This window comes from Brachyistius frenatus, unplaced genomic scaffold (genome assembly GCF_029030835.1).
Source record: "Brachyistius frenatus isolate BFR_SWC_R1_liver_20210118 unplaced genomic scaffold, ASM2903083v1 Contig_67, whole genome shotgun sequence".
Taxonomy (NCBI): Eukaryota; Metazoa; Chordata; class Actinopteri; family Embiotocidae; genus Brachyistius; species Brachyistius frenatus.
In genome coordinates, this window is record NW_027210666.1 from 778,898 (window position 1) to 921,811 (window position 142,914).

Consider the following 142,914-nt stretch of genomic DNA (forward strand, 5'->3'; position numbering starts at 1 on the left):
TGAATATCTCTTACCCATAATATATAGGGAAGGTGCTTTCTTTAGTTTAAATACATAACTACATTACTTTAATGCAAAGAAAAATAACATTTCCTTAAGTCACATAAATCAGGCAGACAAACGTTTAGTTCACCTTTCATAACAGATAAGATAGTACACATGTAAACAATTTGAGACTAATGCACACAAGACATCAAAATGCTAAAAGAGCAATGAGTCATATTTGTCAGATGTATATACAAAGAACACTTTATTTCAAATGTGATTAATGTCATCATTGAAATCTAAGAGTCTATCTCAAATGTGGCTTTTTATGTCGTTGTAGTATGTCCTTATACAGTAGAGTGTATCTACACAAAGACATAAAGACTGAAAATATAACTAGATACAACTCAACGCCGATGACACAGGAGCAAAATCTTGAACACCTTTAACATAAGCTGGAATGAATATGAGGAACTGAGCACATTTACAACCCCTAAAATCTTTATCCAGTCATAAAACATTCAACACAACATTAACTATGTCAGATTACAGACACAGAGACATGCTCTGTATGACAAACATGAGTGATACATAGTGAGCATTCGGACTGGAGTGCCTGAGATGACTTTTTGTGCCGTACAAATAAACTTGCCTTGCCTTTTTGGCTGACATCACTTTAATTACAGTTTCCTTTAGGAGAGGGAGTTCAGGCACAGGCAGGGCAAAGTAGGGGAGTTTACTGGTAACAGTGTGTCAGTGTAGCATCTGGAGATTTCAACATCTGGACACATGGCTCTTCAACCTACAAGGTATGTGTTAACATCATATTCTTTATTTATTTATTGTAAATTATTTCAGGTAATATGTGATATATCAGTTCTTTTTTTAAGACTTAAGAATTTACAGTAATGCTGTGCATTATAATAACTTTGTCAGTGGTCGTTCAAAGAAACTTGTTAAACATGCCTCAACATGTGTGAGGAAAGCTGTGGTTAAATTGAATGATATGTTATGAGATACTGTACTGCCAAATTAAATTGAGATGGAAAACAGAAATTGTCCCCACAAGTAGAGACATGACTTTTACGCATCAGTGGGAAGTAGCACCTTATTTTTCTCCCTCTTGATCTTCATTCGTTAATTTATTTTTTATTTTCCAATATAAAAATGTGATTAAACAAATACAATTTAAATCAATTGCAGGGTTTCATATCAGAGTTCAGTTCTGACAGAGGTATAAGAACATTTTCATAAAAGTCAAACATTTGGTTGTTCTGAAACGTGTTGCAACAGGAGTATCTGTTTTTAATTTGCTTCCTGCCACATTGCCAGTACTCTCTGCTGTACAGCCTCAGAAACAAACTCTTTTTAAGATTTAAAGTCTGCTCTTAAACTGCTGCTCAGTTGACTCTTAACCCATCCAAACGTGTTGCTATAAATGTTGTGTGTCATTGTAAAATAGAGTTGCCTTTATTGGTACAGATTGCCAGATGAGAAAGATAAGATTCCCAGAGGGAATTCTACAGAAGGGAGCTGAGCCTGTGGGCATTTCTGCTGTACTGGATGACTCAGACACAGGTGTAGGATTTACGGGTGAAGTGGTTAATAACTCCAATCAGTTAGGTGATGGCCTTTTAAATGCACCACTTTGTTTTTTGATTGAGGTTGTGGTTTGCACCTTGAAAACATCAGCGGTTTGTGGAGGCATAGTTACTGTCCTAACTGTTTAGTCATATTTTTATGGTAGCTTATGCAATTTTAGTTCACAACAAAGGTCTCTGCTTCTAATTGTCTCCTCAGGCAGAAAAGTCTTCAGCACATCAGCTAGTTGACATTGTGTGTACAGCTAAAAATCTGCTGGCATCATGAGGCAGCTAAATTTCCTCAGTGCCAAATGATGAAGGTTTTAATTAAACTTGTTATACTGTACTTTCCCCTTGTTGAAAAGTTGCTTGTTTAAAGGAATAGTCTGACATTTTGGGAAAGGCGCTTATTTGTGTTTTAGCTGAGAGCCAGATGATAAAATTAATATCATTTTCTGTAAAGTAAATATGTAAATAAGGCAACCAGTCTTTGGATCATTTTAGCATAAGGTCTTCAAAAAAGTAGAAACAGTTAGCTGAAGGCCTGCCTGCTACAGCCACATTAACCACATGCATGTATTGATTTTAACTCTGAAGAAAAAAAGCAAATAAGTATATTTTACATAATGTTAAACTATTATGTTTTACCGTTGACATTTGACAGGCTTTTATTTGTTCCACATCTCTTCCCAGCCTCCCAGACTTCAGCACCACAAAATTATATGGAGACCAAAACAACACCAATGGCACTGATTGTCCGGACACAGACGCCTGGGAGTGGCTCAACACCAGCCAGCCAGTGTATATCCTGATCATCACTGTGCTGGGAATCGTGTTTAACGTGTTCGTTCTGATGGTCTTCTGCCTCCACAAGAAGGCCTGCACCGTGGCTGAGATCTATTTGAGCAACCTGGCCGCTGCCGACCTTCTCCTGGTGTCCTGTTTGCCCTTCTGGGCTGTCAACGTTTTCAACGATTTCAATTGGCCTTTTGGTCAGTTCTTGTGCAAAGTCGTCAATGTGGGCATTAAGATGAACGTCTACTGCAGCATCTACTGCCTTGTTCTGGTTAGCATAGACCGCTATGTAGCGCTGGTGTATACGATGTCACATGGAAGAATGCGCAGGCCGAAGTATGCCAAACTAGGCTGTCTGCTGACATGGGGAGTCGGTTTGCTCCTGAGTGCCCCTGCGCTCATTTTCAGGGAAGTGAAACATTTCCCTGAGTATGGTATTAATGCATGCTTTCTGAACTACCCCAGCCACGCAGTAGAGCTGTTCTGTGATGGGATGTTGATCATTTTCAGCTTCATCTTTCCCATTTCAATCATCTCATTCTGCACTCTCAAGATTATTCAGGCTTTGAGAATCCAGGCAATAGAGAGGTTCAACGCTGAGAAAACGGAGCGGAAGGCCACCACTCTGGTGCTGGCGGTCCTCCTGGCCTTCCTCATCTGCTGGGTGCCGTTCCACATGGTCACCACACTGGATGTGCTCCTACGAGCCAACATCCTGGGAGGGTGTCACCTCACGACCGTCTTAGATATCTGCAACCAGATCTTCACCTACTTGGCTTTCTTCAACAGCGTTCTCAACCCCATCCTGTACGTCATCGTAGGAAAGAACTTCCGGAAAAAAGCTCAGGAAATCTTCAAGCAGTGGAGCATTCGGACAAGAGCGGCCTCGGAGTCCACACGTTCAAACCTGTCCTCCACACTGAAGACTTTGGTATGAAACACCTCTGTCGCCCTCAAAAGTAGACCAACAGAAAGGATACTGTGGTGGACAGTCATTAAATAATCTTTACTGGTCGTAAATGATTTAAATGATATGCTAAGTTCAGAATGACAACTAAAGTAGAAGTAGTTTTGTAAAAAATGGGACCAAATCAACCTTCCTCTAGACTTTGTTTCACAAACTCTAGCTTTAATTATACTTCTTATACTATAAATCTAATTATATGTGTAGGGATACACAAGGCTTGAATGTTACCTCCTGGAAAAGTTGCAGTGTTACTCTTTACATCACCTGGTATGCCCAGGCCATCACACGTCTTAAGTATTCACGGGACCTGATCCTGCTCAGCTTCCAAGGTCAGATGAGATCAGTTCAGGGTGGTATGGCTGCAAGTGTATGAAAATGTTTTGTCTCAGGCCCGTAAAACAATTATTTCTTCTATTTAGCATAAACTGGAAAAACTGTTACAAACAATGGCAAACATGTTGAATGTACAGGTAGTGAAATGTAAATCTGCCTAGTTGCTGTAAAATAATGTAAATACAATATTCCTATCCTGTCTTATATTGCTGATAACTCTTAAGGTGTAAATAGTACCAATATTTGTTTTGCTTAGAACATAACCATCAAATAAAAATACAAATAAAAATATATATGTGTGATTTCATGAGTGTTTGAATCTTTACGATGTATTTAAATGTTAAGTTGAGCTCAAAAACTGGAACGTCCCAACATCTGCTTGCTCAGTGTTTTCTGGTGTTTTTGAGTCACTGTCTGCGGGGTTAAAAAAGGATTCTGTCAAAGAGTTTCCAGTGGTGACACACAAGCATGCTCCTTTTTTGTTGGCCGTATAGACATCAGTTGTGTCATTGTAAATTTCTCCCCACACCACCATTTAACAGCCCACATGTTGACTTCAGTGCGGGCTGTGGAATGAGGGTATGTCTTGCCAAACAGGAAATGGGGCTCTACAACAACTGCCAAGGCTGAAAATTGTTGTGGAGCAAAAACATGCAGGCAGACAAAGTTACCTCAAACACAAAGTACAATGTCTGCCAAAAAAAATACGCAGTCGGACCTCCTTTCATGCATTTTTTTTTCTTTTTTTTTTCTAGCATTTCAGAATTATGCAACAAATGGTTGTTATTCTCTTCTTTCAATTCTGGAATACACAGTACACTCTTCTCGTGTTTGTGCTCGGAGGTCATGAATTGGACCTTGTTTACCTTTTTGGTCCAAACAGTACTTACAAAAAAGTTTTTATATTTCTGACAGCGTCCCCGGCTGTGCGCAAGTTACAAGAAACGTCTCTGGGAATGTGCGCTGACATTAGCAAGATCGACCAAACTGAATTAAAGAAATAACCCTATAAAAACGAAATGTTGAAAGCTCTCAAGAAACAAACAGCTTAAAATAGCAAATGACGTGTGGGTTTGGTGTTTTGCTTTCCTGTTTACCCTCGATTAACTCTGTCTCTACTAGTGATGTTACGAGATGTGCCGACGCTTCGAAGCGTGTGTCGAGTAATGGAGGGGGCGTGTCCTCGAAGCGTGTGTCGAGGCTTGTTTCATTTAGGGGAGGAGCCAAAAATGATGACGTCCGAAGCCTCGCTGCCGGCTGTACCACGTGACTGCTTTGGGAAGTGGTTCAGGTGTTGCCGGGAGGTTTGACAGCAATATAAACCCCTCAGGCTCCATTCAAAATGTGGAGAGTTGAGGTCAGTTGAGAGTTTAGATAGTTTGGAGAAGTTAGAGAGAGAGATAGTTTGGAGAGTTTAGAGAGAGAGATAGTTTGGAGATTTAGGAGAGAGAGAGATAGTTTGGAGATTTAGGAGAGTGAGGAGAGAAGGAGGTGATAAGATGGAGCCAGCTGGGAAGAGGAGGATTTCCCCTGTGGGAACACTTTGATTTAATAACTCCTAATAAGGTAAGCTAAATCTAACTCTATTTCAGACACATTAGGTTTGCTTATCAAGAACCGTATTTTTCACAGTTTCTTATTTAATTCAAAGGTGAGGTGTTTATTGTGCTCCAAGGAGTTGGGGTACAATAACAACACCTCATCCATGCTGAGGCGTTACCATGCCTTGCATGAGAATAAGGAGGAAACTGGAGCTTCACCCAGCCAAGGTAAGTCATTACAATATTACAAATGCACCATCACAATTTTTCCCTGTTCACTTTTGTTTATTGTGCAAATAAAGACAGGTAACAGACACTGTATTTATTCTCTTTTAACCAGCCACCAGAAAACGAGCTGGATGAAGCCCTCGTCTCCATGATAGTGAAGGACACACAGCCCTTCAGTATTGTGGATGATGTTGGATTCAGGGCATTTGTGTCCAAACTGGATCCTAATTATGTCCTCCCTACAGGGCAGGTATGTATGGGTGCATGCATGAAACAAATGAGTACTTTATTGTGTCTCACAGTTCAGCACTATATATTTTTTCCTTGAGGCTCTGAAGGCCATGGTAGAGGCCAAGTATGAGTCAGCTAAGGAGAAGGCTAAAGTGGAAAAGGTGGCTGCTGTTAGCCTTACTTCTGACATGTGGACATCCATCAATATGGATGCCTACCTGGCTGTAACATGCCATTTTGTGGGTGAGAAAACCACACTCAGTTCAGTGCTGTTAGGAGTGCAGGCATTCCCCCAATCACACACTGCTGAAAATATAGCTCGTGTGAAAGCCTCCCTGATGGAGGAATGGGGAATCGCCAATAAGGTGACATGTATGGTCTCTGATGGTGCTCCCAATATGGTTGCCTGTGACAGAGCTGAAGCTTCGGCACCATATTTGCATTGCACACACACTGAATCTGATAGTGAAGAAGGCACTTGACCAGCAGCCTGTGCTCTCTGGCATCCGGGCCAAAGCACGGAAGCTGGTTGGCTTCTTTAGAAGCAGCACCACTGCTAAGGTATGCGCTTTCCCTTTATTCCAATTTCTAATAACGCTAATAGTTTGTCTGTGTTCCTACTGCAGTGATTTAATGGCCTACTCATCTGTATCTTCAAAGGAGAAGCTTACACAAGCAACTTCATCTGGGGATGGCAAACATGAAGCTCATGCAAGAAGTGGAGACCAGATGGAGCAGCACATATTTCATGCTGCAACGTTTGGTGGAGCAAAGGGAGCCAGTAGGAGCAGCGTTAGCTGGGTTACAACATGACATCCCCTTCCTAACATCAGAAGAGTTCAACATTGTTGGAGGGTGCCTTTCTTTGCTGTCTCCCTTCTATGATGCCACTGTAGAGCTGTCGGCAGAGGAAAATGTGTCTGCCTCCAAAGTTGTCCCCCTCGTGAAGATGCTGGATCACACCCTTCAGGAGGAAATAACAAAGCCGGCACCTGCAGCAGCATTGGAAATGGGAGACCATCTCATCAGGCAACTCCGGGAGAAGCTGTACACTTTGCAGTCGATGAGCATCGTGTCTCTTGCTACACTCCTGGACCCCCGATTTAAAGTAATAGGATTTTTCAGCTAAACAAAAGCCACCGAAGCAATCAAACGACTGACCTCCGAGTGTGCCACCATTATACGGTCAAAACAAAGCAGAGAGGAAATCCCCCAGGCTTCCACCTCTCATGATGTCACAGGAGGTAATCTATTATTTTACATTTTGAGATCAATTATTCCTATGAGAACACTTAGTAACATGATCTGTGGTTTTCTCTTAGGTAGCAAACTGTGGCATCGTTTAGACACCAGCGTCATGGAGGCACGGAAGACTCAAAATGTGACAGCAGATGCCCTGTGGAGGTCCAGCGCTACCTTTCAGAGCCAAATATAAGCAGGCTGGAAAACCCTCTGGAGTACTGGGAGAGGCAAAAGTTACTGTATCCAAATTTATATAGACTTGCTCTTGCGTTTTTGTGCACGCCAGCATCTTCTGTACCCTGTGAAAGGGTGTTTTCAAAGGCCGGAGAGGTTGTGTCAAAAAAAAGGAATCGTTTAAAACCAAAAACTGTTGAGAAACTGTTATTTCTGAATAAAAATGAATAAAATGTCCCCTGTCCTGTACATCATTGTCCAAGTTACATAAGCATATTCAGTCCCCTCTTCCTAGTTCCACAAACACTTCCACTGTCCTCTGCCTGCTTAAGCTCATGCCATTTTCCTAAAGTGACAGAAAAACATGATTACACAACCTGCCATATCATATGATACAACCATTTTGGGAAAATTTACACACACAGAATACATTCAAAAAATATTTTATTATGCACATATGTGATAATGTATGTACAGAAATTATTTGGTCATACATTTTTGTAATTCATAGTCATTCCCAACAGCCATAACAGACACAGAAATTCAATGCATCACATGATGTGGTTCAGATACAGCTGCCTGTCATTATACACTTGGCCAGTAGGTGGTTTCGTGTGCGCATGAAGCTTCGAGAAATGAACCCTTTCTAGAACCAATTGGCTGAAGTGGTTCAATGCCTCATGAGGCTTCATCTCACCATCACTAGTCTCTACACACCAGAAGTCCCCCGGTGTCTGTTTCTGCCTTATGTTCTTACCAGTATCTCCCCTCAGCCCACACTTTCTCCGTTTCTCTCCTTGTCCATGCAGTCACCGTGTCACTCTTTGTACCCACCAGAGGTCGCCAGTGTCTTTTAATATCTCCCTCTCGCTCTCTCGCCATGCGCACTGACCAGCCTGCCATTCCCACTTCAGCTGTTCCCAGTTTTCTAATCAGCCCGAGTTGCTGCGGTCAAATTGAACTTGTGACGTTGTGGTTGCGACATATGCTTGGCACTCAAGTGGCTTCCGGACGGAGCAAACAACCAGGGGAATCATGTAATCCAGAAAATTCAAAGGCACAGAGGGAAAAGATGACGATGTTCAGAAGAATAAACATCACATATAGGCTATTTATTATCTGAGCTCTGAACTCTGACAATAAACTAACATCCAAAGAAAAAATGCACTTCCTTCCGTAAATGTCAGCAAACAAGTCACAGCTCTTGAACTGGAGGCTTATGGAAAACTTCAACAATCGAGTCCCCTTCAGTTTCACCTAGTTGCCAAGTGAAAGTCCTTATGTCAATTCTTAAACTGAGTTGCTCAGAGCAGTGTTTTGAATTTCCTAAACTAATGGTCTTTGCCTTACATGATGTTAGCGTATATTGTATGGAGACAATTATTTATTGTCTCACTCATTAACCTTTTAACATTTAAGGATAACGTTGGGGCTTGTTTGTTTTCATTCCTATCAAAACCAAACCAGGTCTGGCACAGCATCTCCTCCTCTTTACACATTTTGCTTCCAGTACTAAATGAACCAGGTGTGAACGGTTTAATAGAGATATTTGTATTATTGTTAGCCATAAGCGGGGTGACTCTTTCCTCCTATTTCCTGTCTAACTTGTTTCATAAACACTTTACATACAAGCGGTTCAAATCTTCTCAAGACATCTTTTGCAAGAAAGCAGACAGACGTGTTTTCTCACACTGCACTCTGCAGTTTTGTTTGGGCTAAATTACAGCAACTCTTGATTTCAATCTTGAACCCGATTATATAATTTATTATGACCTGTAATTTTCTTCCAGAGTTATTCCACTTCTGTTGCTAAAGAAAGGCAAAGCTTAAGGCAAATAATACTTCCTTTAAAATCTGTCATTATTAATGTTAAATCAATCATTTCTTATCTTTCTGTGGTCATGCAACACTTCTCATCTACAGTCTAAGAGTTTCCACCACCCATTTTGTGCACTGCACTTTCATCTTGTTTCACACATGTTGATTCTTTCATAAACAAGTTGAGGCTGAGGGTGTGGAGGAATGGAACTCTGTATACAAAACTTTTAATTTAAGGAACCTTTTAATGAAGCAAACAGTAAGAACTTCTCACGTTAAAAATCTTACACAGTCTTTACAAAATACTCAGCTCATTCAGCCATTCAATTGCAGAAAAGGATGTAAAGGTACTACATGAAAACATTACACATGGAATAGTTTTCTTGTTTAACAATGTAAGTTCGTCAACTTGCTTATGTTTGGCTGTCTGCATCTCCAGAACTAAAGCTACCAAAGGTCTCATCATATTTACAACATTTGTATCATTAAATGTCTGTTTGCAACATGTTTTATTTGAATATATATGTTCAGTTATGACTATGCATTTCTATCAGTTTAAATGTCTAAATTCAAAGACGTGTTTTTTTTATACCCACTGATGAGTTGTTTTGTTTCCTAGCCCATGGATCAAATGAAGCTCGTAACTGTGGCAACATTGTGGTCTGAAAACAGCAGCAGGTCCTTGCCATTCGGTCCATCAGAGTCTCCTGTCTCCACAGTATGGGAGATCATCAGTCCCCTGTACATCTTCACCTTGTCCCTGCTAGGCCTTCTCTTTAACAGCTTTGTCCTGGGGGTATTTGCAGCCCACAAGGATCGACTGACTGTAGCGGAGATCTACCTGAGCAACTTGGCACTGGCTGACTTTTTTCTTCTGTGTGGCCTCCCTTTCTGGGCAATGTACATCCTCAACCACTTTAACTGGCCATACGGAGATGCCTTATGCAAAATTGTCAATTCCATCCTCATTATCAATTTCTACACCAGCGTCTACACCTTAGTCATGATTAGCATTGACCGCTACTTAGTGCTTATGAAGCCCATGAAGGCCAGGTGGCTGAGACGGACACTTTATGCTAAGGTGATGTGCTTCCTCCTGTGGATATTAGAGCTGCTGTTGAGCATACCAACCATTGTTCACAGAAAGGTGAAGTTCATGGAGGACTTTGAGACAGTGTCGTGTATACTGTACTGGATTGTTCATGGGAGCTCTTGGAAGATGGCCCATCAGATTCTGTTGAACGTGGTGGGCTGTATCCTTCCTGTTCTGATCATTGTTTATAGCAGTGTAAATATAATTAAGGCTTTAGCTCAGAGGAGGGAGAGTGTAGGTTTTCATGAAGCTAGGGTTAGGGTTAGGGTTAGGGCTGTCACACTGCTATTTTTACTGCTTTGGGGTCCCTTCCAGGTATTCACCTTCCTCGACACGCTCTGTGATGTCCGAGTGTTGGATGAGACTCTGTGGTCTGATACTCTCGCTATAGGAGGACAGCTTTCATCGTATCTGGCCTTTCTCAACAGTGCCCTGAACCCTCTGCTGTACGTCTGCTCCGGCCAGTACTTCAGATGGAAAGTTACCGCCATCTACAGAAGAGCCAGACAACAACGCAGAGGATTAGACATGACCACATGCCAACGCTCTTTCGTTTCCACTTGCATCAACAGAACAGAGCTAATTAAGAATGTGGTCATTTTTAATGCAAAGGATCAAATGTGACTCTCGCTGATGACATCCTGGCCTCCACTTCCTTTTCTGCTTATGGATAAAGTGATGCAATACACAGGATACCACTCTCAAACTGTTATTTCATGAGACTTAACACAATAATATTGCTGCTATATAGTTACACAGCACCGAGAGGATGCTTAATATTGTGCTTTGAGGAAATAATGTACTCCAATAGAGATAATGGACCGAAGCTTCGGAAGAAATAGATGCATGTCTATGTTTACAGTCTCTAATGCACTTGTGTCTTGCATTGTTGAAAGAAAGCATGTATCTAAATCTGCGCCTTTGACCTGTTATATGGCCAAATTGTTACTGACTTGTTATGTTTTAATGTTAAACACACAAAACAAAACGTAACACATCTGAGTTGGTCTTTTGTGTATTTTCTTACTTGTTCTTTCTCACATTTACAGGTTGGTGTGAGAGAATGGCCACCCATGTACTTTGCGCACATTTAAATTCATAACTCCCCTTTTTGGGGGGGGTTAACAAAATATTTATTCGACAATGACATACTGTACGTACGGTAGTTGTGGCATTGTCTCTATGGCAGTATCAACACTCATTATTTAAGCTGTTTGCGCAGTCATGTCAATTAAACCCACAAATCCTCAATGTAACAGCTCAGCATCACTTCAAAGTGTGCGAGTACCTGAAGGGACACAGTGAAAGTGTCACGTTTTGCCGAGGCATTAAAATAAAATGCATGTATGACCAGGGTTGAAGAAGATCACGTGACAGAGGTCATGTGACAAAGAACAAAGTCCAAGTGGGAAGGAGGATGGAGGTGGTTGGAATGAATACAGGATGACCACTGTTTGAGTCCATGAGAAAGCAAAAGTCAACTTGTTTCTTTTTTAAAGAAACGCAAGTCCCTAACATAACGTATTTAACTAATGTAACATAATGTCGCTTAAGTAAATTTTGTTGTTTCAAATCAAACCATAATCTAACCACATGATGGGTGTATTACATGCTGTGGCATGATTTCAATTTGGAATATAAACACATACTGCATAATATGTTATAAACTCATTATAAATTCAAAAATCTAGCATTCATAGCACCTGCCTAATATTTTATGAAGACAAGTGTCAGCTTTCAACCTCCAAGTTTTAACCTGGGATTTCTGACCAACTCATGCAACTAAGGCAATTAGCATGTTAATTAGCTGCAGCTGCTAAAACCTGAGGTTAGATTTTTATATTCAAATATATTCATTTGATGTTTAGCAGTGGTTAATATTTCTATGTGTAGGCTAACTTGTTATCTGTCAGCCATTTGGTCATTTCCAGGGCCTATTATTTCAATCGAATAAGATGTACAGTCTCAGTTCATTAAAACAAGGCTTTGTTTTGACCTGGTTTAATCTTGTTTATGCCAAAGCGTTGTTGTGATGATCCCATTTCCCTAGCTTGCTACGCCTTTGGCTCCCTGTAAGATTCTTGGAAAAGAGCCAGTGATTTATCTGTGTTATCTTTCACTTAAGAGTATGCAGAGATGTTGCTATGAATTCTGAAAGTAATTTTTGCACAAAGTAATTTCAACTGAATTGTGTCAGACGCCGCAATAGCCCACCTGACCATTCTTATTTTACATGACACTGATGCTCCCCAGATTGTAATGCTGTCCCCTTGTGACACCATCTGACTGAGAGGAAACAGTGTGGGCAGAGTTGCAAGTGGCTGCAGCTGTCTTGCCTCCACCTAACATTAGACTTTCCCAAATTAAAAATGCTTAACATTACAACCATCACAGTGTAAAACTGAACAATGGCTGTTTTTCAGTATAGCATCAAAATTAACCCGAGGTTTACACCCATTAGGATGCAACAACTGGAAACAATTCCCAATGGAATGTGGCCAGACCCATATTTTGACAGGGAATTTGGTTCTGGTAATACCCGGCAATAACAGAAATTCATCAAGTCAGAATTCACAAAAGCCTATAATCGATTAAAGAAAGTGACTCATGGTTGCCAAACAGACATTAGCGTGATTGAACATACTAAGTGATGGGAGTCTGATGGTTGGGAGCTAACAGGACTGAGAGACATGGTGAGGGCAGGCTTTGTATCATATTACAGTGAACCATGCCATCCAACTGTGCACTTCAAATCAGGTGTAGGCTACTACATCACTTGTTGCATAAACTCTGAACATGCATGACCATTAGGCACATCTAATATTAACCTATTACCTAACATTAGTCTTCAGTAAACTGGATTTAATAATTTGGACACATGATGCATCAAAAGATTTACATATTCAGACCATGTGTCTTGAATTTGGAGACCAAGGCTGTAGACTGTTAATTTGTATTACTGCTGCTGTCAGCGTTTTTGCCAAAAAAAAAACAACAACAACAACTACAATATCCCAGGTTCAAAAAACAAAATTTTTAGCATCTGTTCACTTAAAGTGTTGGTGAAATGACTGCTGATGACAGTGACATGAAACGCAACAAAGGAAAGTTCACAATACATTTTAAGTATTCCTGGATATCAAGTGAATTTGATAAGATGTTTATTCATAGACAACTTTGTTTAGAAGCTCTGTCATTGAGGGGTCTCAAAATCATTACAAAATCAAAAAACAAAACATTAATTATAGACACAAGCTCTGAACAGAGCGAACACAAAGACACAGCGCTACTTGAAGAGGGAAGAAAATAAAGGAAGGACAGAATAAATGGAGGGAGGGCCTTAGTGCCAGTCATGTGATATTTTCAAAGTAGTCATTAAAGTATCAGTTTACTTTCTTATAAGCAAGTCAGACAGACGAAAGGACATACAGGAGGAGAGTGTAGCTGGGACTTTGAACTTTGTCTTTTTTCATCAGGAGGAATAGCTCTTACCTACAAGGTATGTGTGGAGGTATTTCATATCTCCTGTGTATACATGTTAGGAATGATAACACTGTACGTAATATTACAGCAGCCTATGAGCAGTCTCAACACAACTTATTAGCATATGTTTCCACTTTGTTGTTGAGACTACACACACAATGTTATTCACAGATGAACTCTGTGTGACCATCCACACTCTGTTTGAACAAAGTGTGGCCTGCTCTTATCCAGATAGGGATCTATGTCCTGTATACCTATACTCTGACCATCTCCATATGTGGACTTATTTCCAGCATGTCTGTGCTCTGCACTTCTTCCTGGAGGGACATATAACTAACATCCATGTTCGGACCTATGTGTAGCTGGCAGACGTGCATGCACACCCACCCCCACTTCTTTGTAACGGAAGGGTATAAAGGCTTTATATTTTTCTCAGAAAGTCGAAAAAACTTTGCAGTCCAGCATGCATTTTAGAAAATCAACCACGGCACATGCGTGAGTTTTATTTGTGTTTTTTGCAGTTCTATGTTTTAACTTTAAACTCTGTCGTTTAGAATTTTAGCCAGGGCAATCAACTTAACAGTGTTCACCATTACTCAAGTTTACTCATGTTTTGTGCTTTATATCATTGCCTGCAAATGACAATATGTAGGTATGCATTTTAAAAGTCTTATGTAAAAAGTAAGAACAGGAGGAAAAAGTATCCCAAACAGAAAAGGCTGCGTCTTCAGATGGCATAACATATAATCAGGTTTTGATGCCCATGTTCCAGCATGTCAGCATCGAGGCTGCAGATTTTTTTTAAGATAATTTCTGTCTCAACATGTTTTTTTGCTATATGTTGCTTAACTTCAGCCCTAAAGTTTAAACTTATGAACATTATGATCAAACTCTTGCTGATAAACAAACAAACAGATGAAGAGATAAAAAAAAAAATGTCTTGATGCATTTAAAATTGACGTGGTTTTTTTTATACTAAAGTGGCTGCCAATGAAGGTTAGGATTTATTACAACTATAGTGCACTACAAATCAGAGATTGTTTACGTGCTAATTAGTAATACACAACTAAAAGTTGCATTTAACAAATTAAGCTGTAACATGTTTACAAGTGGGGAAAAAAGGCTGTTGTGTTATTATGGATTAACAGTGACCAGTCTTTCCTGCATTACAATGTTGGCACTAAATGTAAGAAAGCTTTCAGGTCATATACAAATCGAAATCAAAATGTATTTGTGTTTTGGTAATATATGATATGGTCATATTAATCAAATGAAATAAAATGCATGTGAATACTTTTTTGGTGTACAGATGTAATGGAATATAGTTATTATAGATACAATAACTGAATTAAGTGGAGGCGAAATTTTGATCTAACTTTTTGTCCTCAACCAACCTCTCTGGGAACCAACTGAAAGAACAGCTATAGTATTTTGCAATTTGTTACTGAGCGTTACTTGGCATTAAATATTTCACAATGAACAGTATGAAGTCAGTATCAGCCTTACTTGGCATTTCACAATTTTTAGTGTTACTCTGAATTCAGTATTTCTCACGATTCCATTTTTTCTCGATGACGTGTTAAATACATTTTTCAGTTTGCTTCAGTCTGTTTTAGATGAATGTTTTGAATATTTTGTTTTCTCCTATTTCTCTGCAGCATCCCCGCCAACTTTAGTCAAATGGATATGTACGGAAACCAAACCACAACACGTAATAGTACATGTTTTATTTATTCTGACTCTTGGAGTTTTACCGTGGTACCAGTGTATATCCTGGTCATCAGTGTGCTGGGAATTATCTTTAACGTGTTCGTGCTGATGGTATTTTACATCCACAAGAATACCTGGTCCGTGGCTGAGATCTACTTGAGCAACTTGGCTGCTGCTGACCTCATTCTGGTGTCCTGTTTACCCTTCTGGGCTCAGAATGTGGCAAAGCAATTCAACTGGCCCTTTGGCACGAGCCTGTGCAAACTGGTCAACCTTTGCATCGCCATGAATGTCTACTGCAGTATCTACTTCCTTGTTCTGGTTAGCATTGATCGTTATTTGGCACTGGTGTACCCGCTGAGATTTGAAAGACTGCGTAGCACAACTTATGCCAAAGTGGGATGTTTCCTGGTGTGGGGTTTTGGCTTGCTCATGAATATCCCCGTACTCATCTTCAGGGAACCGTTGAAATATAAGTACAATAGTACCAAATGTATTCTCAATTATTCAAATATTACTGAATATAATGCGGTTGAGGGGATTAACATTGTGTTCAGCTTCATTATCCCCATTTGCATTATTTCCTTCTGCACACAAAAAATTATTCGAGCTCTTGGTAACAGGTTAACAGAGGGCTTCAATACAAGGAAAAAGGAGCAGAAGGCCACCATTCTGGTGCTGGTGGTCCTCATTGCATTCCTGATCTGCTGGATACCATACCACCTGTTGAAGATACTGGATGTCCTCAGAAATAATAACATTTTGACAGGGTGTCCCTTTAAGACATCCCTGTACAAAAGCCAAATGATCTTCACCTACTTTGCCTTCTTCAACAGTGTTCTCAACCCCCTTCTCTACGTCATTGTAGGGAAAAACTTCCAGAACAAAGTTAAGGAACTCTTCCAGCAGCAGAACAAAAAGAGAACAGCGACTGTAAGCCAAGCCTACGCAAGAACAAACATGACAAGAGTGGCTCAAAACTAAACATACCTTATGCTGGTCTGCAGGATTGTTTTGACTTTCTATAATGTAATGGGCTAAAATATCATTATGTCAAAATGATGACATCAAGACAATGGCATGTTTATTTGATTAGAAGCATGATATTTCAGCTCAGTATCTCACCGAAGGATGTAATATACTCGTCAGTCCACTAAAAGATAACGTATCAGTGTCGGGTTTTGCCTCACCCAACCATAAAACACGATTCTTCGAGGGTCGAAGAATGAGATTATGACAAAGAACAGAGTGTTATAGTCCAGTTTGGAAGGAGGTCGAGGATGGCTGGATGGAACAAACACAGGACTTTCACCTTTACGACTGGCACAGCAAATGTGCCTTGATTAACATATATTAAGTAAGTTATGTGACATATGTAAAAATGACTTATAGTTGTATTTCAATCTAAACCATGATTTAACCTTTTGCTTTTAGTTTTTTTTTTAGTTTTTTTTGTGGTGCGGGTTTTGTTATTGAAAAAAGTGTATACATAAAATTATATATATGAAAAAAAAAAAACATATCTAATCTTAACCAAGTAGCTTCGTTGCATAGATCTAACCAAATTATGGTGTCTTTTAGCAGACTGGTGGGTGTGTTACCTGATTTTGCCATGATATCTGATCAGTTATTTCATTAGAAATGCTTTGGATTTAACACAGTAATAACACTGCTGCACTATTGAACAGCATTACCACCTATTTCATTTGCAGAAGTAATGGACATAAACATGATAATGTGATAATGGAAGTACAAAAGAGATGGAGGCAGACTTTGTGTCTGTTCAACAGATTACACTCTTACCACAACATTTTAATGGTGGGATGTTCTGTGCCTGTATGTGTGCATGACTGCGGATATCTATTTAAATCTTTTTTTCAGTATTATCATAAAACTTTACTGTTACAAACTTGTGATATTTTAGTGGAATGCTGTCTTAGTTTAAATCCATGCAATATGTCTTACTTTTGTGTGTGACATTGTAACTCGTGCTTTTCATTTGTCTCTGAAAAGATGTATTCAACCTGCCAACACAGTAGAACACAATATGAATATTTGCATGCGTGTACAGCTTGTTGCTTGGTAATGTGCATTTGCTATTCAAAGTCACAGTATCCTCAATAAAGTGACTTGCATAGTCATGCCACTGTCTATCTACATTGTGAATATACTTTATTGCTACTGAAATATATGTGTATATAAACATAATGTCATACTTTGGGTGGCATAAATGCAAATGCCCTATCTCAATCTTTTGCTGACATACAAATAAAGTTATCCCTCTGAACTTTCCAGACTCCTATAATGTCATTGTGCTGCATTTCTTTTTTCAGCTGTCCATCATTAGTTTGATATTGTTAGAGCACTCTTTTCAATGCTGTCAGGTCCAATCTGGCCTGAAGCGAGATCACTATATAACTTTGATGAGGTTATAAGAAGTCCTATATAGTAACTGTATTTGTTGAAATATGTTTGCAACAGTGTACTTCATACTATGTTGTTAGAAACCACAAGAAAACAACTGCTGAAACACAATTTACATCCTCAAATCATGCACTATAAAACTTGATTTTACCCTAAACAGGAAATATATTAGAGCAGACATGGCATGTTAAACAGATCAGACTGAGCTGATGGATTTCAGTTCCAGTGTCTCCAACAAGCTTATATTTGGCAAGCTGCAATCGTTAAATTTTAAACAAAACATGATTAATAACGGAGCACCAGGCCTCGCCGGCTCCCCAGTGGACAAACATTGTTGTGTCAACAGATTCTTTGTTGAAATGCAAATAACGACCACGTCCCTTCTTGGGCAGTTTCTCCCATTCTTCTTTGCAGGACCTCTCAAGCTCCATCAGGTTGGATGGGGAGCGTCGGTGCAAAGCCATTTTCAGATCTCTCCAGAGATGTTCAATCGGATTCAAGTCTGGGCTCTGCCTGGGCCTTTCAAAGACATTCACAGAGTTGTCCCGAAGCCATTCCTTTGTTATCTTGGCTGTGTGCTTCGGGTCGTTGTCCTGTTGGAAGATGAACCTAAAAAATTATTTCACGTTGTCATTATGGGGTATTGTGTGTAGAATTTTGAGGGAAAAAAATGAATTTAATCCATTTTGGAATAAGGCTGTAATATAACAAAATGTGGAAAAAGTGAAGCGCTGTGAATACTTTCCGGATGCACTGTATGCAAATACATGCTGTTCCTGGAAAGCCTTATATACAGTAGTATAACTAGTATTTGGTGTTTTGCTTTGGCAATAACTCCTTAACATAAGTAAAAATACCAAATTCAAAATGGAAAAATACTCTAATACTACTTATGCAAGTCCTACATTTAAATCCTTTGTAAATTGTTCCTCTTTGGGACTTGGACAGTTATTTAAATTGAAAGAAGTTTTGACAAAAAATGTATCTCTGTATCTATCTGTCGTTACAGATGTCTATGAAGTCCAGTGGCCGTTAGATACAAAGACCCTTTTTTTTTTTTTTTTTTTTTCTATGGAAATAAAGTGGCATTCACAAACAAACTGCCTCAGTTATTTGCATTGCAGAGGTTGTCTCAGGTCACCATATCAGACTCACTGTCACATTCAGGTTTGGTTGTCATCGTGTTACAATGGACTCAGCAGGTGCATCCTGCACAAACACAACTATCTCCTCAGTGAAGCAGCAGATGTATCCAGCTGTGTATTCTTTGTTTTTTATCGTGGGATTTCCAGCCAACTGCCTGTCTTTGTATGTAGCCTGGATGCTGATTAAGAACGGGAACAACATGGCAGTCTACCTCTTCAACCTGTCCATTTCCGACCTGCTTTACACAATCTCTCTGCCTGTGTGGATTGAAGAAGCCCTGCAGAAGTATATAGGTAGTGGTCTCTGCAACTTAGTGGCTGTGATCATGAACAACAGCTTTTATGTTGGCTCGGGTCTCCTTTGCTGCATCTCCGTTGATCGTTATCTAGCAGTGGTCTACCCTCTCCACTTTCACTGGATCAGAGAGGTGAGGACAGCAGCACTTGTGAGCATCGCTGTTTGGATTTTGGAGATTATCATCCACTTTATCTTACTTGACCACATGGAGGCACTGCAAGCTTCAAGATACTTATGTAAGGAGCAAATACCCATGACACAAGAAGATGCCAACGTTGCCCTTACTCGGGTCGTCCTGGGTTTCTTGGTCCCTGTCCTCATCATGACTTTTTGTTTCCAGCAGATTATGCAATCGCTCAGACAAAGCACCTCCATCATGAAAGAAGAGCGCTGGAAAGTGGGGCTGCTGTTGTTCCTCCTCCTTCTAACCTACCTAGTGTCCTTTGTGCCCTACCAGACTGTCATGCTGCTCAGGGCCACGCTAGAACCCGGGGACTGCATCTGGGCCACAAGGCTCACTGATCCATACCTGGTCACAGTTGCCACCACGACCCTAAACAGCACACTGGATCCTATCATATACTGTTTAATCAGTGAGAGCGCTAAGAAAGAGATTAGGAAAGCTATGGCAAAAGGGAGGGGACTTTTTATGAGGATAAACTGCTCAGAAAGATTGACAAGAGTTCAGACAGTTTCCTAATAACTGGATGATTTGTTAAACTTGTTCTTAACTTCATTACAAATCAAAGATTTTTTTTTTTTAAATTTTGACTGTTTAATTTAAGGCTAAAAACTGGTTATTTTTTGTGTCATATATGTTGATATTTTTTTTTGGATGGATTTAAATTCCTGTACTGTGTTATGACTGGATGTGGTGAAAATAGTTTATTTTAGATTGATTATTTAGGTATAGTAGTTTTCTGGGGCATTATTGTCTTAAAGGATGGCTGTTTAATTTCAAATTATAACAATATTTACATGCTTATATCTATATGGGTGTTTTTAGTGGAAGGAAATCCTTCTTTGAGCCTCATGGACAGTTTGCTGAGAAATGCCTAATTCTTTTCAGTTACACAGAAGGAGGACTGTGAAATTTTCCCTTCCTTTACTTTCATTTAAATCACTAACACAGGACCACTTTGTGTCCTGTGTTGACTGGAGGAATAATTACAACAATCATTAGTGCTTTCAGTGTACATATAGACTTGTGAGTTTTTAAGACAGACTTACATTTTTTGGTGAACCTATCCTTTAAGAGCACGTAGGCTCAGCCTTACAGTAACTACGCTATAGAAACAATATGTACTCTTTTATCAAATAAAATAAAATGAAATGTAATGTAAATAATAATTATCATCGCTTTTACCAGAGTCCATGTCTTTATTGACACAATAAACATAATGACGCACAGTGTCATACTTAGTACCCAAATTAAATCTGGCTTGTGGTCCTCTTGGCCTGTCACCCAGTAAATGGCATGTGGTCGTCAGGGACAACAAGGAGGCGCCTGCTGACTCTTCCATTCCTTAAAGCAGACTGATAAAGCAGAAGAGAAGACAACTGAATGAGTCAACTTTGCACCTGTTCTACTGTTTGAATTTTTATAATGATTCATTTTATGTACCGACTGGTTTAGAGACGAAACTGAGAAACAGAGTAAGTAGAACTTTGAGTTCTTAACTTGAAACAAGTTTCAATACTTTTTTACAATGTATGTTTATGGCTTAAAGGACAATACAAAATGTTTTTTCCGGATTTAGCCTGATTACCAATGTACAGCTAAAGCCTATAGACTTGAAATTTGGGTCATAATAGATAATTCCATCGAAGTAACTGCCTGATTAACGATGGTCTTTGTTGTATTGTAGTCATGTGATAATGTGTTTGCCAACAGGATGTGTTGTTGTTGTGTTGGGAACTCAAGAAAAGGGCAACATCAGAGATTTTCTGAGCCTAAGTTGTGAATGGAGGTTTTTAGGCTGAGTGGTAGACAATAGATGGTATTAATAAAACTTTGTAAAAGCTAAATGTTGACAGTGAATTACAAGGTGATTACAAATCTGAAGCAAGTTTATTGTCTTAATGTATTGAAATATAGCACTATTAAAGGCTGTATGAATCTCAAAACATTGTCAAGAAATGGTTCAGTAAAAAGTAAACTAAATGAATTTGTTCTTGTTTGCTTGAAAGCCCATGTTCGCAGTGTTAACTGACAAAATGAAGGAACTAGAAGCTAAGATGTCCTGGATTTAATTCTCAAGCTGCTAAGACACAGGGCTCTACACTTAATGGCAACTTGCTTTAGTCTCTCACAGACTGGCAAATTCAGATTTCTTTCAAAGTCCACACCAACAGTTTGTAACAAAAGATTTGCATTGATAATGACTCCAAGGTAAAGCCGCAGTAACAAACCCATAAAAGGCATTATTCATCTGTTTTCACAAGATGAGAAATATTCCTGTGAGGGGTGAACTAAATCGAATTTGTAAAAAGGTGGGGTTTCTTAATTTATAGGTTTTAAGTCATGTTTATTTTTGTATTCCTTCCTTATTATTACGTAGAAGCATATGAACGTCACATCTGCAATGGAGAACATTACACTGGCCAACAATCACTCCGAATGTTATTCGTTTGACAACACATCCAGGAGAAGGCCTTTTCTGTTCTTCTACCTGACTGTCATCATCACTGCCATCCCGTCCAACGCCTTCTCCCTCTACGTGTCCTGGCAGCACATCAGACAGAAGAACGAGCTTGGCGTGTTTCTGTTCAACCTGGCCCTGAGTGACCTGACCTTCACTATCGGCCTCTCTCTGTGGCTGGACTTCCTGTGGCGAGGAGTTTGGGCCCACGGAGGCTACGTTTGCGTGCTGTCGGTCTACTTTCTCTTCACCAACTTCTACACCAGCGATGCTCTCCTCTGCTGCATTGCTCTTGACCGCTACCTGGCAGTGGTTCACCCACTCAAGTACACGTCCTTGAGGAAAGTTAGAACTGCAGCTGCGGTCACTGTTGCCATTTGGGTGCTGGTCGTCTGTTTGAACGCCTCCACTATCACCTGGGAAGACTCATACCATGAATACACAAAGTTTTCAGTGTGCTTTGACATTTTCCTCCCGCTGTCAGAGAAAATGGCCCGTGCTAATGTAGTGCGCTTCCTCCTGGGGTTTATTCTTCCGGTTCTTCTGGTGTTTTTTTCCACTTGGGGCATTTGTGCGGCAGTGAAATCCAACCAAGCCACAGAGGAGCAGGAACGTAAACGGATTTCAAAGCTATTGCTAGTAGTTTTGCTCTGCATTTTGTTCTGCTTCGGACCTATCCATATAATGATGCTTCTCCGCACACTGGTGGATGACTGCCAGGAAGTTGCATGGCTCCTCTATCCCTACAAGATCAGCATTGCTATGTCAAGCCTCAACTGCCTCGCAGACCCGCTCCTTTACTGCTTCATTACGAGAACAGGGCAGGAAAATGTAAATCAGGTTGTTCTCTACTTCCAGGGAAAGAAGAGAAGCAACAAAGATGGTATGGTATGAGTTCAAAGTAAGGTTTACGAGAAGCAAAAAAAAAGAAGTTCTAAGACTGTTCTTGTTGCACGCAAAGGGGTCGCAGCACAGTAATGGGCGTGAAAAAGGGAAAAGCCATAACCTTTGTGTGCAAGTACTGAAAGTTAAGTTGCTTGATCAACATCAGCACCTGAGTTACGTGTTATTTTGACCACTAGCAAAAGGCAAAAACCAACAGGACGGGCTGACATGCATGCTGGTATGCAGCCTCACAGGAGCTCCGTCTGTATTAGTGTTAACAATAAATTAATAAATTGACACTTCAGCGCATGTGTTTACGTTATTTTTTTCATCCCCTCTGCATGTTTAAACTGATACTTGTACATAGTGATGCTGGAAAACTGCAGCGTGTTGGTCCTGTTGTGAGAAACTTTCAAGCATGTCCACAGAAAATAAAGGCGTCTCTGTGCATAGATGACACAATTCATTTGAATAAGGTAGAATACAAATATTAGATTTTCAGTGAGCATGTTGTTTTTTTTTATCACTGGACCGTACAGGGTTACAACATATTTGACTGGTTTCACTTCAGTTTTTTTTTTTGTATGTGTCACTATTTGTATGTTGGTCACACTACAAGGTGCCATGTAAAGAGTGTATTTGCATTTAACAAAAAAATAAAAATTCTTCCTTTCCATAAGCACCATCATCATAATAAAATAACACGCATACATTTTATCAAATTAATAGAAAGGTTAATCCCTTAGTACCAAACACAATGTGATCTAAAATAGGGTAATTTTGAAAATATAGGGTTCAGAAATCTCAATAAAAAGACTACATTTCACATGACTTATGCATTAAAGGCCAACTAAAAAGAGTGCTTTCTGATTGTGATTATGATAATCACTCCATCAAATATTACTATTTTAAAATGAAAAGTCAGAGACAGGGCAGAGTACAGGATCCTGACTGATGTCTGTGTTGTTTATTCCTACTAAATTTCACTCAATATTTTTATGTGAGGATTATTATTTGTTTTATGGATTATATTTTTAGATTTCTCTTCAGTTTGATGTTTCTGAGCTGATGGTGACTTTACCGTTGTAAATGTTACAGGCCTCAAGTGTGAGTTGACAGTGAACAGAAGATATGTTCACTCAGCAGGCTGTTCTCCATCTTTGTTCAACAAAACTGTATCTCAATCCTGTCTTTCCATCTACACAACACTGTGCCTCTTATTTACAAACGAATCTGTTGTTAATAAACAGGATTAGTTCATTTACAAAACTACAACTCATCAGTTAACACTACCAGCTTCGAGGATATGTTCGACTAGTCCCTTTAACAGTGTTGTTTTACCAAACAACAATTTCAAAGTATGAAGAACAAGATATAGGCAACATTACTGAGACATGTCTGTCCATTTGACATAGCCGAAACTAAATAAACGCTCCAACTCGTTTACAATATTTGCAAAGGAACTCCAAACTTTACAATAATAATTTCAGTAAAGGCATACTTGTCGAGGAGCTTCAGTGACAGTTTGTTGACATTTTGTTCTGTGGTTTACACAGGGAGTGAGCAAGACTGCATTGTGGTGGGCAGATACATTTCTCACCTGACTAAACCTACTATCTTCAACAACACGCATAAAGAAGACTCTTAAAGTCCTGAGAAATGTATTGTGCTTCGATAACGCACACGACTAACCTGTTTTGTGAAGACAGCCAGAGACAGGAGGCGTTACTTGAATTCCTTCGACAGGCTGTTTGTTGTCTGAGGAGCAGAGGAGCAGAGGCCTCAACAGCACTACGACAGCTAACGCTCACCCAGATAGACACTCCCCCTTGTGTCGCAGGAGAGTAACTGCAACTTCAGAATTTGTACTCAAAATCATTGCACGACCTTTTTCACAGACAAATATATGAAATAACTTAACAATTCTGACCCTACATTACATCACATAAACATTATTGTTGCTGCTGTAGATACAATAAATTGTCACAGGCCTATGTGAAATACAAAACAAATTTATAATTTAATAAAAATGTTAGAAATTTAGAATTTAAAAAAAAAAATCCAGTTCTTTAGTGATGGAAAAGAACTAATAAGAGCATGGATAAGATTTTTTTTTTTAAACAAATTTTCTATACCTGCCCCTACAGCTGGCTGGATAAAGACTGACTATGGGAGGATGAGAAAACTGTATTTCAAATTCATTCATACGCCTTGTTTTATCTGTGTTTTGTGATCTGTGTTTTTATGGGACGTTGTAAATATGTGAAAATGCATGACAACAACAGCCCGCCTCAGTACCAAACGCCCCCAGAAACACTTTTAAAATATTTCATACAAACTTACATTAAGGTTGTGTCTTTATTGTTGGTCTGTGATGGCAAACTGCACCTAAAGGATATCCACAAATATGTATATCTGAAGCCCTCTATTGGATAGTTAAGGAAATGCGGCAAATTGTCTCCACTATTTACACAAATCGTTCCTGTTTGCCCTTTGCACAGTTTTTTGCAATACATAACCTCTGGTGTTTTAATACAGCAACAACATCTAATATAAAAATGCCTGTATGCCATAAATATGATCAACTTTACTCTAACAGCATCACACAAGACCTGAAAGGAGATCACTGGTTTCTAGATAACTTTGAGCAACAATCAGGAAGCCTTAACAAGACAAACCCAGATTCCTGCAGCTGGAAACTGTACAAACAAAAATGCAGTCTCACTTTAGCTATAGGTATTTAAAGAAACGCTAACCTTGAGGGGACCAGCTTTGTGTCCCCAGATGGGATGCGAGTCGTCATAATGTGAGTGTGAGAACACGTCCAATAAAACAACATGTATCATTATTATGACAGACCGTTATGCCACTGATAAAGTGGGCAATCTTGCAAGATTTTTTTTCCTCAGGTAATTACAATGCGTGACACTTCTCACTTTGCTTTCCAGCCTTCATAATAACAAAGGCTGGAAAGGACATGTGCTCTTCCATGTGAGTCTTTGTCCTGCCTCTCTCTTGCACCCATCCATCCGTGTCACATGACAGGCTTCACCTCCCACAGAATAACCTGCATCAGCAGAACCTGGGGAGCGATAAAGCCCATCTGAATGCCCATCCTTTCACCTTCCATTGCCTTTGACTGTGTAACGCACATGCTTCTTGTCATACATAAAGTGCAAGCGTATCAGGAGGACCAATAGGTTTTGTCAGTGAACAGTGTCAGCAGCGGCACGTGTGAGAGATCCTGTTCTATCTTAAGCATGATGGATGAATGGGACCGTAATCTGCGCTGGTGATCTTGACTGTATGCACTCAAATGTGATAGCACGATTATCCTTGGAATAAAAAAAAAAAAAAAGGTGAAAACTGATCCACTGCCGCTCCAATGAAGATAATAGTTGGTTTGACTGGATTTTTCTTATTATCTAAGGCACCACCTCATGCAACCAGCATTTGGGGGAAAAAAGACATTTGAAAAAGGGGGCACAGCTACATTTTGTCCAATCCTGGCTGCTCTCACTTGCTTGCAGGGGGACTGTGGAAATAGTTGATTTACATTTGCACATGCAGCAGAGAAAATCTGAACCAAAGACATACGCGTGTGCTAAAAAAGGAAACAGATGGACAAATATAGCAGTCGAGAGTTGTGTGGTAATGATATTACATAAGCTAAGCCTATTTGTGGTGCAAACAAGAATATAACTGATCTATTTTTACTGTAGACATTAGTTCATTAAGGTTTTAGTTACATTCAGCAATTTGCTAAACAATAAACTGGATTTGCTGAATTTAAAATATCTTAACAGTAATATTTCCTTCCTTCATTAACATGAAATCTTTCCCCTTTCTTTATTGCTGTCCCTCTTTTTTGTGCTGTTTTAAGTATTTGAATTATTCATTATTCTAATCTATTCTCTAACACATCTCTCTGCAGCTACAGTATCTCCTGATCTTTAATCCAGACAGTCCCGCTTGTTTCTTTTCCACTCTCCAGATGTGTGCAGTCTAACTCAGCCTGAATAATAGTTGTCGACAGAGTGGAGAAGCGGAGAGCATCAGGGCTCCTGATTCCATTCAAAGTGTCTGATTTTGAAATGTATTTTTAGTTTGAAACAAGGTGATATTAAAAAAAAGTATTTTCTTACGAAAATATAAACTGAACAAGTAATGTGGTATCATGCAAGATAATCTGTAGGCCATGAAATACAAATAGTTGAATTAAAATCTGACACTTTCACTGTATTTACTTTTTTTTTTAACAATGAGAATGAGTAGATTCAATTTTTAGATGTTTTCTTAAATTTTGTGAGACTGAAGATAGCAGAAAATACAACTGATGAAGAATCACACCCATATCAAATAGTCATATTTTCATACTTTTATACATGCTTTTAATTTCAATGCCAATGAACAGGGAATGTTTGACCAAATCTCTGTATACCTGATGGAGCAGGTTGTATCTGATTCTTTCCCTACACTGTACATGGTCATTTTGTGCTATAGAGAAAAAGGATTTTAAGGGAAAGACTGCTTTCTTGATGACATACAAAAAAGAAACCCCAGCCAGACCTGAGCTTGGATGTTGCTGAGTTAGACCCCTAGAAATCCCTTTTTATTTTAAGGTAAAATGTTTGGCGTTTTTGCCTTTATTTGTCCGTGCATAGTAAAGATGTTGGGAGAGCGAGTGAAGGAATGACATGCAGTAAATGTCTGGCCAACCATGGTCAGGTCAAGGTTTATACAGGCATTTTAGACCATGTGCTCTTCACCCTAATCACTCAGCCATATAGGACCACTCCAGAAAGACATTTTTTTAGGATATCAGTTTTACAGTAAGGTGTCAGTCAAACTCAACTCCAGATACAGAATATTTCACTGTAACCTAGTGTATTTGGTTTTTGAGTTTCCCCTGACTGGTTTAGATGACATCATATTACACCTCTCCTCACTTCAGTATCTCAGTTGTCAGACACTTTGTCAGGCGGATTTCACATCTCTCTCCTGGTGCATTGTATATCGAGCATGTTGAGCTCCTGCAGGCTACCGTCTGGCACTCCTTCCAACCTTTCCTCTCCATCATCCTTCCTGTCACTCTCAGCACTTTCACACTTTTCTCTTCCTCACAACAACTCCTTGTTCTAGCAACAACCTCTCAAAAGCTTGTGGGGAAATTATAATCACATGTTCGAAATAGGGCAGCACTTATTGCTGTTAAATTGCAATTTCCTTTTAATGTAATTGATGAAATGCTGTCTCTAATTTAAACTTTAAACTAATTTAGTTTTTCTAAAATTATTGTTACAAACTGGTTCTATCTTATATCCTTTAGACCAAATCCAAAAACTATGCAATACACTTCACTTTGGAAATAAAATTTGAAGTGGGTTAGAAAGTTGTAAAATGTATTGACAAAGTAACAAATCAATCAATAGTCGACTGAAGCAAGCCAAACGAGAAGAGCCAGGCTGTTATAGACTCCCCAAGGTGCAGGTTAGGGGTAATAAATTTGACTGATTACAGATCAGATTAAAATGTTTCCATCTGAAATGGTAAGTGACAGAATAAGTATTTAATATAAATAATATTAAATACATATACTGTTGACTTCTTGGGTGCCTCATACATTTTTTTGTCTGTAGTGATTTTTGTGAAATGGTGTAACAAGGAGCAACCAGCAATTCAGTTGTTGAAAAATAACGAACACTGACATGAGTAACATCTCCATTTTCCAGCTCTGTTTCCTGAGAGCACAAACCAAGTTCACCGTCATCCAATGTGACCCCTGAACCAGGAACCCTGATGGGCTCTCGCAACACTTGCTTCATAGATTTCATGTTGTACTTTGCAAAAGTCAATAAAAATTAATTATTTTCCAAAACTATATTTAGATATCTATTGTATCTAGTGTATGTATCATACACTGTATATTTTTAGTTTTTATAATAAAGGCCTTGGTGTTGCTATAGCAACTCCAAGTTACTGCCTGGTGCTGCCACAGTCTTACATCAATGTCAGACCAGAATTAAGAGGCTAAAATTATTGTGGGACTGAAAGCTTTACTAAAAGCTCATTACCGTAATGTAGCGACATGTATTTGGACTTGGTCTGGCTCGTTAACATCAGCTCTGAAAAACGATATCTACGTCATGGAACTTCTGTTCTGCTCTCCTGCCCGGACCCTTTCTGTCATGCTGTTTCTCAGAACACCTAAATTGGTACTTCCTTCCTGCTGAATTTCGAACATGAGGTCTGTCCCACTCACAGGATCATGAGTCACACCACTTTGCAGGTCAATGTCTTGTAAAGTGGAGCTTTGTATAAGAGTCATCATCTGAAATATACCCATAAGAAGAAGACAAGTCCAATTTCTGTCGGTGAAAATATAAATTATGGGTGCAGCATTTCCTGTTACATCTAAATTTTCTGCATGGCTAAAGATGCACAAAATGGGGAATGAATTGGCCGCTACAGAGGCCTCCCTCGAGTGACTCATGGCCATTTTGAACATGTGTAAAGGAAAGTAAAAGTGGGCAAGTTTCCCTTTTACAATCCCTCTTTTTGATCCATTTGGAAAAAGGGGTGAATTAATTTGTTATGCCCTTCATCCCCTCCTTGATTACTTCACTAAGATTAGGATGTGTGCCCACGCATGCTGTCAAACCTCTCCGGATGAGACACACAAGCCTGGAAGGTCAGCCATACACACTCTAAAACATTTAACTGATAAATTACATCAGTTCAGGTTTCTTTAACTGTCTGTATGCCAGACGGTAAACTGAATTCATAAGAAATGTGTTTTTGGCAAAGTGAGATGATCAGCTAATGTCACTCATCATCTTTTGGCAGGACATTTTAGATGAAGGCCAGATGGATGAAATCACTCTGCCAAAGTATCAGATAAATAAATGCCATTTCTGTTGCATACAAAGTCCGATGGTCTCACCAAAACATCACATCAAATTTCCATGGGGAAATTTAAGTGAAACTGCACTGAAAATGACATGTGCCAATGAATGAAATGTATGTTTGAAAAGACTTTCAAGTTTTTGGGTCACACGATTAATTTAATGTGGTAGTAATGCATTGAAAAAAATTAAGAGACTGTCATCCTATGAAAAACAACCCCACAGTTCATGTGGGCAAGCAACATATTATAACATAGCTTTGTTTTCATCGAGACGTCGTATCATTGGATCATTCACTGATTAACCAGTTATGCCTGTGCAATCTAGAATCAGTTTTCACAGTGTGTCAGTGAGGGGTTGTTTCTCACTGAGATTATCATCTTGTATTGGACTCTATTATATTTCAAAATCTTCGGATTATTTTTCAAACAACAGATTGCACTTCGCTGCCGTAACAGCCCCTTCCATATAAATCACTGATTGATTGCGTAACAACATGAGTGAATAGATTAATGAACCACACACATGGCAATGATACTTACAAAGTAAAATAAATAATTTAAAAATAGTGAGAATAAAAATCCCTGGTGATTCATCGTGAGTGGGAGATAACGATAGAGGGACGGGAAGATAGTGAGAGACAGACAAAAGACATAGCGGGGAGGTGGGCGGAGTGGGATGAGGTCACTTCCACCTTGAAGCAAAGCTTCCATAACCACACGCGCACACACACATCCACACACACTATAACATGCAATTTATATCTCTCCCTTTACTGACCTGCCTCCCTGGTTAATTTCTTGTGTGGTGCTGTCAGCGGGATCATTTTTTACTGGGTCCCATACACACTTGGACACACGTGACTGTGGCTCTGAGGTAGACATGCACAGGATGGAGACCTTGGGCTTCGGCATCCTGCAACACGCTAGGAGTCAGTTACATAATAATGAATTCTGTCATTTAATTACCCAAAAGCTGCATCAAGGCAAATTCACAGTGATAATGTGTATTAAAAAAAAAAGGGCTCGGGAAGGCTTCAAAATACATTCAAATCTGCAGAGAAATGATGCTTTACTCCTGATGTGACTTGGTTTTGTTTCTGTCCTCATTCCCTTGATTTTTTTTTTTAAAGGCAAAACTGTGAATAATACACTCTGGAGGAAAACTTTTTTTTATTATTATTATTATTAACTGGCTTACTGGATGTACTGGAGTACGTGGTAGCACTAACAGTATCTACTGTACCTCAACTAACTACATAAAATGCTAAAGTGTGTCACTCAGCAATGGTTTTTTGAAAGTATTTTACCAGGATACAATAGGTCAAATTTTACCATTTTCTAATTCAGTGGTTTTACAGGGACTGTAATTTCTAATGGGCACTTTACAGAATGAACCATGTTCCATATCAGAATCAGAATCAGTTGATTGGCCAGGTATGTTTACACATACAAGGAATTTGACTCCAGTTGTTACTTCACTCTCAGTTAAAGGATATATAGCCCACATTTATTATGTGAGGACTGAAAAAAGATGTTCTAAAAACACTCATCTTCATTGGCTTGTTTATGTGTGTCCAGAAATTTTGAAACAACAATGGGCAGTACACCAAAAATGAAAAGTAACACTCTCACTCGGTCAACCTGCATTCTGCAAGAGTAGGTGGCACACTGTTCACATTTTCACTATTTCTAAACTTGTAAAAAAAAAAGAAGAGCGGATGTTGTGCAGTTAGGCTAGTTACCATGGCAGCTCTCATTCTTTGTTTTTGTGTAGTCTGGAGCCACTGAAGCTTTAGGTTTCATTGCTACAGTTATCAATAGAAATTCTGCTGAATGGTCACATTACATCAGAAGAGAAAGAAGTCTAAAGCCTTTGTCTTTGTTAATAGTATTTCAATTCTACTGTAATGTATGCATCTTCATTATGTTAATGAGGTTGTTATGTAGCCATTACCAACTTTGTTTTTGTTGTTGTCATGTTTATTACCTGGAAAAAGGCACTCACTACATTTACTGTGGTTTTTTTCATAAAATAAACTGTACACAACAAACAGTCGCTCACAGGTCATGGTCATGGAAAGGTTATCAGATAAGCAGGTTACATATAGAACAATAAATGTGTTTGTATTTACCTCGAGAAATGCATTCAAAGCACGCCAGTGATACATTTAGTAATTCTGTAAAATTGAAAGTAGGCTTTGAGTAGTTGTGTCAGTACCTGTTGGTAAAATACAGAAAATGTTAAAAAGGTGTCAAACATTTTGTGAGTAAACCTCTAGGAGCAATGAGGAAAAACACATTTCAGTGTAAGGATGTTTTTAACCACTTTCTTAGACTGTGTTTCAAATAAAAAATATTAAAAAGAAACATGAATTAGTTAATATTTTACAGTTCAATGGAAAATACAAGTGCCTGGCTGATAGAAAAAAGGAGGAAACAGATGCAAACATGCTCGGTGAGTACAAAATCAATAGCGTCACATTCATTAATCAATATTCATTTAAGTTGTCTCAACAGGTTTGTGATCACGTGGATGTCATATACAAAATTTAAAAAAAGCTCAAAACTTATTTGTGTTCGACATTAATGACAATCTTAGTATGCCTGTATTGAATGTATGCCTGTGTTGTTTCACAATTAAGAAAATGGTGCAATAATTACTTCTACTATGCATGAGCAGTGCAAAATATGAATGAAAGCTGTACATCTCAAACATTATTACAGCTGTAAATCCAAGGTTTCAAGTTAGTTTATGTCAATTAACAGTTAAAGGTTTAGTTTTAATAACCATGCACTGTGAATAGGGTTGTTATTTTCATAAGATCTGCAGCAGTTTTGATCTCAGGCTACATATTCAAAGCCACATTTGATGTAGGAATAGTTGTACATGTCATCTAGGTAAGTACTCACTTTGTCTATTGATCCTGAAAAGAAAAAAAAAAAAAAGAAAAAAAACTCCCACGCTCCAGACATTAAACGTTGAAGTCCCTTTGTAGTGGCCTGTAGGGCTAAAAATAGCCACCACAGCACATGATGAAAAACGTGACGATCGATAATGTTTCTGAAGATGAATGGCATAGCTCTCTGGCTGTCCTGCCCATATTGTTTAAAAAAAAATAAGATACAGCATGAACAGATGGTCATTGCCCAAGTGTCTCCTAAGAACCTCAAGGGCTGAAAGACAACTGAGCTGAACAAGACAGCTCCTGTAGAAATGAAAGTTCTTAAGTAGCTCATTTTACAGCAACATCCATAATGAGGTATTTTAATACAGCCTCTTTTCAGTTTTATTTGTTTTTTGGCAACGCATTTTCTTCCCATAGCTATGGCACGACGACTGAATTTCTCGGGAGTGGTTCCAATCTAAGCACAGGAAACAGAAAGGCACATTTCTTGACATCTCAAAGGGCCGTGCACTCTAACTGTGACTCAGTCTGAGTATCTTTCACTCTCTCTGTCTCTACACTCCTTGTCTGTGGCTGTAGTGTTCCTCCATTCAATACCTAATCGTTCTCGCTGTCTTTGGCCTGGGCTGGTATGAACCCATTTAACTTGGTGCGCTCCGTCAAGTACTGTGACAGGTTTGTCAGACTTGTGTTTCCCTCTTTCCTTTCTCTGGTTTCCTCATCTGGATCCTCATCTTCTTCTTCCTCCGTCCTCTCCTCCCCCAGCATGACACTGCCATTGTTTATGCCTACACTGGTCCGTCGAGCATCTTCAGGAATGTTCCTCCGCAGCTCACGGGTCTTGTTGCGCCTAGCCAGCTTGGTGAGGGATCCGAAACGAAGGTTGAAGAGATTCTCCTCCGAGGAAGATGCTGTTTGTGGTGTTTGCTCGCTCCCCTGGTGGTCGTACAGCTCACAGGCGCCCTTCAGCCTCAGGTTGTTGAGTTTGGTGTCGATGCTCTCCTGGGAGGAAGTCTTGAAACGGCCAGCATCCAGGCTGGCGAACATGGCCCGTTTCTCCGGTGACAGCATGTCGAGGGAGTGAGCACGTTGCTCCAGGCCCAGCTGACGGCGCTCCATGCTGCGGATGGTGGCGGCCCTCTGGAGTTTGTCATGGATCTCAACACTCAGACGCCGCCGCGTTTCACGGAACTCTGCTCGTACGTTTGCCTTCCACTCAGCTGCATGAGCTTTAAACTCCCCGACCTGTGACAACAGTGCCATACAAAGAGGGTCAGGAGAGAATTAGAAAAGAATATGGATTTGGTCCAGAGCAGTAACCTACAGGGAACTGTCAGTATGGTTGAAAAATAGAATGTCACAAATATTTACCATTGGGTCTTAAAAAGGTAAGTTCACAGTTCACAAATATAATCACTAAAGTGTCACTATTTAAGCCTTTTTATGGTCCCATTGCCATTAATTCACCGTGCGAGCAGCTGGATGAGTGAGATCCTGAGATCATATCTGACTTGAAATTACAGTATGTGCTTGTGGCCGAATCTCAGTGGTTTAGACCAATCAGCATCCTATAAAGGCGTACTGGCGAATTTAGTCCGTGATAGACAAAGTTAGACAGATGGTTCAGCCAATCACCTGCCAAGTATTTTTTTTTTTTTTTAAACATCCTCAGCATCAGGTTTGACATTTACTATATTGGATCATTTAAAAAATATATATATTTTAAACTAAAAGATAGTGATCAGTTATAAAAATTACACTTTTGTAAAAACAGGAAACTACTTTTACATGCTTTTTTTACTCTAGAGGATGAATATGTGACTGTCTGTCTGGCATCTTGAACATATCAAGCAGCAGAACCTCCAGAAAAGGTCTACACATCAATTGATAATACAAATAAGAGAGTAAACAGAAGGGGCCACTGAGGCAGTGATTGAGTGACATTTTATTTTCTACTTTTCTAATATAATTCTGACCGGTGTAATGAACCCCACCTCCTCTTTGGTCTTTTTAGACAGCACTCGCAGCCAGTCTCCAATCATGCTGAGGATGGCCGCAAAGTACGCTAAACCCACAAGGATCCAGAACCACACCAGAGGTTTGTACCACTTCATGTAATCGATCCTACGGTTTCCACCTGGAGAGAGAAGGAAAAATATGGTCTGAAAAAAGTTACGATTGTTCAGCAAAACAGAACACGGTGACAATTCAGACAGCTCTACCTGCCACATAGTCTCCTATTCCCACCGTAGTGAGCGTGATCACTACAAAGTAGATGGCCTCCAGTGTGCTCCAGCCTTCGATGTGTTTGAAGATGACAGCAGGGATGGTGACGAAGACAATGCAGCCAGCCAGGATGAAGAGGATGGCGGACGTCACTCTTATCTTTGTCTGGCTGATCTGTTTGTGTTTTTGCTGAGAAAACCAAATTGGAGATGCTATTAGAACTAATATAAGCAATACAAAAGATCATATATGATGCAATGAAACAAAGTGGATATACGTTCAAATGTGATATGATTGAATTGTGAAGAAAAACAACAACAACTAATATTTGGAATAATACTTGAATGCAACAGGTCCAAGACCCACAAAGAACCACAACACACAAACAAAGAAAAAACAATACACTGTAATACTTGTAACTCACCCGGAATATCTTCTCAACTCTAAAGATGCTTTTCACAAAGATGGTCCCCAGCTGGTCTCCAATCCCCGCCAACAAGAAGCCAAAGAGTGGGATGCCAAATATGGCATAAAGGATGCAAAAGATTTTCCCGCCTTCCGTGCTTGGAGCTATGTTTCCATAACCTGTCAAAACATGGGAAGCAGGATGAGAAGATGGGGGAAGAAAAATAGTGAAGAAAATGAGTGAAGAAACATGACATTAAGGATAAGAAAAACAAAGACACAAAGCAGGGCAGAGAAGATGACAAGCAGAAGACAATCAAGACTTGCTTATGCAACATAATCAATTGCAGCCCTTATGTAATACCTTAGTTTCTGGAGTAGAGGTCTGTCTTAAATAAGCTCTTACAGAGACAATAATGAGGTTCCCTTTAGAGATAATTACATTAATAGTGACCCTATGGTGACAAACAATGAAGTACACAATAAAAAAGGGAAACAGGACACACAGCAGATTTTACTCAATTCCTCACATTTCAACTGATCTTCCACATCGAGCAAAGATGTCCCACAAATATTCCTCATAGATTTGTATTTAAACTAATTTCAGCATGTCTGATGAATATAATTTGTATGTATATTTCAATTCAGTGCTGGATGATTCTGCATTGTAACTTCTGATACTTCAAAATAATTATTTTTCTGGAAAGTGAAGTAAATGGAATCACCAGTAAATGCTACAGTTAATTAAATCTCTGGAGTACACGGTAATAACCGGTCGTGGACACTATGTTTTTCCAGCCACTTAAATGACGGTATATGCACTCATTAGAGAGAATAGACATTTTAATACGCAGTTATGGCTCCTAAATGGAACGATATCTCCTTTGTCTCCTTTGATGGAAACTTCCAGGCAGCCAAAGTTTTTTTTCCACTTGTTGTACTTGTTGGGACCAAATTGCTTCTAAGACTGTTACAAATGATTCTGATTACTTGAAAGTAATGGGAGACGAGTGAGTTCAAAATGAATTTTGATACTTCAGCACATATAAGTCCTTTATTGGCCATTGTGTTGATGTGCCAACAGATGGTATTAGAGTATCAAAGAGGGTATAATTAAAAACCTTTACCGATGGTTGTGATGACAGTTCCAGCGAAGAAGAAGGCACTGCCCAGGTCCCAGTAACTGGAATTGTACGATGTGTCTCCAATAGGCCTCACTCCTGCGCTCACAGCATCTATGGCATGCTGGAAAAAGGAACATGTCTAAATTATAATGATCAGACCCACTCTGGAACAGACAAAAAAAACAGCCTTGCCAAAACATTTAACAGCACCTGGATCCAAATTTCCCATTGAATTCCTACAAACAGGACTATTCAGGGCCATGATTGAATGCCAACTCAGCAGATGGCAGCAGAACACACGTGCTTTGATTTCACTGTAAAAAGTCCTGATGGTGTGAACAGAGTGAGTAATTAACCCACCTCCTCCCAATGTTTCTGTGTACGAGAGTCTGTTACATGCGTTCATGTGTGACCCCTGCCAATGGTTGTGAAACTCGGGATAGATCAAGTGTGACTATCTCCAACAATGAAGACAGAATGAAAGAGGATAAGTAAAAAGCCCTGAGATGGTCCTGAAAATGGGGGAGGGGAATGTGAGGTTGAATGGGAGTTGAATTATTCCTATAAGGCTAAGAACACAGGCAGGGCAGCTACGTGGACTGAGTTACAATTAACTGAATCACTTCAGAGTTATTGTATCTCAGTTGGAGGTTTTTTTCACATTCTGCTTTTGTTTTATAAAACTGCAATTATAACAAAACAACACAAGCGTTGATTATCTTATTAACAAACAGTTTGCCTACATTGATTATGGCATCTACATAGTTTTAGCCATTTTGCTCAACCCATATCCAGAGCAGGAACCTTTTTGGCATAAAAATTTAAAGTTATCCTGTAATTTACAGATAATTATCTAATCTGGTCTACATTAGAAAGAAAATAGACGAGAGCACTGTCATTGATTTTTGCAGGCTCTTGTGGGGGCTTCTCAGTATGGCCCCCACATTGATAACATCCTTCCCCCCAGAATGCATCATAATGACTCTCACTATTCCTGTGGACATCTGTGCACAAAAATGTTGCATAAAATGTGTTCAAATTATTCAGCATTTGGCTCATCACATTGAGCTGTTTCTCCACTCTCCCCAATTTGCATGTTTTTACAGTTCCCATAGACTAAATCCACACAGACTTTCATTTTCAGTTCAGAGTCCTTTATCGGCCTTTTCTTCATGGTCAGCCTTTTTCTTTAGTCCCTCAGCTTTTCTTCATCCCCAGCTTGTGTCTGCAAAACATTTACTGCATCATTATTCTCACTGATCGCCTCCTGCGCTCTATTATGTCAACATGAAAAGTTAATCTAGTGTCTTGTCTTCTTTCTAATTTCCTTGTTTATGGGCATTTTATGAGAGAAGCATTTATTTTTCTTGTCTATATAGAAATAGTAGAATAGCAGCACAGAATTTTGCCTCTTCTGCTGACATGAAAGTCGCTGTGAGGAATGTCTTTGGTAAGGAACAGCTTGAGCGTCTTTCACCAACATTCCTGGGGGATTTAATGTCTATAATGTAGCATTTCATTCAGAGCAACCCCCCCAATCCATTCATGTAAGCTCTCAGTGGGATGCACATCCGGATAATAAAATATGTATTAACTCTCGTGACATACATTTCAAAGCAGAAAGAGTGCAGGACCACTTCTAAACACATCGCTGCACATGCCTACTCATAATCTCGCATGCAATTACCTCAGCTCCATCAGCCCCCTAATGAGACTGATTCTTGGACCTAAAATTAGCCAATTACAATAATGCCATTTCATAGGTTTTAGCAGACACAGCTACTTTATGGTGCCATATCAAAGTGGTAATTATATAATAAACCCCAAATAACCTAATTCTGGAGTCAAGGGGGAGCTATAAATAGCTGCATAATGTATCTGAATACTTTATGAGGGGATTTATTTTTGTCTCGTGCCTTTTTCACAGCCAAGTTCATGCTGCATTAGAGAAGTGAAAAATCCTCTTGCACACGCACTTGTGAGGCACGAGGATGGTAACTTTGTGTTGCAGCACGTTAATTAGCGAGACAAATGTTGTTTTTGTTTGACACATCATGCTCGCTTCTAATTCCGATGAAGAATAAATGCACAGACAGTTTTGCAGACACACAATCGCCACCGAGTGCTCGTGATGGGCTCTTGACGTGCTAATGTGTCCAATTCTCCACTGCAGGATCATGAGAGAGCAGATAAACCCACTGCAGATTTTTATCCTCTCTGTGGATCTTTCTAGCCCACAGCAGGTGACGGCAGTGATCCAACCAGCATGGCGCCTCAATCTCTCCTTGACTCAACCTAATTGGGATACAGTGCCAAGCACTGTCCTCTGCAGTACCTCCACCATCACTAATATCTATAGCTTCACCGTGACCACCTTGAAGCCTTAAAGCTTATTGTCACACTGGAGGTACATCACAAAAAAGGCTGGTGTGACTTTTTCAGGACTAATAGGAGCAATAAGACGATGATAAATTGACAGGAAACAACCCTAAAGTTTCAAGGAGAAAGGGATTTTCAAAAGAAAAGAAGCGAAGTGGAGTGCAAAAAAAGTAGTACAATCTTTAGTATTTTTCCGACTTGCATCTGCATGTTCCTGAGGAGCCAATCCCTCACTACTCAGTGTAGCATTTTAATAAAGCAGTCTAGTCTCTTGATAGTGATTCTCTCGAACAAATATGAATCCAACTGTGTTCCATTTGTTTAATAGAAAATCAAGTCATCTGTGCTGTTAAGAATGATGACAGTGTTGGTTGCATGTCCTGATGTAGTTCTACAGCAGGTAGTTCAGCGAAAACAAAATAATAGATAAGTGACTCTTCAATACACAAGGCTTGCCTCGTGTCAATAACAGTGTGGCTTCCACATCATGCCACAGCGTGAGTCATCCAAACGACACCAGGAAAGACAATTAGGTCCGCTGTCGTTGTGGGTGCACAGTGGGTGTGTGCACAGACATGTGGAGGTCAACAGACGTGCATGGACACACACTCACACCTATTAGGTCAACACACGCTGTGTAGTGAGCTTTAACAAGAGTTTGCGACGTAACATATCGCCTCCTTCCGTCTCAGGCGCACGCTGCTGCCATTTGTCTGTCAACTCCTCCACCAGACAATTTGACAACAGTGAGTCGCCACTGCTGTGTCCCCACTGAGGATCTTTGGCTGAGTGACAGCCTTGACTCAGCATGAACAGACCGATAACGGAACCTGTTGGAGGACCAGACAGACCCTTTGATGGAGTACTTGTGAAGCAGCATTGCCTGAAGTCATTTTCTTGAGCTGGCAGAAAGAAATTGCATCATTTGTCAGCTTGAGCTTCACACAAGGCTTCATATTCATTATTTGTGTAACACTTAGTTTAGGAATACCAGAACGATGATTTACAGAGATTGTTTGACATTTTTGGAAATATACCAATTCATTTTCTAAATGGGACTTAATGTAGCTAAGAAAATATCATATCACTATCATATCTGTACAGTGATTATGAAACTACCACCAGTCAGCACAGCTTAGCATAAAGACTGGAAATTTGAATCTGAACATTTGTCCAGGAGACTCTCTTGTCTGTGATTCAGCTGCTGCTACCAGTCCTTCTGCTCCAAGCTGCAGGAGATGTGGGACTGCTGGCCTGTGCGATGAATAATTGATTCCCTCCGGACCCCAGGCACACCATGATAAAGGTTTTAATTTCCACACTCATCCTTAGGAAATACTGTCAGTGATTTTTACAAACTCATGATAGTGCTTTTGTGGCTCAAAGGTTGAGAACCGTGAGGAAAGAAAAAAAAGAAGATGTCCACTGTGTAAGAATAAAAGAACAGCGGTGGGTGTGGAGAAAGAAGATGAAACAGATCGGTAGTCCAATATTCAGTGGAGCAGTGTTGAAGATGTTAACATCACACAGAGCCATTGTAGTGGAAAGTAGAGCACACCAAACACCATTTGTTTGGCTCTCTTTGGGGTTATTTCTAGTGAATCAAGAGAATGTGAGGGGCCCACTTTGGCACTAACGCGAGTCTTGTTTACTATTCTCAAACCACATGAGAGAAAAAAAATGGAAAGCACATTATTCCTAAAAGGTCCTTTTTGCTCTCCTGACATCTGTAGCACATGCTCACAGCTATTTGCAGAGCTCTTTTGAGCTATGCTAATTAGATATTCCTGTAGATATTTTGACTCTTGTTATTGGTCCAGAATGTTTCTTTCTTTTCTTCTATAAAATTAACATACAGGAGTGTTTGATCAATCGTAGTTCCACTTTTTCACTGCAACCCCCTCACAAATCAAACTTTTTTTCTCCGCCAACTGCACACCGGCACATCTCAAATCATTTTCCAATCCTGCTTCCAGTTGTACATGTCAGCATGATGTAGTGACCTTAAATCTCGACCCATAATTCACTGTGTGATGCCAGAGAGCAGTGTGAAGAAATGCCTTACACTGTGTTATAACGCAGCTGACAGCATCAAAAGACATTGTAAAATGCGATAGGAATAGTTCTTCTTGGCGCTCTGCTTGTTTACTGGTCCGGTGCACACAAGTATTTACAAGCTGTGTCGGTGTGATGGGGAAGACTGTGAGGACAGCACACTCCATGTCAGTTTAAATCAAACAATATGTCACAGTTTTATGGGTCACAGTATCAGTTATGTTTTTAACAACAAGTAATTGTGTCCAGGTTCATATACAAGATATTTAACTTCAATTAATTGACCCCTATGGATGCTGTATTTCATTTTATAAACTACAATGGACTTTGATGGGGTTTCATGTAAAATTTTACATATTGAAATGTCTGCATTTCTAAAATGTTGCTGGATCTTTAACAAGATTTTTGTTAAAACAGAAGCAACATCACACAGAAGAACTTGGCTTTGAATGTCTTTTACCGTTGCTGTTGTAGCCTTGAGCTTGTTTCCTTATTTAAAATGTGTGGGTGTTGTTAAAGCCGCACTCTGGAATTTGATACTGCTAATACATTTATTATAGAGGGTTTAGGTATTCAGATACAACTTAGCTATTTCTCAAAACAACTCATTATCTATAATAAGTCGATTACTCTCATTGCGATTTCTGTACACATGAATTTAACAACAAAAAATTAGCATAGACCTGTGAATACAACATGAAGGTCATGATGACTGACCTTATTGTCCATGAGGATAAACTTATTTGCTATTTTCTCCATGATTACTTTTATGAACTCTTCTGTATCTCTGCGGTAACCCTGAAGGTGTTGTGGTTCTGACTCAAGGATGGACCTGTCGAGAACTGGTGCCGCGTCTTCTCATGATGTTTTAGACCCTGTATAAGAAATGTATTGTCTTGGCAACGCTACTGGAAGAAACCTAATCAAACTGCTATTAAGAATGTTTTTAAATTAACATTAATAGTTTAAAAACAGTTTTTAGTGAAGGAGTTGTGACTGAGTTCAATATAAGGCAAGTCAAATCTCAACTGGTTGCCTTGGATCTAGTGAGTAGATGGATGCTGCTCACTCACTTGCATAGATATGTGGATAGTAAGTGTTTGTTTTTTTGTTTTGTTTTTTAAAGGTAGGCTACGCGTAGTCCACTCTCTTGAAAGCAGAGGATGTTGTAGTCGTTGAATGTAGTCAGATTTGGGATGACTGTTGAGAAGCTGACTACAACACCTAAAAATATCCTGGTTGAGTGTCTCTTTTGTGGAGCGACATAACCAAAACTACTCCAACCTCAACACTTACAAAAAGTTTTAAGGACTTAACTAGCTTTTCTGGGCTTTCAAACATCACATTTGAATGAAACTGGCTAAGGTTATGGTTACTAATATTCATAATCAATACACAAGAATTTATGGTTACATAGCTGAAAACTGCTGCACACGTTACAAACCCTGAAATTGCAACTGAGCCGAAACGCAATACAAAGCTCCATTAAGCTGAGGGCAGCCCCAGATTCAGGTGATAATTCACCGTAGATTCATCACTATGAGTGACCCCTTTCACATTGTCTTTTGTTATATTGTTCATATAAAAATATACTGATTGTAAGTTGCTTTAAGTTGTATTTGTCATTTATACAAATAATCTAAATTAGAGCAATTTTAAACTCATTATTAGATTCTCTATTTTGACTTCAAGGCTTAATTTGCTGAAGGACAACCTGAACATGAAAGGAAGTTACAATCAATCCTTAAAAGATCATGTGACTAGCTAATGAAACTCATAATCGTCATCTATAAAACTGTTGCACTAAAAGTCAGTCCTCTGACTTTCTGCCCTTATCTATCCAGTGAGCAGACTGGCACTCAGCATTGTTTATCAGATCCTTTTCATTTAATTATCCTCCTACAAGATAATCTGTTGATGATAAATGCATCACGTACATTATACGGTTCCAAAGCTGTCAAAACAGCTGGGAGAATAAAACAAGAACATGAATTCTCATCTCCACTTCCAAGCACTCACCTTGATGATGCCATCCAGCTCATCAGGAGTAACACACGGGTGTCTTTCCAGGAAGGAAGCCTTCTCCAGGGTGATGCTGGTCTTCCGGTTGCTCTCAAACGGCTGTTCCAGAGCCTTGAACGCCAGGCCTCCACAAACCAGGTAGAGGACGACCACGATGAACACAGCCAGCACCGTCTTCCACTTCATCACCGAGTGGAGCGCTGCGATCGAGCCGTCGCAGCTGGCGTCCATGCTGGCCACCACGCTGGCGGAGCGGGAGGAGATGGACAGACGTGGCAGGGGACAGTGACCATTGGTCTTTGGGTCGCAGCCCATGGGGTTCTGCATGGTGGCCACACTTGCCTGGACTATGCTTGACTTCACCATGCCAGACTGGGCCTTTTTGGGAGGGACCAAATTGGTCTGGACCGCCACTAGGAAAGAAGGGGAGAAGGAAGAGAAGCCCGGATTAATTAAAGTTTTGTTTACCTTTTTATTGGAGGGTACCAAAACAGAAACAGTAACTTTATAACCAATCGGTTCCAAATTAAGTTAATATATAAGTTCAATTACAGTAATATCTCCCACAAATACGTTTTCTTATGACCTACACTTCACATCTAAAAACAGGGGCACATTGGTTTATGCAAACATAAACACAAGCTCATTACAGCTATTTTAAACCTATTACCTCCTGTATAAAGTTTTAAAAAGCAGTTTCCTACTCTTACACTTGCTTATTAACAAAGCTATTAGGGAAAAAATGCTCGTTATCCAGCCTACTGCTCTGCCAGAGCTCAACTGCAGCAAGACTCTCTGTCCCCTCAACATGTCTGCCGTCATGAGAATATATTTTGGATTCTACACACTGAGATGGCTCTTGTGAAAAGCCCACACCCCCGCAGCTCCTGCCTTAATCACTAAAGCAGAAAGAGTGTCAATAGATGTCATTAATGACAAATCTGGAAAAACTGAATCAGCAGCCTTAATTAAATGACTGCCTGAAGATTACTCCGATGTACAGAACACAGTAAGATAAGCAGTTACAAAATATTTAAAAGACACACCACTGAAACCCTTACAGTGTTGTTAGGTGGAGGTGAATTGTGAGTTCATCTCTTTGCAGACAAGCAGGATTCCATTTTTGAGTAGACTATAATTGAGGGAGAAGTGCCACTTTCACGCATTGTCTTCTGGGAAGGTTTTATAATAAATGCATGTGTGCTGGAGCAGGTCCACCATGAAGCAAAGAGCATCAAGGAGGCCGCCAAATTTAGATTCCCTTTATGTATATAAAGCATTGTATAAGCTTTTCAGAGCGCCGGTCCTCACCCCTCACGCCCCCACTTCTCTCAGATGGGAGCGCATGGAGAGCCTCTGAGCCGTGGGCGGAGCCTATTGTATAATGATGCAACCCCTCAAAGGTGGGAATGAGACTTGAATCTGGTTGAGGGTGGGGGCCACTTTTTGTTTCATGGGATAGTTCACTCATGGGATATGGTAAACAAAATGTACACACACATCACCCTGATGAGTCAAGGACGTCCAGGAAGTGTCTGATCTAGCAGCTATGAATCTTGTTAGTTAATCAATCTTAGAAACGGGGGCTAAACAATCACTTTCAATTTACACTAGGCTATATGGCTCCTAGGGCGGTGGCAGGTTATTTTTAGAACATGAAATGAATTAGAAAATTAAGACTGCAGCGAAACAGTTGAAAGGCTATGATCAGTATCTCATGTTGTATTTGGTGTAGATGTTTTTATGGATGCAGTAAAACATCTACTGGTAAATGAATTGCAAATTAAATCAAGTCCCTAACTAGTCTTATTGAAATGTTAACTGGGTTTCATTTCATCTTGTGAGTGAGTGAAATTGGATAAATGAGATATGCAGCAGGGCAGCTATAGGAAAGAAAGTCACTTCAGTCCATTTGAGTGAACAAAAAAACAGTTATCAGGATAAGAATATAAATCTATTATGTCTTTTAAAGCACAAAGTCAAAAGCAAAACTAATGAACATAATTTGGTTTGCATATCAAATTTCTGAGGCTGTGAGCCATTAATGTGAAATCCTTTTTCAAACCACTGAAACAGCTTCACATTGATTTTTGCAAATTAAATAAGGCCTGAGTGGAAAGCAGTGCCTTTTATCTGATAGGAGCTGATGCTCTCTGTCAGCCCTCACTCTGTGCTTCCAGTGTGTCTGGCTAAAGCAGAGGACACGTTCACAGGAGAGTCAGGTCCATAAAAGGGATGCTCCTCACTTAGCTCAGCTGCAAAAAGAATGAAAAACATATGCGGCTGAAGGGGATGAGTTTGGTGATGAAATGTTGCATCTTCAACATTCACCACAGGACTGAGGGCAGTGTGTAACTTGTGTCTGTCAAAATTTCAGCATGGCAGCTCCCATATCGCGTGTAAGCATTATTTACCCACTGATGAACACAACCCAAAACTAGTCATAGTAAACATAAAGGGAATCTTTGGGTCGGCTCAGGTCGGCTCTTCTCTCAGTTATTCCCTGAAGCACAGGACAGGTTGCAGGCGTTTTATTCACCAGCTGAGACCCAAAATCACGTATGAAGTCAGCCTGAATAAAAAGTAGAGAAGGCTTCCGCAAAATTAATTTCAAAATAAAACTTTACTGCTGACGTAAATACCAGCATACAGAACATAGCAATTTAAATCAAATTTAGAACACCTCATTTCAAGAGAGACTGGACATCAAACAGGCAGTCTGTAAGATTTTTTGGGGGGAGGAATAGAAGAGAACTCATGAGAATAAGGCAAAGCTTTGTGAAGGTAAATGTCTTAGGCAACATAGCCTACCTTTATTTTGACAACTCGGACGGTGTCACACTGAGTATTTCCGGCAGCCTGAAGTTGTTGAAGCTCTGTTTGCAGCAGCGCTGCCTCGCACAACCGAGCACACGGAGGAGGGAGACTAGAAATACCCAAACCGCTTTGGCTTGTATCGAGGGTCTTTGTGTAGTAAATAAACAAATAAGAGGAATCTCTCAAATAAATAAATAAAAAATAATAATGAATAAGATATTGCGTAAAACTTAAAATCGGTGAATGTAGCCTACTGTGATTGTGTTTCAGATTTCACCATATTTGTAACACCATATATTTAAGAGTGTTTTGAAATGACAAAGCCTATAAGTAAAGTTATGACACAGTAAGAAAGCCGGAGATACCAACCTTGTTCTGGATCCCAGTTCACTTGTTTCCTCGGGGTTTCTATTGGAAATTTCATCTCTGCTTTTGTTCTCAATCAAAACGTTGGTAAATTCATTCAGCGCCAATGTAGAAACACAGGAATACAGAAAAATCACAATAAATTCCTCTTCCTCATCTTCGGCACATCCTCTTTTCGTGGAGGTGGATGTAAATCGCACAGCTGAATAAACGCATCGCGAAACCGCATTGTCTGCCTTTCTTGTAGCCTACCCCCTCCTTTTTTCTTCACGTCGTTTGGACGCTTGGTGTTCGGCGGACAGACTGAGATACTTATGACACCTTTCACTGAGCTGTTGCAACACTTGGTGGTCCAAACCACATCCCATCTCACACTCAAACACATATACTAATGATCATGCCCAGAATTTTACACCCGCAGTGTGTCCAACCAAACAACTTTACGCACACGTTACACTGGCAGCAAGAACAACGGGGAGGGATGCTCTCCTCCTATTAATTCCCAAAAGCGCACTATTCCACCTGTCTTTACTGTAAATAGGCACCAAGCTTTGCATCAGCTACATTTCCACTAATAAATCTAATCCGTTTTTCAATACTCACTCTTATATTTTGTCCTCAAAACAGGATTATCTTCTCATCGTTTGGCAACCGGCGACTGAGCACATGGCGCAGGACGGCAAGTCAGAAATGTACACCAAATCAGCGGCAGACTTAAACCATTACATCATTCACATATGAGGAACAGTGTATTATTTATGAACTTGGATAGTTACGGAAACGTCACCTTCTCCATCCAGTCAGAACCCCTAAAAAGTCAGTTGATAAGGCAGCCCATCCAGGGGAAACAGGCCAAACTAAACGGTTTTAGGAAATAATAAGTAAAACATATGTGACTTTGCATTTGTCTAAAAGGAAATGTAGCTAAATGGTCAGAGTTTTCAAGTTAGGTTGGGCAATAGTTAAAAGAGCATACACTTGTTTTTGCCATCGTCCTGCATTATTTACGTTAGTTTAATGAGTTTCCTAATGGATTCAATAAATAAAAACAGAAATAACAGGAAGATGAGGCAAAACTAAAATGACTTCAAAATATTGGACACCTGTTAAACACATCAATCACTGCTGTAGGCTACTTTGGAATAATTGCAGGAATGAAACACTTGCTGCTGTTTTTTGTTCCACCTGTGCCTTTCCTGCTGTGAGTGTTTGAGAATTACCAGACCAAAACTCAGTTTTAACTCAGGCTATTTAGACAACAAAATGACATGTAAAGTCAGTGTTTTCAATTTATTTATCAAAACATTTTGTTTTACTCTGGGATAACCGAATTGTGTTTAAGTTTAACAACAATGTTTAAACTGCCAGTTTCAGGTTGCCTTTCACAGTAGCTTATTTTAACATTCTTTTGTTGGCAGATGACGCAAGGGGTTAAAAGGTCTATCAAACAATAAAAGGAACATAGCATAATTAACAATATGATGCTGACAGAATGTTCCTATGACCAACATTTACTTAGCTGAATCATAATTTATAACTGATGCATTGTGTTTTCCCACATTGGCCAGTTTTTCATACTCTCATGTTACTGAAAACGAGGCCACTGAGGGTTGTGGTTTCCATGATAACAGCACACTATTGTCAATTTTTGTTGCAGTAATAAAAAAGATAAGCTACCACTAATATCATGTATGGTGCCGCTAATGGGGATTTAGGACCCTGGTAAGCATGGATAAAACTGAACTTGAATTACTAACCATAGTTATAGCCACATACAGTGCATCTGGAAAGTATTCACAGCGCTTCACTTTTTACACATTTTGTTATGTTACAGCCTTATTCCAAAATGGATTAAATTCATTTTTTTCCTCAAAATTCTACATGCAATATCCCATAATGACAAAGTGAAAATAATTTGTTTAAAATTTTTGCAAATCTATTAAAAATAAAGAACGAAAATATAACACGTACATAAGTATTCACAGCCTTTGCTCAATACTTTGTTGAAGCACCTTTGGCAGAAATTACAGCCTCGAGTCTTTTTGAGTATGATGCTAAAAGCTTGGCACACCTATTCTTGGGCAGTTTCTCCCATTCTTCTTTGCAGGACCTCTCAAGCTCCATCAGGTTGGATGGGGGGGCGTCGGTGCACAGCCATTTTCAGATCTCTCCAGAGATGTTCAATCGGGTTCAAGTCTGGGCTCTGCCTGGGCCTTTCAAAGACATTCGCAGAGTTGTCCTGAAGCCATTCCTTTGTTATCTTGGCTGTGTGCTTCAGGTCGTTGTCCTGTTGGAAGATGAACCTTCGCCCCAGTCTGAGGTCCAGAGTGCTCTGGAGAAGGTTTTCATCAAGGATGTCTCTGTACATTGCTGCATTCATCTTTCCCTCCATCCTGACTAGTCTCCCAGTTCCTGCCACTGAAAAACATCCCCACAGCATGATGTTGCCACCGCCATGCTTCACTGTAGAGATGGTATTGGCCAGGTGATGAGCGGTGCCTGGTTTCCTCCAAACATGACGCTTGGCATTCAGGCCAAAGAGTTCAATCTTTGTTTCATCAGACCAGAGAATTTAGTTTCTCATGGTCTGACAGTCCTTCAGGTGCCTTTTGGTAAACTCCAGGTGGGCTGTCATGTGCCTTTTACTGAGGAGTGGCTTCCGTCCGGCCGCTCTACCATACAGGCCTGCTTGGTGGAGTGCTGCAGAGATTGGTTTGTGCTCTGACATGCACTGTCAACTGTGGGACCTTATATAGACGGTGTGTGTCTTTCCAAATCATGTCCAATCAACTGAATTTACCACAGGTGGACTCCAATCAAGTTGTAGAAACATCTCAAGGATGATCAGTGGAAACAGGATGCACCTGAGCTCAATTTTGAGTGTAATGGCAAAGGCTGTGAATACTTATGTACATGTGATTTTTTTGTTTGTTTTGTTTTTGATTTTTAATGGATTTGCAAAAATTTCAAAAAAATCTATTTCACATTGTCATTATGGGGTATTGTGTGTCGAATTTTGAGAGAAAAAATGAATTTAATCCATTTTGGAATAAGGCTGTAACATAACAAAATGTGGAAAAAGTGAAGCGCTGTGAATACTTTCCGGATGCACTGTAGAGATCATCACTAAGTCTTGGCTGAGAATTATCTCAACTGGCACAGTGCGGGTAACAACACACGCAGTACAGGCCTTTTTCACATGGGACATTTTTAAATGTAACAGTGTGAAAGCAGGTGTCAGTAATCAAATTGATAATGGATGTAGTTCCTTTGGTTTCAGGGTCCTGGTTTTGTCCACGCTCGCTGTTACTGCTATGGCTTACAAACCCAGGAATGGAGCCATTGTTGATGATATTAAATAGCACCTGTCCTTTTTCTACTATGATAAGATGAATCAAACGGCCAATAATTAGTGGGAATTGTCCACAATATGTCTCAAAGAGCAGTAATGCTCAATTCAACACTGGAATGAGAAATTTGACATCCTCTTTTATCTCTACACAGTTGTCCATAAGTCCCATTTTGTCGTGACAAAATGAAATTCCAGTAATAGTTGTTCTAATATTTTCTTTTATAGGTGCTGGATGGGAATTGGACATTTGATTCAGATAGCACCTGCAAAGCATGACTCACAGTACATCTATGGCTGATGCAAAAATAAACACCAAATATTTTCTGCTATTTTCAGAATATGTGCTGTATACTATTCATGTTTAATGCACGCCAAACATTTTGACTTGCTCTACTGCATTTTAGCGAATTCTGAGTTAAATACCTCTTCTAATGACATTATTTTCTTCTTCATTTTTCCCCTGATAAGAGGGAGTGTGTCCGTTTGTCCTTGTTTTAAGGCGTGTCTTTTCCTCACGCAATAACGCGATGACGTAGACGATCATAGCAACCAGCATGGCGACGGGGGAAGCGTCACTTCGCTCCTCATCTGCTTAAGCGACAATAGGTTGTTACGTTCCTTGATCTTTGTTAACATGTTTACAGTCAAGTACACTGAAGTTTCCGGATGTGTCCGAGCTCTGCCGTCGCTGTCCCGGAATATTTGTGTGGAAAATGGGATACGCTGAGTGTAACGCGACCATGGACTCGAGAATAGGTATGCAAATACTATTAGCACGGGCTATAGCTGTGTTGCTAATAAAGTAATCGGCAGAAGGGAAGCGCCTTCAATTTGTGCTTAGTTAGCGACCGAAAGATAAACTCCTGCTGACTGTGAACACTCACTAATGTGGCTTCAGATTTGCCAAGACAATAGCCACTGCTCACACGGCTTTGTACTCGAGACTTAAGTTGAAATTGAAATCTGAAACCATGTCATACGATGCTTCAGTTAAAGTCAGGATAGCATCACATACTTGGTGTTTTGTTGTTGTTGTTGTTGTTTTTAGGTCATAACATTCATAGATACCCCCCCCCCCCCCCCCAACATATTTTATGCATCCATGTTCGTTTTAGGGAGCGTATCATCTGGACTGGGGTGCAGCCCTGGTACGAGAGAGCAGACTTTGAAAAGTAGCCGTAAGTGTTGACATGTGCTCATGAGCGTGGGTCATTTGTTGGATAAAGAGCTTCGTGTCATATAATGTACTGTGTGTTTTGTCTTGTGTTTTTAGCTTTCTGTCCGCGCTCCTCCAGCAAGTTGACACAATCCATCATTAAAGACCACATGGTGTCTCATTACAAAAAGGTTTACTCCGCTAAAGGTGAGCAGGCAGGCATACATTATGATCCTGACAGTGACATGATACTGAAGTGTTTAAGCCATGTACTTGTGATACATAATAATATATATATATATATATAAATATATATATTTTTGTACTTTGCTCCACAGCTGCCATTGATGTCTCTGTCCCCAAAAGCTTGCTACATAGTGTGAAGTGTGAGTATCCAAATATTATAAGATATTAAAATCAGCTTGCATTTCAAGGCATATTACATGCTCTCTCTCTCTCTCTCTCTCTCTCTCTCTCTCTCTCTCTCTCTCTCTCTCTATATATATATATATATATATATATATATGCACTAGTTGCACTAGTAGTCAGGAAGACATGCATTATGGAACAGACAGAGGCCAGTAATGCAACGCAGTGACCCATCACACTTGAGTACAGGATGCAACTCACCCTCATCTTCATCTCTAATGGCGATCATATTCTCCTCTTATGACTGCAACCACGTTCGCTCTATTGACCCATACGTAGTCCACAGCTGAGTGCAGTAAATCTTCGCCTTGTATCTCGAGAGCACCCAGTGTATCCAGAAAAATCAAGTGAATCACAAGGCCATTTGAGGAAATGTCAAAAACTAAATGACTGTAAATTACATTATTAGTTTACAGAACCACCCGTGGATGCTTTGAATAGGTGCATTTAGTAGTTCAAAAAAAAGAAAAGAAAAAGCAATTAAAATAAACTGCGTTGTTACCACAGTGCAGAGTAGTACATTATCTGTGCCTTTTCCCATTTTTAATACCTGCTTCCAGACAATGACCAGATCAGGCAGGAACGGCTGAGGAAAGGCGGTCGTCCTCAGTCGGCTCACTCGCTCTCCCAAAGCAACAGCGGAACCTCCTGCTCTTCATCCCAGGTAAGAAAACAAGGCACAGTCACTGATGTGTTTAGTCGGTGCTTTATGTAATGCTGAAATATCCCAAAGAAAATTCAGTACTCATTTTATGCCTGATAGAGAAAACTGCATTATTACAAGTATTTTGAAATTCCACATGACTTGCCATTCAGACTTTCTCATTTCAATATCATCTCATTAACTCATTTGCCTTTCAGAGTAGATTATCTGTGCAGTATGATGACAGTCCTTACCTCTGCTCGAGGAGCTCCATGCTGTCCAGCCCAAGGTTCAGCACCACCTTTAACGCCAAGGAGATTGTTTATCCATCGTATAAAGGCGGTTCTCATCACGCCCGCCCAGCGTCGGAAAGGAAGTACCGGAGCTCAGAGGCAGCTTTGCAGAGAAAGCAGTCAGCATGTTCACTGTTGGCTTCGGGGGAACAGGGTTGCTACAAGACCTTCCAGGACCCTGTGCAGAAGACATACAGCGGAGACTTGCTCCAGAAACACTCACAGCACTTTACAGACGACAAACCGTTCACTCCGAAGACCCTGAAATCAGATAAGAGCTCATACCTGTCCAAATATCGCTACTACAGAGCACCACAAAGGAAACCAACTCAGGACTGCAGTTACTCAAGACTGATGCGACAGGAGACATATCATGGAAGGTACTTAACTTAACTTGGTCTCAATGAGTCTTGCAATAGAGATGTGTCTTAAAAAAAAAATAAGTAACTTGAATTATATTTTTTTCATGCAGCACAAAAAACAAGGAATACACGCAGGAGTTTGATGAGCCATCTCAGGTAATTTTGAGAATTTTCTCAGATTGTTGAGGCATTTTTTTTAATTTTTTTTTTACAATCATGACAAATTGTGATATCATAGTGATGTCTTCAAAGTTGCCTTCTGAGACAAATTGTGGCTCAGGGTGAGTAATTGCTCAGACCAAACGGAAGAATTGCACACAAGCTACAGTATGTTTTACAGGAATTCGTTACAGAGCATGAGTGGTCCGAGGATGAGTTCAACGGCACATATCTATCGTCATCAAGACAACAAAGTCGAACAACCAAGAGCAGAGACCGTTGTTTCTTTGACTCCTCACCCAGGTGAAATCATGAAGTGGAAGTAGTGCACTTCTTTTTATACATAATGTCATAACTTGTGTATTTTCTTGGATAAAATTGAAAAATAACCTCTGTCTCGTCTTCCAGGATCCCATTAGAACGTGAGAAATCTCCCAACACGAGGGGTGTATCTGCAGAGTATGTTGTCTCTGATAATGTCTAATATCCATACAGCTTTTAATTGGTTATAAAAAAAAAAAAATTGTGTAAAGATTTGTCACTGTGAGTGGGAAAACAATCCAGAGTAATGCATTCTATATTAAATGAATGACTTGCATCTGTTTTTTAATAGGGAAGAAGAATTAATGTACCTGGAATTCATTTCTGCTGTAACAGAAGACATCTTGTCCAGGGGTCACATCTCCGACAGGTATTTTTCCTCTTTTTTTTTTCCCCGGCCTATTTTAAATTAGCTACTTGAAATGTTAACATGCTATGCCATGTTAGAGTGCAGATGTGCAGTTATTACTGGATATACTAGATGCTTTTTTTGATAGCTTGCGGATAGCTATTTTGCATGCGTTTCATAATTGAGAATCCTTTTTGTCCACTGCAAGGGTCCTCGACCGGGTGATAAAGCAACATATTGACATGAATCTGCATCAACTTGACGTGGTCAGTATATGACGTGTGATGTGGTGAAGAAGTCTTGTTTACAGGTTTTGAACTTCTTCTCATGCACCTGATGCGTTGCTTGGTTTCAGGGTAAAATGCACCACCTTCTGGAAGTGCTGCGTAAAGACTTTGAGGAGCCAACCAACACATCCGCCTCCAGCACACGGACGGACAAAAAGGAGACTGATCTGCTCGATAGAATCCTACCACATCTGGAATCAGGGCCGAAACAAGTAAACACCGAAGAACACCATGACCTGTCTCCTTATGTGTCACTGATTAAATACGGCGATTCGCCAGATTTGACCGATCCCTTATTGGCTTCCACACCGTTATGCTCTCCCGGAGAAACTACTTTTCCAACTAGAACAAATGAAAACGACGAGGAGGGTGACAATGAGGAAAAGGGCTCTCCTTTGCTCAGTGAGCGTGTCACCCCTAACACAGGAACCAGCGAAGAGGACTTCCATCTGGCGGACGTAACTGCAACAAATGACGTCGGCAATGAAAAGCATGAACCCAGCTCCGCAACCGGTGATCAGGACCAAGCTGACACCAGTTACGATGGCCAATCGAAAGAGCTCGAGGACCTGGGGAGAAATCTGTCCGAGTCGTTGCACGTGTCCGACGCACACTGTGAAAACGGAGAGACCGACAGTGAGCAACTTACAAAGACCGTTGCTTCTGTCAGTGATGATGAGTTCTAACTTTGCTGTATTCAGGGATTGAATGCCCTTTGATATTTTTCTTACCAAGTGAGTGTTGTTCCAGAGAGAAATACATGTTTTACAATTCTGAGAGTATAGTTTTGTAAAAGAAAAAATGATTTCACACTGGTTGTGTTTTCCACATTTTACAAGCACCACAAAAGAACTGTTGTTTTTTTTTTTTTTCCTCCAGAAAAGCACAATGAAAATGTTACAGAAGACTTAAATGTCTTGTTCGAGATTATTTCAAATGGGTCCGTACTTGACCCGTAGTGGTTGAGCTGTAATTGACCTCTAGAGGTATGACACCTTTTTTGCTCTTTGGGAAATATCATGATTTGCAGTGTAGATGGGTGGTTTCCTTTAGTTTGAGTGGATTGTCACGTCAGTTTTAAGTATGATGTAGCTGAACTTGACATGTCCAGAGTTCTAGATAACAAGAAGAAGAAAAAAATAATATTTGGTGTGTTTGACTTGAGAAATGCCTCGGACATGTAGCTTTTAGGAGTTGACTGTCACCAGAAAGTGTCTTTATAATTGCAATAAATTTTCTATTCTTCTGTTTCCTTGAACGCTTGAATGCAGTTACAAAGATTATATTACAAATTCATTGAGCCTTCGACCAGCAGCAGCAAATATCACACACGTTATTACCACGTTTGATCGCGACTTGGGACACTTTCGCAGACAAATAGAGGAGCCTCTAATCATTGCACAATAATACGTGTTTACGACTGCGGCTGTCGAGTGCGCTGTTAAAGGTAAACAAGATAGGTCCGTGGCCAGCAGTTCCTGACAGCTGTCCGCTTTCTGGCATTTTCACCGCTCGGCATTCCAGCTGTCTGATGTCATGGCCCTGAAAACATTCGCGTATCCCTCCGCCGCGGGAGGGACTACGACGACGTTTGAAACCCGTCTCGTCCCAACGAAAATTACGACTAACCCTATAACGGTTTGCATTAAATGTACAGCAGGCTTTGAAGTCAGAGTCCCGTGTGGTTTTTTTTTGGGGGGGGGAACTCATCACTGCTGAAACACACACACACACACACACACACACACACAAAATAGAGCCGCGGATGGAGACGGAATACACTTGTTGCTCTTCCAATCCCCAGGAAGCGAAACACGCTTTTGGGACTTGAGTGAACTGTCGGACGGAGAGGCACGATGTGAGCCGCGGTAGTTTTCATCCAGAAACAAACTACAGACAAATGGGCTGCCTCTTATTCCCGACCCATATCGGAAAAAAAAAGAAAAAAAAAAAGCAATAACAACCTATTGACCTTGATGGAGGAACCCTCCGGGACCGAATAATAATAATAATAGTTGGACCGCTACATCGCATCTTGGTGGCTAACGGTAACATTATTTATGTTTATTTTTATTTTCTTCTTCCCAAAATATTTACCGGCGACGTCATCTTCCGAGGGTGTCGTCTATTTGCTGGACCGTAAGTTAGCGCGTTAGCGTTAAAAGCTAATTCAACGCCGATTTTTATTTATGTACTTTTTTTTTTTTTTTGTCGTTCATGTTACGGTTTTTATATTAAAAGTGGAGAAAAGTCGGAACAATTTGGATCAAACCTTTACGAACGCACGACTTCGGAAAGTTTCGATTTTAATGGGAGGTTATTTGAAATATGACGGGGAGGCATCGTTGGAAGTGGAAAGGAGCAGGGATTTTTTTTTTTTTTTTTTTTTGCCGTCTGCTTGCTGCGTATTGAATCAGGTCGCTCTTGTTTGTTTGGATCGGACTATTCACCGGAAGGGGATTAATTTAAACCCCCCCCCCCCCCCCCAAAAAAAAAAAAAAAGCTTGAAAAAAAAAAAGACTCGCAAACCTTTATCGTATCCTGCTTACACGTTTCCGCTCATACATTTTCTTTCGGGGATTTATGCAAAGTGTGAACTTTTAAAAGAAAAGCCTGCTTGGAGAAGTTGGTAAAGTTAAATGGGGACGAAGTGCGACATTTAAGAGGATTACTATACGACCGATCCCTGCGTTTGTCTAGTCTGTGACGTAAATTTCACGGTGGCAGACCAGGTGTGAAGGCGTGCATTTCATTTTTGGATGTTGTTTTGAAGGATTTCTTCTTCTTCTTCTTCTTTTTTTTTTTGTCTCACTTTTCAGATCTTGTCTTCTGATGATGAACCTCATAACTAGTTCTATACTCTCACAGCAAGGAGAAAACTTCCCTCTGGACTAAGTGAAAGACCCTCCTCTACTCCTGTCAAGAAGCAGTTGAAACATGCCCTTGCCATTTGGTTTAAAACTCAAAAGGACTCGAAGGTACACCGTCTCAAGCAAGAGCTGTCTCGTCACTCGGATTCAGCTTCTCAATGGAGAGTTTGTTGAGTTTACTCTCTCGGTGGAGAGCACCGGACAGGAATGCTTGGAGGCAGTTGCCCAGAGACTCGAGTTAAGAGAGGTATGTATCTTGTTTTCGTTCAATACAAGTGCTGATTGTTCTTTCTTGTGGACTCTTTTTTTTTTTTTAAAGAATTTCCATCTCGGCAAGAAAGTATTTTTGCCGTCAAGGTTGTCCTCTGGTCGCGTTCTCACTTGGACCTGGTAAGCAAGAAGACGGCGAGACAACCCGTTCGTCATCGTTCGCCCCACCGTGGGATCGGTAAAGTCAAAACCTATCCCGTCTAACCAAAATTATCACACGGATGAGCGAACACGTTGCGTACGTTTTCTACATTTTCATTGAAAACGGCAATTCCCGAAACAGAGGATGGACGACGCGGTGGAGAAAAGTAGCTCCGAGTCGGCGTTGGGAAAAAAAAAAAAAAAATGTACCGACGGTCGTGTCTGCGCGAGGTCACTGCGGTCATCTCTTAGTCACGAACCGTTGAGGATGGAAGTCTCAGAGCGCCCGGTTGTGCCTCAGATCAGCAGCACAGACCGCTGAATATACATGTCAGCCGGCGTCGGAGCTGGCGCGACGTGAACGTGCGCGTTGTTTAGCTCCGCGACGCAACGAGGCTTCATTCGTCGTCTCGTCTGGGGTTTGCAGTGGCGACAGCGGGCCTCCGCCCTCGTTTAGGCTGTCACGTTGTTTTGTTTTTCATTTCAGCGGAGTTAATTGTGCAATCATGCGGTTCTTTCAGATGTCAAGTCTTTTGATAGAAAGGTTATTCAGGTGATGTCACTATAAATTATATAGGAATGAGGTTTTATATCTTTTTTTTTTCTTTTTTTTACTGTCACTTGTGAAGCACTTCGAGCCGCATTTTATGTATGAAAGGTGTCGTTTAAGTTGTATTATTATTACTGCGGACATTTCTCTTCAGAGATCAGACAACCAAAGCTTACTGTTACACTTCAACCGTGTTTATGGGAGGGTTGTGCTACATGTGTTCCTATGATCTACGTTAACTCGGCTTCAGCCTCATGTTGGAACATTTTTTTTTTTTTTTTTTATCAGGGCCATAATTCTCTTTACATCGAACTGTAGGCAATTTATCTCGAAGATAAATCAAATGCCCTAACCACGATCTAATTGCCTGTTTTTTCAGCTCTTACTTTTCCACATTATTATAATTAAAACACTCTTGACTGTTTACACAGTGTTTATTTATTGTCGCGAACCGATGCTGCCGTGGCCAAAACTGCTAGGTTGGCAAATCAATTTGTAATTGTGGTTTCCGAATGGCTGAAAATCATAATCGGTCTCTTTCGGCAAAGTTGTCCTTATAAACAACAAGCCTGCAGGGTTACTTCTCTTCCCAGTGTTCAGTGGGAGATTTCAGGCAGTCACAAGACAGAACTTTCTGGAGGAGTCGGCGAGTTAAACGTTTCAGCTCCACGTTGATTTTGACCTTAATATAGAGGATTGGAAGAAGACCTGCAGATTTGCACATTTAAAATAAGTGACAATGTTTTGTTAAGTATGAATTTCTTAAATTGGTCTATGTATAAGTTGCCCGAGACTATTCGTGATCGTAGTGGGGCGGAGGAATAACGTGTCGTTTTGCTTTCTTTGCCCGGCAGATAACATACTTCAGTCTGTGGTACTACAACAAGCAGAACCAGCAGAGATGGATTGACTTGGAGAAGCCGCTGAAGAAGCAGCTGGACAAGTATGGGCTGGAGCCCACCGTTTACTTTGGAGTCGTGTTTTACGTACCCAGCGTGACCCTGCTGCAACAGGAGATCACGAGGTAATCCGTGACAGGAAGTGTCCTGACTAAGCCGCTGACCTTTATTGTCGTAACGACTTATCTTTAAAAAAATATATATATATTGGTCACAAGAGACGATGGTCAATTCTGACGTGATCGTGAGTCAAAGTTTAGTGCGGCAACGTGAAGTGTTCGAACGGTTGTACACCTTGAACTAGTTACAGTTTATCATGACTTTTTACCACCCACTCCTACATATTTTGTTTAATATTTAACGCAAAGCCAAGACGCACCGGGCACAATTGTTTCAAAGTTGTCCTTTCCTTTCCAATGTTTCAGCTTAACTAACCATCCCGTTCTCCACAGATATCAGTATTACCTCCAGCTGAAGAAGGATGTTCTGGAGGGCAGGATCTCATGCTCGCTGGAGCAAGCTGTACGATTAGCGAGCCTGGCAGTGCAAGGTAATACGAACGTACTATGACAGACATTTCCGTTTGTCAAACCTGATGTCTCCTGGCACGAGTCTCTCTGCGGCTTAGGATCCCAGGCGAAGTAATTACTGGTGCAATTACAGAGAAATTGTCCTTTAGTCACGACAGCAGACAATTCCTGCTAAATTCCTCCTTTCCTACAGAAATACATTTCACTGAAAACACACGAGAATTATATGCTGCCATTTCTGGACAAGAGGTTTGTGCCAGTTCGTTGGGGCTTTTTGTCAAACTGCAAATTTGCTGGTCAATTGCCAAACGATGACCTTTCACTCTTTTTCAGAGCAGCAGAAAACATATTTTTGCTCCCAAAACGTTAGTATTTTCTCAAAGCACAGCTCAGAAAATGCAACTGTTAAGTTGAAAATACCACGTTATATTAAGCGCACCACGCACGTGGGTATGTGTGTTTGCATGTGAATGTGAGCGCTCCTCGCAGGAGCTGCAGCTTTTGCCGAGACGGAAGAATCTCAAACGCTGCTGGCAAAGTTATATCAGGCACCGCAACTTGGTGTCCTGGGCGTTAGCATAGCAGAGCCACTGAGATCACTTACTGTTGCAGCCACGTTCAAATGCCTGACCGGCACTCGGTATGCGTACTGGAGAAAAGCCCTGTCGAATTTCTTGCTGGTGCCTCTTAATAACTTGTCGGTGCTTCATTTGTTGTCAAAACGTGGAGGCTGCGCCGCAAATAAAGTGGCGCGGGCGGGAATAATCTGGAGCGACGGACGGTTGTAGCCTTTAAGCACCGCCGACGGCCCGAGATACTTGACGTAGCCGTGAACGTCGCCAGAAAGGCAGCCTGTAACAGTTTAGGACCTCTGAAGCAATAACAGCTGTAAACCTCCCGATCCTAAAATTAGTCCATCACGTCATCGTGCTGCGGCTTTCCAAAAGGCACTACGGCATTTTGGCAATTCACGAGTGTCTATTTTGCCTTGTACTGAACGCAGAAATGGTCACGTAATGGGATTCATTCAGAGAGCAGCGTTGTGGAGTTTGCTTTGATGCATTTAATGTCCGCATTAATGGCCGCAAGTGTTTCTTTTTGTCTACAGCTGACTTTGGAGACTTCAATCGATATGACTCCCAGGAGTTCCTTCAGAAGTTTGCACTGTTCCCTATTGTAAGCATTTGGTTTTGCGTTATCAACGTATATCACGAGAGGTTTCACAGCAGATGTTCTCGCTTTGTTGACGTTTCGACTCTTTTTTTTTTTTTTATCTTTGCAGGACTGGATTCAGGATGAGCGAGTGCTCGAAGAGGCCACTCAGAAAGTGGCACTTCTTTATCAGTCCTTCAGGTGAGCATGTTTCTAAGGTATTAAGCCTGCCTGTTTTGTCTGTGGACAAACAGTTTAACAGCTTCGCAAAGTGCAGACAAAGCACTTGTTTCTTTGTCGGCCTGGCTGTTCGTCGTCGTCGTCGTCGTTTCTTCAAATGTTCCTCCCCGTTTTTGTCCTGCCAGGGGTTTGTCGGCCCCAGAAGCGGAGATGTTATACATGCAGGAGGTCGAGAAAATGGAAGGCTACGGCCAGGAAAGCTATCAAGCCAAGGTATGTCTGCGAGGTCCAGCCTCCGATCCTCAGCAGCTCGAAGCCCGAAGAAGAACATCAGCTCACTTGGCAACCTAGAAAGCCTTCATCCTCCCCTTCTGTCTTGAACAGGACAGCACAGGCACAGATGTTTCCCTGGGCTCCTGCCTCGACGGCATCTTTGTCAAGCACAAAAACACACGCCCGCTTCTTTTATTTAGGTAAGTCCATGAAGAAATGTTTTGACTATTACGGGAACACTTAAAACAGCTGATATATCATCTGCATCTAAATATGAATCACTGGGAGGAGGGGGGCGGCGGCGGGGGGGGGGGGGGGGGCATTGTGTGGTCACTTGTGACTCTGAGCGGTAATGAAATAGAATCTGTCAGGACGAATAATGTGGCTCAGCTCGCAGCTATTCTTAGTTAAGGGTGTCTGGTCAAAGCTTTCTAGACTAGAATGGTGGCCCCGAGAGGAAATGAGTCACGCAGTGGGAACATCATCCCACAGGTTAGTGAGTAAGTGGACATTTATTGGAACAGTGCTTATCTACATGCCACGATTTAGTTCCTGATAGCTTTTGAAAGCCTCCCACGTTTGTGTACTTTTCACCATGCAATTATAAATCTGTTAAAAATGCGCTGAGGTTCTGCGACCGCCCATGACACCGTGTCTTTTCTGCCCTCTTTTTCCTCTGTGCCGATGCGCTTTCATTGGCCGCGTAGGTGGCACGAAATTAACAACATGAGTCACAACAGGTCCTTCTTTGCCCTGGAGCTAGCAAACCGAGAGGAGAGTGTTCAGTTCCAGACCGTAAGTCTCCGCCACCATCGCACAGTCTCTTTTTTTTTTTACCCACATTGCTGTTTGTTATTAGATTTAGCAGAATTGAAAAATGGCTTCAGTCAGGAAGCTTACCATCAGCTTGTCTTAACAGTACACCGATATGGGGGGGGGTTTGTAACTTGGGTTGTTTGCATGTGTTTTGGGTCACAAAGTCACCCGTTTAGCGGAAACGTTTTGGAAGCATTTGAGAGCAGGAATGTCTTTATTTGTACATAACTAAGCCCTCCATACCAACTATCTCGCCATCTAATGTTGTTGTTTTTTTTTTTTCCTTTTTCTTTCTTTTCATGTGTAGGAAGACATGGAAACCTCCAAATATGTGTGCCGGATGTGTCTGGCCAGACTCAAGTTTTATAAGATTAACAAGAGTAGCCTGTAAGTCATTTATTTATTTTTTTAACACGTCTAGCCCAGTTCCTGTCTCTTTGTTCTTGGATGTCTCATGCCTCATGACTGTCTCCTCTCCGGTGTGGCCTCATGTCTGTCCCCCCCCCCCACTCTCTCCTCCCTCTCTCCTCCTCTCTCTTCAGAGAGGAGTGTGACCCACTGCCTTCTGAGGGCTCCCAGAAGTCCCTTCTCACTCTATCCTTTCGTTTTCCAATGCTCTCTCGTCCCTCTCTGCCTTCTAATAAGGGGTGAGCCACACAGATTGGGTTGTGAGGCATATAATGAAGTAAAATAATTTTTTTTTTTTTTTTTTTAGATTTGATTTACAGCCTAAAGCCTATTGAACAGGTACCTTCATTTTTACTGACTTGCAGGTAAATTTCAGATTGACATCTCTAATTCGGTGTCTGTTATAGTCCCTGTAATTCCTGTTGAAAGGGAGGACTATCAAACCTCTGCTGGTTGCATATCAACTGAAATGTGGCGGTAAAAACGGGGGCCCAAGTATTTAAAATTAGCACCAAAAGCTTGATCAGGGTCACTCTCTTTCACTCTTTCTTCGGTCCTGAATATTTTCAGGTGAAAATCACAACTATACTAAGTTTGGATTAGATGTGATTTAGGCCGAGTGTTTGTTCGACTTTGTGTGTTGAGAACTCTTGGGAAACATTTTTAAATGCAAGCAAATCAAAATTAAATCGCACAACTCTTCACCACCACATCACGCCGCCATGTCGGGGAACTGCATTGTCTGGTGTTCAGGAGAATACTTGTTTGACATGTTTCGAATGTACTCCACTCTGTCTGCGCCTTGCTGTGTTTCCATTATCACTGTTAAAGGACAAAGTAAGGCATTGGAAAACATTATGAGCAGTAATATTTGGTTAGATCACCTATTTTGACTGGCAGTTTCCCCCCCCCCTTCCCTCCACTAGCCAAACTCAACCCACAGCTGTCAACCCAGTCAGACGGAGATCATCGACTAGGATATCTCTGGTAATGTCCGAACTCACTCAAAACACACTTGCACTATGCAAATAGGGGAGAAAAAAAATAAAAAATTCATTCTTTGCTCCTGGACAGTATGTGGATCATATAAGCAGTGACTACATCCCTCTGTTATTGATTTACAGCCAAAGCCACAGGCCTACATGATGCCTCCGCAAATGCACTACAATGGCCATTTCACAGAGCCTTACACATCCTCACAGGGTAAGTACTATATAGAAAAAAAAAAAAAAAAAAAGAATAACGCTTCCAATTTGATGCCTGCATCGTTTTCAGCCTAACGTAAAGGTATAAATTCTCACGTCATTGTAATTCTGTCTCGGGATGTTGTCGTTTTTCTCACAGACAACCTGTACATGAACAGTCAGAACGGTTATTACTACCACTCTCAGACCAGCCTGGACTGCTCTCCTCTGGAATACAGCAGCGGAGGGCGTTTACGTAACGGCAGCGTGTACAGCGCCCACAGCACCAGCTCTCTAACCAATCCCCAGCACTACCTTCAGCCCTCGCCCATGTCCTCCAACCCCTCCATTACCAGCGACATCACCAGGCCGGACTACGTCCCCTCTCACCGCCACAGCGCTCTCATCCCACCTTCCTATCGCTCCACTCCCGATTACGAGACGGTGATGCGCCAGAAGAGCCGAGGCGCCGGGGGAGGGATGGTCCTGTCTCAGGAGCACCGGCAGAGCCACTCCATGAGGAACCTGAACATCGGGAACTCGTTTGCCTACAGTAGACCAGACCCACTGGTTTACAGCCAACCGGAGATCAGGGGGGAGCACGGCGGAGCGGCCCAACACCACCACTACCCCTTCCATTTGGGCTCCAGTTTCCACAGCCCTTCTCCATACCCCTACCCGACAGAGAGGAGGCCCGTAGTGGGGGCCGTCAGCGTCCCGGAGCTCACAAACGTGCAGTTACAGCAGGCGCAAGAGTACCCGGCCCCCAACATCATGAGAACGCACGTCTACCGACCGCCACCGCCGTACCCGTACGCTCACCCCCGGCCCGCCAACAGCACGCCGGACCTGTCGCGTCACCTGTACGTCAGCAGCAGCAATCCAGACCTGATCATCACGAGACGCGTGCACCACTCGGTGCAGACCTTTCAAGAGGACAGCCTGCCCGTGGCGCACTCCCTGCAAGAGGTGTCCGAGCCCCTCTTCAGCGGACCTCCGCACCGGCAGCCGTACCACGCTCAGAAGCGGAACTCCATCGAGATCGCCGGCCTGGCGCACAGTCTGGAGGGGATGCGGGTGAAGGAGCGAGCCGCGTCTTCCTCGGCGGCCGACGCGGCCACGCCCCCCCCGGCGCTGCGCGGCGGCCGCTCTCAGGAGCTCAACGTGTTTTTGGAACGCACCAAGACCGAGGAGAGGGGAGACTTCAAGGAGGACGTGCGGTACGGACACAAGAAGTCGCTTTCCGACGCCACCATGCTCGTCCACAGCAGCGGCGAGGAAGAAGAGTTCGAGGACGACAGCGGACGTCACACTCCGCTCTCTCAGGACGCAATCGCAGCCGGTGTTACAGAGCTGCCGCCGCCGCAGCATCACAGCCTGACATCTCTCTCTTCTCTAAGGACGCCGCAGCAGCAGACTCCCACGGAGCCTCCTCCTGCATATCCAATAGGCTCCGCCCTCGACCCTTCCATAACCGGCCCCTTAGCCTACAAGGTGACCCCTCTGATCCAGGAAGGTGAGCCCCTGTACCTGCTGCCAGATTTACGACAGCCCAGGATCATGCCCTCGGTCTCAGAGGGAGACCTGAGTGGACAGGCCAAGCAGAAGACCAAGAAGGACTGTAAGAAGCGGCCCGTGTCTGATGTGCCTCCGGGGAAGAAAACGGTCGAAGGTTTACCTCCTCCGGTGAGTCCCGTCCTCAATCTCCTTCTTGGCTTGAAGCCGCGGATGCATCCATGTGGTCGTTGACAATAATAACACAAGACACATTTTTGGAAATATTCAAATCTGGCCCTGCTCGAGTTCTGGACATGCGTCTCTTCATATCTTCCACATTAAGGCAAGGTCAATCCTTTAAAAGCTCATTAGTTTCTGTGTCCAGCATTTTCAGTCACGTTACTGTCATTTATTGCTTACGTAATACAGCTGTCCACAAAAACTTCATCTCGGGGTCTAAAATCAAACTACTTTAACCTCCATTTTAGTTCATTTTTACCCTGTCGTCCTCTTAAATGACAGATTTGTCTGCAGGAGGTTCTCTTGAACACAGCTTTTCTCCCTTCCTTCCTCTTATTCTACACGCTAGTTCTGCCGTACGCGATAAGACAAAAGTTAACTGCCAATGAGCAAAGGTAGTTACCGTGTTTCCACCAACAAGCAAAGTTCAGGTATCGACCTGAAGACACAAGTCAGCCTTAAGGAAATAAACAGACCAGAGAAAAGAGCCGGCCGGGGTCACATGACGTATACAAGACAAACTAAAACACAAACACTCGTGCTGATAAACCAACGATCGCCCGTAAGAACGGTCGTAGACGCGACTCCGAGGTTTTTCCACGACGCGAGCAGTCTCGCGTTCCAAAGAATGCGGCCCGGCCCTGCTCGGGGAACCGGAGTAGCGACATTCTCCCCGGAAAAACACCCAGCGAGTCAGCGCCTCCCCCCTCCCCGCCCCGCCCCGTCCCGCCGCGTTCATCCTCACTTCTCCCGCTGCTTTTCACTCCCGTTGTCACACCAGGGCATGAAGAAAGGAGCTAGGGCGGAGGTGAAGAAGATGGGCCCTCTGAAGGTGGCCCATCTCAACGGCCTGTCGGTGTCGAGGCAGCCGATGCACGACGAGGCCAAGGACGAGCCCGAACGAGCCTCCAACGACGAGAGGGTAGGGCACTCCAGACTTGTTTGATTTTTTTTTTTTTCCCCTCTTTGAAAGCGGTTCCGTTTTGGAAACGTACGAGGTAAAAAAGAAGAAGAAAAAAAAAAAAAGCTGTTCGTCGCTCGGCGGATTTACGACGCGTCAAATTCCACCGCCGACGGGTTCGAAAATTTGTTTTTGTTTTTTTTATAGATTTTGGTTTTTTTTAAACATCCAATTTTCACCCGTTTAATAATGAACAAAATATAGCGGATGATACGTCTCATCGCGCGCGCGCGTCTTTTTAAAATGAAAGCGGATCGGCCCGGGGCGGTTAAAAAAACAAACAAAAAAAAAAACAGGTGACGTTAAAAGCGCGGCGCGCGTCCACGGCGGTGACGTATTTTTCCGTTTGGGTGTCACGCCAGTGTAAAGTTCTGGAGCAGCACATGGACCGGGGGGAGCTGTTGAAGGAGTACGAGAGCATCCCGAAGCGTCGCCCCGGAGGGGAGTGCGCCGTCGCCCAGCTGCCCGAGAGCGGAGACAAAAACCGCTTCCAAGACGTCCTGCCTTACGACGACACCCGAGTGGAGCTGGTTCCCACCAAAGAGAACAACACGGGCTACATCAACGCGTCGCACGTCAGAGTGAGTTGCAGCGAGATGTATAATAATAATAATAATAATATCCAACTCTTTCTAATTGTTTTATTAGAACAACAACAAAAGTCGCTCATGACGACCTCACCGGAGAAGCAAACAAATGTTTTTCTGCTGCTGCTGTTTTTAAAATGACGTCAAAATGTCTCCCGTCTCGTTAGATATCAGTGGGTGGACAGGAGTGGAGTTACATCGCCACGCAGGGTCCCCTGTCGAACACGTGTCAGGACTTCTGGCAGCTGGTGTGGGAGCAGGGCGTCTCCATCATCGCCATGGTCACCGCAGAAGAGGTGCGCCCCGATGTCACGTTCAAAGGCGTCGCGTCGCCTTTCGCTTTCTCGCCGCTGCCGCCTGCGCTGACGTTTGCGCGTCCTCTCTGCTTCCTCTAGGAGAGCGGGAGGGAAAAGAGCTTCCGGTACTGGCCTCGGCTCGGCTCGCGGCACAACACGGTGACGTACGGCCGCTTCAAGATCACCACGCGGTTCCGCACCGAGTCCGGCTGCTACGCCACCACGGGCCTGAAGATCAAACACCTCCTGACGGGACAAGAGAGGACCCTCTGGCACCTGCAGTACACAGACTGGCCCGACCACAGCTGCCCCGAGGACTTCAAAGGCTTCCTCAGTGAGTGGGCTCAGAGTCCGTCCGTCCGTCCGTCCGTCCGTCCTTCCTTTTAATGCAGCGGTTTCCGACAACGCGAGTTCCCTAGCCCGATAATCACTTCCGCAGCCTTCGGCAAAAAATGTTTCCTGCTAAAACCGCACTATTCATCCAGCAATGAAAGCCTTCTGAATCTGTTCCAGCCTACCTGGAGGAGATCCAGTCTGTGAGGAGACACACCAACAGCAGCAGTGCCGTCAGCGACCCAAAGAACACCAACCTGCCCGTGCTGGTCCACTGCAGCGCCGGAGTGGGTCGGACCGGAGTCGTCATCCTGTCCGAGATCATGATCGCTTGCCTGGAGCACAATGAGGTAACTGCACTTTCGTTAAAGGGAAGCTCCAATTAAAACGGCCGTGCAGCTTTTTCAGAGTTATGACCGCATCTGGTGTCTTAAGAGTTTGGAAAAAAAAAAAAAATGGGTGCCGTCTGTTTCAGCCGCTGGACGTCCCGAAGTACCTGTCGGAGCTGCGTGGTCAGAGGATGATGATGGTCCAGACCTTGTCTCAGTACACCTTCATCTACAAAGTCCTGGTCCAGTACCTGCGCAACTCCAGGCTGATCTGATCGCGGGCATCTTTCCGGCATCACGTCGAGAGGATCCCCGGGTGGGGATCGTTTGCGTTCGTGCCAAACTGCAGCGCAACGACGCAGCCGCATGAATCTCTTAGGAAAAATTATAGCGGACAAAATTTGGACCTCGTTTCGGGAGAGTATTAAATCAGGTGAAGCCGAAGGTGCGGAATACATGGATATACAAGAAAGACGCGACGATCCATGAAGGAGCATAAAGACCTGTGACCTGCCTCTAAACAGTATTATCTATATATATATATATACATATATATATATATATTATTTTTTACATACATTGTTGCTTAACGAAGCCCAGCACTTTGACAGTACCTTGCTGTACATAAAGAACCAATATTAAGCTGCATTAAAAATAAATCGTCTATTATGGACGCGTCTCGAAAACAGTCGATTTATTTTCATTTGGACACTTTTTAAAAGAGTATTTTTTTTAAATTTTTTTGGGGATTGCTGTCGTTTCATTGGATCTGATCATGAAGGAATTTCTTATAGTTTGGAAGGTTAGATTATGGAGCAAGACTGAGGCTTGCCCAGATTGATGCTTTTTTTAAAATTATTTTATTTTTTTATATATATAAACGCGGTGATTCTGCAGTGCAACTCCACCCCCCCCCCCCCCCCCCCCCCCCACAAAACATCTGTTCACCCGAAACGAGCGGGAGGGAGACGGTGGACGGGCCTCCCTTGTAAAAACACTGGAATGACGAGAAGCGCAGTTCACAGGTTTGACGAATCTATTCTTGACGAAAAGAGAAATATCAGCCGGGTTTTGGGATTTTGGGTTAAAACTGGAAAAAGTCGATTTTTTTTATACTTGTTTTTCATACTTTCTATCTTAAACTGTTGAAATCAAGAGTGCTGTATTTGAGAACAATATGCTTTCAAAAGTGCCTAAAATATCTGCACGGTTAAGACGGGGCTCTGCCAAATATGAAGGAATCGTTTCTCATTGGGCGTAATTAAACTGCCGCGATCGACACGCGAAACCTCTTAATAATGAACGAATCGGGCTCCCGTTTTAAATAAGTGGCCCGGTGACTATTAAAACGGGCGATCGCGCGGAGTCGGTTTTCCCCGCTGCGGCCGCGGAACGGACGTTTAACTGAAGCCCGAGATGTCCGTTTGCCCCGTTTTCATTTGAAGGTGCCGACTCGCCACGTGGCCAAAGTGAAGTGATCCTAATTTGACTTTTCCTGACGTGTTTGTTGACAATTCTTTTGACAAAACTTGGGGGGAAGAAAAAAAAAAAAAAAAAAAGATCCTAAGTGGTGCTGAGATTTATTTTTGACTGAATCTTTTAATCGCTTCAGTTTTTGTTTTTAGTCTGACGATGAGTCTTGGTTCGGAGACTGAAAGGAAAGATGTCTGTGCCCAAAGCTGTAAACGTTTTTTTTTTTTTTTTTGTCCACATATGTACAGGTACGTTGTTCATAATGTACACACTGTAAAATTCTGCTTTAATGAATATTGGTTATTGTACAAACGATGTATAAACTGTATCTATTGACCTAAACATGGTATGCCATTTTGAAAGAAAAAAAAAAAAATGTGTTCATATTTTCAGCCAATAAATAAATATTTGGAACTAACTTGTGTCCTCTCCGTTCTTTTCAGCTTTACATCAGTTGTAACTTCCGTTTCTCATAACATCGGTTCAGTACGCCGTCGTGGTAGGAACCGGCCTGTCCCCTCTACTCCGAAGCTCAAACATCAACTTAAAGCGGCGTTTTAAACATTTATTCGTTGAAAAGTGAAAATGGGTCCCAATCCAGATCGTTACAGAATCTTAAAGGTGATATTTTCCAGTGCGAAATAAAAGATTACAGATTTAAAATGAGGAACTTCACTTGACGTCAACACTTGGTTACGCCGTTGCCTTCGTTCGTCTCCTTCACATTCGCGGACGTCATCTCAAGTCGTCCTTCGGTCTGTCCGTTCGCCCCCTTTAAATGATCGAGCCGAGCCGTGTTCGCGGCAACGTCACAACAGCTTTCAGTAGGATTTTAAAAAATGGTATTACTACGACGCTGCCGGCACGAGCGTTCGGGACGTGCACGTCAAGAAAGCGGAACGACTTCGGCGGTGGGAGTTTGTTTTGTTTACTGAAGATTAGATGCACAAGAAACCGTCGTAGTGTGTTAGTGTTTACTGAATCATTATGATGCTTTCTGTATTAGTCGCGTAGATCCAAAATGATGGGAAAATGAAACGGTCGTTATCAGGTAAAGACGGCTACTTTCTTTCTAATTAACACTGATGACAATATTTAAAAAAAAAAAAAAAAAAATCTAAAATAGGAGCTTAATAATACAATCTAAAATGAGGAAGGTTTTCCACTGAATGCTGCCAGTCTGTCACAAGATTAAAAAAAAGGAAAAAAAAGTGTCTTCTCGCTCCACAGAAAACACACACAACAAAAAAAAAAATCAGTAGAAGCTAATTAATACTGGTACCGTCCTCTCTTCCCTCCGTGTCCTCCATGTCTACCGTTTCCTCCCTGGTTCCTCCAACCTCCTCCTCCTCCACCTCCTCCTCCTCCTCCGCCTCCTCCACCTCGTCCTCCTCGTCCCGCACCGCCACCGCGTCCTCCCCACCCACCTCCGCCTTGTCTTTTCTGCCAGGGAGGCATCTCGGGAGGCGGGGCTACTATCTCCGAGGGGCGTCCCCCTCTGTCCGGCACTCTTCCCATCAGGACCTGCGGAGAGGAGAGCGGGAGATGTCGACAAAGAAAGCGATCAAACCGCAGCCGATCATCTCGGGGGGGGGGGAGAGAGGGGTTTGTTTACTCATTGACCGCACCTTGTTTACAGCACAGGTGGTCTTCTCCCTGCTGGAGCCGCTGCTGGTCTTCACCACGTTGCAGACGTCCTCTCTGGCAGCCAGCAGCTGGGCCACGTCCACCGAGGACTGCGGCTTCAGCGCGTGTCTCTTCGGCTGGTAGGCTTTTGCCATGCTGTCGACCTTCACCTAAAAAAACAAACAAAAAAACAAAACAAAAAAACAAACGACGCGTTTCTTTAAAATCGGGTTTGCCACTCGGAAACGCTGCCGACGTCAGCGGCGCCCGGGACGCGACGTGCCTTGGCTCTGTCGGACCAGCCGAACGACTGGACCGTGACGTCCAGCCGCTTGATCAGCATCTTGCGGCGGCACTCGTACTCCGACGACAGGACGGCGTTGATGCTCCGCAGCATCGCCTGCAGAGGGGGGGAGGGGGGGAACAAACAAACAAACAAAAAAAAAGAGTCCAAAGTGACTTCGATGGAAACTAAACGAGACACCGGAGAGAAGCAGCCGTCGACACGCGTACCCACTGTTCACCGTCCAGAGGCTTCTTCAGCGCCGGGTCTCCGACCGTGGCGTCGGGAAGATCTTCGAGTAGCTGTTCGGCCTATAAAATGACACGCAGGTTTGAATCCTTTTAACGCAGCGTTGATGTCGTTTTATAACACTCAGGATCAAAATAACATGAGCCGGGGATAATAAAAACAACGACGACGACACTGCTTTCCTGGGAAAAGTATAAATAAAGGTTAAAAGGTGCAGTGAAGAAGGACGTCTGTTGCCTCCAAGTATTTTTCCTTGAAGTACTTTTGTTTTTGTTTTTTTTAAATATCGACTTAAATGAGACAAACAACTTGTCATCGGGGGGGGGGGAGGCGCTGGTTTCCTCTCATAACGTGGAACGTTTATCAGAGATCAGAGGTAGCACCTCTTATTAATCGATGCATCAGCGAGGCCGTCACCGTCGGGGGATTTTAGCTGACGATAACAACCGAGATACAAAGCTGCGTTTGTTGCGTCGTCGTCAAGTCTCGAAAAGGCTCTCGGCCGGGAGGAAATAAATCTCCTCATCCTTTCAATCGGATCTTATCGACATCCTGCTGAATTAAGGAGTAGAGGGGGGGGGTGTCACGGTCAGCGGAGATGTGTGTGGAGATGCTGTGGAGGGGGTGCTTACAAGTCCCACAGCAAAAAAAAAATTTAAAAAAAAAAGGCAGATCCTAAAACAAAACCTTTTTCTTTTGAGGAGTAGGAATCTTTGCAGATATTAGAAATATATATATAAATTTTGTTGCCAAACAGTCTGATTACGCACAGCTTATCCTTTCATCCCCCAATTCTGACCTGGCTGGAGGAGGAGGAGCATGAGGAGGAGGAGGAGGAGCCCGTGTGACTTACAAACGCCTCACCTTGCGTTGAACTCGAGCGAGAACTCCTGCCGCCTCCTGTCCTCTCGGCTCAGGCAGCTTCAGCGTTTCACAGATCGCTCGGAGCTCCCGGTACGCCGGGCTAGTGTGTTGTTGTTGTTGTTGTTGTTTCTCGGAGACTTGGCTGCTCCTCGCGATCTGAGCCGCCTGAAGCTCGGAGCTGAGAAACACTTCAAAAATAAATTAAAAAAAAAAAAAAAACATCATAAATCAGATTCTTTAGGGTGTTTTACAGGAGAGTTTGAAGCGGGACGGCTGGATCAACGCACGGAGGAACTTGAGATGCTCCTTCGCGCTTCGCGCGCCGCCGCCGCCCTCGAGGACTCCTCCTCCGTAAGGACAGTGCAGCTCTGCGAGCAAACCGCTCATCTCCTCCCGGAGGCTTTCCGAGTCGTCTGCGAGGCCCAAAACGGACAGAAAACGGGTTGAGTGAAGAGTTTAAAAAAATAATAATAATAATTTTTTTTTAAAAAAGGAGACAAAGAGAGTTTCTGCGCGGCTCACCCGGACCCGACGTGACGCCCCCCTCCAGGCCGCAGAGCGGCTTCAACCTGGACGACAGCCACCTGCACAGGTCCACGTAGTCCGGCGAGGACAGGCCGCCCTCCGCGGCTCTGAGCAGCGGCTTCTCCTCCAGCAGCGGGCCGTCGTAGCTGCAGAAAGGGAGGCGGGCGCGCACACAAAAGTCAAAAGAGTCACACGAGCATCAGGGGGAAAAAAAAATAATAATAATAATACAAATACAACCGCCGGGCTGCTTTTTATTTTCTACGAAACGCGGAGGACCGACGCGGTGAATTGATCTTACCCGAGCTGCTCTAAACAGTCAAATATGTCACAATCCATGGCGGAGTCCGTCTGGCCTGTTGGTTTTTGGTTTTTTTTACGGCGTTTATCCGCTTAAAAACATGACGTCGTTACGGAGACAAGCTGCGTCGACATTAAAAGAGCTTTTTTTTGCGTCCATTCATTTTCTTCGGCGCTTGACATCAAATGTGACTCGCCGCATCGATGAGGGGGTGGGAGGGGGTGGGTTTCCGGTTCGGTACGTAAAGCCGGAGTGAAACATGCGGCGTCGGAAACGGACGTTCCCGTATTTATGGTTCCGCGCTTGGTGTGTCGCAGAGGGGAGAGGGGAGGGGAGGGGGGGGGGGAAGTAAAAGTGACATTTTTTGCGCCAAAGAGGAAAAAAAAAAAAAAATCTACATTTTCTACATTTCAGAAAGAATACCGAGTGGGATACCTTTCATTTAAGAAACACGGAATCAGAGAAGTATTGCATCTTTTCCATAACAAAAATACTCAAAGTTATTACTTTTGTGTTGATCAATTTATCAATCAATAGACTAATCATCTGCTATATATATATATAACAGATTAGTCTATTGACTATATATATATATATATATATATAAAATATATAAATATTTTATATAAATATATATTTAAAAAAATAAATATATATATATATATATTTTTTTATTATTATTATTATTTTTTTTTTTAAAGGAGCCTGTTAAAAAAATACCAGTTTCATCAATCTGTTCGCCTTGTGGTCACATTTACAGACAATTTACATCTTTATTGTTAAAATCTGATTAAAGCGGTAATGGGATTACACGTATACTGGTGTCAATAAAATGCAGACGTTGGACTTCAGAACTGATAGCTCCGCTTTAAATACATTTATGAATGAGAAAGTAGGTCACTTAAATCCTCTCTTAATCACCTTAGAGCCTCTTGGTTTGGGCCTCACTTGTACCTCCGTAGGTCGAGCCGTTATTTCCAGCGTCAACTGCACCTGTGGACAACAATCAGCTCTCAAAGAAACACAATGAAGACTACGCCACAAAAGATTAAAACTCACCATTTTATTATGATAATGTTATTTGATATGTCAAATTACAAGTGTATGATGTAACATAAAAACAGTTACAAACATATGTATGCATATTTACATTATATATTTATGAAAAGTAACGAGCTACATCTGTATAAAGAAAATACAACTATGACATGAGTTATTGGTACTATAAATTTTACATCAGATACTTGGTATTCTCGAACTTTGATAAGAAATACCTAGACGTGTAGAAACCAATAAAACCAGAACGAGAGATGTTAAACTTCGTAAGATGGAAACTAGGATGGACGTGAGGCACTTTTTTGAGGTTGTCAGGATGTGAAAGCCGATGGCACGAAGAAACGTAAAGAAAAAAAAGATGCAAAAGAAAAGAAATATGCACAGAGAGAGAGAGAGAGTGAAAGAAAACAGGCAGTGTTTACAGAATAGTTAAGAGTAGTACCATTTATACTGCAAGTTTCAAAACACAAATGTCTTCCACTATTTAGAACTAATCACGTAAATGTTACATCAAGCGCTGTAAGATGAAAAAAAGCTTACATATAGTATCATCAGTGCACCAAAGCATCGGAGAATTGAAACATAACCACTCAACTGCTGTGAAAAGTAACCTTTAAAAAAAAAAAAAAAAAAAAAACAATACACTGAAGAGAAACAGGTTTATATAGCTTTTTTCTTCTTCTTTTTTTTTTTTTTTTTTTTTTAAATCTACACAATGTCAAGAATGTACACTTGTATGCATTCCCAAAGATATGCACAATTTTGCAAGATTGAAAGAGGATAAAAGACTAGCAGCAAAGTGGTTAAAACTGAAGTCTTATATAATGCAGGTCAAAAAAAATATATATATATATATATTAAAGCGGACAGACACATGTTGCATATATAATACAGTACATGACAGGAAGTTGCACTGTGCTGGTTAATGCAGAATGAGAAGTGTTATTTCAGCATTCTCTACACTTTGTATAAATGCACGTCCTACATTTTGCTTCTCAGCCAGCAAGTTTTAATCAGGTTCATCAAACCTTGGTTCAGCTTGCAATAATGCAGGGCGATCCGATTCCAGATGGGAGAATATGACAACCAACCAAACATTTGGTTACACACCAACCCCGCACGCACGCACGCTGCACATACAGTACACACACGTGGGCACACGGGAACGCACGTGTATAGTAACACTCGCGCACCCACCTACACACACACACCTACACACACACACGCGCACGCACACACATGTGTCCACTTCATCACAACAGAGCAATCAAACATTTAAAAACTGACCGTCGTTGTTATATGCTGTTGGAGAATTAGGATTTAACAGTCGTTCATAGCTGATTTTTCTCTGTCAACACAATAAAATTAGTGATTGTATCTAGCAGCTTTATATGTATGTATATATATATATTTATATATTTATATATCAAACTTTAGAAACGAGTGGACTGCCACTGCTGTACCGTGTTAGCACTATCCTTCCTTCTACCGTACAAAACTAGAGAGAAACTCTATTAGAAGCTCAATAGCCGTCTCCATCACAAACGCCCTCTACTTTTCAATGTGAAATAATACTAAAAGGTGACCTATGTACAAAATGCTGTCATTTGAAGCTACAGTATATGCTGACAGCAACGATAAATACAGCTCTATCTTTAAAATTTCAAAGACAAAACAAAACAAACAAAAAAAAACTGGGATTATTATCAGTACTTAAATATAGTATTACGTATTTACAGGTGTTTGGAGTTTGGTACCGGGGGGGCTGGTCGTCTACCTAGCGTTAAAGTGTCCTGTCCCGTCACTGACTCAGTCTGCAGAGAGGTCAATGTGTTTTTTCCCACGTTAGAAAGTTTGCATAGAAAGTAAAGGGAGCGTCGGCCACGGTGGAATTGGGAAAAGAAGCGTTTCTCCGCGTCGAGATCGAGACGTCACCCACGCCGGGTTGTTAAAACTGGGAGCGACAAGAGGTGAGGAAAGGCGCGTATCCGTTAGGGACGCGGCATTCGGATGTTGTACCAAATCCGGCGTGTTCCAGCTAATTCGGAACAAGTCAACGCCGTAGCGAGGGAGCGTCCCCGTTATTGTAGAAACCCTGAACTCGTATTCCCGGAGGGACTTCCGTTCCAATCCGAGTGTTGTTCACGATCGTTTAAAAATCAGCAATTTTCTGCTCTTCTGGGTGGGAGATGTGGTCCGAACACGGCGTGACGCTAACAAACAGTCTTCCTCGACCCCGTTTCCCAAAGGACTTTAAAAGGAGCCGTTTGACTTTTTTTTTTGGGGGGGGGAGGAATAAGCTTATTTACCAACAGTTAGATGAGAAGATTGACGCCGCTCTTATACCCATTTGTTAAATATGAAGCTGCGGCCGGCAGCGTTCCAGCTTAGTTTATCACAAAGACTGGAAACAGAAGGAAACGGTGAACCTGGCTCTGTTCAAAGGTAATAAAAAAATCCACCTGGCAGCGCCTCTGCAGCTCGCTAATTGACATGTTACAGCTTGTTTGTTCAATCATGTGTAAAAATGACAGCTTTTACAGGAGGTGAGGTTTTTGCCGACTTCTCACGGCGACAAGAAGTCACTGCAAACATCCAAGAAATAGTCCCACACACAACCGTCTGTAATACTATTAAGTGTGGGTTTTTTTAAAAAAAATTTTATTAATGAATAGCTATAACATGTTAGTTAATGAGCGTTTGAGCTATCAGCGGCTGGATTTGTTTGTGTTTGTGCAGAGCCGAGCCGGCTGCTTCCCCCCTGCTTTCAGTTTTCACATCATTCGCGAGAGCGGCTTCAATTTTCTTCACCTGACTCGGCTGGGAAGTCCAATTTTCATTTCTTTGTGCACTTTGAAGCCGATACGCAAAAGATTCTCTGAGAAACAGGAAGCTGGTCAGTGCTGTTATGAGTCAAAGCCTTAATCACAAAGTCAGTGGCAACGTTACATGAAGACCTATGCACACACAAAATCACACACACACACACACACACATCACACACACACACAATCAACACACACACACACACACACATCTGTATGTTTTTAAGAGCTAAGACACTCATCATTCATTCAGGGCCTGTTAAATGACAACACATGGAAGGAGTGGACTGACTTTTGAGGAACAATGTAGTACTACATTTACACATCAAATGCAGGGAGGATAAAGAAAACAAAAAGAAACAGATTCATGGGACAAACATGGAAATTTAGAGAGGGTGTGCTGCAACCAAAGCTCGGAGAGCAGTGCTTTAAGGAGGGGGTTCCCCCCTCCCCCTAAAAATAAACTGGATGTTAAATGAGTTCAAATTTATGGAGAGACTAATCCCGGAATCTGAGGGTTCGTCAATCAAAGCATAGCCTAATTTAAGTGCCTCATAATCTAATCAAGGAGCACTGGAACCCCTTTACCTCACCAAAACAAAACTTGCTGGTTGAGCAACATTTCAACCTTTGAGTCAAAACTAATAATATAAAAAAAAATTTAAAATGAAAAAAAAAAAAAAAAAAAAAAGCAGGAAAACAACAAATGAAGAAACAAAAACACCAATTTCACTACAGCAGTAAATAACTGGACTAAAAGTGAGATTCACTGAAGTAAATTAAATTGTCATGTGTTGGTTTCAATTTAAATGATTCAAGAGGTTCTAGTCGGCTATTTTCTCGAGGTGGGGAAACTATTTTAGGGGACCCGGTAAAGTTGAGAACATTTGTTTTCCCTTCCAATCGTGGAATCGATCCCTTTATTTTGGAACGCAATCAAATGGTCTAAACCACCTCAAGAAGGCAAGTTAATGTCAAAAGCTTTGTCGAGGTGTACTTTGAAAAAACAAATTTGATTTTTTTTTTTTTCTTTTTAAACATTCGCCGGGTAGGAAAACAGGGAAACCAATTGGCCGTACATCCACCACAGCAACATCTCTCAAATGTTAAAATTACACTAAACATGGTGGTTAACGTACCACGAGAACTTGAGAGGGTTACCTTAACTCAAGGGAGGGAGGGGGGGGGGGGGGGATACCATTTCTAGTGCACTTTTCTCTGTCTAGTAATTACATTGTCAGCAAATGCTTAAGCCATGAAGGAAAGGCCACTGTTACCCAACTGTAAATTCACAAAAAAAAAGCAAGAACATATCCCTTTTAGCATACTCAAACAGCAAGTACTTTTTTTTTTTTTTTTTCTCAACGCAGAATAGTTTTTTTTTTTTTAGTCATGAAGTTGTCGCTCTCTGTACAAAAGACAATTTTCCTTCATAAAGTTACACATGACTTGTACGAGAGTTCGGATATTTGTGGCCTGGCTTTGTCAATGTACGAGTGTGAATGTGAGAGAGATGTGTGAGCGTGTCTGTGTGTACATGTGTGTGTGTGTGTGTGTGTGTGTGTGTGTGTGTGTGTGTGTGCGTGTGTGTAGTAACATCTCCAAGTCTATTAGTCGCGACGTCTCCTCCGTCTCTTCCCCTCAGATTAAGCTCCTGAACGTAGCATGATGCTCAGAGCCCCCCTCCCCCCCCGGAAAGCATATGGTTTGTCCTCCACTGCTGCTTGTCGGCGACAAACACAAACTGAAATCTCCAAAAGCCCTCAGAGCTGGGGATCAACAACACATCGCCCCCGTTCTGAGAGGGGAATGAAAAAAAGGATGCCGGCTTTTTAATTTTCCGCTTTTATTCACTTCCTTTGTTAGCTTAGCTTTCAGGGTGTCCCAGAGTCCGGCGCCGAGTCACCCCGCGGCCTTGTGCTTGCCCCCGCAGCAGCGGCAGGCCTCGCCACAGTGGTGGCAGGCGCGCAGAGGCAGGTAGCAGCACATGCAGGGCGCGATGAACGAGAGCGCCACCAGGGCCAGCCAGCGCAGACAGAACTGCTCGTCGGACGTGTCACACGAGCAGGGGTCCGAGAAGTCCCCCTCCGAGTCGGACATGCAGTGGTACAGCATGCTCTCGGCGCACAGCATGCAGCTGACTTTGTAGATGCACTGCTTGATGGGGTCGGGGGCGCCCTCTCTTCTCTCTCTCTCTCTCTCTCTCTCTCTCTCTCTCTCTCTCTCTCTCTCTCTCTCTCTCTCTCTCTCTCTCTCTCTCTCTCTCTCTCTCTCTCTCTCTCTCTCTCTCTCTCTCTCTCTCTCTCTCTCTCTCTCTCTCTCTCTCTCTCTCTCTCTCTCTCTCTCTCTCTCTCTCTCTCTCTCTCTCTCTCTCTCTCTCTCTCTCTCTCTCTCTCTCTCTCTCTCTCTCTCTCTCTCTCTCTCTCTCTCTCTCTCTCTCTCTCTCTCTCTCTCTCTCTCTCTCTCTCTCTCTCTCTCTCTCTCTCTCTCTCTCTCTCTCTCTCTCTCTCTCTCTCTCTCTCTCTCTCTCTCTCTCTCTCTCTCTCTCTCTCTCTCTCTCTCTCTCTCTCTCTCTCTCTCTCTCTTGGCACTGCCCCCGCCAGTTGTCTTCGTGGTTGAACATTTCCCGACAGTAGATGCAGCGCGAGCGCTCGCCGTCCTCCCGCCGCCGGCGGCCCCTCTTGGACTTCTGCAGGGGCGACGGCTGGGTCTTGATGGCCGTGTCCTTGCCCAGACCCAGACCCATACCTGTTCCGAGGCCCATGCCGGGGCCGGAGTGCGAGTCCACGCCGGGGCCGTCGGGGAAGAGGTACTCGCACTTCTTACTGTCCAGTTTGTGAAAGGTGGAGGGGAAGTCCAGGTCCTCGCGGTCGGCCTCTGGTTTCCACATGACAGGGTGGCGGTAGTCCTCGTAGCCTCGGATGAGTACGTCTTTGCGTGGGTTGATGCGAACAATCTCCTCTTCGTCCATGCGAAAGCTGACGCGGCGAGTCGACTTTTAAGGGGAACGTTAAAAGAAGAAGAAGAAGAAGAAGAAGAAGAAGAAGAAGAAGAAGAAAAAGAGAAAATTAGTCGGACTCGACATAAAAATGAAACTGGAATGAAATCTCGCGACGTAAACGCAGATAAAAGTATATTAATCCAAGTGTGCTTGGTTTGTGTGGAGAAGAGGCAGACCTGTGGAGGCAGGTAGCGGCGGTTGCTGCAGGGGAACTCGTCGAAGGGCTGCGCGCGGACGTAGCAACCCCTGAACGGCTCGATGGAGACAACATTGTTCAGAGGAGAGAAGGGCTCTTTCATCGGGGTACAGAGGGATGGAGGCTCGTCACACACCTGGAGACACACAGAGTCGGGTAAGTATGCAAAATAGTTCGCCTGATGTTGGAAGGAAACACAAATGCATCTTCGCTTTTCCTTCTTACGTGAAAAAGGCAGAAATCCTGAGAACACGTAGCACCAGAGAGGGTAAAATGACAGACAAAAGTAACGGATTTAAATCCTGACGATGCTGATGTACTTTTAGGATTCTTGATAAGCAGTAAAAGCACCAGTCTGGGCTCCGATTATACGTGTTTTTTGTTGTTTTTTTTGGTCAATTTGTACATCAAAAAAGATAAAAGTGAAAAAGCCCGAAATATTTGTCAATCTCACGTTCTACATTATTATTTCGCTGTCAAAAACTCGAACGTCTGATCAATTCAGTTTTCATGACCACAACAGCTTTGACCGTGTAGGCTGTGTGTGTGTGTGTGTGTGTGTGTGTGTGTGTGTGTGTGTGTGTGTGTGTGTGTGTGTGTGTGTGTGTGTGTGTGCGTGTGTGTGTGTTCCACTTTAACCACCAGGGGGCATCCTGCCCCCACGCCTGGCCAGATAACTGTGCTGTGTGGTGATGACTCAAGGCCCTTCTGTTAAGAACGAGTTGCCTTGCATGTGTTCCCACAAACATTTGAACTGATGCAAAATCTACAAACACGAGCCTAAAAAAAAAAAAAAATTTTTAAAAAGGGCTCTTGATAAATGTGAAGAAGAGACATTTTGGAGAGCGTACGCGGCAAAGTGAACACGGGCGAACATTCGCCTTCCACCTGGTGCCAAATAATCTCATAATTACAAGAGGAAAGCTCACTGTTGAGATCAATCAGGATGAAAAGGCTATAAATAACATCTTGCGAATGCTACAGATGGCATCAAATATAGCAAAAATATTTCTACACATCTACAGAAATCAAACAAATAAGACACTCGAATAGAAATACTTCAGTATTCGTGTCAACGAAACCAAAAGCGATGGCGATTTCATGATTCATGCATGCAGAGGTGATGAGAGATGGGGGAGGATAGTCGGTTATTGCATCAAGAGCCTCATGATATTTTGTGCACCGTTATTTCAGTGCAACAATCTTCCCAACTTTCAGCTTGTTCATGTGCCGAACATGACATCATACGTACGAGCTGCATGAAAAGAGGCAGAATTTTTTTTTTGTTGGGAAGGGGAAACATTTCAAATTCAAAGAGGTGCCTGTTTCTAAACAGTCACTTGATGTCTGAAAATGATCCAAATAAACTGAAGGTCATCTCATCTCTTCATGTCCCACTCAAAAAAAAACAAAAAAAACATGGACGAACACATGGCGAGGTGTCTTCGCACGAGTTCGATCCGACCGCGTTCGAGCCTCGAACACAACCGGCTCGCTGTCCCTCTTTTCCCACACACATCCCGACCTCATCAAGGCAGGGTTAGTCCTCCTCTCTTCTCCTTCTCCCACCCTCTCCCTCTATCTTCTCTGCGTGTGGAGGAGGCTGCTGGCTCTGGTTAGTCAGTGCCGTGTGTAAAGTAGCCCACGCCAGTGCTTTAACGCACAGCGGAAATCTGGTTTGCTCCCAGCTGCTGCTACAGTAATTACTGTCCTGTGGTTGCTAAGAGATGCTTCCTTTGACTTCTTTTTTTTTTTTTTTCTTCTTCTCTTTTTCTTCTTTTTTCCCCTCTCTCTCCTCCACTTGCCTTCACCTCCCCCCTCCCAACCCACCCCCCAGACTGCTAGCACATGGTGTGTGTGTGTGTGTGTGTGTGTGTGTGTGTGTGTGTGTGTGTGTGTGTGTGTGTGTGTGTGTGTGTGTGTGTGTGTGTGTGTGTGTGTGTGTGTGTGTGTTTCTACTTTGCCTCCAAACATACCGAGTGGTGTAACACACATCCACACCAGCGTCTGCAGGGGAATGTGAGGGAATAGGAGACAGTGGAGGGAGAGCGAAGAGAAAGAACAGAACAGGAAAAAATGAGATCGTGTTGTACACATGTGCGTGCGCGCACGCGCGCGCGCGTATGTGTGTGTGTGTGTGTTAGAGAGAGAAACAGAGAGAGAGCGAGAGGCCAAAGAGTCTGCCCAGGGAATGTCATAAACCAGCTCCAGCTGGAGAAATGCAGCACAGAACTTAAAAAGCCAGATGACAGCTGTGTGTGTATGTGAGAGAAAGAGAGAAAGGAGCGCGGGGTGGAGAGGTGGGGGGCCAAATGGGAAACAGACTTGGGCTTCCTTTTAAAGCGCTTGCCTAAGCCCCGCCATTCAAAGGCATGCGTGGGGGCCAATCTGGAGCTGATCTGACCCTAGAGATGTGGCTGGGTGAGGGAGGAGAGGAGGGGAGAGGAGAGGGAGGAGAGGGGGCGGGTGGGGGGTGGGGGGGAGCCAGGGGCAACCTGGCTCCACACCAACATCAGGGATCCGTGCACTTCCGCCCTCAAAGGCACAGGGGGGTTCAGGACAGGGGAAGGCTGGGGTCGGCCCACAGGCTGAAAAGGCCTCTCTGGACGTTACGAGCTCCCTGCATTGGAGAGAATGCTGGAGAAGAAGATATGGCGCTCACGTTAGGACGCCTCAACGTAAACACTTAAGGGTTTATGTCTGTAGCATGCTTATCTTCAAACAAAGAAGCACAGCCAAGTTGTAGGCATCTCCTCATCTATCCCTTAAAGGAGCGAGTTAATGAGCGCTATTTCCCAAAAGGTCAAACTTGTTTAAATGACTCTTCTTCTGAGCTTCAAGATGCTTTAAAGGGAAGTATGAAGCCACAGCAAACCAGCTTCTGCTCTACGAGGGAGGCTGTAAAAGTCATCTGACCAACAAAACCTGTGGACAAAACTGATAAGAGGAAACTTCCTGCCAGTACTAAATTAGAAACGGATGTTTTCCTGTGGCATTGAACAAAAAAACACACACACACACACACACACACACACACACACACACACACACACACACACACACACACACACACACACACACACACACACACACACACACACACACACACACACATTTTTTGTACTAGCGGAAGGAGTGTGATGGTACGGCATAATTCCTGGCAGTGGGTCATCGCAGCTGAGTGGGGTGTTGTGCAACCACTTTACTTTATGGGTTAAATATGTTGCATGTGCATAATGTGTGTGTGTGTGTGTGTGTGTGTTGTGAGTGAGAGGAAGAATGTGGTGAGCTGGTGAAGGGCATACATGTGGGTGCTCAGCCTCAGTGGGCAGGATGTGGGTGGAGATGACCGTCTTTAACGCATGTACATTCACATTCACATTCACATTCACACGCACATTCACACGCACACGCACACGCACCCACCAGTCAAATCTTTGTAACAATGCAAGGCTATCGTGAATTCCAGTAAGTTGTAATACCTGCAGATTTTTTTCAGATGTCCGAGTGTAATTCAGGAGTGAAACAAGGCTTGACGATGACCTTCTATACTGATGAGACACTGGTATCTGTTTTCTCGACAAGGTCACAGCCACTCCAGACGGATCTGCTGCTTCTACAGGGGCCAACTAATAACAAAAACTACAGGCCTGATCACAGTAATTTCTCTGTTTTTGTGTTTGTATCCAGTTGTGGGACCTTGCGATGGAGCATGAAGCCACGCAGCCTCGCTGTGTGCTGGTATCCGCTGCTTCTCTGGCTGCAGCACTTGCCTCTGGTTCACTTCTCTTTCTCTGTAGCCCAGGTCTCCGACCGCAACATTCGGATGCCAAATCACCATGGTGACACCCTCGGTGGCTCACTGAACCTTGTGAACACCCCCCCATCTCCCATCTACCCCTCTCTGACTGCACCCCCCCCACACACACACACACACACACACAACTAACCCCCCCCCCCTCTCCTGCTGCCTAGCAACAGTGGTGCCACTGGATTTCCTGTATGTTCGGGCTGATTCCTTAAAGAGGAACTTCCCCACAGGAACAGGAACAGGACCGCAGCTCTCCCGCTCTGCGCTGCTCCTCTAGTGCGCATCACGCAGGGCGTCAGATACCAGGCAGGTCGGAGGTAACGACAAGCCAACGAACGCACAGCTAGGAGGTACTGTAGGATATCGAAAATAAGCCCATGAGGACAGTTTGTTGAACTGGTGGGACCTTTTCAATAAACAGAGTCAGCAAAAACTAGAATCACAATGCAATGCAATACAACAGCCCCGCAACAAATAGTTGTTAATGCTATTATTTTAGTTTTAGTTTCATCTCTGGTACAGTTTAAGGTTGTACCATAAACTACAGTATAAAACTGACCGAAGTTTAATCCACACATCTCAGTGTCATCAGTATTTACTTGTTTTAGAAAAGTAGCATTTATTACAGGACTGTTGTGTTGGATTGCTTAACAGCGTGCAGCCTTTTCTCTATTTCTTGCCACTACAAGAACTGCCCTTCCTTCCACTAACATGTCTTTTCACCTACTATGCAATCAGAAGGGGAACAAGTGACTAACAAGTGACGAAACAAATTACCATGGGTGTGTGGGCTTGTACTATATACCTGCTGCACACACATGACAAGTCAAGAACGTACCACATGTCAGGTGCCGAGCACTGTTGGGAGTACATTGTTGTACATATATACAATAGTCTGCAAAGGTTTGATGGAATCACCACCAGGGAGGTGTCAGTTGGTCCCGAATGTATTCTGCAGCATGAGACAATAACCCCAAACACACAGCCTGAGTAATATAGACCTATCTTCACAGAAAAGAAGTAGGTGTGCAACAGATGGCCTGCCCCCGTCACTGCCCTGATCTCAGCTTCATGGAGTCAGTCTGGGGTTACGTGCCCCAAACAGAATCAACTAAGACAGCTTTAATGCACAGAAGAACTATGGCAAGTTGTCCAAGATTAACGGAACAACCGACCTGCCAACTACCCTAAAAAAACATGTGCAAGTAAGTGTGCTGCTGTAAAGGATGGTCCCAAGGCTTAACTCTTTAAGTATGTTTCTTCGGGGTTAAGGGACATCAAAATCACAAAGCGTTTGAATGTTAACAACCACCTCCTGAGGCAATATTATATCAACATCAATCCTAACAAGACTGACAGCTACCAAGTTAGAGTCATTGAGACAGCTACGCTTGCTCTATCACATTCGCTGGCTGGCGCCCAGCTTCACCTCAGGGTCTGGCTGGCACTGGTTAAACACCTGTAAATCTCCTGGAACAACTGTTAGAAAACAAAGGCAGGTGTCAGCACTTGGCTGGAACACATCAGGCCTCAAACACATGGCTCGGGTTCTAGCCATGACCTGCCTTCTATTTAAAAGTGACGGACAAAACTTCACTCCTCAAAGTGAGCAAGACAAACAGGCCCTGGTATGCACGCGCAGAACACACATTTTCTTCATGCTAAATGTGTTGTCCAGAAAGTCTCAGCTTTGATCTCACTCACCGGTATTCCGTCCTCAGGAATATCCCCTTCCCCAAACGGCCGACAGCCTGGAAGAGAGGAAGAACAAAAAAAGGAAAACGATTAGAGGACTGACTTGCTCATTTTCTCTACTTTTACTTCTGTACATTACACCCCTGAGTAATAGCACATTCAGTTTGCACTCTTCTAGTGTCTGAGATAGCTAAACGTGATTGACAAAAGCATGGACAGGCTTGTTTTAGGAACTGAACCACTAGAGGTCGAAAAATCGTGGAAAGAAATCTTGTGACTGAATCTGACAGTCATCCAATTCCTTGTACATGTAAGCAGCTAAAATATATTTATTCAAAACCTGAGCTTCTTTTCTTAGAACGTGTGTTTTCTATATTTTTCAAAACTATTTCACGGTTGTTGGGTGAGATCTCTCTGCTAAGCATGTTTGAGATTACAACGCTGATTCTTGTCAGGAAAGAGTAGGTCAAGACTTCTGCTTTCCTCAGCCTGTCGCCTAATGGGGAAATGAAAGCTGCTTTGTGTTAGTGGGGCACACAGAAGTTAATGAAATATGCATGCCAAGAATAATGTAACCCCGACCTCGGCTAAAATGCCATGTGCCATTTCCGCATTGAAAACACCTCGCCTGCTGATGCTGAAGACGGAGCTTATGTTTCAGGTATCGGGCTGACCATGTCACAGCTTTTCATTACCATGCAGAATAAAACTGCTTCTGTGGATGGTGGAAGAAAGAAGGACTAATATTAATGTGTAACGGTTTACTCCTAATAAAGCAAGGTGAACATTTTCACAATCACAAGCCTACTGCATTAGAGATTTTATCGGAGGAAATATTATACTTTTGCTGTCCGAAATGAAACAGCTACCCGGAGATAGTTATACTGTATTAGATATTTTTAATTATTTTATAGTAAATTTCCCAGTGAAGTTTACTGTATCAGTGCACTGATGTCATTGTGGACAATAAACTGTGAAATATCCCGCCTCCATTACATATCTTTGCCACAAGTGTCAAAAGTGTAGCATAACCAGATTTAAGGGATCATTGCAAAAAACGTGTGGTTATATACACAGTATATGTAAGAAGAATATTGGCTGATATAATGATATTTTTTTACTCCTCAGTATCAGCTGTTTAAATAAATTTAAATATGATTATCACTTCACAGGTACATGTCTTCAGATTAATATCGTAGTTTAAGACAGCTTGACTTAACACACAGCATCACAACACCGCAGATAAAAGTAGCAGCAGCACAGTCATGATAAAAGAAAACTGTTAAAGAAAATTCATAGAAGAGAAAATGGTTGGGGCAACGTCGCAGAAGGCAGGGATAAAACTATTTCCATTGGGATGAGGGGGAAACTGTTTGTACCTGGGGCATCAAGAGGTTCTTTTTAAACTTTGCTTCATTTAATTAGGATCACTGAGGCCTCATTTAAAGTGCCGAGGCGTCAGTCCTCCTGTCTGCATTCACAGAGAGAGAATACAGCAATACATGGTAATGCCGTCTCTGTCACGGCGAGGACAGCAGAATTCACCGGGCTTGAGTTAGACACACTCTGTCAATCAGTCTGTCTGTCTCTGAATCGCATGGAGAAAAGTGTTTGTGTGTGTTTGTTTGTTTGTGTGTGTGTGTGCGTGTGCGTGTGCATTTCTCCACAACTGAGAGAAAGAGGCCTCCTGCAGCACGACTCTGGCAGTGCTGGGCCGCGAAGCTGCCTGAGCCATGTGCCCGGCGTTGCCATGGCAACAGAGGACTGCAAGACTGATACACACACGTGCGCACGCACACACACACACACACACACACACAGGCAAAAAAAAAAAAAAAAAAAAAAACATATTCTCTCTTGCTGCCTCTTCTCTCCCCACACACACATTCACGCAGCAGTCCAGCAGCAGAACGATGCAACAGGAATACAGAAGAACCCGCCTGCCTGTGCTGAGGAGAGGCATTACACAACACTGGCAGAATACACAAGATGCCAGGAGAGAGAGGAGAACAGAGGGAGGAGAGGACAGCAGGGGAGGGAGAGAGGGAGAGAGAGAGAGAGAAAGGTGCAGGCACCAGGGAGTCGAATGCCACCGTCACCTGCTGTAGCTGACATTCACAGGAAAGAGTTGAAGCATTCACTGGCACACAGAAACTTTACAGTCAGCGAGTGAGGTGAATGAAATGTGCATCATCACACTGCCCTGCTACTAAAGATGTTCAACCTTCTTTGCCAAACATCCTGTTAACAAGGGCAGCAACTGCCTATCCTCATCAGTAATAATTATATTGACGATTATTTTTGTGAATGGTCCATAACGTTTTAGGAATTGTGGTAAATGGCCAGAACAGCTCCCCAGACGAAGCTTGTTTTGTCTCTGTGACAAAATAAAACATTTTATAATAAATAGTCTGCCATCATACAAGAAACTGGAAGCAGTGAAAAGTCGATATCAAAACAACAGCTGGTTCATTTTCTGTCGATTAATGCATTAAATTGATTGAAAACAGCCCAACCCATCTTCCTCGGATACCAACCAATCTGCCCAGAAGAATGACCTTAACTATGGCATTGCTGTATAGTGTTATGTTTATACTAATCTATTACTCTTTGTCCTCTTTGGTTGATGTTAAATTCATAAGAAAAATCAAAGCCAGCCCCGCAGTTGCTGTGTGATTACCTTTTACCCAGACACTGTGTGGACTTGTGCCCAGGAAGTTAAAATCTCAGATAAACGCTTGTGGGCGAGAAGCGACTGATGCCCAGCAGTGATAAGCCTTTACGATATGTTCTGCTGTACCTCCTCTATGCTCCCCAGGGTTCCCAGGTCTAGAGAGTAAAGGAGATTATAGCTCCCCAGCCAGCCAGCCTCTTGCGTAACATGGGGCTGGGTGGCAGATTGCTGAGTTGGCGATTCTCTTGCTAATTGGATGACTTCGCAACCTCTGGCACTGTACAGGAAAATAATGCTTATCAGGACCCAAAGCTGCCAACTCGACTAAGAGACCCAACTCCACACAAGGGCAATATCTAGTTTAGCTTTAAAAAAACAACAACAACAACAAAAAACGTATAAATGCTACACTGTACACCGCAAGACCAAACCCTGCATCTTTTTAGACTAGTCTAGCCAGTCCTCAAACCTACTTGCGGAGACTGAAAAGCACAAAAGCCCATCCTAGTCAAGTTTCTTCTGACTAAAGCTCAGGTTGCCACCCATTTTACGAGTTTGTCCTCTTGCCCCCCCTCTCTTTCCCGCCGTCCTATATCTCCCACTGTCTGTTGCACTGCCAGTCTCTACAGGAAGTGGCAAGCTTATCTGGGCAGCTGGGAGTGATAAGATAACACAGGAGGGGTCACGCTTGGGTGAGTGAGCAGGTAGGAGGAGTCATCAGCCCTAATCAACGCAACGCATCTCTCCTCGAACAGATGCTAGGTCAGCCATTACAAGCCAAAGATAAACAAGCAGGAACACAGGCGGTTGATGCCCACCAACAGAACGCACGCCGCGTTCATACACATACGCCCATATTATTTTACATGCACTGAATGGCTGCCAATGCAGTTCAAATCTGATGTTTTGTTGATAGGGTGAGAGGGTTGACAAAAAGAATTCTGTGGGCTGCTGTGATAATAATAGCCGATGCTGGTTGATTGACTTTTAAGTTAAGGTACATTCTGCTGACGTGCTACTGACTTTGTTATCTGGTTTAACCTGCTCTAAACTCCAAAAACACATGCATGTTGACACGATGGCAACACTCAAACACACACCTTGGTTGATGTCCTCAATAGCCCGGCGTATGCCCCGGTCAAAGGCACGGGCGTCAGCGGGGCTCTGGAAGGTCAGTCCGAACTTCTTGTCATTGATCCTCCAGTGGTGGAAGATAGGGTTGACCTTGTTGTATATCAGGTCTTTCTGCAGAACGCACTCCAGTACCACCTGACAACACACACACATTCAATTTGAAAGTGAAACAAGACATATTCGCACTTCGTGATATTAGTATACAGCCTAGATGCACTGTGAACCGTGTTGTTTAGTGGTTTGAGGATGAAACTTACTTGGGAACACACACGGAAATCCTTCATCTAACTCCCTAAGCCGTTTTAACGTGTCACATTCAATCATTCCAACACAACATGAGTAAGGCAAAGAGAAAGAGAGCTCGAGAGTTTCTAAAATAGAAAAAGGTTAAAAAAAAAAAAAAAAATTCACCCTAAACCCAATAATTTCACGTACTTTTTGGGATAATTTGTAAAACACATTCTAAATAGTGGGATTTTCATTCCAGATGATGTTAAAGTTGAAGAGCGGTGGTGGCAGCAGGGTGGGGGTGTGTGGAGGTGTTTCGGAGCCAGGAAGCCCCAGTGTATGGCAGAGAGAGGCTGGTGTTTCCAAAGCCTATTATTAATCAGGGCTACTGGGCCGCCTCCCGGCCTTCCTCTAGGCAGATTAAATGAAATGAGAGACGGCCATTACAGTCTTTGAGGTTTTCACTGACGTGCACGAGAGGCGGCTTAATGGGGTGTGAATGTGTGAGCGTGCGCTGGGTGATCCGCGTGAGAGAATGCGTGAGCGCGGGAGCCGGTGTAGATGAAAAGCTCAATGACCCGAGCGCTACACTGTGCATCCTCGCAGCGCCAAAAAAAAAAAAAAAAAAAAAAAAGCCTTGTCGAAAGATCACGGTCACAAACCAATACTCGATTGGCTGAAAGCAGATGGCACCGTTCCTCCTGGATCGGGACAACAGTCAACATGTACTCTTAAGAGGCTGATACGTGGCAGCTGAAGAAGAGGTTGACGATATGCGATATGTGTGTGTCAGAGGAGGGAGTGCGCAGGTCTACATTTCATTCTGTTGCGAATTGCTTTGTACACTCGGTGCAAGTGTGCCGCAACATAACTCACAGTATCTGTCCGCATGTCGCTATCACATGCCTCCAACAAGCAAAGGAGGGGCAAGGGTTAAGCCTGTGTGTTTACCCAGAGCCAGTGGATGAGGGGAGGGAAGAAGAGAAGAGGGATGGATGTGAGAGGATGGGGTGGCGAGGAGGGAGGGAGGAGGGGTCCACTGTGCCTCTGGGGGTGATTGTGGAGGCGAGACTGAATGGAGCCGGAGCAGGTAAGGTGAGCGCGCGGCGAGGCCGACAGAGGAGGAAGTATCACAGTTGCATGGAAGGATGATATTTAACACCACATTCCACAATGTGCTCAGAGAAAAGAGAGGAGGAGGAGGAGGAGCCAGTCTGACAGAGAAAAATAAAACAATTAAAAAAAAAAAAAAAAAAAAAGAGACAGAAAGGGAACAGAGGCAGGAGATGTTAAAGAAGGAGAGGGACAAAGACAGACAGAGGTGTGACATGCAGAGAGCACAGAAGACAGATGGAGGCTATGTTTACATGCAACACAAGAAACCAGATGAAAGAAAGAAGACTACAATCTATAAGCGGGGCCTTTGTTAAAAGAATTGTAATTACAACTTGGTAGTTATTTCAAGACTTCAATAAAAATGCACGGAACAAAAGGATGTATTATTATCTGAACTGCCTTGGAATACAACTGCATTTGTTTTGTAGTTACAAGAAATCTTCAAAAATGCGTTAGCGTTCATATTTAAGTACTAAGGTTTGAAGGTTAAGTAGGAGGTATTGATTGAAATTGATACACATTTTTACCCTTCAACCATATTTTTCTTGCAAAGATGATTCAAAGCAACGAAATGACAAGGTTAACAGTGGAAACAAAATGTATGGAATAGGCCTTTTCCCCAAGGCAAAGCTATTTAGAGTAAGACTGGACGACACCACATCCACAGCTGTATCAATCAGAGGGAGTCGCAGACCTCGAATGACAGGAAGCGAGGTGGAGTGGCAGCAGAGAGCTTAGCCAGAGATTTGTCATAATCCGAGAGCCAGTATGGTAAGTAATCACCAACCAATTAGATCTGTAGTTTTAAGAGAGTCAGAGAATCAGAGTGTGTGAGAGAGAGAGAGAGAGAGAGAGAGAGAGAGAGAGGAGGGAGGGAGGGAGGGGGCAAGAAGGAAAGTGATTGGTAGCTATATGGAGAGCCAGCTGAGTCATCACCAGTACACTCTGTGCCGCATCACTGCGCTTATAGACAGATCCCCTCCACCTCTCTTCTTCCGTCTCCCATCTTTCTGGCTCCACCTCCATTTCCTGCTCTTTGACTACACACTACTCTTTCCCTAATTCCTCTCATATCTTATGCGACCGCAATCGGCGAATTTCTACCAGACAAAATTGTGTCTTTTGGATTTCAGAGCAGCTGCATCTCTGATTGGTTTTCCTCTCTCACTCAGGATCCTGTCAGGGATGGGAGATGTCATTGTTTTTTTTGGGTTTTTTTCCCCTTTTCTGTCCATTTCTGGCTGGATTAAAACACTGAAACACTGAAAAGACAAATAATATACATCTAAAAAAACAGCAGAGTAGTTTCCTTTTTTGTGTTTTAGACCTAACTCAAACCAAACAGCCTTTCAAACGTTCAAGGAGCTCTTCCCAAGGCCTCTTTTCAGCTTTCAACATCATTCATACAACATAATTATAGTCTTTCATTTACCTCTGAAATCCAAACACTGACGCTGCTGTTTTAAATGATACTTGGGTAACGAGTATTGATCTTGCCCTGTGTTTTTTCCTACTATAGCTAACATATTGTTATGTGGTTTTGTTTGTTGCTGTTGTTTTCTTGGAGTCATCACTCTGCCTCTTCCTCCGATGCCCTCAGACTGTCGGTAGCGCTGTGGTTGACGCCAACACCCTGGCACTGGGTGGCATCGCGACAGACCTACATATGGCTGGGTGTTTGTTGTGGTGACTGGGGACTCTGGTGGTGATAGGGGTGTTTTACCACATCCCAGAACAGTTGTATGAACCCTGTCTATGCCCTGTCTGAACAACAGCATTCCCGTCACGCCCTTTCCTTTGCCACACACATGCTCGGATAGCAACGCACAGAACACAAACAGGCCGTAAACACAAAACACACATAAAATGTGTTCGGTTGAAGGACATAAAAAGAAAAAAAAAAGGTCATTTAGGCGCCGTTGCTGTATGGAAGCCTTTTAATGTCGGATCGTCAGGAACCACCAGATTCTGCGCATCATGGTGGCCTCCTCTGTCTTCTGGCATGTGACAGACAGTCCTCTTTCTCACACAAATGGATTTCCACTCTCATTACCACAAACCCTGGATTATCCCAGTGCATCTACTGGATCTGGTTTACATCGACAGCACAGACTGAGTGTGTGACAAGAAGGTCATGAGTTTTACAGCAACTAATCCAAAAGCCACACTGATTAGAGTGTGACTTGATCTTCTGGAGCCTGATTGTTACTGTGATTGTGAAGAAGAAGGCTAAACTTCATAAGTTCATAGGTTCGTTAATTTTATGTATTCATTTTATGTTACGCAGGTTGCAAAGAAAACGTGTTGTGAATAAGAAAGTATTTAATATGTCAGTGACACTGATTTATAAACCCTCTATATCCATACTTGCAGTGGAGGACAAAGTGCTGCCGATGAATGAAATATTATATCAAGTTCTATTTGTTCATTAGCCAATGATCATTAAAAGCAACACATCCGTCTTGTGTAGCTACATACACGGCTGCAGTCATATGGAAATACAGTAAATGTAAAGAGGTTTGGAAGAAAGACAGCAAGAATTGTTGGAGTATCCTAATGGCCTAAATGATTTTGCAATAGAGCTGAAAATATTACTGGATTAATCAATTAACTGATTGAAAAAAATAACATAACCGGCAGCCACTTTAATAATTAATTAATTATTTGAGTAATTTGTCAAGTAAAATGTGAAACATTTGCTGGATCCTGCTTCTCAAATGTGAAATGGGTTTCTTTTCTTTGTCTTGCGAGATTATTAAATGTATTTCTTTGGTTGGAAAGAACATGTAATATGAATGTCGCTTTGGCTCTAGAAAACTATGTTGTGCATTAGTTTTATCTGATTGGAACATGAAAATAATCAGCATGTTAAACCTGCAGCGTGGAACGTTTGTCTCCCACTTCTGCCAGTGTGAGAAACTGCAAAAATCTTGTCGACAGGCGCTTCCATCACAGTCTTCGCCATCGCTACACCATCGCTACTTTGTGGCTGTAAAACGGTGGATAAATGAAATAAAAGGCGTCACGACCTCCACGAAATGACTCGATTCCGTGTTATAATTTGATCCATTCAGTTTGAGAACATTTTTGGCGAGTTTGCATTCATCCAGGCAGCACGGGAATGTTACACCAGACAACACATGTAAAATCCCTCTGAAATGCAGAAAGATTAATCCAGCGATCGTAAGTTTAATCAGCTCTGTGTGAACATTGGCATGTCTAAAAGCCTGTTTTCACCTTTACTATATTAACTATGGAGTGCTTCACATGCACACCCATTTAAGGTTGTTTTTTTTCTAGTAATATCATCACCAGCGACATATTTTCCCTGACACATACAAGAAAAAGAAAATGCTTATTAAAAAACGGTAGGCGAATACTTGTGTACACATGGAAAAGCGCAGTGAGTGTGAATTTCCAGCCCCTATTCCATCCTGCAGGTCCCTTCCATGCTCTCTGCATGTTTCCCACATCCCTCATCCCACATTCTCCTCTTTTGAGTAATCTGCCCTTCTCCCCGATGATGTCATTATGCATCACAGCATCACGCAGTTTGCTCCTATTTTCAGATACCTGCTCTATGGAGGAAAGCCAAACAAACACTTCCTGTGCGAGTGTGAGTGAGACAGAGAGAAGGGGTGCGGGCGGGTGCGGGGGGGGAGGGCTCATGGTGATCTCATTCAAGAGAACACACCATTTCCGAGTTGTTTCACCTGCCTGTGCATTAGAGGAATTCACCCGTTTGTCACGTGCAGAGCACCAATTTGAAGGTATGCAGTGTAGCATAAAACAACACACATGTATGAGCTCGAGGTTTTCTTACCAATTTGTCTTTGAGCCTTTCGCCCTTGATGTGGAACTCCACTGCGGTGGGACTGGGTATGGGACTAGGACTGGGGCTACAGGGGCTGAGGTTGCTGCTGCTTCCTCCGCTGCCTCCACTGTGGGTGCTGCTGCTGTCCTCCGCCCGGCTGACCTTATAGACGGTGACACAGCTCAGGCCTCCGCCCCCCAGGGGAAGCCACCCACCACTGGAGTCATCCCGAGTCATGACCACTGCTCTCACACGCGCATAACTGTCACTGTGGAGGAAGATGGAGAGGGAGGAGGAGGAGGAGGAGGAGGAAGGAGTAAGAGGAGCAGGATAAAAGAAAAAAAAAAATTCTGTGAGTGAACATAATCCGCAGTAATCATATTCATAATCGTATTTCAAATTTTCTATGTTTTTTTTTATATAGCATATCACGTGCTACAAAAGCATCATCATACGGTTAAACCACAGCATAAACAAGTTGTAAAACAGTACATCTCGCGTAAATAAAATGGTTAGTAAATGTGAGGAACAGATTATTCGGAGATAAGATCAAGTAAGGAGATGGGTCTTAAGGGTTTGTATCACATTTGTCCAACAATTTAAAAATTTAAAAGGAATTCAACACAACACATCACGTCACACTTTGATACCGGAAATAAAAAATAAAAAAAATTGGCAACTATGCTGAAATGTCGGCGGTGGTAAAGACTTTTGCTAGTAACAAGCTAACCTAAAATCTGCAGCTAAAAATAGATTCTAAAGTCAGTTTTAACACAAAGTGGTTTTAATACATGATATAACAAACTGTTATCTGTCTGAAGCCATCAGTGTATGTTTAGCCCCAGCTAGGGGGTGACTGACCATGTGGCCAAGTTCAGTCTCTGGCCACTACTGATTTCCAACCTTGACAGGGGCTCCAGCTCATATCGCCCCCCTTTTCTTTGAATCTGGGTAAACATTGTAAGACAGTGTCTACATACCTGAAGGAAAAACATACTAATAAAGAGCAGGAGTGAAACATAGGGTGGATTATTTAACTGTGTTATAAAGAGTTTACCGGCAGCCAACATGAGACAGTCTATGCAAAAATGCATAGAGCTTCAGGTGTTTTCAGACATACAGAATAAATGCAGCTCGTCCTCAAATATCAAACAGCTAAAGTTGATATGCTATAAGAAGTAAAACTCTGAAAACTGGAGGATCACAGTGAAAAGAAATACTACTTTGTGCCAGTGTATCAATAATAAATTACAAAAAGACTTATCAATATATTTCTTATATATTACATGTCATAATTCTGATTATCTCCCTCACACCACAATCGGCAGTCAGATCAGATTTAGCTGTTCAATACGAAGATTCGACGATTTGCTTTGTTTCCCTATAGACTATCTGGCAGTCAGAAAGTGTAAAGCACACTCTCCTTTGGGTCTCTTGCCATGCGGGTCTCCCGAGGCGTGCAGGTCTGCCGCCACCTGGGCCTCTTGTCATCCCCCATCTGCCCGTGGCCGGCGGGGACCAGCGTGGTCAAAAACACACCTAGTCTGGGGCTCACTCTCAATCACACAACACCGTGTCCCGCGACAACCCTCCGCGGCACACTCATGAAGCCCTGCTCCGAGGGCTCGTGGACTCGATGTCAGGGGTCCGCGTTCGGTGACACCCGGCTCTGGCCAGCTTTGACCTCAGCATGGTGCAACAGCTTCACCTCGGTCACCCAGTACCCGAGAGGCAAGGGGTTCAGTGTCTGTGTGTAAAATAACCCTAACCTAAAAAAAACACTGCTTCACTTGAAGAATCTAAGTTGATTGATGGGTCGCTGACTGACGATTCGACTTGTTGGCTTTCAGGATGCAGCCCTACATCATTTTAAATCTGTTCGTCCCCGATTCCATTTCACTTCTTGCGCCTTCACTTAGAATCAGATGTTTCCTTGATTAGATAACACTGCAATGGACCACCGGAAATGACAAAGGTCAGGGTGTGCTGAGGGCAGCATTTTGCACAAACTGCTGGTAACATATTAAAGGCTGACAGATATGGGCACAGGACTAAAGAATGTGACTGCCGGATGTCTTCCTGGGACACATTGCTCCCCGGCCAACGTCCGGGTTAACCAATAAAGATGATGTCACAGAGTCTGAAAAAGTATGAGTTTGCAAAGAAGGTCTTCTCAACAAGTGGCCAAATCTGAAACACTGACTGACAAAAGAAATGTCACAAACAGCAACATGTTTTTATAAAAAAAAAAGTTAAACTTGTAGCTGTTGAATCAAAAGAATAATAGCTGCATCCTCCCCCTCACTGCCTCTCCTCTTGGCCAACTCAATAAGGCTAACCTTTGGTCTCCTGCCTTCCACACCCTTGGCAAACCTCACTGTCTGGGCTATTGGTTAGTAATTAATCTAAGAGCCAGTGAGCATTAAATCTGAAGCTATCTTTTTCTCCATGTGAAAGCTCTGATATCCTGGCACCTGGTAATCGTTGACTACAGTTCCCTCAAAGGATTGATGAGCTCGATAAAAATGCAAAACTCAAAAAATAAACGAACCTACAAAACAGATGGCTGTTTTAGAAAACCACACTTAAACCTCACCGCCCCACAACTTAACCCTATTTAACCGTCTTTAAAGCAACTATAATCAATCTTTTCTTTTTCAAAAACAATTTCAACAAGTTGATGATAATGTTGCAATGTGAAAGAGATCACTCGAGGTGATGAACCTGCAGAGATTTATCACGTGAACCTGCGGCTTCCCTTTACTAGAGAGCTGCAGCTCATTCTTTTGCTGTCCAGCTGCAACTTTACTGTTTGGCCCAACTCACTGTTGTTTTTGACCAAATCTACATTACCTGGCCGACACCAAACAGCAGCCCGATACAGTTACTTGCCAGTGAACATAATGTTGAGTATCGAGTATCTAATGAGCCAAACACGTCCATCAAAAGTTGGTAGAAACGACTAAGGGAGCTAAAAGAAGAATGGATATTAGACTTAGATTCAGCAGGTGACCAAAAAAAGCAACTCCACATGAATGAAAATGTTTAGATGTGTAAATGAGTAACTGTTTGCTAAAAGAAAACATAAAAACCACAGGAAGAAAAGGAAAATATGACTAGCAGGATGAAATTAGCTACTAAATCTAACTGGCTTTCAAGTGCATCCTTTTTAGACAGTTTTACACGTCACGCTGCTGCATTAGTTCTGCTACTGCTGCTTGAGATCCAAGCAACACGATTTGGCGTGCTTCTCCCATTTGAGAAAGACAGGTTCTTACAATTATAGGCCTATCTAAAGGCTAGATAATAACTACACATCATGTTATCATTTATGAAATAGACTTTATATCCTTGATTATATTTCCTGTTTATGACCTTCCCGTAATTTGCTCACCAAGCGATACCGTCAGACAATCCCTTGGTCAGACTGAAAGGCTTTCAGATCCTTCAGTAGTGTTACATTTGGTAGAGGCTGTTGAAAGTTGATGGTATGCCAGTCTGTCTATATTCTCACCAAGCTTTGCCAACCAGGGTGAAATAAATGGGTAACACGAGAAGACTTTAATTTTGGTATTATAATCACCACAATTCCAAGGACACTTTCAAATATTATGTTGTGAATTTCTCTGCCACATAATGATTCAAGAGATCCAAAAATAAGCAATCTAATAAATATGAGTAAGTAAAAAACAACAACACAGGGCTGGACAATAAACGATTTTATGGATTCACTGACGACACAAATGTTTTGCGAACCTGAATGCACTGATGGCACAACTGTCTGTTTCCACTCTGATGTACAGCCGCGAGCTAATTGGACAGTAAGCTGCCGTGGGAGACTGACAGAATAACACAACCACAACTAACTTCCTCCTTGCATCCACCCACAAACACCCATTCTGGTTACACCTTCGAACAGCAGTGTCACAAAAGTAGTGCATGAGAACCTCGACCACGCCAGAAATAATGTGTTTTTGAGCAGTAAAACCAGCAGTAAAAGAGGAAAATACTGCTGCTGTTACACCCTCTATGGCCCCCAATAAAGGATGCGGGTGATGGGTGCAGAAGGGGCTGTCAGTCAGGCAGGGGTCCCTGGGGTGAACAGAAGGCAGGCGGTGGTGTCGCTCAGCCATGACCAGGGCACAATGACCAGGGCCTGACCCTTCAGACCTACCATCACACACATGCCAGCAACCATGACACTCACAGGGAGGGGGGCCGGGCCCAGAGAGGAAGTTAAGTGGAAAATGCATACGTGCATTTTTGCACCACGCCTAAAGCACAGAAACGAGATTAAGAGATATGCCAAACAAAAACTGTTCATTACTGTACTTATTTATTCAGGCATTACTATAAAATCTCTGCAGTGCACGCCAAAAACCTGCAGACCAACATCTAATTTCAACTCAGTCAAAAAGTATTGCGGTCACTTCACAAAACCTTTACAACATGGGAATAAAAGGCCTCCTCTTCTTCCTCAAGATAAAAAAAACCCGCTCTTTTCTCAAATTAAACAGAGGTCCAAAAAGATATTTCAGTAAAACTTACTTGAACACACACACACACACACACACACACACACACACACACACACACACACACACACACACACACACACACACACACACACACACACACACACACACAGTTCAGAGTGGGCTGGTGGAGACAAAGGCTGGCCTCCACGCCCCTTGCTGGGAGCACACAGTCGACTGGACACACAATTGAGAGCGGAAGCAGATCAGCTGGCCTGGGCCTGCGGGGGAGGAGGGGAGGAGGGCAGAAAGAAAGGAGCCCCCAATTCCAAATTATTCCAAGTTATTCTGCTGGATGACTGACTTCATTTCCGACCAAAGCATTAGAGAAAAACAGAGGGAGGGGTGAGAGTGGAACAGAGGACTGTGGGGCGGGGGGTGTGTGTGGGGGGGGGGGGGCTGCGGATGGGAACAGGGTGGAGACCAAGGTGACAGTCAACAGCTTCCACCCAGATCTGAAGAAGAAGCCGCACTTGTGATTTCCACAAAAACTATGGGGAAAGGCTTTTAAAGAATCAAAATAATAAGACGTATAGAATAAGAGAATTATGAGCGTCTCACCTCTTCCAACGGTGTTTAGAACAAAAGAGCAATTTTCCCTTAAAATTAATTTTACAAAGAGATAAGTATTGTAGTATTATGTGAAATGTGCATGGAGAGTTGTGACAGTGTTTTTTTTTTTTCAACCTGTATGTAATTTGTAAGTATGTGCATGAATCTGTAAATTGTAGTCTGATTTGTCAATGTGTAAAGGAGTGTGTAGATAAGTATTCAGGTTTGCAAGTGTACTAGATTTTTTGAATGTGTAAAACATTTTGTAAAAGTGTACACAAGTCTTCATATGCAAATAAGATGTGTACATGAGTTTGCAAACATGAATTTAAAAAAATTACTGATTGAATTGAATTTTATAATGAATAAAAACTGAGCCTCGTCTTACAGAGCTAGAAAAACAGATGCATCTTTATTTCCACCTCAGGTGTGCCTCTCAATTGGTTAAACTTGCAGTTTTCACTCATAATAAAAGGCGATTTTCATCTCTTTTCTTTTCCGCCTGCATATGTTTGCTGATTCTTTGACAAATCTTTTTCACAAAGTCCAGATTCGTGTACAAATATACACATCCCAATACACCTTCAAATCTGAGCACACATTTGAAGATGTGTTTACCCATTCACAAATCAGACTACACATTTACAGACTTTGTTTCAAATCCGAGAACACACGTGCAGACCGAGATACAGTTTCACAATTCCCCGCACATATTCGCAAATAATTTTGCGACACTGAAGTCAAGAGAAGAGAAGAGAAGAGAAGAGAAGAGAAGAGAAGAGAAGAGAAGAGAAGAGAAGAGAAGAGAAGAGAAGAGAAGAGAAGAGAAGAGAAGAGAAGAGAAGAGAAGAGAAGAGAAGAGAAGAGAAGAGAAGAGAAGAGAAGAGAAGAGAAGAGAAGGCGTGATGGGAGAGCACGTGCAGACCAGGCAGGCCTGGGCCTCGAGGCCGGCTGCTCCAGTGTGTGGTGGAGAAGGGGGATCCAGGGACAACCATTTCCTAAGTGGACAAAGTGGCCGTTTGTCTGCTGCTCCGGCCCATGGCTCACTGGGCTCCAGCATGCCATCATGCTTTGCTCCTGTCTCAGCCTTGGGCTTCCCACCCTAAAGGGGAGTGGTGGAGGAGGGCAGGGGCATGAGGGGGGTACTGCAATAAAGACAGGAGGGGGAGAAGAAGGGAAGGAGAAAGAAGAGAAGGAGAGCAGGAGGAGAGGGGAGAGCGAAAGGATGTGGCCTGAGCCCTGGGTGCTCGCCAAGTCACCCTCCCTTTCCTCCACTCTGTCTCCCCCTTCTACCCAACCCCTCCCCGGCTGCCTCTCTCTACACAATGGCCGCTTCTCTGCTGAAATTTCACGTTATTGGATCCCGGGCCTGGAGTTTTGTCCTCCCACAATGTCCAGGCAGCGGAGCATGCTGCAGGGGAGACACACTCTGCAAGCTAAAAGCTGGAAAACCATTCCTCCTTTCATTAGCATCAGAAAAGGGGAGAAAAGCCCCCCACCACCACCTCTTTTTTTTTTTTTTTTCCATCGCCCCTTTTCCTCCCCATCTCTCCCCTGTATCAAAACCGGAGGAAGGCTGTCAAGTTCGGTCAAGCTCCACTAGACCACTTTGGCTCGTAGGACATTTTTTTTTCTTTTTTTTTTTGAGGGGTGGGGGGGGTCATTAAAATATCATTGGGAAAATAAACACAAGCTACTTATCCCAATCCGATTCTATAGATTATCCTCTGAAAGTAAAGCAATCACAAGAAAAGTAGGAGGGAAGATGGCGTGAAAAGCTACTCGCTTTGCTTACTAAAATGTATGTCTATCTTCAACACCTGTTATCATACACAAAAAAAAAAATATATATATATATATATATATTTACATTTCTTAAAAGCAAGTCTTAATTCTTAGCTGTACATGAACCCAAGCAGAAAAGTATGTTATGTTTAACTGCAGTTAAGAATATCACAGAATTTTAGAAACCAAAATATTTCACTATTAGCTAATGGTGACTTAGAGCTAGTTTTAAGAGGATCAAGTGGTCCACGTTCTTTCACTGGGATCATGCCTCATTGAAGAAATAAGTAACATGCAATCTGGGACTCAGCCGTCGATTCCAGCAGTGCATCTAATCTGAACAGTGCAAACAAGCTAGCCAATTAGCCACGGTTCAAATCCCCTAAATAACCAGAGGCAAACTCAAGGGCACAGACATACACAAAACAAACACCAACATGGCCTAACATGGATGCAGTGCAAATTATGACATAAGGTCAGAGCAAGAATACTGTTCGGGCGGGCTGTCTGATAGCCATTAATAAAGCAGATATAATAATGGGACAATGCCCAGAGAAACACCAAGCCAACATCACAGGCCTGTTTACATTAGCTGCAGTGAAAACTAATACGCTGGCTATAGAAAGAGAAGTGAAAGAGAAATTTGCCCTATCTCCTCTCAACACCTCAGGCTGCTGGTGAGTCATCTCCCTCACAAGAACATTCAGCTTAGCTACCAACTGACTCAGGGAAAGAAAAAAAAAAAAAACAGAACAGGCCTACTCTGCTGCTACACCACACAGCGAATCTTGACTTCAAATGTACCACCATCCTTTTACGGAAATACTACCAAATATAACAACGAATGAACTGATCGGAGCCACTTCTGGTAGTGACAGCAGTCAGTGGGTCAAATTAGGCTGCAGCCTAAATCAAAGATAGACCTAACAAATACACGAGTGTCACAACTGCTCACTTAAACAGCGTTTCTAACATCGATTTTTATACCAACCCCTCTATTACTGGATTGGGCCTGCAACCCCAACAGCAATGTTTTAGGTGCCGCTGCGCTGTGGCACTATAAATCAAAAGAATTCCATATGCGTATCAAATGCCAAAAAACTATTCCCAAACATCAATCAAAGCCACATATTGAGATGATCTTAATTTGAACCACAAGCATTTGGAAAATTAAAACCTTGCGCTTGCCATTACCAAAAAAAAAAAAAAAGAACCACAAATTTCGACTGCTGCGGCGTCTCTGGTCTGCTTTGATGTAAGAGTAGTCCCCAGGGACCCAGCCTCTACTCCTCATACCTACTCTGAAACTGAGGGGGAGGACAGGAAGCTGAGGGGACAAGGCAGCCGTCTAGCTGTGGGATAAAACCATCGATACATCTCAAGAGTGACTTGGGAAGGATAAACCACCAAACCAAGATGATGGCCCATAGATGTTACGAGAAACTGCTTTGACAAGTTGTAAACCATCACAACATACCCAGTTGCTGGGAGTACCATAGCATTATCATCACCATAAATGTCACGAACCGAACTATCACACCATCTTGAAAATCAATTACATTCTCATTCAAGTATATTTCCATTGAACCTCTTTCACTTGGAATTTAAGGAATAAAAAAAAACACTTTTACCAACCAATAAAAGTCGGTTACAAGTTCTAAATATAGCAACTAGATAGGACCAAATGTGATCAAAAGTTTACTGACCAGATAAAAAATACATGTTCATACAGTCCTGAAATTTCAATCCTTTTTGAAAACTTCCCCCATTAAATAATTTATTTGATAATATAATGTTATGTTTGCTTAAATTCACTCATCTAAGATCTGGCCCTATCTCTCCCACAAACACATACACATGCCAAATGTTTCCAGAGAAATAAACACTCAAGTGTGTGTGTGTGTGTGTGTGCACACACACACACACACACAGAAACCCCTTCCTGTTTTCAAAGCATTTGGAAACTCAATCAAAGACACAAGGTTTAGGATTTACATCTGTGCCCTTTTATGTCTGTGGCCTCACAGGAAAGAACCATCTTAGCCCAGCTGCAGCAAAGAGCTCACAACAAGGCCTGGCCTTCATGCTCCCGCATGCAGCCCAACTGAAAACAATGTCCACAATTCAGACACTTAGTGCTAAAAGCACTTCTTAGAGGCATTAAGATATGGTCTGTGAACATCAGAGGCCCTTCTTGACAAAGAAATAAAGACAAGCCCTGCTACATGGATGCTGTGATGCAGACGCACAAAATAATCGGCAAGTTTAATGCTGCTTTCACACTCTGCATACACGGCCACACTAAATCTTAGAAGTATGACATTTTGTTTGAAATATGCTGTAAACACACTACTGACTTTTACGTCAGTTTATGTGTACTCTTAAAATACTTGAAGAGGAAATGAAAATCATAAGAGGGAAGTGGCTCAGGTTTAAAATACACAGAATCCAGGCCCAAATGTGGCCATGGGAATGGAGCGGCCCACCGTTATACAAGGCCTGTTCAGTTTGTTGGCTTGTCTCAGTTACAGAGTCCGAGCCCTCTGATAGCACAGAGGATCATTGTCATTAATGACACAAACAATACAACAGCTTCTCATAAAACAAGGGGAGAGTGGGGCATAAATACGTCGTACAGCAAAAAAACAAACAACAAAAAACTTTTCAAGATTACACAACATTTCACCCAAAATATGGTGAAACACATCTTTATTTCCACAATATATATGTATGTACATCTTAGACCTACACCAGAATTTAATAAAATAGGAGAACACATCTAGCAACCAGTAAAGTGAAACGCTCTTATGTATGCTCTTATGTATTCTCGTCAAATAACACATGTCATTGACCTCTGTAAACTGCGGCAGTAACTTCCCCAAAAGAATACAGAAGCAAAAGCAAATACGTTTTCATCTCAGCAGACTTTGTCAAAGGTGAGATGTGTCTGTAGCTTAGACTTGGCAGGCTAATAAAGCTAAAAGGTTCATGGAGGTCATATCCAACAACTGGCAGTAAACCCAAATAATACTATCTATAAAAAGGTCCAGGAAATTATTTAGCTTAACATAAGGGCCACAGGATATAGGCAATTACCCAGGCCATAAAATACTAGCACTAACAGCTGAAGTAGCTGTCTCCCTTTGTCGTTTCAGGAGATGATGGGGGTTGTTTGGGAGGAATGTGTTTGGAAAGCTCCGCAACAGGAATGGGAGTGCAAAACAGCCCACAGGTGATAAGATCACGACACCCACATTGGCAGATAAAACGCTGAGCTGTCAAATCAATCACACAGCTAGGAAGAGGACACAAGGAGAGGAATCAAAGAGGATCACCTGACTGGCAACAGACAATACCACAGTACTGCAGGAATCTTAAACAATGAGGCCATACCCTACACATGTTCAATGGAGTGTAGAGGCGAATGACCTTCACTGATAAAAAAATGAATCGGGGGTCTGAATAACTCTGGCAAAATCAACCCTGTTTGATAATTAAAATCTGGTGGAGGACAAAGAGGAATTGCTATCCAGCTAAGGAGATGATTTAAGGTGTAAACAAACGACACCTTATTCCCACGTTGTGTACAATAACTAATTAAAAAAAAAAAAAAAGAGTATGTACACTACACCCCAACAGGCTGCTGCCTTGGTTGAGATAAATATTTCAGATAAACGTGACATTCACGATTCATAAATCTCCCACTTCTCCCAGCACGACCGTAGTCCTTGTCGACAAAATTCCCATTAGCCTTAGATCACACCACACTCTCCGCGCCAGCACACATCCCAGACAGGACGCAAACCAAAATCTCACAAGGCTTTCTGTGCGTTCTTGTCATTTTCAGCCTTGCGAACATGGTTGCACCAAGGCCAAGTAACACATGCTCTCAAGAAAGGGTGTGCTGTGTGTAGACCAGCATGACTTACCACCTATCATTCAGACCAAAACCACTTTGGTGCTCGCACTTCACAAATTTTGTAGAGATTATCAAATTAAATGTTTAAATGCAAGCTACATGGGAACAAACACCCCACCCCCTTCCATAATTACATTTGTACATGGTTAGGTAACTGGAAATTACACACCATTTCTATACCAAATTCTAAAAAAAAAAGCCTTTTTCTTTTTATTTAGCAAGTGACTCATCAAAGATGTTTCTTATCGATGTAAAGAGGCACAATGTGGAAATGGACACTTTACTGTGAACAACATCTTGATCATTATCCCGTGATGCTTAAAAAATTATTTTTTTTAAAAGTCCAACAAGATACAAAGCATCTGATTATTCCTGAATAGGTGTGTAATTATAAATAGCATATTAAAGCAACTCTCCAGCTAAACTAAATGGCTCAGGCAGCACTCAGTCTTCTGTTCACTCCATTGCTATGAATCACACAACAGCCAGAAAGGTGGTGGAATCATAGCAACAATGTTCGGATCACTTCGCCATCTTAGCTGCTGCCATCATGCAGTGTTGAACAAACCCAGCATATACTGTAGCCTACAAAACCACTGATGATATGTAGCCCGTGGCAGTGGTTCCCAAAGTGGGGCTTCGGGGCCTCGAGGAGTCCCTGAGGTTGTTGCAGGGAGCCACATCAAATTTAGGGATGCTTTGATTTCACTGTAATTTCTTTCTCCACAGGTTAACACGATGACAAAATGCATTCAGCCGAATGCTCAAATTTAGAGGTTTTACGCTTTCTACTAGCATCAAGTATGCTTGTTTATTATACATTTTAAGCTGAATCAAGACTAAAAACAAGAATAAGATGAGCAGAATTCCCCTAAAACAAGATGGGTGTGAGTGGTTCAATTGTAATCTATTTGACATGGCTTGGTATGAGGAAAAATAACTTCATGACATATATTACATAAAAAAAAAAAAAATTTAAATTAAAAAAATTTAAAAAAAAGAAGAAGTGTACTTCAAGGACAAAACCTCCATGCATTAAATCAATCATTCTCACAAAGGCCAGATAGGAATGGGGCAAAACATGGGTGTGTTTCAAACATTAAAGCGTGACACTATGAATGGCTGAAAAGGGCATATGACTTCCTCTGTGACAAATACATTATGAAAGAAAATTCTCGGAGATAGTGTCGCTTAAACACCACGCTTAAGTCAAATAAAGGATTAACACACGAGCACCGGCGCTTATATGCGATGTATTGTAGAGTAAATGCAGAAAATGTGACCATTGTGTGATCGTCGGTGCAATGCGAAACAGTGTACAGTGCTGTGAATGGGCAGGCAGGTACTTTATGAATGGAGGGGATCATGTGACCGCAGCACCTCCCGAAGCAGATATTTCTCACTGACTGTCAACAAGCGCACACAAGGGATCAGCCCATTAAAACCATACCCCTAAAACGCGATTTGAAATGGGCGCGACGTGTTTCAAACCCCACTACATGTCCAGATTACAGTTCATGTCCGCGGGGTTGTGAGGGATTAGGGCGTGAATGTGATGATTTTTTTTTTTTTTTTTTTTTTTTTTTTTTTATGAATGGAGATTGTGATATGTAAATGAGTGCGATTGAGAAAAAAAAATGGCATCTTCAGCTTTTCAATGCCGCAATAAGCACGAAGGGCTTTCATTAAAGACAAACGTGATCTGCAGGATTTTAATCTACGATTCTGTGGCGAAATCATGGCGGACAGCAGTTTCACACAGATTGTCAATATAACGCTTGTGTGATCGCGATGTACTGAACGGGCGTTTGTGCAAAATTACATTTAGATTGAATTACTGCTGTCTTGAGTCTACTATAACTGCCACTCTTTACAGCAAACACAAATATCATCGTACAGTTTATTTAATCACACGCAGGCAAACGTTACTACACCTACAATGCTGTGGCCGAATATGAATTGAAGCAGCATAAGAGAAAACATAGTTGGGATTACAGTATTTTTTTTTTGGAAGTATGGCTCTATCAGATTGTTCCTTTTAACCTCATAGTGTTAGTCCCTTTTTTTCATTAGCCTTCATATCCTAATATAAAAAAAAAGAAGTCTGCGTTTCTTATTGTTGATATTAGTAAAGCAAAAAAAAAAAAAAAGATGAAATATAAGCGTTGCGCGGTTAGAAATGTCATTGAGGACTGCGTCTTGTTAGTATCTGAAGATACGAGCGCTTATTATTGAAGCTGTACGTGTAAATGGGGGGAAAATGTAGAGAGATATATATCAACAGTACTCACTCGTTGTTTGGATTTGTTGAATCTTCACTCATTTTTTTCCTCACGGGGATCCAAATCCTAGCAATAGCATCGACGACGCAGCGACGGCGGGATAAAATACCACAAATATCACCATTTTCCTTCACACGCAGAAATTACCCCCCTCTTATTTTGGACAGAAAGTAAACGAGGTACGGAAAGGGGGCATGCCTGAACTTTAAGCGGTCCCTGCGAGCACCAAGTGAAGCTAGCGCAACGTTAGCTTTGCTGGCTTTTTTTTTTTTTTTTTTTTTTTTTTTTGGGGACTAAGTGTTAAATCGCGAGGAGGAATGACAATCGTTGATTCATTTTATCCTCCCTGGAAGTAAAATCCGACCCCAACAACAAACGGGCCACCGCCATCATCATCATCATCATCATCATCTCTCTCTCTCGCTCTCTCTCTCGCTCCCCCACCACACACACACACACACACACACACACCCCCGTTTCAACAAAACACAAGATCCCCCCGGCTTGCAAAAAAAAAAAAAAAAAAAAAAAATGTGAATAGATCCTCAAAAAATGTAGAAACGGTTGTAGGCTGTAAGGTTTGGCAGGTTATTTATGGCCGGCTGTCGAGCATCCAATTCGCCAACTTCAGGGTCCGGGACAACACTTGAAAAAGCGCCGTGCAGCGTTGCTCCGTCAACGTGTCCGAGTTATTTTTTTTTTTTTTTTTTTTTTTTTTTTTTTGCAGTAAAGGCATCCAAAGCCCGAAAAAAAAAAAAAAAAAAAAAAAAAAAGGGGGGTTCAACTGTTTTCAATATCAAATACTGACGCGCAGAGTAAGAAAAAAAATTTAAAAAAAAAAATTAAAAAAAAAAAAAAAAAAAAAAAACCCAGCCAGACTTGAAATTGCCTTGAGAAGTTGGTGTACATCTGCTTTAATCGAACTCCATTTTCAACTCGGGGGGGAAATGAAACATCGGAAAACTGGGCGGATGTGTCGACCCTCGCTTGAGAAAATTAGATCCTTCCGCGACGTAGTAAAAACACAACACTCTTGCGATCAAATACGCTCGCCCGGCACTGCGTTTCTCGTATCTGTTTAAAGAGTATAGCGTATCGTGCAAAAACAAAAAAAGTGCGTTCCTCTTCAGCCGTGTGCGGTAAATTAGTCATGTTTCTTTCCGTAAGTTGGCCTAAAGTAGTCCCCGCACTTCCCAAAAGAAGTTTCCCTTCAATCACGCATTGATACGAGAGGGAAGCGTCTGTGTGATAGTAGCACGCGAAGTAGAAAATAATCTGGAGGAAGGACTTGGGCTGACACACACACACACACACACACACTCTCGGCCATTAACAATTTTCGCTCGTTTTCTTTCATAAAGCAGCTTTATGGTGATCGACCGCGGCCGAACCACTTTTGAAAATGCCGATTCAAAATTGCGGGGAAGCGCTGTAAGACGTACACAAGCGAGACTCTGCTGCAGCACGTGGAATTACATCAGACCCTCTTCACGATTTATGTGGTTAAAGCCAAGGCAGTATTTCTACCTCAGACGACTGTGTATTCATTATTCAGTGATAGTACAAACAGGCGTAGCTCCACGCCATGGTGTAACATGAAAGGCAGAGAAAAGGCAATTCATAAAAATGAGGATATTTTCTGAAATAATTATTGTGAGGGTTATTTGGGGATAGCAGTGTGTGTTTTGGTTCAGTACTGCAATTGCCTGTAGTGAATAAAAAAAAATTAAAAAAAAATTAAATTATGAATGAGAGAGAGATAACCCTCTGTGCCCCAAATAGGGGGTTTTAAACTATCACAAGCAAATTTGGTAAAGGGACTAAAACCACATGCAAGTAGCCCCGGTTGTGTAGTTAAAGCTGCCCCACCTTGCACCCCAAACACTTTCCAGGCGGCTGGAGCACCATCCAAAATAATAAGTTACCAGCAAAATCCATGTTTGCATCTATGAATCTTATTTGCAAATGTGTTAAAAGCCTTGCAGAGCGAATCGGAGGCCTGGTTGCGTAAGACTTAAATGCTATTGGATTTCTGTGCTGTGTGGAAAGGCAAGAGATCAGGCTAAATGATTCTGCCTGGTTGTCATAGTGACAGCATGTTGTGTGAGAAGTTTCTTTGTGTTTCCCTGGCTTTCATACAGCTTGTGCCACAGCCTTATGTTGCAGCCATATAAAACACCCCTCTGTGTCACTGTACATAGACAACCCATGCATGCACAACCCTCACATGGACTGCCTTGACACATATTGTGGACTTCCTTTGGTATTCAATTAGATTTTCTGTCTGACGTGTACACTGATGGCTGCCTGAGAGCAAAGGTGAGTTGTGTCAAAAATACCAATAACAGCCTGGTATGGATGTTTTATGCATTTATTTACAGAAATAGTCTGTATTTCTAGCCCTAAATTGGATAATCAAGTCACAGAAGATTTTTTTTTTTTTTTTACCAAACGTGGCCACTTGTTTTTGCTTCTTTTTAAATTATCATGGTCATGATCAAGCATATGAATCCAATGAAGTGTCCCTTGTTTCAAATAGAGCGGGAAAAACCATGAGAATGAGTTTTCCCACCAGCATGCCTTTATCCTTTGGAGTATTTAAAGTTCAGGAAGTCAGCCTTCTTTCTCATCTCACAAATGTGGATGACCCTTGTGCATTTCCTGTGTTTTTCACACACTGAACACACAACATAGTGTACTTAAACAGGGCAACAGGATGTTTAGCTAACAGAGACGTCCCTTGACTCAACTCACCAAATGCAATTAGAGTCATCACAATTCTCTTTAAGGCAGCAAACAAGCCTAGCATTACTATTGCTGACAAGTCCCCGCAGAATAAAGGATGTGTTTAGTGCAACAAAAACCTCATTCAGCAGAACTTGACTTTGAAGAAGGGTGAAGTGATTTGCATATCATAGTGTGATGTGACTTGTGTTATGTCATGTTTTGTCGTCATTCTTTGACTCTAGCACTGATACACATTTTGAAAACTATTTATTTATTCGTTTGACTTGTCATACCACTTTGAACTTGAGACCTTTCTTTTCTGACTCGGTATATGAGGTACGACTTAAAATGTGTTTTATTGAAAAATACAGATGCGTCACAAGATATTTAGACAGCAAGACTGTCAGCAAATTTACATGATGTTCATATTTCATTTCATAAAACATCAGATCACCCGGCTTAATCCTTAAGAGCACAAATTTTCCACAACTCTAATGAAATATTTCCCGCTGAAACAACTAAATCAGTTTGTCACATGAGAAAGCACGAACTAACCCTTTAAATGGGAACAAAAAAAGAATTCGGATCAGTTCTGATTGTCAGATTTAAATGTGTTGAACTACACCTGTCGTTACTCTGGTGGCACCCATGTGGACCTAAGACCAACTAACTTTAGATATCCACTATAATGTATATTGAAAATTGTTGAAGCAACTGCACAAACGGCAAAGACAATAGAGCTTAGCGAAAGGATCAACCATATCCGCACTCATGTCTTGTTAGATCATCAAATAACTAAAACTATATGATATCAGAAAGTTGAAAAGTGAAGGACTTGGGAAGGAGAATATAAGCCGCACTTGCAAACCCAGAAAGACCAGCAGTAGATTGGGCTGCATAATTGTGAGCGAAATCCAAAAAAAGGAAAACTTCAGAAATAAATTAGATACAAAACTCAGTTTACAACTCATTCAAAATGGATCACTGAGTTAGGATATAGATGGAGAGTGATTCGGTGGAAACTGGAAATAAGCCCAAAGGAATAAACTTGCAAAAAGACCCACACACAGACAGTTTTTAAAATGTGTGTCATTGTTGGATGAGTGTAAACATAACCTATATGGATGTAATGGTAAGGAGTTTGCAAAAAAAAAAAAAAAGGTTAATTTCATGTCCAAACATTATAACTGTGTAAAGCCACGATTCAGTGTCCAAATACCTTTTATAGCATACGTTTGAACTGTACATCATTTTTTTTGTCATTCAAAACTTAACAAACTTATTTTTGTGGAACATTTTGCTTGGCATGTGTGCTTGTGCTATCCTTCTTTAAAATGAAAGCAATTTGTTTTGGTATTTTGGTATTTTGCAATGAAATTTATACATTTTAGGAGTGGCTTGGCTTGTGGACTCTGTATAGAGGAGAGTCATTCCTAGTTGTGGGCCCTAAAGACTGGAATCAGATGATGACCTCAGAACACAGGTGATGTGATCACCAGCTCCCAGCAGCATAGACAGCGGCTGGTCACAAGAGTGGAGAAGTGAAGGCCTCTCTTTGTACAGTCACTATGGAAAGGAAATTCAGTGTCTGTGTAGTTGCCACCATACAGCTCAGTCTGCAGAGACCCAAGGGCATCCAGAAAGAATGACTCAAGATAGCTGATGACAGCTCTTGGTTAACAACCTAATCTTCCTGTTGTACCTCCTTTTTTTCTGAGTTAATTACTTTGAACCATTCTGCAACTTTTGCTGAAACATATAGTTTCAAGAAAAGATCCTCTCCAGTTTATCTGTCAGCCCCATGGGACAACGACAGTGAAGTCTTGGCAATCTGGGCCGGGAGGTGTGGCTTAAACAAGAGGTGCTGATTTTTAAAGGCCTGGCAGCTGAACACAACAATGCATACCTATGATTAGTGTGGGCCTGGCCTCGGAAGCCAGCAACTTTTAGGCAAGCTAATTGCAGGGTGGTGAGTAGAAAAGGTGTAGTGGCTAGAGGGGAAGGAAGTGTGAGGGCCTTCAGGCGTGCTTGATGTGCTTGTGAACTAGCTCTCTCTCTTTTTCTGACTGTATGAACAGCATAGAACCGGATGCAACGTTTTATTACCTTGTTTAATTGTCTTCAGAATACTCATTCTGAAATCTCTCTTTTAAGCAGCAGGAGGGGATTCTCTTTCTTTTTGTTTCAAGAATGAGACAAATCCATCCCTCTTTCAAGAGAGATGAGTTAAGTATGTCAAGCTTAAAGAGCCAGTCTTGTTACCGTGCACAAGGATGTTGGTTCAGATGGAAGGTCATAAAGGCTGCAAAGCCCTTGACAGAAACATATCTCTAGAACAATCAAAATACTTTAAACTGCCAGAATTTGAGCTATGTGAACAAAGAGTAAAGTCATAAGAGTCTGTTTCATACTTTACATTGAACATCTCTTTACATGTTGCAGATTATATACTTTGGGGCTAACATAGTCTTTCACTCCACTTTAGACGTTTATCAGATTAAAAACTTGGAATACGGTTGAACACTCTGCTGTACAGTAGACTACATTTAAACCAGTCGCTAATGTCTCAACTAAAAAAAATGGCAAACTAAATTGGTTTCAGCCACAGTTAGCTTTTTCTGTGCTCGAGACTCTGTTACTTCCTATTGTTTGCATGTTGTGCGTGGGCTTGATTGAAACCTGATCTAGCTGGGGAAGCTGTGTTTAGGGTGAGGTGGACAGGCCTTTCTTCCTGCCTGAGGGGTGTTTATTTGGGCGGCTTCAGTTGGCTTCCCTGTAATCATCATCCAGCCCCACAGGATAGAGGGAATTAATGAATGTGTTGGAGGGGAAGTTACAGATGACTATTTACCATTCTCAAGGGGATGAGAGGGAATAGCATGAGAGACAGAAGAAGCTTGGTGTGTGTGGGCACGTGTGTGTGTGTGTGTGTGTGTGTGTGTGTGTGTGTGTGTGTGTGTGTGTGTGTGTGTGTGTGTGTGTGTGTGTGTGTGTGTGTGTGTGTGCATTTATGTATATAACATAAAAGACAGCAGAAAGAGACTACAAAGACAGAATTTTTCTATTATAATCTCTAATTGTTTTTTTTGTTTTTACAATGACCATAAAGTAATAGTTGGAGTTTTTAATATGCTTATTGGTTTTCTGACCAAGTTAAAGCTAAATGAGAAGATTAATACCACTATCATGACTGTATGTTTCATACAAAGCTACCACCAGCAGTCAGTGAGCCCAAAAAATATCGGGCACATAACCCTGTAACCACAGCACGATATTAACGTTTAGACTTGTTGCATCACCTTCCAGCTTTAGTGTTGCTAATAGGTTATGTTCACAGGGCCATATCTTTCAGTGTTTTGAGTATCAGTGTATTAAGGGCAAACTGGATACTTGATTAAAATATTGCGCATCATTCAATTGAATTAAAGCTGCTCAGTGGTGCATTTGCTCAAAAGGTTTCCCCCCTTGTTGTAATCGGACGTTCCACATGCTTCTCCAGTTTTGGGACTAGAAAGCATAAAGCTTGATTTATGGTTGTATGTAAGCTCTATGCAGAGGCTGCACTGTAGCCTACGCAAGTGACCTGTGCTGTTTTGAGTATTTATGCTTGTGCATTTGTGTGTCTATCGATCTGCAATGACACCACCAAAACACTGGACAGCAGTGGGGTTTCTATGCCACTGTGTTGAGTTTTCTTCTTTCAAACAATTGCGATGTGGAGTTGGCCCAGTTAAATGTCGAACAACATTTACTTTTACCTAAATTGCAGCAATGCAGAAAAGACAGAAGTCATCTGAGGACATGACCTTTGAACCGCCAGAGGCAGAATCAGGGTAAATTTTCTGTGTTTGGCTGCCAACATTTGTTTATCATAGATAAACAAATGCAAAGCCACCAAGCGGACCAAACTTGTTGCAGTATGTGGTGCTGCAACTTCTAGTTATATTTCTGTGGAGGTGCGCATCAGGCTACAGCGTAGGTTGTAGGGATATGCCGTATAGGTTCTACACAGAAATAAAAAGTGTCCTTCCCCCTGCTGAACCAGCATAGCATGCACAACAGAGACTCCTGCTGGAAAGTATGGCTGACTTTCTGTTGACTCTATACATGAATGGGGAAAATGGGATTTGTAACACTCAAACAAACCCGCTACAATTATTGTGTGTAGAGAAAAATGCTCTTTAGGCCAGTGGAAATCAGGAGATGAATATGGAAGTTGTAGTAGCACAGTCTGGCCACTGTGACAAACGCCCAACGTCATTCAGGGGCTTGGTTTCCGGTGTTTATGCTAAGCAGAGCTAAATTGGTGCTTGCAGTGTCTTCATATTATTAGCTATGACTGATGTCATTTTCTCTCAAAAATGAATTAAAGTAACTTATTTCCCAAAAGTTTGAACTGTTATTGTAGGCCTTTAATTGAATGTGCAAAAATTGGAAAGAAAGTTTTTCTTTTCTGTGAAAAAAATATGAAAGAATTATGATTTCACCTCTACTGTTTCCATTTAACATCAAATCAGAAGGAAGCAATGACTGAAATACTCTGAGTCACACATGACTCCTCATATTACTCTTCGGAGGAGTGTGTTCAGGCGTCTTGTCTGTTCCTAAAACTTCCCTTCCCTCAAAATATCTACACACACACACACACACACACACACACACACACACACACACACACACACACACACACACACACACACACACACACACGTGTTTTGCTATGAAACTCTTGTAACAATTTATTCCCCCCCCCCCTTTTCAGCTGTGTAGCCCCCCCATCTCCATCTTTCTCTCCCCTGTGGCCTCCTCCACTTAATCCTCCCGCTCATCTGGGAACCACCAGCACCCCTCCATAAAGAGAAGCATTGTGCCCAGATTATTTGATTGTTTTCAGATGTTGGAGCATTCCTACACAAAAGGGGAAGAACAGGGTTTGTCCAAAAGCCCTAGGCTACTTGGCCAATGGATGGACACACAGGGAGGGGGATGGGGGGGGGGGTATCGGCGCGGGGCTCGGAGAGCGGACACACGAGTCAGGAAGTGACCCCTGCAATGCCAGATTACAAACAATGTGCTCTCTCAATTTCTGCAGTCCTCGCTGTGGAACATACCACTTCAGCGACAGCCAAAGGGGTGGCGCTTGAAGGAAGAAGGAAGGACGGTTTCAGCCTCTCTCTCTCTCTCTCTCTCTCTCTGCTTAATGCTGCATCCATTCAGTGAGTAGCAGTGGGAGTAGGTGGGGTGGGGGTAGTCGGGGCCAGGAAGCCACTTCACTGATGAAAAGTCGCCACATGGAAATGGATGAGAAGTGGGCTGAGCAGGGGGGTAGAGGGTGAGTGGGAGAAGGGCGGGAATTGGCTTGCAACCAGCAGACATGAACTGGGATGTAAAGGGGAAGAAAGGGAGGGAGGGAGGTGAAGGATGAGAGATGAGGAAGGAGAAAAAGGGTAAGGATAGTGATAGGGAATGCAAGAATAGGGGAAGTAAGCGGAACGGTGACAAAGAGTGGTGGTCTGATTAAGGACTTTGTAAAGCTTTGGAGTCCTGTGCCTGTCAAACAGTAACCAAGAGGCCTTTTCTCTGTCTGATGGAGGAATATTGTGGAAGGGAAGCAGTCGGTTATCATTGAATAGAGCTTTTGTTCTGGGGTTGTTGGGCCATTACACTGGTCCAAGCCTATAGATGAAACTAGACTTTACATAAGGCGAACATCAATATAAGGACTCTAGTTCTTCTGTCTATCTGTACATCCCATTTAATCATTATTACCTGCTTCACTTGTGTACCTCACCCGAGTCACATCCTTTCTATCTGCGCTGGTTTCCTTCCCTCAAAGACAACCTGGCATTTTCCATTTTATTCTTGTCAAGTATAGAGAGAACAGAAGTGAAGCAAATCTCTGATAAATGAAAGGAAAGACCTGGATAAGGACACACACATCACATACACACACACACATCACACACACACACACACACACACACACACACACACACACACACACACACACACACACACACACACACACACACACACACACACACACACACACACACACACACTCCACCCCCGTCTGCACTGTCATGAGTGACTCACAGTGCATGCAGCACCATATGAACTTCAAAAAGAGGCTGGCTGTACATTCACAGTGTATTCAGCCCCTGCTCTTTAAATAGCTCAACCTCCTCCAAAGAGAGAAAAAAAAAATCCATGCATTAAAAATGATTGAATCATACAAGAATTAAAGCGGCAGAGATCATGTTTTCACACCATGTAGCCAACAACAGCAACACTGCATTGATAGTGTCGTGGTCTTGCTTAAAGTACACTTTTATGCAAGCAAGGTGGCATATGGATGTACAGTATACACAGAGTTATGTCATGTTGTCATGCAGCTCTATTCAAAAATATCAAAATATAGACATAACTCTACCCTATCACCTGTAAGTGTTTGTATGCACACATACAGGCCTTCACATGCTGTATTTGTGATTGAACATAAATGTGTGTTGTCAAGCTGCATTTGTCTAACTGTGAGAGAGAGAGAGAGAGAGAGTGTGTGTGTGTGTGTGTGTGTGTGTGTGTGTGTGTGTGTGTGTGTGTGTGTGTGTGTGTGTGTGTGTGTGTGTGTGTGTGTGTGTGTGTGTGTGTGTGTGTGTGTGTGTGTGTGTGTCTTATGGAATGCACCTGGCCTGATAGGCAGGCAGAGGAATGCTGAACACTGTCTCTCACCCAGGGAGGCAGGGCTGGAATGTGGCCCAGGCCCTAATTCTTCTCTTCACTGCACAGCACAGGAGAGCTGCAGGTTCACACACACACACACACACACACACACACACACACACACACACACACACACACACACACACACACACACACACACACACACACACACACACACACACACACACACACACACACACACACACACACACACACACACAAGAGCAAATGGATTCACATCCAATGCTAAGGCCTGGTTTTGCTCAGAGCCAAGGTTCCAGGTGCACCTCTGTGTCTGCATGCCCATGAGTGTGTGTTGGGGGGTGTAAATGTGCTTTCTTGCTTGCCCATGAGAGTGTGTGTGTGTGTGTGTGTGTGTGTTGTGTGTGTGCACACAAGTGCTTGAATGAACAAACTTCTCTTCCAAGTGCAACCTGAGAGCAATTAATTTTTCCTTGCGAGCAGGAGCTGTGTAATTTTCATTGCTTCACGCATTGTTATTAAGTCGTTCCATGGTGCTGCAAATTCCAACCAACAAAGCAAGCTTACTGCTCCTTTTAAAACTTGCCAGATCTGCTGCCCCTTCATTTCAACCCCCTCAAATCGAAGTCTACTTCACTGAGGGTCAAGTCCTTTACAAATAGCGTGTGAGTGACCCAGTCAGTGTCATGTCGTTTTAATACATGGCACAGAAATTTGGATGAGATGCAACACAATGCAGATTTTGCTGTAGAGATAATAAAAATAAAAAAAAACACACCAAAAAAACACTATAAATATGCACTTAGCTGAGCTTCAGTGCTAGCATCAAACAGTGTAAACCATTCCAGGATTTACACAATACCAAACTAAAATGAAAGTAAACAAATCTAAACTTTAATTTTAGTCCAAATAAGTAAGTCAGCATTTCCCTCTCTTCCTGCTGTGGTGTGCTCTATATAAAACCTCATCCATTCTCTCCCTGGCCCTCCAAGCTGCCTCTGGCCTGAGCTCACAACATAGCACTCAGATCAAAGAGTTAATTAAAGAGCTTTGGAAGTATGGGGGAAGTTGGTCTTCATGGTTTATATGTCTGTCACCCGCCAGCACACAAGCAGACTGAAAAACTGGGTCTCTTAATTGACAGGGACTAATTAGTCTGCTTCCTACAGGTTTCTCACAAATTCGACAATCATGATGAAGTTTGTTCATATAAAGAGTCAAAATGTATGAAAACATCTTTTGGTGGAATTTTCCAGAAAATGGGTTCAGTTAACGCAACTATTATTTATTCCCATAAGCATTATCAAAAAACACAAAAGCTTTGTTTTCTATCATTTTAGCCATTAATACCACAAAGCCTGCTTTCTGTCAAAAGTCCCCTGACATTATTTTAGAGAAAGGAAAACATCTGTTGTGCACTCCAGATTCACCAACGTTTGTTTTTTATTTTCTTTTTTCAAAAAAGAGGAAGTATGTAAAAAAAAACCCAGACAGTCCACATAATGCTGTCATTCAGGGCCAATTTACTGCATGGCGGTCTTAAGACTTGCAGAGCCAACTGATTTTTGCATTGCCTTTTTAATTTCGTACACAGCACCGGAATCTCTGGCCTGCTTTTTTAAACGGGAAAATAAACAGGGTGGGAGAAAAACCAGAGACGTGAGTGAGGGTGAATGGAGGAAAGTAGGAGACATAGGGATGAAAGTGGCGGGAGTAATTCTACTATTAAGGACTGTTGCACTGACTCTGACCGGCCTGAAAGCTAAATCAAAGTGTTTCCATTCACTGTGAAAGTGGCTTTATGTGGGCTGACAGTAGCACTGGGCTGTATGACAAGGCTCTGGTGTCACATGGACACGGCTTTTTCTTACTGCTGCCTGCTCTGCTAGTGTATTATGATTTTCACTTGTTTGATTTGATTTCATGAATATATATGCGTGTACAGACCAACTGCTCATCCAAATACATCATACATCATAGTTTTGTAGATGAATAAGGGCTTTTTAATAATCAGCCTGTACATAGCCTATTTATATCCAGGTGTACCTGAGCTACTTTGCTTGTATGCACTTGTGATGGATTGTTTGTACATGTGAAAGTGGAAGGGGATCACGTGTAACCATGTAGGTGTGTGAATGAACAAGCAGCAACCCTGTTGCTAGGTGAAATTTGAACCTCTTCATTGCCAGTCTTTATCTTTTGGCCTATACTGCCACTAAGTGGCTGCAGATTTTAATGCAATGTTGTTGATTATGTGCAACAGAATACAATGCTTAAGTAAAGGCCGTGATCCAGACGGATTCAGTCCAGTTTTTTTTTAGGGAGGTGACGTAAAGCCTCCAAACGAAGGTGGTCAAGTGAAGACAAGATCCTGCAATGTACCGTGAGACAGTAATGTAACTGTAATCTCTTCATCAGGTTATTGGTATGGGGTTGAACAGCATAATTTGACACACATATATTCACGTTAACACAAGGTCAATGCAAGTCTGGAACGAGGCCTCAAAGCAACAAGTCCGAGTTTAACAAAAGGTCTTATCAGCCCTCAAAGACAATGCTCAGCGGACAGTTAAACAGGCAGTATAATTGTCATTAGCACCCCCCTGTGGCTGAAGGTGTTTTGTTCAAAAACTGTTCAAAATATAATGAATTATTGCATTTACGTTAATATCATTTCCGCAATGTACTGCAGCACAAGAAGCCAATGTGCCAGATAATTTATTAAATATATATAAGACATAGAATAAAACTGTTATTCGTGTAAAAGTAATGTCTGGGGAAATTATGAAATAGAGAATTCACACTTTGGCTTAAACCTGCAACTATTACAATTGTTTCGTTGAGTAATTGATTTATTATTCACCAATAATCAAAAACGACTTTGAGAATCAATTGATTATTGATTGATGCAAAACATTCTTTAGTTCCATCTCTTTAGGGATAAAGATTTGGATGTCTTTGTCATTTTGAAAGCATATCTTCAAAGACGTTGGCTCTAGGAAAGTGTATTGGGCATTTCCTACTGATTTCTAACTTAGACTTATATACCAGTATAGATTCAAGAAGTATTTGTCAGTTTACTTTATGAAGCAAATAATCATCAGCTGCAGATGGGAATGTGCTTTCTGCTCATTCCAAATGACCAAACAGCTGTTGCTGATTACAAAAATGATTGATTCTGAACCCTTTTACCGACTGGCTATTTCCCCAGATGAATGGAAATGTGATCATATGATGACCAAATGCAAACTTTTATGATCCAAACCACACATTACACAAACATAGTACTTTTTTTTTTTTTTTTTTTTTTTACAGTTCTATCTATGTACAGCTCTACATACTATGATAGAAAAAAAGTCACATCTACAAATACAATAGTAGGCTACATAATTCATTAAAAAAAATACCAACACATGACCATAGAATACCCAAGCAGGTTATTAATAACATCTGGTTTATTCTCATTAATGCATACAATGTATTTTAGTCTTTGAGACACATTTTAGGGGAGAGGTTAAAATACATATTTTATGTTGCAGATTGTGCTTCATCATTGGTTGTTTGGAATTCTATATTGTTAATATACTTTACTGCTCCATTGAGTTTTGACAATGGATACATCCATCCATCATCTATACCAGCTTTATCCTGAACAGGGTCACGGGGGGCTGGAGCCTATCCTAGCTCACATTGGGTGAAGGCAGGGTACACCCTGGACAACTCGCCAGTCCATCACAGGGCCAACACATAGAGACAGATGGAAACAAAGACCATTCACACCTAAGGACAATTTGTAGAACCACCAATTAACCTGAGGTGCATGTTTTTGGATGGTGGGAGGAAGCTGGAGTACCCGGAGAGAACCCACGCAGACACAGGGAGAACATGCAAACTCTGCACAGAAGGGCCCAGGCCCAGATTTGAACCCAGAACCTTTTTTGCTGTGAGGCGACAATGCTAACCACTGCACCACTGTGCCGCCACAATGGATATATCGCTTTGCATAAAAGCAAAATAATGCATGACAGAAACTTTTCACTTTGAAACTCCCTCATGCTTTTATATCTCTCAAAGAGCTGGTTCCTGGACTCACCATTTTGCAACAGTATTCAACAATAATAATTAAAAAAAAAAAGCAGCATGCACAACAGCAGCATGACTTTTTAAACACACTCTATTTACAGAATTAGTGTTCGAAACACTTTTTCAATCCTTCTATAGAACTTTTTCAGCACAGGCATTTTGACTTGGTGGGAAAGCCACAGGTGTAACTCTCTGGTCCATTTACGTGGGCTGTTAGTCATGCTAAAGAGCCAACATGCACAATAGCAAAAAAGTAGCACTGCAACACCTAAATTGCAGTTACTTATTGTTATTTCACTTGTGAGTCCACTGTAAAACAAAGGCTACTCCCATCCTTCACCTTTGCCTAATTTGCATAAATGCAATTACACTTCAATTTGTGTCTTTGGTAGGCTACCATATGTCTAAATGATTTTAATCTTAATGTGAATAGGATTTGAGGCCTTTATCTAAAATAGCATCTCCAAAGTGAGGCCATTTCTCTCACTGAGCAGCATAGAGCGACTTGTGCTTTTATGACTACCAAGCTGGACTATTGTGACACTCTACTTTCTAGTCAAAGCATGCAACACATCAGCTTCTATGAATTCAAAATGTTTCTGCACGAGTGCTCATTAAAACCGAAAGGAGAGCGCACATTACGCCCATTTTAAAGTCTTACTGACTACCTGTTCATTTTTGTACTGATTTTAAAATAATTTGATTCGTTTATGGGACTCTAAAATGCCTTGCACCAGACCACCTCTCAGAAATGCTATCGGTTTATGAACCAAGATGGCCCATTCTCTTTTAGCTTGTCCCCAAAGCAGAACAAAAACATTTGGTAATGCTTTCCAACATTACGCTTCAGGCTGCTGCAAGAACCTCCCAGAGAAGATTGGAAAAGCTGACGATAGTGATATCTGTTTGAAAGGCAGGAGCCAAGTTTGATTGGTTGATTGACGGTCCGACTTCCGCGTCACGCGCACGGTGCAACCCTTTAAATACAGGAGTGGGTCTGCGTCAGGCCCGTGTTTTACCCGCAAGTAATCTACCCTACGCCGTTTCTGTGCTATATATTATTAAGGAAACAAGTATACAAAAAAAATAAAAAATAAAAGTCATTTTACCTTCGCAGAGGCAACAAGTGCGTCTCTCCCTTGGCTTCGTTCAGCAAAGAGCGTCTGCACTGCCCGGCAAGCGAAGTCAAACACAGCCACAAGAAAACCAATGAGTGCAGGGTGTGAAACAAACTTATTTTATTTTATTTTATTTTTTTTATAATGAAGTGGTAGTACAAACAAAACAAACAAAAATATTCTGGAGGGCGAAATTTGCAAACGAAAGAAACGGGATTTTATTTCAGGAATGTCTTCAGCAGAGGAAGAGCCGGCCGGTCAACAGGATTTGACATTTCGCGGTAAGTTTAATTTACAGACCTCGTTTTTGTTTATTTCTGTCGTCTGCGTGCTCCGCTGCTGTCGTGTTGTTTTTGTCTTCGACGGTATTTATGAAACGTCGGTAAATGTTTGTGAACGCTGATTGTTCGGGAGCATGTTGCGTCTTTGAGGATTGAGAGTTTGCTCCTCTGCAAGCGTAAACTTGGCTGCGTTCAAATATGCGCGCACGTGAATTGATGGGAAAACTCGAAGTTATATCAAAATGTAAGGGTTGCATCGAGAACGATGACTGGTGCTAATGAGGAAATGCACAAAGTTCCCGATCAAAGAAAGGCTATTTAAGCTCGACGGAGTTTCGTCAGGATTCTTCATGTTTGGAGCAGTGTGGTCCAAAATGTAGCTTTAGCTTTAGCTTCTGGTTTGATTGAATGAATTTATCAGTTTGGGTAACAGTCAATTTTGGCGTGCAGTGTAAAGTTGAATAAGTTGTATTTAGATATTTAAGTTAGCTTTGCGTGGAAAAAAAAAAAAAGTCTAAAGTTTCATTGGCAGCCTTATTTGCATACTTTTTGAATGTTAGGAAAAAAAAAAAAAATCTGAGGTCATGGTCTTAACATGCATTTTCTATACTCACCTGACTAATGATTGATGATCAAGAAATTATATCAAAACATCCAGTAAAATGGTCAGATTTTATTTTAGATGCAAGATAGTATGTGTAGAGCTGCTTGAAAATAAATTGCTATCTGTTGTGATAATCAATTAATTGCTTTGAGTTATTTTTTGATGAAAACAATAATAAAATATCCTGATTCCAGCTTCTTAGATGTGAGATCATTTCCTGTTTTCTGTTCTTAACAGTCAGGCATAATTGCTTAATTCAGAAAACAATCACCAGATTATATATATATATATATACAAAAAGCCAATCAAAATGTCAATTTCCAAACAAGAAAGGAGCAGGCAGGAAAGGAGCCCTAAACATTTTCAAATCCACTTTTCAAACTCACAGGAAGCAAGGATTGACTCGGCCCATCAAAAGATAGATTTTTGGTGGAGTTTTCCTTCAAAGTCACGAGAAAGTTAAATTTGAACCGTTGTGGCAGCATTTTCCTTAATTTCAAGATAAACATAAATCATTTTATATTCAATCGCTGCCTTATTGGTGGCTGTGGGCCCAGCGAAGAGCTCTCAACATACAGTAGCGACACACAGATAAGAAAGAGTGTGTAAGAGATGACTTTATCAGAGACAAACACATGTTTATAGATGGTGAGGAAAAAGTTTGTTTGAATTGTTGTATGGATACTAAGCCCACACCCTGACGTGTAAAACGCACGTCTGTCTCCTCAAGGCGTGTCACCCGTTGCTTTGATCATTGTGATGTGTTCATCCTGTCGCTATGAAGGGATGAGTGTCACTGTCATTTAACACACCTCCTTGGAAAGGGGCACGGCAGTGTGTATCACAGATATACAGTATCTGCAAGCACGCACAGGAACTGATTCCACCGTCAGTTTGTGGCATCTTCTTGGCAAAACATTTGTCTGTTGCTTTAATATTTGGCATCAAAATTATGCCAAAGAACATTCAAACTCCTCCCATAGTGTCATGTATGTATGTATGTTTGTGTACTTAATAGTTTGGCGAGTGAGCCTCGGTAACTTTCTTTGCATTTGATAACCTTGGTGTTGAGGAGGGCGAAGAGCTAGAGCTCCAACAATTAGTTGCACATAAATTGAATGTCTGGGGTGTTCCTTGCCTTTGCCTAAAATCTGCTGCGATAGGCTGCAGCTCTCCAGGGAAAAGCAGGTATAGATAAAGAATGGCTGTTCAATTCGGCATCCAAAAGCTGAACAAGCAATTTTTTTAGTGACAGTAGTAGTGGGAGAAACTAAGAATAGAGTAGCTTGATCAATCTAGTGTATATAAGTCACAGTTTGGTAATTTGGAGAGTTTTTGTTACACAGTTTGTCCACCAGAGAGCACTGACCAATTGATTTTTACTTTATAAGAACAAGTCTAAAGGATTGATGATTGTTGTTTATGTTTCTTTAAAAAAAAAAAAAAAAAAAAGAAGTACTATTGGCCAATATAATGTGGGGACATTTTTATTTTTTCATATCTTGGTCCGTTGTGGTTCTGGGTACGACAGTTCTTGTTGCTTAGTGAGCCGCACCATGCCAGCAGGCCTGCGTCAAACCTGCCATTTTCAACATGTGGCAGCTTTGAGGTTGTTGTTGTTGTGTTTTTTTTTTTTTTTTACTGTTGCGATAGTTATTTTGAAAATGGTAACGCATATAGTGGAAGGGGAGGAGAGCTAATAAATGACTGAAATAGTTGTCCGATGGGAGGCTTCTACCCACATTGTACATTCAGAGTCAGTTTTTGTGACTGATGAGAAGCAATATTTACATCCTGTGGTTAAATGCAAGCTTGAATTTTTTCCCCCCCAGCTGACATTAATGAACATTGTAAAACTGTACAAGTGACTGTGCTCCCTAACTTTCTAACTTGTTTTTATTTACATATTTTTCTGATAATACCAAAAATACAGGTTAATGACAGTAGCATTGGTGTGAGATCAGCTATACTGATATTTCAAATGAAGGATAGCAAAGAAAGTGAGCCCTCTGCTATCCTCTGTCTGCCTGCAGGCGATTGATCTGCCTGTTGGCGATCTCTGGCAATGACTTGAAAATACTGAGTAATTGTGCAACTTCACAAGAATGTTATTTACACAATTATCACCTAAAGATACTGACTGACTGACTGACTGAACAGCAGCCCATGAAAGAGACGATAAAAGCCCATAAACATTCAGAGTGCTGCCACACAGGTGCCTTCACTTATTTCGACAAACTGTGCTGTGAACTGTGTGGGGGTGCACACAGTGAACCTGATTGACATCTGTCTCGCCTCCCTGTTAGTTTGTTAAACTTGTCGGGGTGGAGCAGCTCGCTGTTTTTTCCCCCCCTATTGGTACATAGATTGGTGACATCATGCACCTTCCTGTATAACTCGGTGTACCTTTAACCTGAGCAGAGGTCCAATCAGCCACAATGATTAGAAACACCTGGGTGTCTCTGCAGGGCCTCTGAAGTGAAGCAAAACTGAGAAAGTGGCTCACTTGCTGTCCAACATGTTGAAGTACAAATATTGGTCTGAGAGGGCGGGACGGGGGCGGGGGGGGAGGTGAGGTCACGAGTGAACTGTCGTACACGAGTCTGCACAGGTTCAGTTTAGAAATGCTTGCGGCTGACCAGCCCTGTTTATTATTGACATTCAAAAAAAAAAAAAGAAATATCAGTTTATACGCAACAAAAAAAAAAATGTACTTAGAAGTATGACGAATGAAATGCAGCATCTTTCAGCGTGTGCGGAAGGAATCATTGTGATTTCAGTTAGATTATGTCAGAAATGCAGTTGCCAAAAAAATATGCAGACATCAAACACGTCTGGCTTCAGAGTTCAGACGGCTTCTTTGAATGGGCAAATCTTTGTTTACCAGAAGAGAGATATGGATTCATGAGGCCAAATATTGTTTTGTTTACCCCTGGGGCATCAAGACTTTAAAGCTGACATATGTCACAAGGTCTGTGAATATTCTTGAACACTTTTTAAGCCTTTAAAATTAGGTTGGACAGTTTTTTTTTTTTTTTTTTTTTCCCCCTCTTTGTGTAAAACTGTAATGTGAACTCTTGTTTCGCCGCAAATGTTAATACACGAGTGATGACTGACTGGTTGTATATTGCAGTCATTTCTGACTCATGTTGTTTATCTTGTTTGTATGTTAAATTAAGATTGATCTAGTTTTTGATCTCTGTGGAGGAATCTGTCCCAAATATTTGACCTACCCGAAATACTACAGCTGCAGGGAACTCGGTGCTCAATGCCTGTTCACCATAGTTGTAATTTACTTCAAACAAGCTTGAGGACTGAATATACAAGCTGGCTGATCTGCGCTGCTCACAGAAAAACATTTCACGGGATAGTCCATAGGAAAACTCCAAAAATAGCGCAGGAGCAAACTGGCAGCAGCCCTAATGGATTCACACTGCACAGCCAGCACTTTGGTTTCCAGTGTGGATTTTGAAATAGGTATTGAAATACTATAGTTCTCACGCAGTAACACCGTGAGGTATCTAATGCAGGAAGATAACAAAACTGACACAGGGTGATGAAAAATAAAAAATAAAAAATCTGTAAATTCCATTAGCTTCGTCTATATCGTATGACGTCTGGAGTCAAAACATCTGAACTTGCCTGTTTTTAAAAAAAAAAATTTTTTTTATACATCTGGCCTCATTAGTGCATAAAGACCAACATAACCAGAAGGTTCTTGAATTTCAGTAGGATAACCAAAAAACCCAAAACAAAACCAAAAAGCAATGTGCTCAAGGGACTAATGCTGAGATCAGTTCCATTAGTTGCAGTGATGGAAAATGTACACTAGAGAGCGCCATTGAAATTGGATTGCAATTGCACACTTATGGGTTTTATATTCTCGTAGTGATATTTGTAGAAACATTTCATTATCCTGTAAATTCATATATATATCCATTGTTAAAATATTTAGTTTGCCGATATAAAACGGATATGATGTGTGTATTGGGTGATCAAATAATAACAAAGAAGCAATGGCTTAATCCAAAATCCACCCCTTGTTCACCCGTTCACCCACTGCCTGTGCTCCATAATGGACACTCAACTGTGAGCAGTAAGTTCAGATTTCAAATGCTTACATCATTTTACAACATCTCTGAGCGCTTTAGAGATGCACAAGTAAGAAGTAATTTAATACGAAAATTGACACCAATAAAACAGAACATTGAATTATGGGATTTTGTATGAGATATAAATGGGCATACAATATAGGAAGCAGGGAGTGACCTAGTGACTACTAAAGGATAACCGTACTCAAGCTTTCCTTTAAAAATGAGGTTTTGACACAAGTATTCAAGTCATTTGTTTTTCAATTTACTAACTTCCATTAAGTGGTAGGAGATGTCGATCGAGTGGGTTGAAACCTATTTAACCACACCAGTACAGATTATGCTGTTTAATATAATATATAAGCAACATTGTCATTCACAGTGGAAGAGAGGCGTCCTATCAGGATGTAATAAGATTTAGGGAAGATGGTGCAGGTGTAACTGAGAAAGCCAGGTAGTCTTTAAATGTAGCTTGGTTATACTGTAAGTGTGTAGGATTCAATTTATTAAAGTTGAACTCTTATACGGAAAAACAAGTCAACAACAACAATTATTGCGGTGCTCGTTAACCAGGTCTTCCTACTGCATCGTTTAACAGGTTGATTCAGAACTCTGCTGCTTGGCTTTTAACCCAAATCAGAAGAGAGGCCACATAACACCAGTTCTAGCTTGATTACATTGTCTCTCAGAATTTTTAAGGTCCTTTTTATTTGTTTAAAAAGCCTTATGCCCAGGCTGCTTTAACCAAACTTTTAAATCCATATATTTTCTGCATGAGCCTTTAGGTTGACAAATACCCAGCTGTTCTCCTACATCTCCTTTTTATAGTCTTTTATTACTTTTTTTATGTGAAGCACTTTGAATTACCTCCTCTGTATGAATAGCGCCATATAAAAAAAATTTGATTGATCCAGCGATTGATAAAAGCAATTAATTTGCCCCAGTCTGCATATGTGTAGACCTAAATTTTTTTAACTGTGAAGTCTTTTTTTTAATGTTTTTCAGCAAAGGTGCTGTTGTAAGGTTGCCATCACGTTTTCTAGTTGTAATACACAAAGAATAACATTCATGATCTGCAGCTGTCTATTTCTGAGTATGATTAAAGCCTTAGCATGATCGTGACTTTAATTAATTTTAAGATTTTATTTATCGTGTTGGAAGAAAAATATCAAATTCGTGTAAAATGTTTGTAGTTGAGTTGCCACGCACAGATATTATGTAGGCCACGATCACATGAACTCTATATTCTCCATTCTCACTCCTGTAAGTGTGCCACAGCGTCTACACGGGGACAAAAACCCTGAGCTCCCAAAGAGCAGAGCTCTGTGACGCAGGCGACGGTTGCTCTTCTTGCTCTCTGAACTCTGGAGCTTCACGTTCAACTACAGTCTGAGAGGAATCGAAGGAAGGGAGGGAGGGAGAGGAAGGAACAAGGAAAGGAAGGAGTAGATAATGGAGGAGGGGGGGGGGGAAACGTGCCACATTAAAAGAGGAAGTTCATCCTCTGATAAACACATAGCTACACATCCCACTGGACCCACTGTCTGAGATGGCAGCCAGTGCTAAATGTGAGCTTGTCTGAGCTGCACCACTACAAGGAGAGAAACCGCGTGGAATTCATGTTTTGTCCCTAGGTTGTTCGTTTGAGAGCGTTAGAGGATTTTAATGTGCCTCTCTGTACCTCACGGTTTCCATTCAAGGGGCTCTCCAGACGCAGTGCAGCTCTTCACAGAAGACATGCATAATCATGGCGAAGGGGAGGAGATGAAACAAAGGAGAGATGTGTAAAGCATCATATACATATGGCTCTTTAGATTGTACCCCTTTCAGGTATTCTTATGGGTGTTTTGGTTTTAGGTTTGATTTTTAGAGTTGTTACACACAAAGGAAACAGCCGCAGCTCAGTACTTCAAAGGGGCCCCTGCAATCCCACATAGACAGACCACATTTCAGCAGAGCACGCTGTGCTGTGCTGCACTGTGCTACAGACAGACAAGAGCTGTTATTGAGAAGAGGAGACCACGGCTTCTCATTAAAAAACACTACGGTTTCCTCCACAGATTGCACTGCTATGGGAAAACTACACAGGGAAGACACCCCTGCCACATTTACAGCCGAAAGATGCAGTGTTACATGATTGGAACTGTCAAATAAAGCATACAGTTGGAGGAGTCTCAAAACAAGTGTTCAAAAAAAAAAAAAAATGACAAAACATTTTTAATGGAAGTGATTGACAGGTTGTTTACAGAGAAATCCGAGTTTTCTTGATGTTTAGAAATGTCTAGCCTTTTTGTGAGGGCTTCTATTGTGGTGCCTTCCACTTGGTCAAGGCCTCTGAGCGGATCCTAAGGCTTAAAAGGCCAGAGAAATCAACAGTTTTGTATACACTAGGTGTTGCACACGTATGTAGCTGCCAACCCAAGGTGGCATGACAAAAATGTGTGTTAAGGGGGTTGTGTTTGTAAATCAACACAATTGCATGCTCATGTACACCTAAATTTAACATGTTCTACATATAGATTTGCTATAACAACTGTATTGACTGCAGGTAAAGTGGTTGCAAATAGATGTAAGGACCTTCAAATCAGCATGTTCAGTCTCCACTTGGTACAGCTTACTTCTTGTTTTAAGGCCTACATATCATCTGGCATAGTTTACATGAAGCTGTTTTTGTTGCATCACTTTAGGGGGGACACCAGACTTAACAGGGCAACAGTGTACATTGTGGCAAGGGGTTCTTTGGAAAGTGCAGAGACATTTATTAGTGGAGCCGGGGGTGGTGCACTTTCATTTCCTGCTTCTAATGGAGAAAGTCTTTGGGTCCACACGAGGGTCAAAATGAGACTATATTTAATGTTGTTTTTTTTTCTGTAGCTTTTGAGGACAGCACCTAGAGAAAGAGAGAGAGAGGGGACTGAAATCCTTATTTTTTCACTTATTCTTAGTTGGAGTTGACAGTTGCTGTGTTATTGTTTAAAGGTGTAATTTCAGGGATTTATTTTGTGTCATTTTTCACTGTCAGTGAGGATCAGATATTATCATCTGATGGGGATTAAACCATGGAAAGATGACGGTTTCTTAGATTGATTCTTTGTTAAAATGGACAGATAGAAGACAGTGTCCTAATCCCTTTGGTTATAGTGCGGGCTCGCTGCATGTGAGCAGGTTACTAATCGCTGTTTTCGCCTCTACCCGGTTACGTGAGCGAGCAAAGGTTTTCTCCTGACACTCAGGGATGAGTTGTATGCATAAATAAAATACTGTACTCTACTGTGACATTATGTAGGGCAGCTCCTCTCTCCAGCCAATGTCCAATTCCAGTCACAGTGGTGCCTGCAAGTCGGTGTCACACAGTGACCTGATTTGGAGGGCTGTGTGTGATAGTGAGGTTAGCTGTCAGCCACACAGGAGCATAAACTCACTGTTGCAATTAAGGCAGATCACACTTATAAACACACACAGTCCGGAGAGTCCACACGCATGCACGCTCTTAACTGCCGCATCATTGGGCACTTTTATCAAATAAATCAGCAGTTAATTGTTTGTGTATAATGTCTGTTTTTTTTTTTTTTTTTTTTAAACTTTTAAGCCTGATTTAAATCAAGGCTCTCTGATTATCTGTAAGACATTGTAATTTAGTGCACTGTCGAAGAATCGCAGAAGTGGAACAAGTGTAAACATGGTAATTGACCATCTTGCTATACCAACTGCGTCCTCTGGATGGCAGTGTCAGGCTGTGCTACTGACTGCCAGCCCCAGCTCTCTCATTAGTGAGGTCTAGCAGGCCCCCTCCGACATGTCTCATAAATGTCAACACCAATACAGCAGGGGACAGTGGGCCTGGATGTAACAAACACAGACGCCATGAAAGTCCACTCTGTCTGTCAAATCAATCACCCAGGCAAGCCACAAGCTACATGTTCACACCTCACAAGGAAACTACCTGCAAGTTGGCATTTGGTTAGTTTAAAGACACAAAGAAAACATCCTTGTGGGGTTGTTGGGAATTATCTTGATCTTGAATGTATGATGGAATTTGTAATTACAGTGTACAGACTTTGGCACTGGTCTTCCTATGTGTGTGCATCTGTTCATTCCTTTCCTATTCTCACCTTGTTGTGGTCAGTAAGTCCCTTTCATTATACCCTCCAACCCCCCCCCTCTCTCTCTCTCCTCCTCCTTTCCATTCTCTTCCCCCTTTCTTTCCCATTATCAAGCCTCTGCTCACACTCTTTTCCATTCTCTTCCAATCGGGCCACAGGAGCAGGTGGATTGGCGATAACTTGCGCTGTGCTTTGTTTTCGCCCTGACACTGTCATTAATCATTGCCCAAGCCACACTTCAACATATAATAATAAGGACTGGCTGCTGTGTGGGGGCTGCCGCCCAATTGCCTTTCATTGCGCGGATGCCAAATTGGAGGTGAACGGCCATAGCCAGACACTACTCCCCTGTCCCCAGACTGTCTCATCATTTAGGTATTTATCCATCTCAGGCTTGTCTGTGGAGCTTCTCCCTGCCCTCCCAAGAGGCCCGAGATTGTTAGGGGGAGGATCAGATTTGTTGCTCAGGCTTTTTGGCTTTGATTCTGTGCCTATAAGTTAGGGATTAGAAGCAAATTTCCCACAGGGCAGTGCTGGATTTGCTGGTGTTTAACTGTTTAACCTGTCTTAGTCTTGTGTGGCAAAGGGGTGTGGGCGGTGGTGGGAGGGAGAGGAAGTGGGGTTTTGACGAGAGACTGGTCAACAGGCCCGGAGGGACCCAGGTGGGTTAAGCCAGAGTCGGGGCCGCATTGATACGCGAGGCTGACTGATCCATCACACCTCCAGTGGACTTGTTAAAGTACAACAGTGTATGTGTAAGAAAAAGACCGAGAATATATAGGAGGTTGTGTATGTGGAGTATTACAGACTAAGATATCTGTATCATATTGCGCCTCCTTCAGTTGCAACCCTCATTTCTTGCCTATAATACACGACGTGTTGCTACAGCGCATTTTATAGATGGACAGGTGAAGTGTTGGTTATGAGGGCCTCAGACGTCTTTGCAGAAAGCTGATCTTTGGATCAATTTCGACCTCAATATGCATACAAAAACTGAACAAACATAATTAAGTTCCACGGTAAAATCTTTTTTTTGTTGCTGATTGACTGTTTGCACTCTTTGCTAATAGATGTAGTGTGTACACATGCTATTTTTTATTTAAACTATTAAGATTCAGCCATAAATAAACAAAGTCATTGAATTTCTGCCCCCCCCCCTTTAAGCTAATTAAAAGTGGGATTTGTAAAAACAAACATTTAGATAAATGGCAGAAAAATACAAACAAGGCTTCACAATTGACTGTGAATATTCTGACAATATGCTCCAGATACAATGCGAGGCTTTTGAGAGTTAAAAGGTCCCAATTTTTCAAGCTGCTTACGGATGGAGGCAGGTTAGTGCTTGGTTTGGGTCTAGGGTCAAGGTTCTGGCTGTAGCCACCCTTTGTGGGCTGCACTCCGGAACGGACAGGGGTGCTGTCCTGTCAAACATAATCCAGGCGGATTACAGTGATCTGAGGGGAACTTTGGTGCCTTGAGCGTGAAGGTGTGCTCTTTGGGCCCCACCATCTTCCCCTCTACAAACAAAGACTAAATCCTAAAGTGTACACGTCCGGGTAGCAGTAGAGAGTTTGGTCTGCAGGGCTTTGATCTCAACACTTTTCCGTGGCTTCTCACCTGCTTTGCTTGGTACTCAGGTGTGTCTTGCTAATGGTCTCATTTTATACTTTAAATCTCTGTCTACACATATCTTGTGAACTTCTACATCATTCTGACATGTAGACAGTAAAGTGTCTCTTTCGGTGCTGTAGAAATATACTGCAAAACCGTATTGATCTTTAATTAAAGAAGCTCTTAACCTTGGCTGGGCAGAGGACCCCCAGGCCAGCGAGTTAATTAATGTACTAATAGTCATAATATTTGTGCTGTGCACGGGAGGTACATAAAAGATTATCTATTGTACGAGCAGTTTATCAGCCCAATGATGCTAGAGCCCCGTGCTGTGCGTATATCAATATTATGGGCAAAAATCTGCAATACAGACAGAAGAAGAGGGAGAGTCGGTCTTTTAATATCTCCCTCAGTTCATCAGCAGTTTAGCAAGGCCTCGATTTACCTCCTGGGATTCTTCTGTGATCGTAACCAGGCGGCATCGATGGGCCTTTACAGACACTAATGCTCCGATACCTTGACAACACACAGCAGCTATAAGCCCTCTAAAAGATCCACTTTTCTCCAGATGAGTCAGGGGTCCCACTCCACCATTTACCCCACACTCCCGGGGAGGGTGTCTCATCCTTGGATCAAAACCTCATACCAGTGACCTTTCAGTTGCTCCCAACAACCAGCAGAACCCGTCATAAACAGGTCCCACTGAGCAAGGGAGGGAGGGAGATGGGAAGAATGTGTGCGTGGGGGCCCAGACACTGTGATATCACCCTTTATAGCTTTATTGATTTCCTCTCAGGATGCAACTATTAACATTGAGCTGCTACCGTAGCTGCCGCTGTGTTGTTCTCTGCAGGTAAGAGCATTGGCTCACACCCCCGGCCTTGTGGATTGTATATGGAGGTGGGGGGCGGGGTGTGGGGGGGAGAGAGCACAGGGGAGGCACATGCTTTTATAATTAAGGTCAGCTGGGATGCATTACAGCATTTGGAGGTGTTAAAACGGGCCCTCCTCAGAGAGTATGTTGGCATTGCCCACGCTCGTAAATTAGCCACGCTCCCTGCTGATGTTAGGAGCAGGGGAACAGGAGATTGAGGCGGGAGGGAGGGAGAGAGGGAGGGGATTAGGTAGATGACTAGATGTAGACATGAGGATGGATTTGATTGTATTGGATTTTTATTTAATGTCTTTTTCCCCCAAAACCCCTGATTCAATTTTTTTTGTCCAATGAGGTCTTGTTTTTATATGCATCCTATAAATTTCTGTTAATTATCTGGATGATTTGTGATTTTGAAAATACTGAATACTACAAAATACTTTTTTCAAAATCATATAGTGGACTTGTACAAAACAAGATGAAACACCTAGTGTGTTTCTGAATGGATGAAGTTAGACAGGAAGTTGTAATTTGGACACGTGCAAGTGGTCAAACAAGAGGAACTTTTCTCATATTACATTTTATTGTAACAGCACCTTTATTATCACATTGCAAAACATGGATATACAGTATAATAAGTCTTTACTCAGTTAATGGTATGGCCATTATTGACTGTTTTCACCACCATTTCACTTCTTTAAACGTGAATTAGATATTACATCTTAACGCCCTGTGACTTTTTCAGGTGTTAATGAGCATCTTAAATTAAGGAAAATTATATCATATGTGTTGTATGTTAAAACTCCCAGAAAATGTATTAATTAATAGGCAGATAAAGTTAGCTAATGGGCAGGTAAGTCAACAGATGTTCTCAGAATGAGCGGAGGTGTGTGCGAGCTCTCTCTGGACCAACACTGTCTCCAATGAGGCGGGCGAAACAAAGCAGGGCCCTTCAGATTCACAATAGGGACACTGTCAACAAGGACAGGGTGGGGAGAGGGAACAAACAGAACACAAGAGTTGCACAAACAACCTGCCATAAGGCATTGAGCAGGACAGGTCCGACTGGGACACCCAGCTCACACCCTGTGCCAGGGGTGAAGCGGGGGTCATCTCTCTTATGCAGAGCGGCAGAAGTATGACAAGCAGGAGGAGTGGGAGAGACAGGGAGGAAATATCAGCACTTGGTGACATGGCGTCTACGTATAGTTGATTTCTGACATACAAAGTCTATGTCAGAGGTCAGGTTTATGTAACAGGTATTATGTGATAAAAACAAAGTCAGAACATCTTTTGGAAAAACCGTGTTTATCTGAAAGGCACAGCATGTTTCTGACCCTTTAGATGGCTTCTAATAAATTACACTGCATAGAAGTTTTCAAATTTATAAAAATGAGTTAGATTAAGGACAACTTTTGGCTGTGAACAATCCATTTCTTTTGCCGTACATCATCCCCAGGTTTAATTAGAGTTGTATCTTTTGCCCTTTCATTTATTAGGAAGAGCTTTCTTCGGATAATGAGTCATTCTTTTTTTCGTTTTTTTTTTTTTTTTTTTCATGATGTATCAATCTGCCCATTATTTCGTCAATTAATTGTTTGCGGTTCATTGAATATCAGAAAGGATAAAAAAATGTCTCCAGAGTCCAAGTAAACATCTTTAAAAGTCTTTTTTTGTCCAATTAACATTTCAAAGCCCAAAAATATAAGAATAGTTATCAATTTAGCACTATAAATTGACAAATATTCACATTTGAGAAACTACAACTATTGAATTTAGATTAGACTGCATTTGGATTAAAACAAATTTTTAATGGCTTATTATTATCACTAAGCACTGATAGATATTTTAATGTTTATTACAGCTGTTCAGGAAAAGATACTTTATTAATACAAAATCTCAAGTTTTAATGACACAGCCATGATTGCCATTTGGGTTTTGTATTGATTTCAGTTTTTAGTTGATAATTCTGGCCATCTTTGACAGCTTGTAGATACCCAGTCATCACTCTGACTCTCCTGAGACTTAACTGAGTGCCAAAAACCTGACAAAAACAGAGTAATTAGGGACTGTGCCATTGAACATTGTTTATCTGTGTTAACCAGCACACTAGCGCAGTCTGCGAGTGTTTTTTTTTTTGTCAATCGTAAAGACATGGTAGTTGTGTTAAAGATAAAGATGATTAACATTAAACTTAGAAAAAAATATTACAGTCATGCTTAACTATATCTTTACATTTTTCTCTGAAATGGAAGTATTTAAAGGGTTAAATTCCCACTGAATCACGTAGGGCATAGTGCCAAGTTCATGTCCTCTGACAGTTACCATAATTATCATCTTCCCACTATTACGTATCACTCTGACATTGGTATTTTTGTGTGAGCTTACATCCCAGGATGGGGTGTGACTTCAACTTTTGAACCAACAGAGAGCCGGTCAACAGTAGCATGAGTTCATGTTGTTGCGTTCAAAGTTTCAAATTGAGACTTTGATGAGAAATCATTTAGAGAGACTGATTAGAGAGGATAACGAGGAAATAAGAGTAGAGCTTGTCATTATTTTCCCAGATAGCTGCGTTGCTTGTTGCGTCCTTACCTTGCCAGGTTCAGTGAGCTGTACTTGCACTGCATTTCTGATTCAGCACATAAAAACCAGAACGCGACCGTCTACTTTAGCAAAATGGAATGAAATCTGTTGAACGCTGCTGAACTGTCACTCGAAAAATATAGTAATGGGCGTCAACCTGCCACCACTGTTCACAGGTGTTTTTTTACACCAGTATTTATTTGACCATTATGTTAAATTGTCCCTATAAAGCCACTCTTGGCAGCACCATCCTCTGCATGTCTTTGTGAGCCACTTGAGTATACCACTGGGGGTTAGTGTGTTCCATGGACCCATTATGATCGCTTTAAACTGAATAAATAAGGCTGCTTCAGCCAGGCTGTGCCTCCTTTTTGGGGAAGCAGCATCAAGGAAACAGCTCTCCGATTTTTGTGCGATTTCATTTTGTTAGTGATGCTATGAAGTTGTGAAGTCCAGGACTTGGTTATGTTTTGATGTAGTGTGTGCGTTCTAAAAATACTGATTACATCTGAGGTTTTTGCGTTTAGAGGTGATTCTGATTGTATCTTGCATATATTCATAGCCTCTCTTTGATATGAACTTTCTAGTATACTTATAATAAGCAGTACAGCGCCTATTATAAGCAGACCAGAAAGTGAATTTGTAGACATCACAAGAAATAACAATATCTTGCCATACATTTACAGTGGCGTGAAAAAAGTGTTTGCCCCCTTCCTGATTTCTTATTTTTTTGCACGTTTGTCACACTTAAATGTTTCAGATCATCAAACAAATTTAAATATTAGTCAAAGATAACACAAGTAAACACAAAATGCAGTTTTTAAATGAAGGTTTTTATTATTAAGGGAGAAAAAAAAATCCAAACCCACATGGCCCTGTGTGAAAAAGTGTTTGCCCCCTAAACCTAATAACTGGTTGGGCCACCCTTAACAGCAACAACTGCAATCAAGTGTTTGCAATAACTTGCAATGAGTCTTTTACAGCGCTATGGAGGAATTTTGGCCCACTCATCTTTGCAGAGTTGTTGTAATTCAGCCACATTGGAGGGTTTTCGAGCACGAACCGCCTTTTTAAGGTCATGCCACAGCATCTCAATAGGATTCAGGTCAGGACTTTGACTAGGCCACTCCAAAGTCTTAATTTTGTTTTTCTTCAGCCATTCAGAGGTGGACTTGCTGGTGTGTTTTGGATCATTGTCCTGCTGCAGAACCCAAGTTGGCTTCAGCTCGAGGTCACGAACAGATGGCCGGACATTCTCCTTCAGGATTTTTTGGTAGACAGTAGAATTCATGGTTCCATTTATCACAGCAAGTCTTCCAGGTCCTGAAGCAGCAAAACAGCCTATCACACTACCACCACCATATTTTACTGTTGGTGTGATGTTCTTTTTCTGAAATGCGGTGTTACTTTTATGCCAGATGTAATGGGACACACACCTTCCAAAAAGTTCAACTTTTGTCTCGTCAGTCCACAGAGTATTTTCCCAAAAGTCTTGGGGATCATCAAGATGTTTTCTGGCAAAAATGAGACGAGCCTTAAATGTTCCTTTTGCTCAGCGGTGGTTTTCGTCTTGGAACTCTGCCATGCGGCCATTTTTGCCCAGTCTCTTTCTTATGGTGGAGTCATGAACACTGACCTTAACTGAGGCAAGTGAGGCCTGCAGTTCTTTGGATGTTGTTGTGGGGTCCTTTGTGACCTCTTGGATGAGTCGTCGCTGCGCTCTTGGGGTAATTTTGGTCGGCCGGCCACTCCTGGGAAGGTTCACCACTGTTCCATGTTTTTGCCATTTGTGGATCATGGCTCTCACTGTGGTTCGCTGGAGTCCCAAAGCTTTAGAAATGGCTTTATAACCTTTTCCAGACTGATAGATCTCAATTACTTTCTTTCTCATTTGTTCTTGAATTTCTTTGGATCTCGGCATGATGAGGATCTTTTGGTCCACTTCACTTTGTCAGGCAGGTCCTATTGAAGTGATTTCTTGATTGAGAACAGGTGTGGCAGTAATCAGGCCTGGGTGTGGCTAGGGAAATTGAACTGTGGTGTGATAAACCACAGTTATGTTTTAACAGGAGGGGGCAAACACTTTTTCACACAGGGCCATGTGGGTTTGGATTTTTTCTCTCCCTTAATAATAAAAACCTTCATTTAAAAACGGCATTTTGTGTTTACTTGTGTTATCTTTGACTAATATTTAAATGTGTTTGATGATCTGAAACATTTAAGTGTGACAGACATGCAAAAATATTGGAAATCAGGAAGGGGGCAAACACTTTTTCACACTACTGTATGTAACATACGAGTAGTGAATTTTGGATTTAGACTTTACCCGCTCTCCTTTGTGGTCATGTTGTGATCTGGAGAATTGCTGACCACAGGCAGGCAGCCATAAAATGAGGGGGCCCAACTCTGTTGGGACCACCTCTATTCATGGCCCTAGAGCCACTGGATGCTAAGTGGCAGCCAAAAAATCACAGCTGTGGGTTCAAGCACGGCACATTAGGTGAAAGAGTCCGCCCCCAAACAAGCGTATCATACAGCACAAATAGAATACCAAAGGAAAGTGGATCTTCTCACTGATACTGAAGTTCCTGTCGAGGATCAAGCGCTACTTTCGCAGGTTTAAACCAGAGGGCCAAGAGGGTGTCGAGGAAAACAAATATTTTATTGTAGATTTTGCATTGAACTGCTGCAATATGATCTTGGAATTCTAAAAAGTTTTCCCAATCCGCCACTGTTGAACAGTTTATATTCATAATTTTAATATGGAAAGGAAGTAATGCAATTTAGTTTATAGCAAAAGCATGCCCAAAAAGTTCTTCAAATCTTACTTTACTGCTTACACAAAGAGACACTTGGTCCTTCATTATACCCTTTGGACAGCGCCGCGCCATGCATTTTCACTGAATTTCAGAGACGGGGCATTTTTCTGCAGCAATTTACACTTCTACAATTATAACGCTGTGGTGGAGATATGGTGTCGGCCCCTCCTCCTTGACCTCTGCCCTTTGCAAAGCAGCCGAAAGTGTGTTTCCTGATTAACGGCTGGCTGAGATACATGGCTTCAGCTCCAGCACCTTGTGCTCCCAAGCTGAGGTGACAGTCTCCCAAGCTCTTTATGGAAATTAACTGCAAAACATAGCCAATTAGACCTGCGTTATTTAGAACGACTCAGCTTTTCACCCTGAATAAAAGCAACCCCAGATAGGACCTGTACGCTCAGACACTGCTGCAAATTAACGTGAAGTTGGTGGCCTGCCAGTCAGACAGTCTATCGAAGATGGGGACTTTAAAAGCATGAAGGCAAGTTTTTTTTATAAGCTGTAAATTATTGCAGAGCTGAACACGGGATTATTAAATGGTGGAGTTTGTGAATAACTTTAGAGGCAATTATATTACAACTTGGAAATGGTTTTGTTAGGTTTGATATGGACAAAGTAGCAACACACTCTTATCAAATGCTTTTCAATTATTTGAATCTTTGTAGTTCTTGTTTACAGCATAGTTCATGGACAGAATTTTCCCAGGTCCTGCATCTTTTATTCCAAATGTGTAACTGAGAATTAAGCATCTGTATAACGTCTATTCACTCCACCAGCTAAAGATAGGGCTCTTAGCCTGATACGCTGTCTTAATTTTCCCTTTCTCAGGTCACCGCAGAGAGCAGCGGCATAAGAGTGAGGAGGAGGGTCCTTAGTCTATGTGCAAGAATACACTGTGGAAGTTGCAAAGGGCAGAGTCTCTAGGAAATCTACTCTTTCTTTGAAAAAATGTCACGGGAGAGATAGGAGATTGGCACCACAAAGAGCCCAAAATAGCACGGGCTGCTACGCGTTGTCAGACAAGATTTAGGCTGAGACATTGACTTTTGTTCTGCAAAGTATTGGCCCCTGAAAGGGAGATGGGCGGTGTAAAAATTGTGATTTATCCTCTTCCCCTGGTTATGTGCAATACGTTGCCCTCCTGATAATGCATGCTGCTGGGACTGAGGTTTGTAACGTCACAATTATTCCTTGTCTGCAACAAAAGAGGTGTATTTAGGATTGCGATAGAGTTGGGATGTGGGTAAATATGGAAACTAGTTCTTCCATTTTAATGGGTACAGAGGCAGTTATTTATCAAAGGTATAAGGCTTGGTCCAGCAGATTAGGACAGATCCACAACCCTTGTGCTTTCCCGTAACTTCAGTGTGCCCACATTCAACATTTCTTCCTTCTGCCTTCCCCTTGATAACAAAGGCTTTATATATTTTATGCAGGTTTGCCCCTTGGCCACATAATAGGATTATGAATAATTTCTACAAATTTACAAAAACAAATCACATGGCATGGCTTAGAGTTTGCTAATAATTTCACCATAGCTGATAGATCAAAGCAAGGCGCTGGGACTGCAGAGCCAGGCAGAAGGTTGACCCTAGTCAGGGATTTTTAATGAAAGGGTTAATCTCCTCAGAGGTGACTATTCAGGAGCAAGCAGTGTGACCAAATGAAGAATTCAGGACTGGGATAAGAAGGAGAATAGTGGTCTTGAGGGTGCTGTTGGGTGACAGCAAGGAAGCCCTGAGGTAAAACTATGTGATGCTGTATTTGAACCCAACTGGCCGGCCCTGCACCCCAGTTCACTGCTAAAATAAAAAGAGATAGATGGGGAAGAAATCAGCAAGTTTGAAGAACTTGAATAGGCTCAAAGCTATTTCATGGATGATCACAAACAAACTTGCACTAATGGCTCTGAAATTGCATGAAAAACCATATGCACACAAACACATGCAGGCATGAACATACAAAAAGAAAATTACATGTTATGCTATAAATCTTTAGTTTTCATGCAGTTCTGACAGAGTGAGTGTAGTCCACATTATTTTCCGTGGCTACTATTTGCAGATGCCTCAAATTAACACCATTGGTATATGCTAGTTTGGCTTTTGCAGACAGATATGTGTCCAGTCCTCAGTGTCTGCAGCACATGCAACTCAGACAGGTGCGTGGCCAAAAATCAGTTTGAAAAAAGTGAAATAAGGTGTTCAAATGTACGATTTACCCAAAGTTCAACTGAATACAAGTGCAAGTAAAGCTGTGGAGTCTCTGTATGGTAAACACTGTGGCTCACATTATGCTGATAAGTGTGGATGTAGCCTATCTATAAAAATTTTGCGCTGAATGACGAGACATTTTTAGATACTAGATTGTATTGAAGCAATTTGGTTGGTGCCATAAATGTATTGAAGTATCCAGCGCTAATGAGGACAACTGTTGTTTGTCTTGAAAGCACCTGAATGTACTTGTCTTGGCTGTTTGGGATAAACTTTGTTGTCAAGCACCTCTTGTGCTACTGGAAGCACACATGCCCTCTTGTGAGTAATTAGACTTGAATACCTTCCAAAAGGAGAGCGGGGGGGAGAAAGAAAAAAAAAGATGCTTTTATAAATGTATAAGGCTTGGCTGGTTAAGGAGGTTTAGAAATCTCATCATGACAGTGGCAAAATGAGCCTCTTAGTAATTAGGAACAAATGAAATTGCTTATCACTTACTGAGTTACTGTGCCAGCCATTTGGCTGCGTTCAGAGGGATTAATCAGAAGGCTATTGACATTACATTGTTCCACAATTATCATTCATACGTTTTATGGTAATTGGGCATTTTTTCACATGGGAATTAAGGTGCCTACGTAATTCCAGACAAAATGAACATGCGCAAATATAAACATTAATCAAATCCCTGAAATAATGTAACAACTGCTGCTGATAATCGTGTAACAAAGTACAGAAATGAAACGTGAAAAATTAGGATAGCCGACTTCTCTTTGCTGGAAACTAAAATGCCATATTAATAATTCATTTATATGAATCATTATCTAGATAGAGTTGGAGATGTATTTTTGCCTAAATCAGTCTGCTATTAAAAGAATACGTTTATACAGAATCATCTAATTGTTGGTCAATTTAAAATGTGATGTATGAAACTGATTTAATGCACTGTTTACCGCACTTATCACTCGCAAAACAACTGTTTATTTACAATTTCTCCATAAGCCTGGTTGCGGTGTTGCATCACGTCTTCTTATTAGGATAAGAGCAAACCACAAAGTGTCACCAAACTAATACAACAAATGAGAAAAGTGTTTCTCTGAATGTAATCAAGACTTGAGACCTTGAACTGCTCTGCTGTGCTCTTTTTCCAATACCTTCCCAACAGTTCCTCCATGTGAAAATTACATGTCAGTGTCCTAATGGCCTGGGGTGGTTGATAAAGGAAGACTTTGCCTAATGCTTCCATAAATGTGTTAGGCAAAGTCCAGCAGGATGTAATTGCATCTAATATATTTACTGAGGATTGATTTCCCTCCCACGACCCACCCACCAGGCAGCAACAAGCTGCGGTCAGTTCAACCAGATCACTGTGGATGGGTTTGCTGTCCATTCTGTCCTCTTCACACCAAGCAACAAGACCACGCCTTAGAGACCATGGAAATTATTGGAGTGCAGCTTAATGAGGTAATTAGTCAAAGGCCATGACGATCCTGGGAGGCTAATACCTGTGACCTCTTGATCCTAGATTCCTGACACGCGTCTCCGGAGACTGTACAGGAAAGGATGGCTGCAAAATCCAAACACTGACTCCTTGGCCAGACACTCAAATCAGTTTTTTCAAAGAATGTGCGATATTGCATTTCATGAAAAAAAAAGAGATGCAGGACTCGAGCTGCGCAACCCCCTGTTTCTCTACTCTTTTGTTTAATTACTGTCACAATGTGGGCCTGCCACCTCTCCTTCCCTGAAGAAAAAATAAACCTTAGCAATCTCAAACTACTTCACCTATTTACTTTGAGAAAGAAGTTCTGGAGAATTGACAAAGGCAGTGAAAAAGCACAAGAAAGGAAAAGGATGAAGAACACAAAGCAGGTTGATATTTTTTTTCTCCAGTCCTTCCCCTTTCTTTTCTTTTTATCAGGTTATGTGACTGGAGGCTTCATTAATCACCACCTCGACAGCCTCTGCCAAGGGGAACTAACTGCATTTGGCCCAATTAGGCACTGTAGAGACAATAGGAACAGCACAAGTTATGCCTCTATGCCAGGAGCCAAGCGTTGCCTCCCTGTCATTACCTCGAGAAAGGGAAAAATTAACCCCTACCAGCTTCCCAGCTTTCCTCCATTGATCCGAGGCTTTTGTAATGTCCCTGGAGCGTGGCAGACAATTACAGATATTATTACATCTGCATTGATTCTTTTAAAGAGAGCAGAGTGTCTCCAAGCAATTAAAAAAATTACACTTCGGAAGTGGGCCAATTAAAATGCCCCCGGCCCTAGAGGGTGGTATTCGTGTTGGTGGGAATGTAGGGACCGACTCGACTGTCAGAATGTTGCAGTTTTTATTTAAAGACACAAGTGTGTAAATTGACACGCTTGAATGTTTATGCACACACACAGAAACAAATGCATTCATGGAAAACCTGGTCAGAGAGAAGACTGGAAAGTTCTATAGTTATGAAAAATTATTAAAGTTACCAGTAATAGTTCAATTAATAAAAGTTGTTTTTG

At 41.9% G+C, this 142,914-nt stretch overlaps 9 protein-coding genes across 14 annotated transcripts; 6 read left to right on the forward strand and 3 right to left on the reverse strand.

Annotated features, from left to right (window-relative positions):
• Positions 1-768: 768 nt before the first annotated feature.
• On the forward strand, positions 769-3,942 carry bdkrb2 (bradykinin receptor B2). The gene is made up of 2 exons (XM_069707272.1): positions 769-794; positions 2,262-3,942. Exons 1-2 carry the CDS (start codon positions 775-777, stop codon positions 3,298-3,300), a joined length of 1,059 nt encoding a protein of 352 aa, XP_069563373.1. The 5' UTR covers positions 769-774; the 3' UTR covers positions 3,301-3,942.
• A 5,577-nt stretch (positions 3,943-9,519) lies between these two features.
• On the forward strand, positions 9,520-10,614 carry bdkrb1 (bradykinin receptor B1). Its single transcript, XM_069707134.1, has one exon. It carries the CDS (start codon positions 9,520-9,522, stop codon positions 10,612-10,614), a length of 1,095 nt encoding a protein of 364 aa, XP_069563235.1.
• A 2,812-nt stretch (positions 10,615-13,426) lies between these two features.
• LOC138625884 (B2 bradykinin receptor-like) lies at positions 13,427-17,482 on the forward strand. Its single transcript, XM_069707135.1, has 2 exons — positions 13,427-13,489; positions 15,132-17,482. The coding sequence occupies exon 2, from the start codon at positions 15,154-15,156 to the stop codon at positions 16,165-16,167; it is 1,014 nt and encodes a 337-aa protein (XP_069563236.1). The 5' UTR covers positions 13,427-13,489; positions 15,132-15,153; the 3' UTR covers positions 16,168-17,482.
• Positions 17,483-20,524: 3,042 nt separating this feature from the next.
• gpr65 (G protein-coupled receptor 65) lies at positions 20,525-23,046 on the forward strand. The gene is made up of 2 exons (XM_069707274.1): positions 20,525-20,706; positions 21,612-23,046. The coding sequence occupies exon 2, from the start codon at positions 21,618-21,620 to the stop codon at positions 22,584-22,586; it is 969 nt and encodes a 322-aa protein (XP_069563375.1). The 5' UTR covers positions 20,525-20,706; positions 21,612-21,617; the 3' UTR covers positions 22,587-23,046.
• A 6,584-nt stretch (positions 23,047-29,630) lies between these two features.
• On the reverse strand, positions 29,631-51,826 carry kcnk10b (potassium channel, subfamily K, member 10b). 4 transcript variants are annotated; one of them, XM_069707140.1, is made up of 8 exons: positions 51,619-51,826; positions 51,272-51,369; positions 42,599-43,014; positions 36,149-36,266; positions 35,041-35,201; positions 34,613-34,805; positions 34,385-34,527; positions 29,631-33,635 (listed from the first exon to the last, which is right to left on the reverse strand). In XM_069707140.1, exons 3-8 carry the CDS (start codon positions 42,965-42,967, stop codon positions 32,988-32,990), a joined length of 1,632 nt encoding a protein of 543 aa, XP_069563241.1. In that variant the 5' UTR covers positions 42,968-43,014; positions 51,272-51,369; positions 51,619-51,826; the 3' UTR covers positions 29,631-32,987. The 4 variants fall into 4 exon arrangements, with proteins under 4 accessions (XP_069563241.1, XP_069563240.1, XP_069563239.1 ...); XM_069707139.1 differs by having other exon boundaries at positions 51,272-51,374; XM_069707138.1 differs by lacking the exons at positions 51,272-51,369; positions 51,619-51,826 and adding an exon at positions 46,388-46,478.
• On the forward strand, positions 49,702-54,383 carry spata7 (spermatogenesis associated 7). Its single transcript, XM_069707136.1, has 12 exons — positions 49,702-49,892; positions 50,252-50,314; positions 50,410-50,499; positions 50,631-50,678; positions 51,282-51,385; positions 51,583-52,037; positions 52,130-52,175; positions 52,360-52,481; positions 52,587-52,637; positions 52,792-52,869; positions 53,057-53,114; positions 53,204-54,383. The coding sequence occupies exons 1-12, from the start codon at positions 49,850-49,852 to the stop codon at positions 53,819-53,821; spliced, it is 1,776 nt and encodes a 591-aa protein (XP_069563237.1). The 5' UTR covers positions 49,702-49,849; the 3' UTR covers positions 53,822-54,383.
• Positions 54,384-54,875: 492 nt separating this feature from the next.
• On the forward strand, positions 54,876-68,542 carry ptpn21 (protein tyrosine phosphatase non-receptor type 21). Of its 3 annotated transcripts, XM_069707141.1 has the most exons (20): positions 54,876-55,183; positions 55,955-56,252; positions 57,821-57,990; positions 58,318-58,415; positions 59,504-59,571; positions 59,678-59,748; positions 59,913-60,000; positions 60,112-60,200; positions 60,708-60,795; positions 61,124-61,203; positions 61,359-61,463; positions 62,151-62,211; positions 62,349-62,427; positions 62,569-64,094; positions 64,927-65,067; positions 65,469-65,687; positions 65,861-65,989; positions 66,089-66,323; positions 66,503-66,672; positions 66,798-68,542. In XM_069707141.1, the coding sequence occupies exons 2-20, from the start codon at positions 56,073-56,075 to the stop codon at positions 66,924-66,926; spliced, it is 3,726 nt and encodes a 1,241-aa protein (XP_069563242.1). In that variant the 5' UTR covers positions 54,876-55,183; positions 55,955-56,072; the 3' UTR covers positions 66,927-68,542. The 3 variants fall into 3 exon arrangements, with proteins under 3 accessions (XP_069563242.1, XP_069563244.1, XP_069563243.1); XM_069707143.1 differs by lacking the exon at positions 64,927-65,067; XM_069707142.1 differs by lacking the exon at positions 61,359-61,463.
• Positions 68,543-68,675: 133 nt separating this feature from the next.
• Positions 68,676-72,182, reverse strand: fam98b (family with sequence similarity 98 member B). Its single transcript, XM_069707144.1, has 8 exons — positions 71,973-72,182; positions 71,669-71,817; positions 71,434-71,559; positions 71,147-71,334; positions 70,264-70,344; positions 70,034-70,150; positions 69,753-69,920; positions 68,676-69,648 (listed from the first exon to the last, which is right to left on the reverse strand). Exons 1-8 carry the CDS (start codon positions 72,008-72,010, stop codon positions 69,394-69,396), a joined length of 1,122 nt encoding a protein of 373 aa, XP_069563245.1. The 5' UTR covers positions 72,011-72,182; the 3' UTR covers positions 68,676-69,393.
• A 4,682-nt stretch (positions 72,183-76,864) lies between these two features.
• On the reverse strand, positions 76,865-107,009 carry spred1 (sprouty related EVH1 domain containing 1). The gene is made up of 7 exons (XM_069707146.1): positions 106,605-107,009; positions 93,532-93,790; positions 88,331-88,499; positions 84,566-84,612; positions 79,031-79,186; positions 78,445-78,848; positions 76,865-78,038 (listed from the first exon to the last, which is right to left on the reverse strand). The coding sequence occupies exons 1-7, from the start codon at positions 106,634-106,636 to the stop codon at positions 77,756-77,758; spliced, it is 1,350 nt and encodes a 449-aa protein (XP_069563247.1). The 5' UTR covers positions 106,637-107,009; the 3' UTR covers positions 76,865-77,755.
• Between the last annotated feature and the right edge of the window lie 35,905 nt (positions 107,010-142,914).

Excerpts from the sequence above, each read along its gene's own strand:
- spata7 (XM_069707136.1), top strand. The coding sequence starts at position 49,850 with ATGGGATACGCTGAGTGTAACGCGACCATGGACTCGAGAATAG. Across the intron at positions 52,176-52,359 it reads AGTTTGATGAGCCATCTCAG|GAATTCGTTACAGAGCATGA; the intron begins GTAATTTTGAGA and ends TATGTTTTACAG. Across the intron at positions 52,870-53,056 it reads AGGGGTCACATCTCCGACAG|GGTCCTCGACCGGGTGATAA; the intron begins GTATTTTTCCTC and ends GTCCACTGCAAG.
- gpr65 (XM_069707274.1), top strand. The coding sequence starts at position 21,618 with ATGAACGTCACATCTGCAATGGAGAACATTACACTGGCCAACAATCAC.
- ptpn21 (XM_069707141.1), top strand. The coding sequence starts at position 56,073 with ATGCCCTTGCCATTTGGTTTAAAACTCAAAAGGACTCGAAGGTACACC. Across the intron at positions 62,212-62,348 it reads CATCGACTAGGATATCTCTG|CCAAAGCCACAGGCCTACAT; the intron begins GTAATGTCCGAA and ends ATTGATTTACAG. Across the intron at positions 66,673-66,797 it reads CTTGCCTGGAGCACAATGAG|CCGCTGGACGTCCCGAAGTA; the intron begins GTAACTGCACTT and ends CGTCTGTTTCAG.
- bdkrb2 (XM_069707272.1), top strand. The coding sequence starts at position 775 with ATGGCTCTTCAACCTACAAG. Across the intron at positions 795-2,261 it reads ATGGCTCTTCAACCTACAAG|CCTCCCAGACTTCAGCACCA; the intron begins GTATGTGTTAAC and ends ATCTCTTCCCAG.
- kcnk10b (XM_069707137.1), bottom strand. The coding sequence starts at position 45,842 with ATGAAATTTCCAATAGAAACCCCGAGGAAACAAGTGAACTGGGATCCA. Across the intron at positions 34,528-34,612 it reads AATAGGAGACTATGTGGCAG|GTGGAAACCGTAGGATCGAT; the intron begins GTAGAGCTGTCT and ends TTCTCTCTCCAG. Across the intron at positions 33,636-34,384 it reads CTAAAAAGACCAAAGAGGAG|GTCGGGGAGTTTAAAGCTCA; the intron begins GTGGGGTTCATT and ends CTGTTGTCACAG.
- bdkrb1 (XM_069707134.1), top strand. The coding sequence starts at position 9,520 with ATGGATCAAATGAAGCTCGTAACTGTGGCAACATTGTGGTCTGAAAAC.
- spred1 (XM_069707146.1), bottom strand. The coding sequence starts at position 106,636 with ATGAGTGAAGATTCAACAAATCCAAACAACGA. Across the intron at positions 84,613-88,330 it reads TATTGAGGACATCAACCAAG|GCTGTCGGCCGTTTGGGGAA; the intron begins GTGTGTGTTTGA and ends CCTCTCTTCCAG. Across the intron at positions 78,039-78,444 it reads GAAGACAACTGGCGGGGGCA|AAGAGAGGGCGCCCCCGACC; the intron begins GTGCCAAGAGAG and ends AGAGAGAGAGAG.
- fam98b (XM_069707144.1), bottom strand. The coding sequence starts at position 72,010 with ATGGATTGTGACATATTTGACTGTTTAGAGCAGCTCGG. Across the intron at positions 71,818-71,972 it reads GACTGTTTAGAGCAGCTCGG|CTACGACGGCCCGCTGCTGG; the intron begins GTAAGATCAATT and ends CCCTTTCTGCAG. Across the intron at positions 69,921-70,033 it reads GCTGGTCCGACAGAGCCAAG|GTGAAGGTCGACAGCATGGC; the intron begins GCACGTCGCGTC and ends TTGTTTTTTTAG.
- LOC138625884 (XM_069707135.1), top strand. The coding sequence starts at position 15,154 with ATGGATATGTACGGAAACCAAACCACAACACGTAATAGTACATGTTTT.